Source organism: Galleria mellonella, unplaced genomic scaffold (genome assembly GCF_026898425.1).
Source record: "Galleria mellonella isolate WM207_F2 unplaced genomic scaffold, CSIRO_AGI_GalMel_v1 utg55, whole genome shotgun sequence".
Lineage (NCBI taxonomy): Eukaryota > Metazoa > Arthropoda > Insecta > Lepidoptera > Pyralidae > Galleria > Galleria mellonella.
In genome coordinates this window covers 3771491-3879759 of record NW_026442115.1, presented here as the reverse complement: position 1 = coordinate 3879759, position 108269 = coordinate 3771491, and the positions used below count along the sequence as shown (strand labels likewise).

Genomic DNA, 108269 nt, shown 5'->3' with positions numbered 1-108269 from the left:
AAGGGAACCTTATGAACGAGGGACACTCTTTAAACATAACCAAAGTCTAACTGCGGTTGTCAACACATTTGCCAAGCGTGGCAACTACTTGGAGGTGGCCTATGTTCAGCATTAGACAGATAAAGGCTGATATGATGATGATGATACACAAGAAAGAAAAAACATTGCCTCGGTTTACCTCATGAATGCCGTAACGATAATGTTGTATCGACATCTTCATTTATCAGTGTAGAAGCTAAGAGAATTGTAGACATAATAAGATGTACAGAATAAGAATAAAATATTATATTTATCATAAAAGTTTCATCTCATCACAAATATTTTGGTTCTACTAAATTTTCTAATGAGAAAGTATGCCGTGGATACGATACCATATTTAGAAAGATGTGCAGACAAAGACTTCAAACTTACAACTTTCACTCGTTAGTCAGAAAGTAATAAATGACATTTCATTATTATTATTTCCGAATAGCAAAATATGTTTAAGTGGTAAATGAATAGGCAGTCTATTTAAATAATATGAACTAACTTAGGAATATATCCCGCCAAAGAGACGGTATCTATTAACTTGAAATTTTGAAATATGAAATAAATACCTTAACTTATTGTACTTAGAAAAAATAAATTAAATAAATAACTGCGAATTACGTACTGTTTTAATCGTCTTTAAAAACAGGTATTTAATTCGACAATACCTATTTTTCCTTTTGTCTTAAACAATATTTTTTTAACCGACTTCGAAAAGAAGGAAGTTCTTAATTCGATTGTATTTTTTTGTATGGTTGTTACCTAATGACTCCATCAGTCGTAAACCGATTTGGAAAATTCTTTTTTATCTGGAAAGATATATTTACAAATATGGTACTAGAAAAGTTTCATCAAAATCGGTTCAGTAGTGTATTTTAATTGTGAATTCGTTTAAAAACGAGAAAGTTCTGAATTCGGTTGTTTTTTATGTTTGCTACCTCATAACAACGTCATTTATAAACCGTATTAGAATATTACTTTTTCATCTGGAGGAATATACTTTATAATTAGTCCTGTAAAAATATTTATCGAAATCGGTTCAGTAGTTTAGTTTTTAGTTTAGAAACCAAAATAACTGGTTAAATAATGATAGAATTCGATATTTGTTTGTGGTGCAAAATCTTAATTGAAGGATTTAATGACGGGTTTTCTTATATTAAAATATAATTTCAATCGAAATTTTAACCAATAGGTTTTGAAATAAATTTGTTCATTTAATTGGAATTTAAGTCGCATAGTGAACTGCGTACGAGTATGTATTATCTTACTATTGTTGTTTTTTGCTGTCGCATTATAATAAGATATAATGAAGTGCATTAGTCAGACAGGTGTCAAGTGGAATGGTCATTGTGCTTTAAAAGTGCCTTGTTCAGTGGTGCAAGCCAACGGTTACCACCTTCAACTGTCCTCTGACACCTTTGCAATGACTCAGCATTATTTACGACAAAAGGGTGATCCGCATGAAAATTTGCTGACGGAATGCTGTTTTTATATTGTTGAAACAAAGTTGCTTTACATCAGTTTGAAAGTGACATTGCAAAGGGCATGTAGAGGGCACACCGTATTGATATAGAGGTTGTTATATTTATTATGTTCAGATATGTTTCTGAAATATAACCTCTTACTTTACGATTTATTTTAATGTATTAGTGTAATATCAGTAATGTATCATATCAGTCGTTATCTCTCCACGGCTAAACATAGGCCTTCCCCATAGACTGCCACAAGCAACGGTCCTGAGCCACCTGCATCCACTGACTCTCTGCAATGCACTTAATTGCACTGCGTTTGCCCGTATGGGTTCACCACTAGTAAATATCATTCTTTTTTTCTATATACCTATACCTTTTTCAAAGGCAATTATTTGAGATTTTTTTTCAAAAAAATTTTCTCCCTCGGTTGTCAGTTCTTTGAACTATGTGACTAGCCCTTTGCAACTAACCCAACTTCTGCTAGCTTATTCTTCGAGCTATGTAGGTGACTTTGGTTCTTTTGTGGATATATTCAATTTGGATGCTGTTACGCAAAGAAACTCAATAACTCGCTGAGTAACTTGATGATTTTGCATACGGGCAACCATGTAGGACCGTATATTATAATGTAAGTACATTGCAAGTTTTACAGTTTATCTGATCTATAATAAAAAAAAAATTATGAATGTATTCATGGTTTTCTACTATCATCTATATCTTTATGCTGCACCTGGACAAAAAATGAGCAATCATCATTCCAAGCCATTATCACCTGTCGCTGGCGCTTTCTATTAATAGACATACAGGGCTTTGACAAGTGATAAGTAACCATTTTTAACTCACACAGATCATGAATTTAAATAAAACTGATCAAGTGTGATTGGTTGTAACTCACACATCAGGGGTCCCTTGCACGAATTAAACTGTAAATAGGTTTCTATTTTATTTAAATAAAAAATAGTTGAATATGTAGGTACGAAATAAAATGATCATACAAACTCAGAATCTCTTATCTTGAGTCATAATTATGGTTAAAAATGGAAAAAGTGTTACCAACATAATGGTAACTTTTTACAATCTTAGTACGAAACTCTAAAAATTATACAATAAAAATAATCTTTAATTATTATTATAAATAAAAAACTGGGTTTGTTTATTTGTAACGCTTTTACGTATAAACCGCTGAATCGGTCACGCGGACGAAACCGCGGATAAAAGGTAGTTTATAATATAATTAAATATGAGTGGAATTTAAAAAATAACCCCGAAATTGAAATCGTAGAGTTGTAGGACGATTTGTAGTTAGTTCAATCGGCGTTATACGTAGCATGACGAATCATGATTGGAAACGAATGGATAAAGATCGCGCCACTATCTCTTCAAAAGAAACACGTTCAATGATAGAAAACAGTGGGATATTAATGATATTCTATATACGTTTAAGATCGTAAAATTGCTAATTTTAATATTCAATTAACATCACTTATCTCTTTTGTTATCTACTCTGTAGGACAAACGAATTCTCAGACATAACAGAGTTATTCATAATTTAGTAAAAACAATAATATTGTGGTAATATAATTTGGTTAAGAGTTGAACAAAATGGTTTTAAAGGCACCTTCATAGTATATTTCCAAATGAATTAAGAGTTTATAGCAGTCACGAAAGTCTTTTGAGAAATTAAATAGAGGTTATGCAAAGTCGACCACTTAAGTAACAGTTACTATGACAATTAAGCTTATAATGTTGTTTAATAATGATTTTATGTCTGAATTGTTGAGCACTGTCTAATTTGGTTGTTTGAATAGAGCTGAGAAATTATAATCTATTGCATTAGTTTGCTATTACTTATATATCTACTGTACTATTATCTGTTAATTATTATATTTACAAAAGAAATTGTTTCAGTTTATTAAATAAAAAATTAAAGAAATTTTATATGTAATGTATCACATTTTAATATAATATAGTTTTTAATCGTTTGCAATAATATTATATTTGAATTTGTCGACTTTTATTTTCATTCAAACAACGCGATTCAGCGGCAATGACGTCGACTATTTTTCACAGTGTGTCCGTAATGCCCTTTATTATAATAACATCGTACCTACATTAGTGCAACGGCATAATATGATATTATACGGTTCATACTTTAAGCGTCCTCAGACATTCAATCAATATGTCAAAAACTTAAGAAATCTGTACGATGATGAATAACGTCTGAAAGAGCATCATATACGTTTCATATATTATTGTACTTATAACTGAGAAATTTGTAAAGACGTTTAGAAGTCTGTTACTTAGTCACACTTAAGTTCATTTTAGTTCTTTTTTTTCCTATACTAATGATGTTTCGCAATATTTCTTAGAGTCAAGTAAATATTTGATCTACAACACACATTAATATCCTACTTGATTAAAAGTGATAACCGTCGCTTATAGCAATGTACATAGAATAAATAGTTACACCCATGGTACTCTTCTTGCTTTATTATTTCTGAGGATATTATACTTATTGCCATTTCTTACACCTTAAACTGAAACACATACAAGCACAATTGCTTGGCAGTAGAAACACAGGGAAGAGGTACCTATAGTATACCTACCCATGCCAACACAATGGTTGAACAAAGTCTACGTCTAGTAAAATAAATGTGAAACAGGCAAAAGTTTCAGAGACTATATGCATTCATAATGTTTTTGTTGAAAGGAAGTCATGTAGTCAGTCCAGGTGATATGGATTGTAAATTAAACTGCCGATTGTTTTATTCGGTTGTATACTTTCAAGTACATGCTAGTCATGTACAGAATACAAAGAGGTTTGAAAACATGGTATTATTTGGGTCGACGACTAGCTATAGACGGTTTGATGGTCTAAATGGAGGCTTATCCAAACATAAGTGCTTGAATGGATAAGCCTCCATTTTTGGACAACTTAATAGCTTTTGGACAACTGGCTAATATCTATTCCATTTAATATTTGTATACAACGAGTTTATTCGTGTAAATTAGGATAAAACGTACGTAGATGTTAATACAGGATAACATACCATATCCTGTATATTAAATTTTAATCAAATCTATTTAGCTACCTAAGTATGAACTTTAGAAATTTTCACATCTATAATACGAGTATCATCAGGATTAGTCCTGTACGTTATACTACGTTTATTACTACGTGGATTAGGAAGTAAGATTATTTATTAGCTTTAGGTTCTTAGCAATAAACTAAGATTAAATATAAGGAAAACGTTAAAATATTAAATTCGTAGATAAAATAATGGCAGTATATTGTTTAAAATAAACCTTGAATACGTTGAATTAAATATTTTGCGATTTACTTTTTAGATTTTACTTTTAGTATTTGACTTCTCAACGAGAGTTTTTTTTAACAACTAATTTGATTTAATTATATTCAATACTGGACAATAAACGATTGGATTTATAATGATGAATCAGCTTTCATTTATTGAAGAGACGTCGCATTTTCTTAAAATTATTACGCTACATTTAATCAGTGTACTATGTATTATATTAAACTAGTTTTAACTTTTTTTATATATCATTCTATATCGATTCCAATATCATTTGCCGGAAATATGGTTGTGGGAATCGATACTCAATGTCGACTGATCGTAGAAAGGTGACTTGTTTTGTGTTTACAAACTATACTGTAATTTCTTTTGTATAAAAACATCACGCTTTATTATCATTTTTAGCATTTTCTTAATGTGAATAAAAATTTACGATGACGATAAATCCAAAAATCTCTACCAATGTCATAGATCTTGACACTCTTATCATTTTATGACTTGAAATGAAAAAAAGACTACTTTTATCAGTAAGTTGGTTGGAGTAATAAAAATAGTTGGACAGTAAATTGCGAATAAATATTCGTTATAAGAGGACAAAGTAAGGGAATCTTTAAAAAAATTAAGAAATATAAGTATATACATAGGTATGAAGGTAGGTGGGTATATACTAACAAATAATTAAGTTAGTAACATGCATATTAAATTTAACAAATAACTAATAAACAATTAATGGGTTAAAGGCAAGGAAGAAACGGAAAATTACTCACGTTTAAAATGAAATTATATTAACAGTTTTTAATATGGTTTGTTGAGTTTTAAAAAGAATTACTTAAACCATTAAGTATATACTTTATATTAATATATTTATTTATAAAATATTTTCCTTATTCGTCTAGGTTGTACTAGTGAAAACGTCAGATATTTTTGTTATTTTTAACTAGTATAGATATATAAGATCCATATTATTTATTAAATATATAAAGAGTTGTCACTATACAATTATAGAATATAAACGCCACGTCATCAACAACTCGTCTCATCCCCAACGATACTATCTATAAATTAAGATAGGCAATAGTGAATATGTAATAGCAGGTAGATACCTACAGTAATTTGAGAATAACTGCATATATTCAGCTCTATCAATTTTAGTCTAAATATACTATCATACATGCTTATATTCAAAAGGTGATCATTTCAATGCTCCATATCTAATCAGTATCAATTTAGCTGATGGACAAAAGACTCCGTCATTGAGGTTAGCCGACTATAATGATGGATTGACAGTTACCAAATTTTATATTAGTGATAATATCTAATCTTCCATTAAAAAATGTTCACTATATTGTGATCAAACTAATAAACGTGAAAACCGAACATGCAAATATATATTTAGATAGGCGTTTAAAAAATTAACTTTGTCTCGTCAACATCATTGTCCTTCAGGCGTGAGACGTAGCGAGGAGTGGCGCGGGGGAGGGAAGGCGACAGAGGCAACAGGCATGGGTCGCTGCGGGCGAAGCAAGGGCGTCCGTCTATGCACGCCCCTGTGCCCTTGTCGTACCGTGGCCAGACGGTGCATGCACCCTGCAGCCTGCACACAACAGTGCAACCGCAACCAGTGTGCGAAGTAAACACGTATCAGACAATTACGATGTCCTTTGTTTGTACCCCTAAAAATATTCAATTTAACAGACAATCTGAAAATGGAAAACAATTGTTTTCCATACAAACAGAGTTTTTTCTTCAAAATCCGTATTTAAAATTTTTTTTTTTCAGTAAAAAAGAATTTTACTTTTTAGCTTTTATTTATAATTACACTTTTGATAAAAATTTGATTACATTTATTAATTGTACATTCTTTTACTTTTTAATTTTTATGCTTATAGTTATTTGTTTCATATATGTGTTGACGTCAGCAATAAAATAGGATTTCTTTTTTAACTAGGTAGTTATGGTTGTTACATGAGTTCAATTTTGCACGCGCGGTACTGGTTAACTTATGTTTTAATGGAGTTTTCAGAAAATTCTTTGTATAACATAATAAGAAACGCCTGTTCAAAATTTTTAACTTTTAATTGCAGTAGCGCTTTAGTTTAGTAAAATCCACTCTCAGCCAGGCTCACATGTAAATTCAGGTAACTATTTGGTCGTGTCAGTTGTAGTTTAGTTCGGTAGTTTTCTTATACGAGTATCTTCATGAATTCTGTGTGCTGACATATCAGCCAATTACTTGAAAATTGTTTCTTTATATTTTTTAAGTATCTACTAAAAAACTTTTTCAGTAACCGCGCAACAAAATGTCACAATAATAATTTTCAACACGATTGTAGTGGAAATTGCTAGATGATTTAATTAATGTTCTATTTTCAATATTCATAACTTATTCATTTATTTAAGGAGGGGAGAGTTCTCTACTGTTTATCATGCTTGAAATTCTAGCAAGGATTTTTAAATATATAGTCAAAAATTTGGTTAATTTGGCATTTCTAACTATAAACATAATTATACATTATATTTTAGTCATTAAAAGTATGAATTTTTTTTTTGCAAAATAAAGAAGAGTATAGTATAAAATTTAAGCTATAAAGAGTCTTTTTGCAATCGTTTTTAAAAACTGGGCTTAGCAATCTTTTAGTTAGTTCTTAACAGTCACAGTTTATTAATACTATTTTAAACTACTTTTCATTTATAGCACAGTTTTATTAACTATTTACATTCAGTCGTTGTACTGTAATAATTTTTATTCTGTGGAAATGCACTTCCTATCCCGTCGCAACTCCCATTTTGCCGCCCACCCAATACCGCGTGATGCTGCATTTTAATAGCACTTTTAACTTACAAGCCCAATCACAACGGGTGTACTGATTAATTTTACTTGTCTAACCAAAACTTTATTTATAATACAATTTTTGCAACACAACATTTTTTGTGATGTTAATATAATAAATATTAATGAATCTAGTGGTCAGAAGAATTAGATTAATAATTTTAAAACGGAATGCTCTAAACTTTTTTTATATCACTCCTCATTCTATTAAAATCATCGAGGTCCTATCTATATTTGTTAAATTGGTACAAATTTGTTTATTTTTACGTTTGGTAATTTCCCAAGTATCACATATTTCTTCATATTAATAGAGTTAACGAAGGAAGCCTAGAAACACTTGATACTATAGAGCGTCACTCTTGTAGTATAGTATAGTGTAGTTGTAGTATAGTGTAGATGTAGATTGCCACGATTTGCCAATGTAATCTATCAAATCTGTTGAGAGAGAATTAACTCACAAAAAAAAAGACTTAAATGTCATTTTATATAAAAATACAGATAATAAACATATCTGTCAAAATATTTAATAATTATTATATCATAATGTTTGGACACCTATAGAATAAGTGTATATAACTATTTTTTGTATAACGTAACATCTGTAAGTGTACCTTATTCCAGGAATAAAAAATTTATAATTATAATTTATATTCTGTCATATCTGAATTATTTATCTATTTATCGTGTTTGAAACCAACACATTTTATAGTTTTGCCCATTGTTTGTTATAGACGAATGGACACGATAAATTAACTTAAAAAAGAAATTAATGAAAAGTTTCTTAATAATTAGCTGTAAACTATGGCTTTGCAAGAATCTAATTAGAAAGTAACTTAGTAACAAACATTTAAATATCTTTTAAAAATATACATATATAAGATATTAAGATAGTATATTCATATTGTTGGATTAAATTAATGGTTAAAAAAATTAATACGTGACATTTTATTATATTATATTTACTTAATTTTAAATTATCTTGTACTACACGAGTATAATATATTATCTATATTGTTGCACTTAGCTGCCACAAGATTAATGTCATGATATCGTATTCGTGATTTACTGTTCATTCCAAAGACTTGACAGACAGAGAATGCTTTTAATATCAAGTTTGCTTCTTGTAGGAACCATATTGTCATTTAGTCAATAAAAATCTTTAAATAAGTAAATACCTCAAAGATTCCTACAATTCTTACGAAATAATTTATTAACTAAAAACTGAATTACTTTCGCTAGTGAGGGTTATTGTATTAATTATGATAAAAAATTCTGTAATTTGACTGAGTTAGTGCAATAGTAATCCCTTAGTTAAGTTTACCTTTAGCCGTCAGAAATGAATAAAAATGTGAAGGAAATTACTCATTCATTACCACAACTGCAATGTTTATTTGCTTTGTAGGGTAAATCAGAATGTCTCTGACGTTATGCATAATATCAGTTCCTGCTTTCTATTAGGTATGCCATTTAATGTTTATTAACAACTGTATAGTATAAATTTTGATAACTGTAAGGATTTCTACCACATTTAGAACATTCTCTTTAGTAAGAATATTTGAAGTAGATTAGTCAATAAGTATATTAGCAAAAAGTTTGGCTTAGAATATAATGACTACACAATTATAATGGCACGTGCAGGCGTTGCGTTATGTCGTCAAACAAAATACATGACACGTCCGAGAGATTGATGTCAACGCCTCCTTGAACCCTCGCTTCACAAATTTAATTCACAATAAGTAACTACACTTTTGTATGCGTCCGCGCACAATACCTATTCAGATTTATTGTGAAGTGCTGAATCGGTAATCGGCTATATGCCCGGTCGCTCACCCTTCATTATACTTACTTCAAATGGATGTAACTTGATCAGACCAATCAACATATTTTCTGTTTTTAATTTGCCGTTAAAGATATTGTATTTCACAAATACACAAGAAATTTATAATTTTAATTGCTACTTAAATGATTAATAATTTTTTTAGTATTTACATCTCATCATATCCAATATATTCTACTATATATTTCAGTTCATGAGAAATTTCGTACAGTAATTGCTTGGAATCATCCAGTAAATTAAATGTTTTTTGCATGGATGTTTTCGATACCTCATTCTTTAAAGATTCAAAATAATATCTTTCGTCTTCAGTCATAGATTCTATTTCATCTTGAAGAGGTTTTAAATTATACATATGATTGGGTGTTACTTTGTCATCAAGGAATATGCTATTGAGTTCTTCAAATATGAGGTTGTAATCTGCTTCCACTTCTTTATTAATTTTTGCTATTTTAGTAGCTAATAGCTGGTCTAATATATTACTCGATTCATCCTTAACATTGTCAGATAAATCAGAACTTCGTAAATGTAGATCTAAAAATATTTAATTATTAGTAGTGTTAATGTAAAAAAATATGTATTAATGGTTGTACTCGTATTTAGGAATTATTTAAAAATCATCTATAAATATACAAACACATAATCTTAAATTATTTTGTACTTACGAAGCTGATTGTGATGCTTGTCATTACAATTTCTACAATACATTCCGAACTGTCTTGTATCAACTTCTAACTTCATTAATAGAGGATCAACTTGCGCAAGATTTTGATTTATTTCCAAGTGGATTCGTTTTGGGTTTACATTCCTCACTTTATGATAAAAATGATAATATTCATCTTGCAAATTTAAAATATCGTACATAATTCGACCAAAATCTTTTAAAGCAATATCTTTTAAATTATTTTTTAGTTCCACTATTTTATTCTTATATGAATCATGGTCCACAATGATCTTATAATTTATTTCATCTTTGCTTATATTCACATAATTTTCTAATTTGGTTTTAATTTGACCAAATAAATTCATCATGGAATCGCAGTACCCATACTTCTGACCTTGATTCTGTTCAATTGTAGTCTGCAATGAAACTCTTTCAAGTTGCATTTGTGCTGGAAAATATTTTTGTGTTATAACAACTTTTTAAATATAAACAAATTACTCCAATTAAAAAAAATATGAAAGTATTTACAATAATATAATTATATCAAATACCAGTTGTATCTTATTGATAACAAGCTATTTATTCCAAATAATACATATGACTAAAGAATTTGTTTATAAATAAAATATCCTTACATAATAATACATCCTTACATAATATAAATGAATAAATATTGTTACCAAATACATATATGTATTTCTAAGTAAATATTCTATCGGTATCTGAAAAGTAACATAGTTTAAAAAAAAGTATATAATTGATATACTTAATATATTTTTAAATCTTTATTATTTTTCACTTACCACTTTCTAGCCAGGGTCGGTTACAAGTAAGTTTGCATATTTGTTTTTGTGTATTTAAATTTTCTAATATTTCCGTAGCTCTATCTGACTTTTCTTTAAATTTCATCTGTAAGTAAGGATACTCTTGTAATGCAGAGGATATTTCTGCTACCAATGGTTCTATTGCTTGCCGAGATCGGGCTAACTCTTCCAGAATATGTTTTAAGTGTTGAGGTCGGTCACCGAACCAACTTTGAAATATTTTGATTTCCTGTATATTCTGATTACGCACATCGATTGCAGTATCATAATAACTGTCGTTAATGGATTTGTATATTTGCAGTTCATCAGTAAAATAATCTATTGCCTCTTTTAAATCATGAGCACTGAACAATGTTTGACCTTCTAAACATTTTGGAGGTAATTCTGAAAAATATAGCAGTTTTAAAAAAATACACTGTATGTTTACTTTACATCTATTTATATCAACATGCCTAATTAATTTCGAGTAAATGACAATAAAATAACCAGTTTAGTGAATAAATACCTGTATAAGGCAGTTTTTCAGTGTTACGACTAATTAATACCACTAGAGATTGTTAGTAATGCAGGCTCGGTTCCATTGTTTGCAATAACCCTGTCAGATCGACTTCCATATAGTTCCCCCTGGAAACTATCGTGCTAAATTCCAGGTGTATTTATAGTGTAGATGTATTTATCACGATGGGCTAAATATTTCTGCTCTTTCATTCTCATCTATCATCCCTCACTGGTGCCCCGCCAGCGTATACCATTAGCGTAGGCGGGGTTACTATTCCATCATCCATTAAAAAAGAACTAGTAGTAGTAGTAAAAACTTATAATTCATTCTCGTAACATTTTCATTACAAATACATTAAAGAGGTAAGCTGAAGTGCAATGATTATAACGGAAGTCTATGTGGTAGATATGCCCTCGTGGTTATTGGTATTCTACCCTTCATTTTCTTTGAAGGCTTTTTATTATGAAATACTTATTACAAAAAACTGTTAAGATTATAATTATATTAATGTAATAAGTTGCATTGTTTGATACAACGTCTAGACATGTTATGTTGTTTACATGCATATAAATCTACCATTGAATATTTTGTATTTAAAGTTTCCAAATACTGTTTTTTCATTAAAAAATAATTTATTTACAGTGAGAGACTAATAACAATCCTGTTGTATAATTAACTATTTTATTTATTTATTAATTTTAATTTTAATGCATAAAATTCAATGTACATTTGGTGAACTTAACACTGGATGGTGTCCTCTACCAGTCAACTATTAGGCAAACCGAGAAATAAGTCTGCGGTGCATCATTGAATAGAGGAAATATAAAGTAATACTTAATATATTGATATAATATAAATATATAATAAGACTGATATAAAGATACACATATTGTCGAGGTAAGGACAGCAACGACCCTCTTTAAACATCACTAAAAGCCTACTCGTAACTGTGCCTGCCAAGCACGACAATTACTGGCAAAATATATATAATTATATAATTAACATATACACATATATGATTCTGTCTTTTTGATACTGTGTTAGGCTTTGATATGGATGATCTTATAACTGAATCAAATTAACTTACTGGCAGCTTTTTGTATGGAAAAGACTAAGAACCAGAACTAAAGCTTTTAGTTAAATATGTTTAGGTGAAGGAAATAGGCTTATTTTCATGGCCAGGTAATCTGTAGTAGTTGCTTAATATATAAAAATAATATAAAAAATTATAGTTTATATTTACCCTCAGTTGGAGATTTAGATTCTGAAATATAATTCTTCAATACATTTTCTTCCCCATTAGAGAGTTGTCTATCTATTTCAGATTTTTGTGTGGAATACCAGTTTAAATTGTTTTCGAAAAAGTATACACCAAGAACTGTAGTATTATATAAAAATATTACACTCACAAATAATTTGAGTGATAACATTGTGGGTAAATAAAGTACAGTTGTAGTATTAGATGCTATCATGCAACTATACAAATCCTTTATATACTTATTTATGAAAAATTTTATATTTTAAGAATGTAGATAAAAATATAAAATTTACTTAGGTATGTAAACAACTTAAAGACCTATTATTTTTTATTACTCTATATCTACTAGATGGTTTAGAAGTTTTACATTAACTCACTATAGCTACCTACTTTGATATAATCAAAAGGTTTTTCTTGCTTACCACGAGTTTAACAAAAAAAATCGTTTCTTTTTAAAAACTGCTATAAATAGTACTTAGGTAACCTTATCGCCCAATGCTGCGGACGTGCACCGCATAAACATAACATTACTGTTGATATAAAATAATAACGGCTTCATGCAATTGCATAAGGACATTTTGCTTTTCTACTTATTAAAATACATCGTATTGATAAAGCGTGCCATGTCAGGCTACGGCAAAATATAAAAACGTTCATTGTCTTTGCCACGACCAATATAATCCAAAATAACATTGATAGTCTATTATTCTATTTTATTTTCTAAAAAAAACAAAGCAAAATAGAAAAAATGTGTTAGAAATTCGAATACTTTTTTTTATTTTTTTTTTCTATAACACAGGAGGCATACGAGCATGGGGCTCACCTGATGGTAAGTGACTACTACCATCTATGAGTACCCACAACATCAGAGGTATTGTAGGTGTGCTGCCGCCCTTTTAAAAAGAATATGCCCTTTTCTTGAAAGTTACGATGTCCTATTTGTTCGGAAATACTGCTCCTCGAAGTCGATTCCAATGTTTTGGACTCGTTAATTTTACACCCAACCCAAACAAGTGCACAATAGCAAGTACACTGCCTAAGTACAAGCTTCAAACAAGCTTCAACAGCAAAATTGCTAAAATCTAACAAGAATGGGAGATAAAGGGTTTTGTTCGAGCAAAATCATCAATAACAGTGTCGAATTTTATAAAATATGCAAGAAACGCCAAGTACAGATGATACAGATGATGCACAGGTGTACGAAAACGCTGCCTTTAAATACTTGGATACCTTTATGTTATAGTCACAAACGAAAGGTGTTGAAAGATTGAAGCATTCATTTATCTGTCTAGACAGAATACAGATAGACAGATAAATTCATTTAAAAGCCACTTCGCCACAAATAGACGTTTGCAACACCCAACTTTCAAATTTATCAGAATTTACGTCGTTTTTTGTTTATCTCTTTTGACATGCATTAACATATAGATAGTCTATTTTTGTCATTATCTAAATTAAACATCATTGTTTAATTTAGATAATGACAATGTATTTATTTAAATGACTTCATAGTCTTTAAATAAAAAAAAATAACATCATTATATACAAAACATGCACTAATAATTTAAAATAATTACTAGGTAATCATATTCCAAAACAATTTAAATTAATTTCTTCCATAATATTTTAAAAATATAATAAAGCAATAAAGTCACACAATATTTATAAATAATCTACATAGAGGTTACCTAATATAAAAAATATAAAATACTAATCAATATTCAGGGATATACCTGTACAATCACGAAATCAATATGACACCTGACTGCAGCGACCTTGCATGGTCGCCATGTAGTCTGGAGGACGCAAGTACGACAGGACGTGTCGACCTCTGCACCTCGTATCATCATTTCAAATCAACTAGAGGTAATTAATTCGATTTTATATTGCCAAGTTTTATTTTCTCGTAGCTAATCTTTTGTATCACCCAAGATTTATAAAAGATTAGATAGAAGAAGTGCACTCGACTTCGTTTAGATGAAGCATTCTTTGTAGAATACTTGTTTATTAAAACAAAATTTGAATTATAAGTGGAGAATACTTGATGATTCTAAAAATAAAAATCTATATTCTTCGTAATTATACTAGTACAGTGTAAAAATCGACAATTAAAATTTATTCCATTATGATATTTCATTGGAAGTTGTTTAGATTTTTCTCGTCATGATGTAACAAACATACAGAAAAACATTAATTTTATTAGTAACTGAATTTGTTGTATCCGTATTTGTTAAAGCTTTTTAAAAAAAAACTTAATGCATCACTTTACTGTACTGACTTCTTTCGATCTTTACTATTGTATGAGTGTAGATTTTGTGATATTAGCTGAATGGGTGAAATTCCACTATTTAATAAGGTACATGTTTAAATTTTTAATATATAATATCACATAAAAATTAAAAAATAGATAAGTGTAACATTAAGACAGAATATGAAATATTGAATTAGATTTTTTTTCTAAAATTTTATTATATTACAAGCAGCCGCCCCGACTTCATACGGTTAGATAAATTAGCATTTTATATTAGATATAAAAAAAAATATTTAGTCAATATTATTTCCTGATAACGTAACTTTCTATAAGTTAAAGAAGAAGAATATAGTAAATATATACACACACATACACATAATATATATATATATATATATATATATATATATATATATATATATATATATATATATACTTATGCATATTTACAGGTTATATACTCATTAAAAGAAAGTATATTTATTAATATATAAAAAAAAATAGATAAAATAGTTATCTGCTAGGATATTAATTATAAATGAAGCCCCTTTCCAATATTCACCTGCTGTAAGCTTGTTTATTCCTAAATGGTGAGGTGTATAAATTTGTAGACATAGATTACTTGTATCTAACACACCCCAAAGCCTCATTTATCAAGTCTGGGTTGAGACAGGAAAGGGGGTAGGAAGGGGCAGGAGGGAGTGAGGGTTACCGGGGAATGAAGAGGGCGGAGGGGTCGGACGGCGGCTTCAAGGTTAAGGCCAGCCCAACTCACCCTCTGTAGACGCACGCACTCACTTGATATAGGTAGACTATATTCCCGATCAAATGTTTTCTTTTGCACTTCAATCACTTTTATCAATATAGACCTTACACTCAACTAAATAAAGTAAGTTCTATTGCGTCATTTTATTGAATTAAATTTTTTTCAGGTATTCTACGTCCAATACTGCATTATAATAACAAAGCATCTGCAAGATCATTAACTATAGTGTTACACTTCAATCGAATTATTGGCTGTCAAACAAGATAGAAATATATCTACAGATTTAATAACTATCATAACTGATATAACATGTTAGTACGTAGATCTCTACGGATCACATAGCTTACTATATATCTACCTAAATAATATATATAATATAATGACTTATTTCTATTTATTTTAATTAACTAATCCTAAATCTATATATATAAATATTATTAATAATAATAAAACTTTTGCTAGATTTTTTTTTAATTTAAAGGTTTTCAGTTTTCCCGTGAGTGCCGTAAAAGCCGACTAAGGGAAGGCGAGGGATGGGCAGCAGTGTCCCTCTTAAAACATCTTTAAAGCCTGACTGCGGTTACCAATCCGACTGCCAAGCGTGGCAACTACTAGCAAAATTCCCCAAGAGGGAGGCTTATGTTTAGCAGTGGACAGATAAAGTCTGATATGATGATGTTGATATATATCTATAACCAGATTCTTTATGAGATCGATTACAGAGAAAGAAATCTATCGAGTGTGTTACTAACATGTCTTAGTTCATCCAATTTCAACATAGATTAAGGATAATAACTACCTACTTTCACAGTACGTCTTATGGATTTACATCAATTCCGCGTACTCTTGATTTATATAAAAATGTTTGATATTTTAATCATAAACTACATTAAATTAGTTCCTTCTATATACTCGTAGATATCTAATGTGACTCATGTACAATATAGATGGCACTGTCCCATTGTTTGCCCACGCTGTCTATAAAGACGGTCCAAAATAACGTAACTGATTACTCTGACAGTTTAATGACTAATAAAATGTTCTATTAACTAAATGTTCACCGCCAAAAGTATTATGTTTTGGGTAATAATAAATTTAGAGCATCTGTTTATTATTAATTTTAGAATTCCAATTTGAGTTTCTAATTTTAAAAAATGTAGTCATTGGGCCAATGGAGTTAATGGATCTTTTTGGATCGAACTTTTTAAAATAGGTTTATCTTGAGATCGATACCAAAATTCAAGATATTGAATGCTTTGGGGGATTACGTCGATCCCTCAAGTATCTGTGTTATTCTTTATTATCTTTAGGTTTCCTTTTTTCAGAAAATTTTTCTTTTCATTACATAATTTTCTTTTTTATTAGACGTCAACATTCACATGATACCGAGACCAATTTTATCACTTTTATGATTAAAAAATTGATATTTTTGTCTAAGATTGGAAGCCCTAATTTCAACAGGTAGGTATATAAATAACAATAGGTATAATAACCTGTTTACACGCTCACACATATATGAGTACTTAAGTGTATTTAAACAAAGTATAAACATAGTTTTCAATATTTGTTAGTAAATATTTTTTACTGTCTAGTGCGTATAAACATAAGTGATAACGGTCTATCCGGTTTAAATAGATTATAATAGCAGTTTGAACCGACCGTGAAGGGCGGGCGGCGAACGCCACCCAACCACAAATATCATGCTCTTACTGCTCTTCTCTTTCACACGTATGCTGTACTTATTATATATCCTTAGTAACATTATAAATATGTCTTTTTTCTCTAGGCACCTCTATGGCTTAACCGATAGTCATGAAAATTAGTATATTTGCACTATTTGAGATAGATGAGTTCAAAGACTACTTTTTATGTCAGTCACGCCAACGACGTCACGGGTTAAAATTAGTAATTTATCTCTACAGAAAGACGACGTAATTGTCGTCGTATTTCAATTTAGTAACAGTTTTCACTATTGATATCTATTACTTAACATAAAATTTTCATCCATAAAAAAACTAATATCATAGGAATAATACAACATTGAGGGCAAACAACGCTCGAACAACGACAGATGTCGTTGTTATTTTATGGTTTACTTTCGGTTTTCATATAATTATAGATGAGTAATATAATACTAAATGACAAGTCACTGTTGGATAATTTTGACAGCATTCTGTAGTATATCTACATACAATTCGGCTATAGCACTATTACCCTAGCTCAAAGTTCCGTAAGTACTCGCCAGGAACGAGGGAAAAATTGTATTGCATGCAGTCCCCTCGGCCAGTAGCATGGTCTAACCGATGCACAAGTGGTCGTTGCTATCTGATTTACAATTTCAACACATTATATATAGGACCGAAGAGATAACTTGAACAATCTGTTTATATATATTATTAATAAATGTTTTATTTTGACGCGAATTTATTTACTTATTGACAATATTATTTTTTGCCTGTTTTATTTTTAAATCACCAATTTAAAAAAGATAGCTACGGCGAGTTTTTACTACTATCTTGGTAGAAGTTAATTAAAACAAGACATACCGATATTGGTTATTAATTATGTATATTATGCGAGTCAAAATGTTTATGTAAACTGATGTCGAAATTGTTAGCATCCTTTGTAGAAAGTATTCTAACAGAAAAAGTAGGCTTGAAATATTTTACATGCCAGAAGTGAAGTTTCATATGCAAGGACAAATCATACATCACTTCAGCTACGTTGCTTTACAAAAGGTGCTACAAATCACTTTAAATGAAATCGCAGATAGTCAGTCGCTGAGTTCGAATTTATTCGTGAATCATCAACTGCGCTCGGTTAGCAATGAAGTAAAATCGTATCAGACAGCCGACTGGGTAATACAAAGCGAATAAGTAAAGATATTATCACACTGTGTTAATTCCATTTTCACTCGCTGTTATCATAAAAATCATAGTTATTATTTAAATTTTTAGTAGTATATATATATGTGTGTGTGTGCGATATTAAACCATTGCTATCGAAAATTACATTTTAAGATTTGTCACTGAGAATAAAATTAATTATTTTAATTATCAAAAGAAACATGGGCTACTAACACGGTTTATGTATTGTTAATGATTCCATTCTATTCTGTATATCCAATTACAAATTTGTTTCTTTATCAGTTATGTATCTTCAAAATTTATAATTATAAAGGAATATTTTCTCCGTGTCACTGTATACAAAATGTCTATATTACAAATTTATTGATATTACAAAAGTAAATGACATCTGAAAAAAAATTAAAATTCTCTATAAGAACAACGAATTTGTTAGCTCTCTTATTACATCTCAATTCGAAGTTTCTAAAAAGTTACTTCATTCAGTATTTATTCACAATGTTACACGTTTAAAAACATAGGTCGTCAATGCTTAAATATCCAATAGATAAATAAATCAATTGGGTCAAACATTCGGACAAATTTTATAGTGTTTCTCTGGTTCCATGTTTATTACTCGTTATTTGTTAAGTACCAAGCACTACATGTTAGATGTAATAACATAAAATGTACCTATAAAGTTGAGATAGGAAGAATAAAAAATACTCAAGTTTCTCGTCTAGACATATCCATAATAATAAAAAGTTGATAATAAAAACTTCATATCTGCACATGAAAAACATATTTTTGTTTACCTAATACCTATTCTAAAATATTTAGTTCTCTACATATAAATAATTTATATTATTTTGAATGATGTTTAAAATATTCATCGTCATCATCATCATCATCATCATGTCAACCTTTAACTGCCGACTTCTGAACATAAGCCTCCCCCTTGTGGAGGTTTGCTAATAGTTGCGACGCTTGGCGGGCGCATTGGCAAGTGCAGAGAGTCTTTAGAGATATTTTATGAGGGACGCTGCTACCCATTTTCATCCTCCATTAGTCGCCTTTTACGACATCCACGGGAAAGGAAGGGGTGGCCTATTCTATGCTGGGATCACACAGCCGCTTATAAAATATTATTACCACTATTATTATATAAATTGTATACATGTAAAAAAATATAAAATTAAAAATGAATAGAACAATAATAATAATAGGTATTTAATAAAAATGAATAAGCATGTGATTATTTTGGTAATTTTATTTATATTGCTATATCCCATATCAATTATTAAAAAAAATACAAACACTCAATTTCAAATAATTATATTATAATTTTAAATAGGATAGTCAAAGACATTTGTTGACTGTTATCGATGCGATTTTCTATAGACGTTTTTGTATGAATAAATAATATATTATATAATAATAAAAATTATATAAATAAGGTATCAACTTTTTTGTACAATTTTCGCTTATTCAAACAAAAATATTATATTAATTATTTATATGTTCAGGAATTATTATAGTAATATGGTTTAGGAATTGTATGTTAATAAGATAAGTGAAATAATATGAAATTGATAATTGAATTAAATATTTAGGGGTAAGAAAATGAGTGCAGAGGACGAAGTCACCCAATCGACTCAGCGGCACGTGACTCGTGAGTCAGTAGGCAGACAGTAGCTAACTCACGACAGACGGATATGAGTCCTTCCTCCGAGCTATCGGCCGGCACTTTTGTTAAATTAAAATGGATGAGGTTTAAAGTGGATGGAGCGGCCGTAACTAACAGTTGGTGGTGACGGCGACGTCTGTGCGATTATGATACTTCGTTGAGAAATGTAGAACGCATTTTAAGCATTCTGGCAAATTAAACAGTACCTCTATAAAAAAGCAACTGCATACAACTTAATATTTTTTTGTATACAATTAAGAATTCCAAACTAATATCACACTTGATAAAACATTGTACGTTGGTACCAACTGTACAATGAAAATCAAAGCATATATTGTGGCACCAATGGTCCCTCATGCGTTGTCATTCCTGAGGATTAAGATGTCATGCCTTATATTATTGTTTTGTAATGTCATTGATATAGGTATTCTCTATTCCCTATTCTCAATCTTCAAAATGAAATACAGCAAAGCAGTTACAGTTGATTCATAGCCAATACACGAGTAAGACACATTGCAGTCTGCATCTAGAAATTTCGATGAATTAGCGGAGTTGAACTTCTGTTTGATCGTATTTTTAAATGAACGAAAATAAAATAAGAGACATCATGAGTGCGCACAAATCACGAGCCTATAATTGTTGAAATTAATTATGATAGAATTTCTAGCCTTTATCTGCGGTAATTTATAGTTTTCGATTTATTTCGTAACATCTTTATTCAAAATAAGATAAATTACTTTCGAATAAAATAAATTTAATGTAGGCTCATGTATCGAACTGAAGCATAATGTTTTATAATAGTTTTTTAGAAGTAATAAAAGACTGAGTACTTAACAGACTGAAAAGTTTTATTAAATGAATATTATGTATTTATCCAATAAATCATCTAAAAATTTGATGAAATAGATTCAAAAAATGAAGAAATAATGTTAGTAACATTATCTAATGAATAAATTGTAAACGTGAGTCCCTTGATCTCCCTCGCTGTTTGGCCCCTACTGTTCCGGTTATGGACTGTACCTCATGTACCTAACTGCAACCTAAATTGAGTATAAACTACTGCTGAAAGGATCAGTCTTACATAAGTCAGAACTAGTTTTTTTTTTTTATTTACATGAAAAGTAATAATTTAAAGACCTCTGCTTTTAAAATAAAAAGTCAACAATAATCTACATTCTCAAGTATTTACTTTGATACTATTATAAACATTTTTATATATTAAAATATTTATTATTCCGTTTTATTATGCATCGTAACACGTAGTGCGAAGACTATAAAATAAATTTATAGTATTCGATAGCGGCCACCCGACCGAATGACAAATCAGTTGTAAATTTACAATACACGTGTCAATTGAAATCAGTATTAAATGTATATGTATATCTAATACAAAAACATTATGCTGACACGTAACAAGTTTGTTTGAAACAAAAACAATTGTAGATTTGTATTCGAAAAACAAAGAAATGGAGAAGGAGAATATTAATAATGATTAATTTAAAATTACATAGTCGCGTGTTACGACTGTGCTTATTAAGAACTTCGATCGAAGAGGTCAATTTGAGATAAAATCCGTCTGGCTCTGATAAAAAAAGAGATTGTAATAGCACTGGAATTTCGACTTGGTGCAGATAAATATAATAAGACATATTTATCATTATTAATATAAGTATTTCATAAAAAACAAAAATATTTATAATTTTTGATAAATATTTACATGCATCGATATCATACGTATTTATATTTTATATAATATGTATATATGTTCATATGCATTACTATATAGACACTGTGGCTTAGTGAAATACTATCGCAACATATGGCCATGAATTTGAATCTGGCTGATACTAAAAATTTGTGTACTATTTTAAAGTTTTTATTAACTTTCCGATGACGGAAAATTAGCAATGGAAAAGAGAAAAGTTAATTAACTCGATTGATCTGAGAGATGGCGGTAGTCTCGCCTTTTCTTTCCAAAACTGATCATGTTGAATGTTACATTTAATACCAGAATGAAAGTCAACAAATAACTCTAATTACTTCGTAGTATTATACGAAGTATTATACTGCATATTTGCAGTTGCATTTATTTATTCTTTATATATTATTACGTACTACATACACTACAACAAGTAGTTTTAAAATGTAAATGATCAAATAGAAAATCAACAAATTTTATGTTTCTGTTTTTTGAAGATAATTTAAAAATATGTTGCCGCACCTCCATAGAATCGAGCATAGCTCCTCAATTGTCGATCTACTTATATAAAATATATTGTAATTAAAGAAATAAAGAATAATCATATCTTTAGCCTAAAGTCCATTTTCAGTTTAATGTAGGTATTTTATTATTTTATTATTATTACATTGTTTTTCTTATAGATAGGCTAGTATGTACTATTATTTTCATAGCCTTAACTTTGCACACATTATTTAAAGTTTTAAAAAATCGTTAGTATTATTAATGGAGAAACGCTCAGTCGTAAAGACAGGTATGTATACTATCATAAAATATGATATCTTCAAATTGTAGACATAATTTAAATAAAAGATTTTAATATTTGTTACTTTTAGTAACAATAAAATAGAAACTGAACGCTAAACGCTTAACGTTGTGGAGTTATGGTTGCAAGACTTGACAACAGCATAATTGCGATTCCAGTAGATACGGATTGTTATAAATAAATTAGACAGTAAAAACTCTTCTATGAATTTTCGGTTTGTGTAAATAGCTGTCTAGGTATACAAATTTCCATAATGCAATTCGTCTAGACTAGACAAAGTATGTTCGCGGACGCGTGTCGTGAGCTCGTGCCGACGGGACGCCGACGTCTAGAGGTGAGACTGAGACGAGACGCAATAATGCAATGTGTAAGAGATATATTATGTGTTAGACTTTAGTTAGTTAGTTATGTGTTTATGTCTAAATTAGAAATTAAAAAAAATATATAATATAAAACAGAATATTTTACATTATATAAAATTTTAAGCAAAGGACGCTCTAATATATCGAAATAAATAATTATAAATTCTAAACTTCGAAGTGACCCATTCCCGATAAATTTGTGACTGGCGATACGAACCGTGAATGACGTTTTTCTTTTTTAGACGTATATACTATTCATAAATTTTACAAGATTCATGAGCATGTGAATGCGGTCGTAGATGTTAATGAGCCACTACAAAACATAAAACAATTCGTTATAATTTACAATTATGTGAATGAAGCCTTACATTGTTATCGTTACAATTGTCTGAACGCTATTACAAATTTAAATCGTGTTGTGTCTACTATACCAATTACGATTAGATAAGACGTTTCTGTACCTATTGTTTCGCGATGGAAGTGATGAAATCTTTAGCAATAAACTAAAAATATCAACATGAGTAAGACATGATCACGATTCGGTTATTTGTACACTGATAATTTTTATTTTTTATTAGCTAATATTTGAGATTTCGTCAGCGACACACCTTGATGAGTTTAAAATATTTTTAGTACTGAAAATAATAAGTGGTGAACATATCACTTGTAAACATAAACAACATACCACGGACAATATATACTAATTCATTCTTTCTTGACATCCCTAATTCCAGGCCATTTCTACTAGATTTTTTTAATGGGTGAAGATAGAATTGTAACCCTGCCTGTGCTATCGGTATACGTTGCCGGGGTACCAGTGAAGGATGATAGGTGAGGATGAAAACAGGTCAGTTGGCCCATAGTGACCAATTTAATTAAAATTAACCACTATGGTTTTCAGGAGGAACCGCGTGGAGGTCGACCTGAGAGGGTGTATTGCTAGCAATGGGCTTGTTAAACCTCATTACTAACAATCTCTTTCCCCCACTTCTACTAGATTAGACTCATCACTAGTTTGGAAAATTACTCATCCTAAATAAGACTAAAGATCGAAATTCATTTAGATAACGAAATAGTATATTCACTACTATAACACCAAAACTGATTCGGATTTAGAAAAGGTTAGACGTGTTTTGAGTCAGTCTGGTAAAACAGTACGAGTTACTTTTCAACACTGACTTTCTCACATATTTAGTATAATATGGTATAAGCGTTGCTCCAAAACTTATCTAGACTATACATTTACATTTTTGATAATTTTTCTTGTCTAACCAAAACAAACTCGTTCTTTCACAACAACAATAAATTTTGAATTATTACAATGAGACTGATTTTTTACTTTATTCTTAAGAAGGATTTATGCCAGATAAGCAGACGGTTGTAATACTAAAAGGCAAAATCTTGTGTAAAATGCATAAAATTATATTACGCTGACTCTAAATAATATGAATAAAGGCAATAAGATGATTATGACAGATTTTTTATGTTAATGTATGCTATATATTCTATATATTCTATAATTCTCATTAGATTTTATTAATTCTTATTCTAATCGAAAGAATTTCTCACGTGTTGGTCGCATATATATATATATATATATATATATATATATACGAGTATATATATATATATATATATATATATATATATATATATATATATATATATATATATATATATATATATATATATATATATATATATATATATATATATCGTTTTCCGATCTAAGTTAAAAGATCCACTATTCCTTTTCACTCCCAGGATCTCATAAGAGATGATTACAAGAACAAATTATAGTACAAGTTAAGAAAAAAAAAAAAACTAAAACCCCTCACAAATCTCCTGGCAATAATAAATTAAGAAAACCCCGTTCTCGGCAGACTTTTAATCGTGTTACGTTTTTTTATACTTATATATTATATAGCGACCAACATTCTCTCTTTGAATTAGTTGTTTATTCCAGTATTATAAAGTTACAAAATATATGAACATTGAATTGCATCTTAGTATTTTAGACATAATATCTATTATAACTATAGACCGTATATGTACGTAATTTATTTAACAGAGGTGCATTTAAGACTAGACGTAAACGTCAATGTAGGCCTTCGCTTCACCTTCAGACGCTCGGAACGGTTCATTTGTCCTAGTATTATTCATTGCTCACTCCGCCGTCTAGACTAGATAAACATTACACATAGTCACGTAGTTAAGTACCTACCTAGGTGCATTAAAATTCAGAACAATTAGCCAAACACCACCTAGAATTCTAATTTTTTTTTTTATTTTTATTTGCACGTCAATGATCGTACGTTGTCCTTCCGATATCGTAATGTGGTATTGATTTTTCGATTACCGCTAAGTTCAGAATTATGTTAAAGTTTTCTAGATAATGTTTGTTTTAGATAAAAGAAAATAGTTTTTTGTCATCGTCATAGCAAATAGTCATTTCCTTAACAAAGTTTTATATGAGAAATTGAAAAGAACAATACATTTTGCTCCGCAAATACAAAAATACGGTCCTGCCTTACCAAAAAAAAAAAATACTAATTATTTCTTATTGCTGGAAATATTATAAGAATTATAATGATCCCTATGCATTCAAATCTGTTAAGACATTTAGAAGTTATAAAGAAATAAAGAAACTCACATACATAAATTCTATAAAAATTACATTCCTTTTTTGGGCAGTCGTGTAAAAAGAATAGTTAACATTCTAAGGTTAGATTTCTTGTATACAAAAAAAGTAGAAAGAATTGCTGCAAACTAGAAACTTGGCATAGTTTTTTTTTTTAGGTAAAGATGACTTTGTAAAAAATCCTACGTGGAAAGTGAGTTCAAAGGGATATTTTTAAGGGTATAAAAGTAAAGAAAAATCAGTTTTTCGTGAATTGTTAAAAAAATTAAATAAATTTTAAAAGATTTAAAGAAGACATAGTAACTGAAGCGCAAAAGCTGCAATATTCTGCACATTCTGGTGTTTCTTTAAACATTCTAGGTGAAAAATTTACCCAGATATGATAATTTCAAGATAGGGTATTATTATGTATGGATGAGAAGTGACAAATACAGACTTTTATAAATATTTAATTTAAAATTTACAGATTTCATAAATTTCATTTATTACTTGTATTCCTTTATTGATCACACAATATTAAATTAGATAAAACTTATCGAAAAGATAAAATATCTATGTACAATCATTAGTAACTTTAATACTGGCAACCAAGAATTACACGCGTTGCCATGGTAACGAAATATAACAAAAAAGTATTCAAATTAAAATTATTCCCACATTCAGAATATTGCTTTCTATTTATTGTAAAGATTCTCGTTCAGGCTTTAACAATCTGTCTATTATTAATTTGTGCATTATTAGTTAGACACATATTACATATATATATATATATATATATATATATATATATATATATATATATATATATATATATATATATATATATATATATATATATATATGTATACAGTAATAAAAATATATTTCGTTTTTATAAATATAGGAAATATTCATCTTTTTTAGCAAATATATAAGTATTATTTAGAAATTATGTAATTGAAAAAATTAAATGTATAAAAGGAAATTATTCTTTCAATTTTGATAAAGAAAAAATATCGATATAATACAAATAAAAAGTTAGCTAGGATGTTGAAAAATATATCAAAATACGCAACACTTCTTTAATTTTCACCTATTTTATTTATTTGCAGCAATTTATTTCATTTTTACCTTTTTGTTAAAATATTGTTATATTAGTTTAATTTGAATATTAATACAATACAAAATACCAACTTATATTTATTATTTGAAATATTTTAAAAAAATATTTAAATTCTAAATACAAATTTTAAATTTAAATACTCTTAATAAACTATTTTGCACTTCTCAGAAAATAATTTACAATAATAATATCGATAATAAACGATTGATATTATTATTACATTTTCATCAAGAATTCAGTTAAGAAGATATAAAATCTAGCGATGAAATCCATTAAAAGGAAATTACTATAATACCTATATGAAACTAGGCTGTATGAGCTTCGTCCTTTTGTCTATCCTTTAAAAGGAAAATAATTAGTACATTAAGACATTAAGTATAATCGTACTAAATCGTATTAATCGTACTAAGTAAAACGTATTAAATCGAAGGACCTAAAGTCAATTTATTAATCAAAAAAATTTAACTCTTACAGTACAAAAATTTTTGACACTTCTTACCAAGTCTTAATAATTACACAGCCATGGCCTAGGCACGTAGAATTAAATAAGTTCAATTAAATTTAGTTACCTGTAGGTATATTCTACTTTCTTTTATATTTGGTATATTATCTTAATAATATTGTTTTTTTATTAATAGTATTATTGTTTATTAATGCATCATGAAGTTATAAAGATTTTAATACATTAATTGTCCTTTTCATGAATCCAGTTAAGATTTTATAAATTACATATATACTTATTAATCGTACATTTATATAGCAAATTACATGACAAAATATATAATGACGATATTGTTTAATATTTAATTATTAACATTGGTTATATAATTAACCTAATTAAAAAATAATATAATTATGTATAAAAATATAATATAATTAAAAATATATGCTTTTTACCTTTTTTCTATCGATATAGTGTAGGTACATTAAATTGTTTCGTGATAAACTGTACATTGAACGTGACCGTGACGTGATAAACAGACATAATGATTCAACTTAAACAATTAGGTATAAGGTTTTTTCGTCAATAAGTTAAAGGTGTATCCTTGATTATCATAATAGAACATATTATGATAATCAAGGATACTATAGAAGAACTGCAATAAATATAATAATAAATTGATTTATATACCTTATTCTTATTTCTAAATAGAAGTAATAGAATATATCCTAACAATGACAGCAGTAGACAGGTAATGGCTGAGATGATGATGATCGTAACAATGAAATTACTGGGTGCAGAGTTTTATACCTCACCTGCCTAATGCTCAACAAGGAGCGAGGGTATTGTTTGTAGTGAGATCTAGGAGTGCCATTACTAACAATTCCTGGCACCTCCAACTCCATGCAGCCCCTCCTGGAAACAAATGTAATTAATTCTTGATGAATTCGTCACGATAGATTTACTTATTTGCTTTCATCGTCAACTAACATTACTCAATGGAGTCTAGGGGCTTCATTATTAGTAATGTCCGACTTAACCCACTGAAACTGCGCAGAGATGTTGCATCTCTGCATCTTCTACCGAATTTATCATGAGGAGTGCTCTAAAGAATTGATTTTTACCACCGTACAACCCGCCATAAACTAAAATTTCATCCTAACCTAACCTAATGAAGGCACTTTCTTCCACGCACAACCATTCTTTAGAAGCAACTTCCAGCAGCAGTATTTCCGAACCGATACGACATCATAACCTTCAAGAAAAGAGCATATTCTTTTTTAAAAGACCAGTAACACACCGGCAATGCCGTTAGTGTTGTGGGTGATCATGGGCGGTAATAGTTACTTAACATCAGGTGAACTGCATGCTCGTTTCCCCCTGTGTTGTAAAAAAATATCCTGTAAAAAAATATCCTGTCATGTCTATCTATTAACTGCCTGTCCCGAGAAACCACAGTGAATAATTCTTCATTATTTCCTTTCGATAAGCCAACTAACCTGACGTCACGTTCATCTATCATCCCTCAATTATTATTTATTTTTTACATAATGACAAATGTTGCAGATTATAAACAAATGAAAGATTTTCACCAAATACTCAATTTCCTGATGTACTTAAAACTCAATAAAGGTTTTTTCAAAATATCTATAGGAAAGAAAAATATACATTCGGCCAGGTTCCGTATGGTCAAACCTGCAGATATTAAAATATAATTCCAACTACATTGCTTTACTGTATTCTATTAACAAAAATGTATGAATGAACGTTACTTTAGACACATTTAAATATGTAAATTACGCAAAAAGTTACTTTTGTTTTCAATATATGACCTTATAATATAGATCCTCTATGTTTTATATAATTTCTAAACTTTATTAATTTACAACATATCACATTTGTATTTACAATTGATACGTTTTGGTAATATGGTAATAAAAAATCAATTAATAAAACATTTTAGTTGGTAGATAGCCTTACATAACTCGATATTAGCTTACTTCTTTAAATAATGATAATATTTTTTTTTATTTTAATACATACGTTGCAAACTTAGCTGTAAATAGGCACTAATTATTAGTAAATTATTTCGAATTTTGAAATAAGATAAAAAGGAACGTTTTTTATATAATTCTCTAACCGTCAAATGACTTTTAAACAAAATTTTTAGTTTTAGCTTAAGTTTAGCTTAAGTATATTAGTTACGTCTAATATAAAAACAAGGAATACTGTGTAAGTCCTGACCAACCACACTTTGTCTAAAAAATAACTATTTTATAAACGAAGCCTCTGTACAAGATGCGTATGTTATGCAATATGCTGAAATTGGACAGACAATTACTACTAAACCTATAGTGAACAGTGCTGACGGCGCGCACATATACGTAGACTAGACGCAGCTCGATGTCGGTCGAATGTCTAGACTCTCGACGACCTACGCCCCCACACGTCTACGTAGTTACCTCTGCTACGCAAAGCTCGCTTTGTATTAGCTTGCGTTTTATTTAAAAATGTGATAATGGCTTTAGGTACATTACTCCAAATGGAAACAAATTTACTTTAAGGTAAAGTTTATTTTTAACCAACTTAAATAAGAAGGAAGTTATGTATTTAAATACATTATTTTAAAGGCATTTGATCGCCAATCGGTGAAAATATTTTGAGCGTTTTGCCTGTAAACTATAGTAGATTTTGTTTGTAATTTTTACTTTTTTGAAGACAGTTTAAGACTATACTGGTATAATTGATATAGTCTGTTGTTTTCATTATTATGAAAATATCACATATGAACATAATAAATTATTTTATGTTATAATAGACTTTCATATGTTACATGAATCCAGACAACAAAGAAAAATAACTATATTTTTATATTTTATTGATTATGTTTTTTTTTTTACGTTTGACGGTAGGAATCTTTTATGATTTCATATTAGATATGAACCATACTAAATATATACCAAAGTTTATAGTTAAATAAATGCTATTCTAATATCAATATAAAACTTTCTAATAATTTCTTATTCAGTTTGTAGATAAACCTTTTAGTCGTGTTTCTTTACCAAGCAATTGGGTTTTAATGATTATGTTATCATTTGAAAAGTGAAATTTGACAATGAAATTAAAGCAAACGTATAGAAGCAGACGGCCTATCATGAAATATGTTCGAAAATTGCGGGGCTGAATTAAACACAAATTTGATGTTTAAATTACATAATATATGCTCTTTAAAAATATTAAAAACGTTAAAAAATCGTTCCTTTGGATTATTATAGTAGGATTTACATAGAACGACATGTTCATTTACTGGGCCGATTTTGATATGGACAAAAAGACGAAATTGAGTCTGAAAATTTGGAACTTCATATTACCATTATATAAATACCTTTCTTTTGGAATGGTAACACTTGATGGATATCAACGGCATGACAATATATTCTGTGATGTCCATAATATCGTTTGTTGGTTCTGACGCAGAGTGTAAACCATCATCTGTTACCACTCTCTGTCAGAAGCAATGAGATTAGAAGTATTATTAAAATATGAAAACCATATTTCAATAATTATTACACTAAAGAAAAACTTGAACTCGTGCTTTATACGCCATACAGCAATACTAATGAGATTAATTTTCGTTGGAATCTATACATATTAAATACAGATCTATATAATCCTATAACACAAGACGTGTAATCAGCGTAACACCATTTTATTTTATTATTTATAATGACTGTCTACAAATATGTTAAAACCTTATACATATACTTGTACTACAAGTTTATTTGTATGTAACCGTCTAGACGCAAGGACGTCTTTGCGGAAAAGCTAAGTAAGAATAGGTATAGGTAGATACACCGAACACACGATCGACGCGAATTTCACGACCCTACGGCTTTAATATTGAATGCCGACAACGTAGGTACAGAAATTGGGTCATGCAAAGGAATACTAATTGCTCTCTATTTTAAATTGAAAAAATCTCTATCTTTTTTCATAAAATATCACATAATTTTCTTTGAAAACGACGAATAAAGAATTATGTAACTAATTTAATATTTCGAATGTACCTATTTGACAACGAAAATGTTGAAAATGCATGTGTGGGGCAAAGATATTAAAGTAAGAAATGACCATATACGAAGAAGCACCAGTAAGTGATACGTGAAGTTTATCCTTCAGGTCAATTAATGCATCATGACGAATTCATCAGAAATTATAAGCACGCTTATTTCCAGTGAGAATCTCCACGTGATCTCCACGCAAGGTAAATAAGCTTTTAGTTGCTGATCTACGTGACCAGAATATGATCACTTATCGGGATTTAAAATAGTCTATGTTGTTCTCCATCTCATAGAATATTTGTACACTATATGCAATAACGATTGATAAACAATACACTTTTACATTTTTAATATTAGAAAGTATATTATACTACCAATGAGTTAGTTAATAGTCTGTTAGTTACCAGTACTAACAATCTGGTTTAAAGGATGATGATATTATATTATTGGAAACCGTCTCAACGACTCTGAGATACAGAATCAATTAAGTGGATCACAAACATTAGTTTACAAGGTGTCAATTATTTTATTATATTTTAAAGTATATATAAAAAGGAAATTAATTCTCAATGCTGGATTTATTAGTTTCTATTTTGTATGTCATATAACATCTCCATCGACACAATTGGATCTAGTTAAAAATGAAGTTTTAAGGTAAGTGAACATTATTAAGTAAATCCAAAATTTCTACAAAAACGTACAGACTAATCTGTGCCAACAAAATAAATAAGCAAAACTGATTTATTGATGAATTCTATGCTAGTAGAAGGAAAAATTCTCTAGTTTTCGTAATTTACTCCTTTACTTTTTATTATTATATTTTAAATAATTTCTATAATAACAAAGTGAACGGTTTATTTGTCCCTTAATTATTCAAGCACAAGGTTCTGAATGTATCTACCTCCTGTTACCACCACAAAAGCAGAAAAAATCCACACGTAAATGATATAACTACTTATTTGTAATAAAGTAGTTTCCAAATAAATGGAGTAACCTTTACACAAACATATATTTTAACATTTAATTAAAAATTCAAACCTAAGTTGCTGTTTAGAATGATAACAAAAAGTTACTTCAATCGAGAGGGCATACAACGGTAAAGGCGCGACGTGGCGCAATCGTCTAGACTGTAGACTAAACGTCCTATAATATCATCTCAAGCAAATAATATTCGTATTTTTCAACAGTTAGAAATTTAAATATCTAATAATCATGCTCCCTATGTTATTGTAGTATTCTCTGATACAGGTACGTAGATACCTACATAATATAATATGACAGTGATAAAATTGAAGTAAAATGTAGGGATATTTTATGTGCCTGCCCGGAGGGACCATGACGTTGTTCTCGAGTGAGAGACGAGAGTACCTATTAAGCTGTTATATCTCCCTAGCAACTACCTCATTATTCCGTCGTAAGACTCCGAATAACACCGGATTTATGAAAAATAACCAAACAATTGGTTCAATAAAATACTAAAGGTGTTGATCTTTAGTTGTTGCTAACTAAACTAATTTTACACGCGACTTCGCCTGCCTCACCTAAATAAGAAGTTTTTGCGTGCGTATATGAATGAATAAAAGAATGAAAACTCTTTATTCCTTCAAACCTTTAAAGACTGATTACAAAGATCAATACAACATGTACATAAAAAATAATAATAGACTATACTTAAATACCCAATTTTATAGTGTTTGGTTGACTCGTTAATGCGCTAAATAGTAACAAGCAATCGAATAAATTCAATTTCACATCTATACTTATAATAAATCTGTAGAGAGGTCAATTCTGTACATGAAATATATTTCCAAAATAACTATCAGAGGGTGATAAGTGATCGATACTGATGCCAAACATGCAATCAGTAAAATTTTTGTCTGTCTGTCTGTATGTTCGTTATAGAAACAAAAACTACTCAACGGATTTTAACGAAACTTGGCACAATTATTCTTCATACTTAGGGCAGGTTATAGTATACTTTTCATCACGCTACGATCAAAAGGAGCAGAGCAGTGAAGGGAAATGTGTCTGTTACATCAAAACCACTGAACCGTGAGGAAAGACATAGGCTACTAGTTATTTTACGAAAAACGACGGAAACGCGAAGTCGCGGGCTACAGCTAGTTTATAATATTAGAAAGAATAAGAATAGATTTGCCTACAGTCTACTTTATTAAATACATATTTTAAGTATTTTCTGTCTACCTTGGTAGATAAGTAGTATTATTTTTTGCGTGAAATAACTAAGGAATCAATACTTTATGACCTACGACCGATTTTTAAATATCGAAAATTACAATGCCAAAAGTGGTCTAGCCCTTGTCATCATAGAATTCACACGAGTAATAGTAATATGGTGACTTTAATAGCCAAGATTGACATGTGATTGAGATGGCAAACAAGCATACGGCCCACCTGATGATAAGTAGTTACCGTAGCCTACGAATGCCTACAATTAGGATAAACAAGGATTATAAACCAGGGGCATCACACGCGCATTGTCAATCCTTTTTTGAAGACCTCCGTGCTGTTGTCTCTTGGAAAAACCTCGACAGGGAGCTCATTCCATAACCTGAGCGTTCGTGGAAGAAAACATCTCTGAAACTGCGCTGTACGCGGCCGTCTTTTGGGAATGGGGATAAACTCCCTGTCGGTGGCGAGCTGTCCGATGGTAGAAAGTAGCTTTGGGCAACATATTGAACAATTCCTCTAAGCACAGTCCGTTTTATAAGCGGTAGAAGACGCAGAGTGAGGCAAACTCACTCCTAAGACCTAAGAAGAGTTCGATAGCGCTCGTAAGCCTGGATCATTGACAAAAAAAACCAAGACTTCATTATAACAAATATTTGAATAGGAACCAACACAGGAATACCTATCTAAACCTTATCAATTGCAAATTGTTAAAAATGATTTAGAATTAGCAACGTAGTAACGTAAAATAGACAAATTTCCAAAGTTAAAAACAAGCACATAACCACCTATATTTTTAAAATCGGTTAAAGAAACCATTTTTCTTTCGTTATATACATGTATGTATCGATTATACTTCACTTAGCAACGAAATAGTAACATCTTTAAAGTAACATACATCCTATCAACAGTGTGCAAACTACAGTAACGCTTGTGTGATAAATGGAGAACGCAGCTCCAGCTCCTGCAACCGTGGGCGTCCGTCGAGAACCATCCGTCGATCCTGTCAAAGCTCAAGGAATTCTGTAAGTATTTTAAAATTTATATCAGGCAAATTTTTTGTTTAATTCGTTGATCGGGGTATATCTATCGATCAGAATAAAAAGTAGCCTAAGTCCTGAACCATGTCAAATATGAGTAGCATGTGTATGCCAAATTTCATGACATTTACAGTTCCCCCAAGGTCTATATTAATTGTATCTACTATTAATAAATAAATACGTGGGACACTCAGAAAGCTTATTGACACTAAAAAAAAATTTCTATTGATAAACATATTTTTATTACATCTTTTCAAAGTACTCTCCACCAGCGTCTTTACAAAGTTTCATGCGTCTGAACCAGTTTTCGAAACACTTTTTCCAGTCCGCCGCAGACACCTCGTTAACAGCCTGCTCAAACGCTGAGAGCGCATCATCCGGCTACGACAATTCCCTTTGAGCTGATTTTTTATTTTTGGGATTAAGAAGAAGTCACACGGTGCTAGGTCAGGGCTGTAAGGAGGGTGACCCAGGAGTTTGACTGGTGTGCTGTCTAGGATATCCCTCGTTTTGATTGCGATGTGGGCGGGCGCATTATCGTGGTGGTGCAATAGCCCGCGGAGCCCTGTGTTAGGTCGCTTATTGCTCAGAACACAGAAAACTTCTGCCAAGCATTTGGTAGTATACCATTCAGTGTTAATGCTTCTTTGGTTTCGTAAAGGAATTGACACCAAGTAGCCAGTCAAATTGAAAAAGCTCGCGATCAAAATCCCGTCGACTGGCGCTTTGTTTCTGGATCGTATTGATAAATCCAGGATTCATCACCTGTAATGATGTCGTAAACACGCCGAAATGAAAATCTGCTTCATATCCAAAATTAGTCGACCGCACTTAAATTCATTATACCAACGATAGACGGTTGCCTTAGAAGGGTCTTTATCCATAAACGCCATTTGAAGTCTATCGTACGATTCGTCCGGTTTCAGGCGACACTTAAAATGGTAAAACATCATAGCGCGAAAATGTTCTCGACGCAAATCCATTTTTCAATGAGACACGGTAATTTTAATTAGCTCGCAAAAAATGTGGAAAGAAGTTTTGAATTTAGAACATACCTATTTTTACTTATAAGTAATCATGTTTTTAAATTAATTATAACTGGTCAGTCTCACATACATAAAAACTTTTTTTCGTAATATTTTCTGAGTGACTTGGTAAATTAATATAAGTAGATATATGTGTGTTCACCTAATACAGACAATAGGGGAGAAGGGATTGTTTGTAATGAGAATTAGCAACCCTATTGCAAGCAATATACCCTGTCAGGTCGACCTTCACGCGGTTCCTCCTAGTTATCATTATGATTGATTTATTGTTGAATTCGTCACGATGAGCCAACTCATTTGTTTCATCTTTACCTATCATCCTTCACTGTTATTCAGCCAGTGTATACTAATAGCGTAATAACGCAGGTGGGATTACCATTCTATTATCATCTATTTAAGTAAAATACAGACAATAACATACGAGTACGACAAACATTGCCATATAATTTTGAATTGTTTGTTCCACAAGAAAATAAACTTTAATCGTGAAAAATCTAATAATATAAACACTAGATTTATAAAATTTATAATAATTATAATAATTGCGTAATATTTAAAATATACGTATCGCTAATACATATATTCTATTTCACACAGGACAACAGTTACTAGAAAAGAGCGAGATGCAGCAAGGCTATGGCACCAAAAATGGGGTTTCTATACACAACTTCGTGAGATACAAGAGAAAGAAGCACAAAAGTTAGGTAATTATAGTTACAGGCATAACGATATTTGAACAAATAGGACATCAGATCATCAAATATCAGTTTAGTTCTGGAAGAGAAAATAATAGTATTGGTAATTTAAATGGAAATCATAAATTTTCGTAATATTGCCCAACTTCCACATGTTTAATTAAAAACCTAATTTTATGTTTAGCTCGTAGGATGCCTGGTGTGCTAATTATATAATATTTTAATTAAACTTTTAATTGATTATAAACCTTTATTATTTCAAAGGAATGCCATTAGAAGAGTATAGAACAGCTGTTCACTCGGTGAGTTGTAAACCAGAACCTAAAAAATATCCCGTTGTAGTAGATCCCTCGCCAACGCCTCTGCCGCGTACATCCTCCGGTAAGACATGTACTCGAATTATTTCTAATAAAAATCCGGTTAAGTTATATTTCTTTTTTATATTTTAAAGAAATTCTATCACAAATTAAAGGTATGGTCGGTCGACGAGCACTGTGCCCTCTAGAAAGATATGGAAGATTGGTAATGACGAGCCGGGATTATCCGACCAGGCCACCACTACCTCCTGGTCAAATTTATGACCCATACAAGCAAACTTTGGTATTTTTAGGGTTTGTATCAACTTAATAAACCTGCCAAATCAGATATTTCCATAATATCCTTACACTAAATAAAAATTTTGTGTCCTAAATAAAGTGTGACCATGTAATTTTGTAGTTCTGGGCATTTACCTGGATTGGTTTAATATTTTATTAATATATGGCAATAATTGCAGAAGCGTTACTGGTGACCCTATTTCATACAAACTACCAACGGCGAAGTGTGAAGTCCAAGACGAAATGTGGGCACGTCCGCATCAGCTGCAAGTGATGCCATTTTGCCAGGAAACTTTAGAAAAAACTTTTGTTAAATTTTGAAAACATGTATCAAAAAAATATTTACTTACTAAGTTATTAGTTACTAATTATAATTACAAAAAGGCTGAATTTTTAAATTTAAAAATCTCTTAACTGTACATTGTCATTTGTTTCATGATAAAGATTTTGCGTTGTATTTTGATCGTCTCTTTACATTGTATTTAAAATTTCAATAGGTAAATATATTTTGTGATATGTTGGTGAATCGTTCATGCCAAATGTCGGTCACAATGTGGGCGATTACAGTCAACAATGAGTGTTTCTGTTCTATTCGGGAACACATAGTTCTATAAAGAGTGTCGTCGATAGCGTTCATGGAAAAGTTACAATTTAGTTAATGGTTAATGGTAAGTATATAGAATAAATAACGAAAAATGCTTAAGCCCGACTATAATACTATATAATTTGCACAATAACAATATTACTTACACACAAGTGCTTACTGCATAGATAAGTTGCAATGTTTACTTTTATGTTAAAGTTGTTTGCCGCAAACTGTAAGATGTTGAACTAATAAAGTACCTAGTTGTTATTCTCATGTATAAGTATTATGTAATGTTACTGTTGGTTTCTTCAGGGTCAGCAACGCGCACGTGATATGCCTAGTGTTGCGGGCGTCCCTAGGTTACAGTAACCGTTTACCATCAGACGGGCTCTATGCTCGTTTGCCACCTTCATGGTATAAAAAAACTTTTTCCACGTTCATTAATTTCAATATTTTGACTACCAACTCTTGTGACAGATGCAAATAAATATATTATAAAAATAACTGATCATAAATATTACAATCGCTCTGGGTTTTGTATTAAAATAATTCTTCAAATAATTCTAACAAAAATTTAGGCCTTACCATTATTATTAAGTGTTACGAATACATTGATTGGAATATAAAAAATATATAAAAATTGTTTCAGTAACTTTATTTTTCTTATATTTACATATTATTTATTAATCATAACTGGCGGCAACTGTAACACTATGTTTTCTGGTAAAATTTCCACTGTTACTGCCTCATCGTCGTTGAGCCAATGAAAGTCCGCCAGGTACTGTGGAATAATTAATATATAACATAATGTTATTGTTGGTAGTGATAATGAAATATGGATAAGTAATATGGATAGTAAATTAATAGAGTAAGTAATTTTTTAATCTTATATATAAATACTCAACTACTTAATTCTCAAACTATTGAGAAACTGTGCTAAACAAAAAGGACTCAAAATGAAACATTTGTTTTTGTTCAAACATTTCCAACCTGTTTACCACATTCAAGCATCTTTATTAAATTTTACACCGGCTAACATTATTTTGCCCCCTATCAGTACTGAATTAGTTTTTTTCTTATCCAGATAAAAACTATCCTTTTAATAAATTTGGGGCGAAAACATTACATTTATAAAAAAATTACAAAATTTCATTAAAATCGGTTGAGTAATTCTGAAGATTATTATGAAACGAATATTATAATGTGATTTTTATATATTTAAGAAAATAAGGAGTAAAATAATTATCTAAACTTATGTTCACTATTTAGCAATAAACAATTAATGACTGAAGTAATGATGATGAAGTAGGATTCGAGTTTAGGATTATTTAACACATTCTTAAAACTCCTTTTAACTATAGTAAATTAATTTTAATTACAACTATACATACCTTAAAGGGTACAACTTTAATATTTGATGGTTTTGTATCCCGTCCTGTTCTTTTTGCAACAGGTTCACTATCTTCATCCTGGAAACATATTTTCAAACTCTTCTTATTAACTAGAAGACTCATATGTATCTACATATGAGTAGACTAAAAATTCACTGCTGACTTCTACAGGTTTTAATTAAACTCGGTTTAAATGTCAGATGAGCTAAAATATAATGCTATACATCTGAGTTACCTAATTTACTCTACATTTAGCTATTACTTAGGATTTTTAGAAAAACTGCATGGAATTTATACAAGTTATATTCCCCGCAATAAGACGGCTAGTCCACGTTGCTAAGAATCTCCTCCCACAAATATTGCATTTATGAAACTGTATAAATAATTTCCACAATTACCGGTTGTCTGTCGGCGACCCAAAGCGAGGTGTCGTCGTGCAATAGGAGAGCATCGCGACGCGGGTGCAATGTCATTGAGACAGCCACTCTACCGCCTATTTCTGCAACCGCCTTTGGCGACCTCAACCGCCACCCGTCTCTTTCCGCTGCAAACCGGCGCTGCAGTAGCTCATACTCTATCAGCTATAAATTATAATATTATGCAATTGTAATTATTTTAAATTTATTATACAATATAATATGATCACTTATAAATAAATTATCAAGACAAAAATAAAAGATAAAGAAGCCTTTATTCTGCGCTTAATATTATACAAAATTTACTTTGTAATTATAATTAATATTGCATGCATTATATTTTTTTTCACTACAAATAAATTACATTACATTACATTTTTTAGAATTAATTAATAAAATCGTAAAATTATATTATCAAAATTATATGTTAGCACAGAGTGCCTTGTGGCAAAGGCCTCCTCCAACTCCTTCCAATAATTTCTGTCCTTTGCTGACAAAAATAAACTTTAATTTGGAACTACAGAAACACTATAGTGAAAACTGCATCCAATTTGGTACAATGTGATCCGACACAAAACAAATATATGAATAGACAGACAAAAAGAGTAAACATTTATGTCTTAATAGGAATTAAGACATAAATTTTCCTTAAACTTCTTTTGTGTACAGATATTGTCTGATTTAATGATATGAATATAGATTTAAAAGTACAATGTTAATACAACTGATTCCGAGTGATAGTAAAGCATAAACAGTAAATGGGCATGTGTGATTTGTACAGTTAAGTATATAGTGACAATCTACTCTGTCGCCTATCATTCTCATAATATTATTGCGGTTGGCTTATATGCCGTTGATGACACACATCAATTATGATCCACAATAATAACCAATGTGTGTCAATAGAAATTAGTTCTGTGAATAAACGTTCCTAAGTAAACTCCCTAAGTATACTATTTATAACATATTCATTCTTAGAGTCTGTATGTCTTTTTAATATTCTTATTAAAAAATGAATTTTTATTTAACAATCTTATTTTTTATATTAATTCCTATATTGAGATTATACAAATTATATTATTAGTGTTGAGAAACTATCTTATAAAAAACAATCATTTACCATTAAAGAAAAAAAAAAAAATTACTTACATTTTGGTCTACGTAATGAATAATGAGGTTGTCTCGTTTCCAGTCGACAATTAGAGCTGACGGTATACATTTATATTTCGGCAATGTTACGTAATGTTCGTATTTCTTTTCGCCTTTAGTCCACACGGCTACAGCGCCTTGAGTGTCAGCCACTACTAAATATATTGCGCCTGAGGCGGTTTCTCTAGATACATAAAGGTGTAATACTGATGCTGTTTTCAAATCTGTAAAATAATAGGAAAAATAACGCATCACAATTTTTACCTAAAGGTTAACATGTTTGAAATAATTTTTAAATGTATACGTGTGCGATCGGGAATCTTATTATTATAAGAAAAACTTGAATGTTATTATCAGACATTCCCCTTCTGCTATGGTTATTAACCAAATACTATCATACACGACTTAGTAGGATGTATTGTTTAGAATAGTACCAGCGATCCTAATAGAATAACCATGTATAAACAGTAATAATTAGAACAATACACCATTATAAGTAAAACAAACAGTATTTTATTCACTTTCTACGATAAGACGTGACATATTAATTTGTTATGTAAATTTGATAATTACTTATAATACAACTATACTGATATTATTTTCACTTCTCTGTAACGGTTTTAAATGGGTTCTCCAAACTGTTCATTCCGAGGTTCGTAAGAGAATGCGTGACATTTAACAATATAAACTTTGTACGTATACGTTTGTAATCAATCGATGTAATAGATCACTTACCGTGAAACCTAAAAAATCTATGCACTAGTTTTAAGATTAAGGTATACCTACAGATTAATAGACAAGAAACGCGGCGAATTCTTAATATTAAAATATTGAGGACGATTTAGGCAAAACATCTGTATAAATAAACTAGAATTTTTCTGTGTTACATTTAGGTACTTACGTTTTTCCACGTTGATACTTTGTACCACGGTTGCACCTGCTAACGGGTCCACTTGTAAAACATGAACTACACCAGCGCAATGAACCATCATAGTGCGGGAGTCTTGTGTGAACGCAATTCGATCGCAACTCGTTGGTAAACCGCTGATTGTTAATTTAGACAAAGATAAATTGCCTTGGTCTTCTTCATCCTGTAATTATAATAATATGAAGAATGAATACAATATTGTTTCAATTCAGTCTATTCAATCTACCAGCCTGAGACAAGAAGCATAAGAATTTTTTTTTTTTTAATTAACAGTGCTATTTCAATAATTTCCATTCAGTAAGCAGTAAATAGTCCGTTATTTTAAGTTTAAGAAAGAACATTCTTACAATTAGCGGTCAAAGGATTTATTTTGACTGCCTGTAGCGGTTTTCGTGCACTTAACTCAAATAGACAAATTCATATTATTCTTGTTTTTTTATTATCTCTATGTTGAGTATTTTGAAAACATTGTAAAGTTTTGTTTTATATTCTGTCTGTTATCTTATTGTGTATTAATTATTGTAGTAAACAACTAAAAAAACGAAAAAAACAAACATACAAAGACAGGTTTGCTGTCAAATAAATCAGACAAGGATCCTTGTTCCATACTCGTTGAATAAAGTAGAAGACAATTTAAAGATTAACATACATGCTTTCTTTCATTTAATGACAAGAAAATCCCTTACCGCATCCAATTTCAGCATTCTTATGTGACTATCTGTTGAGTAAATAATAAATTCTCCAGAGGGCGACAGCTGACAGCAGCGTATTTGCTTCTGACCTTTCGCCTGTACTGATACTAATTTTAAAGGTTTCTCTATTAATTTTAAAGTTCTAATTTGTTTTCTGGCAACCTTCGCTTTGTCAATAATATCAAATGTTGAATCTTCTTCTAACCCTGTATTTTTACCTTTTTTCTGTTTACTTGTATTAATAGTGTTGACTGTATCATAAATAACACTTCCATTTTTGTTGGTGCCATAAGAACCTAATTTCCAAACTTCTAAATGGGTGCTGAATCTGTAATTAAAAATAATCATAATAAATGTTAGAAATATTTTTATTCTTTAAAATAATAAATTTCTTATAATATTCTTTAAACTTTAGAACATTACTAAAGATAAATAAATTTTTCTGCCACTAGTTCAAAAACTATGATTCTATTTTGTTACAAAAAATTAAAGTATATCATAATTTACACATTTATATAATCAAAATACCACAGAAGCATAAAAGTGAATATAAAATTAATTAGATATGAGTATGAATCAATCATAATTATCTTTTTCAGACCCCAAAAAATAGCAGATTAGTTTTAAAAGTAAGTTAAAGTTATTTATTTGTTTGTTACTTATAAATGCCTTAACAGCTCAAACAATAGTCATGGAATGTACCTGTAAGAAACTTGACACCTAATTAATTCCACAGAACCTTTATTTTTGTACCATAGAGAACTGACATTTTTTATTTGGGATATAAAAAGATCTATTCCAAACAATCATGCAAAATATATACAATATATTGTTTTAATTCTTATATAGTAAAGTTACAAGTAAATAATACTCAAAATAAAGTACACACATCACCTTAAAAGTAAAAGTTTTTTCACAGGTGACACTGATGTTCTTGGTGATGGAATCATTGGTGGTATCCGCATTACCCACTTGGGAGGATATTTAGAGAATGTCAAGTAACCATCAGCTCCAACCGATATCAATCTTTCTCTATCAATAACCAAGGATCTGAAATGAATTAATTCAATGTTATACAAAAACAGACAAATATTTACAAACAATATTTATGACAATGTAGTCAATATAAAAATAATAAATAAATAATATATACAAAATAGTTCATCTTCTGGAAAAATCAACAATATTACTTAAAAAGGTTTATTTAAAAGGTTTAGTAAAAACAAAAAAAAGAATTAATAATTGTTGCATACATTATACTCTTCTAAAGAATAGTATAATGTATTTAAGAATAAGAATATATTTATAAGAAGAATTACATAAAACAGAGTCACATCAGAATGAACATTCAAAAATAGCCCTACAACGAAACTAACACTATGACAAAATCATGAATGTATAAAAAATAAAATCATAAAAAGTATTATAAAGTTTGCTCATTACATCTTCATAGGAAAATATATTAAGGGATTTCAATCTAATTTTATAATCGAGAAGGTATTAATCCAATATAAAAATTAGACGATTTATCAAAATTGCTTGAAATATTATGAAATCAATTTACCAGAAGGAAACTTTGTACAAAAGTCATTTGCTTGGGTACCTCTGTCCCATTCCGTAAAGCAATTGTATTTGCATGGCTGTGTTTTGGTTTGAAGGGTGGGATATGGTGTGAATTTACAGGGTACAGAGGAATAACACCTGAGTCCTCAGGAATGGCAACACATGGGGGGCATATCATGGGCGAAACAGTATACACTGTTATGTCCATGGTACTGCTCATGTCTATAGGTGACGGTTATCACTTTCCATCAGGTGGGCCATCAGCTTGTTTACCATTCTAAGTTGTATACAAAAAAAAATATGCAGTTTCATTTAATATTTTCTATCCATACAATAGAGATGCAATTGTATCAGGGAATGCATATGTTTTTGTATCTGATTTTATTTATTTTATTTATTTATTCATTAGATATGGGTACAATTAATGCTAAAAGCATTCTCTCCCAGTCAACCATAGGGAAGTGTCAGAATATGTTTTTGTATCTGATTCGCAAGTGACTGTGAGTACCAACTATAAATATAACATATATAGGGTGAGATCAAAATAATTATCATCCTTTTAACAAACATCCACCTATCCATCCATCCTTATAAATTTTAGCATTAAATTATTAATAGGATTATCCTAACATATGCAGTAACTTACAGTTGTTTTATAAGTTATGTTACATTTTAATGTAAAAAGTCAACACAAATATGTCTAATAATGTAATTATTTATTAAATATCATGGCTCACCTAACATCATGTTCATGGACATGTCTTTGCACATGTCTCACCCATTGTCCCCTGGACTCCTTGTGATTTTTAACTTTAATGAACTGCATAATTACAGGGTCGACACCACTGAAGAACATGTATGTTTCATCATCAGACACAGCTATTGACAAAATGTCTGCCTTGTGTGTAACATAAGATTCAATCTAAAATCAAGTAAAGTAAATGCAAATGAGAGGTAATACCAAAAGGAAATATTGTCATTATTCAATCTTATTATCAACTCCCTGACCCAACACACATTATTCTCTATTGATTGAAATGTTTGAATTGGCAGCATTATTTATTTTCTCATTAAAACTGTTAAATATGAAAAATGTGACTTTAAAGGCCTTCCAGGCAATTTTTTACTTTGTTCTCTTCATAAGAACCATCCTTGGAAACGTACACCACAAAATGACAAATTGTTTAGAATATTTTCTTTGTTTGTCAAAAATCAGTTATCTTAAAATTAAGATGAGCAGATTTCATATAGTATTATGTCTTCTACACAACTTTTGTTCTGGTAGAGTAATACAATGTATTTGATATATTTTTTTATATAAGTAGTATGAATATAAAATTTTAAATTACCTGGTCCCCAAGATCCCCATCCCAAAATGTAAGTCGTCCTCCGCTGTCGCCAGATACAACAATGTTGTCAGCAAGAACAGCCAAACACCAAACTATGGTCTCCTTACCACGTCTACTGACTGACATGCGACTCTTAGCTTGCCCAGTCTGGACATTCCACACTCTTATTGTATCTACTGAACCTAAAATTTATTTTTATTAAATTATCTTAAGAGATAATTAAAAAAAAAAACAATAATTGACTTTTATTGATTCATGGGATTCATACCTAGATCTTTCTGTTATTCATTAATTACTTAATATATTCCAATGTAAGGTCACATAATAAAAATTTTTAAAATATATATTACTTATTAAATTAACAAAAAAAGTTTAAATTGTGAAAGAATGTTTTTAGTTATTATTTGGTATAAAAATGTGCATCAGTGTTTTTATTCATGTAATAATGGAGTATACAATATATTACAACTCCATCATCTTTTAAATATAATAATAGTTAAAGGAACAAAATACTACACACCAGTATAACAAAGAAAAAACTCAAAACATATTGAACTGAGCAGTCAGAGCCATATACTGTAGTGAAGCATTTATGGATTTTTAAGGATATGAGTATCAACACAAACAGATTTTATTTTACAATAACATGTTACTACATGTGATTACCTGTGACAAGAATATCTCCTGTTTTATTGAATTTGCAACACATTATTCTACCTTCTTGTTTATCAAATAATTTTAAATAATTTATTTCATTATTCTCCACACTGTATAAGTTGACATAACCTTGCTCTGTGCCCACTGCTACAATGGTATTTGCAGTGTTAACATCCAAACACCATGCTGCATATCCAGTCAAAAGAGTGGTACTTTTGAGGCATAGTTTATTTAGATCCCATTCAAGTAAAGCACCACCAAGACCGGTAGATAATAACCTATCTTCAACCCAACCTAGAGCCTCAACTGATCCCTTTTCGACTCCAGGAATAAATTTTACTAAATAAGGACCATAATTCAAGTCCCATATTTCAATTGAAGCATTTGCTCTGTAAAAAAAGAATGCAGGAATAAATCTAATAAAGAAATATTAAATGAGACAAACATGCTTATACGCCTAAAAATCAAACCTAACCTTGCAAGTGCAATACGTCTGGTAGTTTTGTTTAAAGAAACACAATTAATTAATTCTGGTTTTGGATTATAATAACAAACTCTGTGTACTTTACTACACATTTTGATTCTAATGGATTTAAAACAAACACATAGTAAATAATGAATTAATGTTAAAAACAAGAAGATAAAAAAAAATTTTAAATTGACAATGCAGTCACAGATACTAAACACTAATCACAGATTACAGAGACTATGTCTAAAAACAACAGCATGAGAAAAGACCTAAGAACAAGGAATTACTTAGAAGGAATGATAAAATAAAAACTGTAAATCATATGGTTGCCTCTTTTCTTCTTATGCAAATATAATTAGTAAAAGGAGGACGAAAGATATAATATCCATCACTTTTTTGTGAATTCATAACAGGTTAGTATATAGAAAATATTTGATATGTTAATTTTTGGCAATGACAAATTTTACTTTTTATTAATTATATTTGCATTAGAAGAAAAGAGGCAATTGTATGATTAAGTTTTTATTTTATCATTCCTTCTATGTAATTCCTTGTTATTAGCTATGAATTGACAAGAATAGCAACTGATGGTGTATATTTTGTCCTTTTTTTCTAATTATATTTGCATAAGAAGAAAAGAGGCGACCATATGATTTACAGTTTCTATTTTATCAGTCCTATGTAATTCCTTGTTCTTAGGTATACACTAGCGGGGCACCAGAGATGATAGGTTTTTTTAATGAGTGTTAATGGAATGGTAATCACCTCTGCGCTATTGATATACGCTGGCGGGGTATTGAGAGCTAATAGGTGAGGATAAAAGCAGGTCAGTCAGCCCATCGTGACGAATTCCACCATCATAATTAACCACGATAGTTTCCAAAGGTAACCACATGGAGGTTGACCTGATAGGGTGTATTGCTAGCAATGGGTCAATTAGACCCTACTACTAACAATCCCTTTCCCCCAGACCAAGGGTATTAGATAGGTTGACAATTGACAACACAGCAACTAGTCACTATGTTATATTGACAGAAAAATGACTGATTGATGCTGAAATATTGAACTGACATACGAGTCATAAAAACAATAATTTACCTATTTACGTAGATTCTACCAACTACCAATAAAAATATTTAGACTTTATATTAGACAATTTTATTTTTCTTTAATGAGGGTATTGTAGTACACATACTAAAATATCTAATCGTTTTCGTGTTTCCAATAATATTTCAATTGTATCTTCTATATCTACTGTGAACAATGGGTGACGGACAAAGCGAAAATCAACCCTTACTGAGAGATGGTGAGTTTACTGAAATTTTGTTTTTTTTTTTGACGAATCATGATTATACTCTCAGCGTTTCAATTTAATTTAAACTTAATTGTTCAGTTCAACAATTCTTTTTATTTTAAATCATTGTATAATTATATGGACTGTGCAATTAAATATGTATCTATCCATTTCTTATATGATCTAATAGATTTTAATTGAATATTACGTATGAGACAAACTAACTATTCCTTTGACAGAAGAAGTTAATGTCAGCACGATATCTCCAATTGGACCCGACGAACTCCCACCGCCTTACCAACAAGCTGGAATGCCTATGGTGACATGCCGTGTATGTCAGGCCATGATAGATATATCGGGAAAAAGAGAGCAACATGTTGTAAAATGTTCTGAATGCAATGAAGCTACAGTATGTATTTGCCATTATTTTACTTTGGAACTCTTACCCCCTTATTCATAAAAAGGTCAAGCATCTAATAAACTTGTTTTGAAAAGTAACAATATACTGTAATAGCTAAAATAAGTTTGATTTAAATATGTTTTAGTTTTTATGAATAAGGGGGAAAACTCCTTATTTATTACCACTCACCAATATCACCTATTAATGCTACTCACTGTAAATTTCTATTCATGGTTATTTGTGTATTGTATTATGGTTCCGAAGTCAGATAACAATTTGTCCATTTATACTGTGAAAGAAATATACCTATTTAAATTACTGGACTTACAAATATAATTACATTATACAGTATCATGTTTGGTATTTTGTCATGATCAAATGTTCTGATGAATCTGTCATTACCACCATGCTATAATGCATCATCATCACATGGATCTTTATTGTATAAAAATAGTATGCATATGTTTACTTATTTTGAACATATTAATGTTCTATCTATCTTTGTTTGTATTATTGTACTAGATATGAATGTTTTAACTGTTATTAACATTATAAATAAAAATATAAAGGTTTGAATTAAAATGATTATTATATTGCAGCCTATAAGAAATGCTCCCCCGGGGAAAAAATATGTGCGCTGCCCATGCAATTGCTTGTTAATCTGCAAGTCTTCTTCTCAACGCATTGCATGTCCTAGAGCCGACTGCAAAAGGATCATTAACTTGGCACCATCGCCTGTCACTCCTCCAGTACCCATCTTACCTGGCATGTGCAGGGTTATTTGTGCACACTGTCAAGACACATTTCTGGTAAGTAGATGAAAAAACTACAAAAATTGTAAGAAAATACAAGTAAATGCAAAATATTTATCTATGCACCTCTTGCAGAAATTAATTTTACAGCATTATGATGTCTCTTAGATAATAAATAGGATGATCAAATAAGAATTAATATATAATGGGCCACCCCTTCCTTTCTTGTGGATGTTGAAAAGATGACTAAAGGAATTGAATGCTCAAGGGCAGCAGTGTTTTTCTTAAAATATTACCAAAGCCTAACTATGGTTGCCAACCAAACTACTGGCGAAACCCCTCAAGGGGTAACGTCTGGTATGATTATATAATTAAACAAAATAAGGATATTTCTTTTTTATTTAAAATGAATTATATAACAACTTCATATCACAATGTTCATTGATGCTAACCTGTGAAACCTCAACTGATTTTAATAAAATATTGTGAATCAGTATTATTTGCTCTGACTAAAGATAGGAATGTTTTTATTCCGATAAGATAAAAGTAGTGTTAGTATTGACCCAGGAAATGTGTTCTTATTCCTTACTAAGAGGAGTAATAATATTTGATATAAAAATATATTTATTATTAATAATAATAATATGCAGTTATATAAATACAAAATATTATCTGGAACTCCAGCTGACTGTGCTTCTGCAGGGGGTTAGTTTGCCATCTCCTTAAGAGGGAAGATGTGAATTTTGTTTAAAAAAAATATAAATAATTTTTATTCAATTAAACTTAATTAAGCATTTTTAAATTGAAATTTTATTTTATGAATCTACCACCCAGTTTTAAATGCCATTATTTTAAGTATCATCACTTTTTTCCTGTCAACTTGTGAGAAGTATGACTTCTAACTATGAGTAGTTCTAAGAGTAACTACTCCGAGTACTAAGAGTACTACTACAAGATCAAATGGATATAGGTTAATATCTATATCTAATGAAACTTTATTCATATAATTACTATTACATTTTATCGTATTCCGAGCGATGCTCAACTTGCCATAGTGGTGTAGTGCATCTGGCATGTTTGCAGAGAACAGGGTTAATGATTTTTTTGCTATTTTATGTAAATGTAAGGCAAAATTTAATGAAAGATTAATGACAATAAGTAATCGTATTGTAAAGACTGTATTCCTCACTGCATAGCTGACGACAAAAGTTTTTATAATAAAATTATTTAAATTAGTATTTTGTAATTAATGTGCAGTTTAAAAATAATAATAATAGTTTGTATAATTAATAATGTAAAAATTGAAATTAATTAAAAGGAAATTTTAATCATAATAAGTGTAAAGTATGGGTATATACCTGAAAATAAAAGATTTATTATTATTATATATAAGTAGATCACTAAATGCCAAATTTTAAATTTGTATGATATAGAACTAATAATATAATATATTTTTGAGTTAGTGATGAAATATGATTTAATGAAATTTTTTTCTGGAGATGTAACAAAAGGGAATTCATTAGATATTTCTGTTTAGGATTTATAGTATAGAACTGTAGGTTTTGGGGTCTAAAGACTTGTTTATTTATGTATAGAAAGGGCTTAGCGCTGAATGTAGAGCTGGGTTATGCTCCTCTTTATGTAGATACAAAGCGGTACCTTAGATACAATTTCGTGTACACTCTGAGCTCTCTCTCAAAGCTGAATCGCAAATAGCGCTACACACTCACCATTCATAATTTGCAAATACGAATAAAACTGACAAATGAAAAATACGCTTGAAAAATACGTGCAAAGATTCTCATCTGTGAACGCTTCGATAGATTATTATATTTGAATTGGGAGGTAATTCTGAGCTTTGCATTGAGATGAAACTACAATGCTCCTCTATGTAAAATTTTTCGTAAACGAAGCATAGTCTTGCTTCGAAAAAACATTACGGCCGCACTTGTTAATTACGCGTTAATTTTTAAAGTATTTAATTATTACAATTTATTGCTTTCAGTATCAGCTATTGAAAAATGCTCCAGTACGATGCCCTCATTGTCGCAAAGTGTCATCGGTGGGGTCGCGTATGGCCCGCGTCAGGGGAACGATATTTGCAGTACTCGCATTCATATTTTTAGCAATCGCGATCGGCGTCACTGTAGGAACATTTGACAAAGCCAAGGAACACCATGGTGTTTATGTAGCATATGTTGCACTGTTCTTAATCGCATTTCTATTGGGAAGCCGAGCTCTCTATTACTTTGCTATGAAAGTAAGTACAATCGAGGGCCCAATGTAAAATGAACAACTATAACATTGGTATTGTGATAATGACTAGGGAATATTAAAAATTTCTCAATTCCATATTACTAACATTATATTTATTTGGTTCTATGCCAATTAGATATATTGTATTATAACCTTTATTTGTAACGCATGTAGAATTAAGCTAATCTAAAAAATCGCTTATCTCTTTTTGTTGATCAAAAATATATGAAAGAACTGCTCACGCCAATAAACATATTAGTTTCGATAAATTGTATTAAGTACTAAATCTTTAATAAAATTTACTGTTATTATAAAGATAGCTACTGGCTGATATTGTTTAATGTTTAATAAAAAAGAAAGAATATTTCAAATTATTGATAAAGTAACGAATATAATCCAAATTATTTCACACAATCGTAGTCGTTGATTTTATCAGTTTACGAGAGTAGTAATTATTCATAGATGTCTATATTTATCTTAATAATTCGCTTATCTTGTGCATATATATGTTTTATTGCTCTAGTAAATCGAATAATAGAGCGATAGGTTAGAATAATAATGGCCATATATCTTTTATACGCTAAAAATAATCCCCCATCAAATGAAAAGTGGTGATTCACGCTTAATAAACAAACAATACTGTGGATGTGTTGGTTACTACTCCCGCGGACCAAGATGCTATACCTCTTGAGGCAATGATTGCACAGCTTTTCATTTTTTATACCATATAACAAATTAGATTTGCTGCTTAAAATAAATAAAATAATGAAACTTAGTAAAGCGAGTCGCAGCTATTTGTTAAAGTAAAAATTCTTTCTGGTACATAAATTGTTTAAATTTAATCCTTAGATGCATAATTAAAAGAATATGATAGTTCAGTAAGTTAAATACCAGACAAATAATTGGCAATTACCAATTTCAAGTTCATACACTTATGTCCGTCTGTCTCTTATTGGAGAAGACAATAAATATACACCGAGTTATATTACAATATATTTGACTTCATTATACGATTGCAATTGTACTTCATTTACACAGATATAGTTTACAATTGTATCGCATCAGACCATCAAAATTATATGTTCATTTTTCATCAGACACTAAGAACTCGAATAGCACCCCAAATAAATCATCACGCACAATTCGCGGGATTAGAGCACGAAGTATAAATTAGTGATCAATGCTGTCAAATTTTAAGATGTGATATAAGCCACTTACCAGTTGTGCGTGCACTTTTAAGCGGAATTTGTCTTTCTGAGCGTTCAAATTTTTATTTTTTATTGTATATTTATGTACGTATATAAAAATTTGTATGTATGTGTAATAGAGTTGAATGAGTAATAGGGATAATTTATGTTCGATCACATCGTATTTGTCCTTAAATTTAATGACTAATACAATAATTTAATGCATCCTTAATGTTTATTGAATAGGTGCTGAGATTATTTTTTATTTCAACGAATTTAATTCTTATCCTGACATTATTATGTGTGACAGGGTGTAAGATCATTGCATCATTGTATATAAATGTTTCATATATTTTAATACTTAGACCACATGTGAGGCCAATGTCACTACCTATGTGGGATACTCATTATATTATAATATATTTGAAGCAAATGTAATATTTAATTCGTGTTAATTACTAAAGCTATTGCCTTTGTACATCCAAAAAGAAAACTTTCCATATATTGTTGTTTGCATATACATTGGAACTTAGTGATAACGTTAATTTACTATTATTAATGAAAAATTAATTATTTGAATTAGGAAATTAAAGAATAACCTTGATATAGTGACATGTTACTAAACCAGTTCTAATAAAAAACCAAATTTATTTACTTTAAATAACGTGAATTCAAGTTAGTATTGTGTCCAATATATTAAGTAACCGCTTTAGTATTGATATTGGTATGCTATTAAACTACCTTTTATGTCCTATAGTTTAAAAGCATGATATAATTTCTTTGTATAATAGTAGATTGAACGATCAATGTAATTACGATGAAACTTGAAAATTTAAAAAAATAAATGCATTCATTATTCTCGATATTTACTAGACTTAATCAAAATTACTGTGTAAATATATAAAATTAGTAATTAAAGGCTTATATGTATAATAAGAGGTGTCATTTGTACGTAATATTTGCAAAGTGTACCAAGAGTATAAATGTTCTCGTGACGTAAACGATTAATTTAAAAAACTACTTTCGTACAATTGCATTATCAATAATTTGTATTACATTACAAGAAAATTTGTAACCTTGTGTAAGAACTGTTTTACATTCACCTAAGATCGATTCTTATAATGAAATCCGCAATGGCTACTGTAAATTTCTTTCTGTGCGTCCAATGGCGTAGTGATCAAATAGTTTTTTCCCGTTGCAAGTATAGTGTATTTTTCAGTATACCTCAGCCAATAGAATAAAAAAAATCCTTAAAAAGGTTAACATATTTTACAGACAGCACCTCTTATAGCACAATTATGTACCTTTAAGTACTTTGTTTGTTTCATGTATTGTCTTCTTTTTGTATTCCTATGCAAATTTAATATATATATATATATGTGTGTTTTCATTACATAAGTACCTGTAATAAGAAATTCAGTATATTCATTTTATTCCCAATGTTTTTAAGATAAAAAAATATAATACACGTGAGAAATTGCAATTGCAATTTCTCAGTTTCATATGAACGTTTTATATATGGAAAATCTTATGAAAAGCTAAAAATGCATGTGTTAAGAATTGTATTTTATTTCAAAGTCTCAATTTTTTAATAACCGAGCTAAAATGTTTTCGGATCGTTATCCTTTAAAGCATGGTCGATAAGACACTCTCATTTGTTTAATATTCATTATAAAGTAAATAATTATGTTTTAGATATTTGTCTGGCAAGTGGACTTCGGTTACTTGCCTATTTTTATTTGTAAAACTTGTACATGTATATTACTCATTATTTAAAATTAAATTTTTATTTTATATTATTAGTGTTCCAATTTAATTTACTAGTTGTGCGACTCGTAATTTTTATATCTAAAAAAGACTTCTATAGATATAAAAACTATCTTCAGCAATGATTGTATATGTGGAATTTCACTAGGACAATCTTTAGTTTAATTTTTCAGCTAAGTGGGATGATAACAATGCCATTGTTATAAAGAATAATATGATGCTTCTATACAAAAATTACATTTAAAATTGTCGAAGTAAAATTAAATAAGCACAGATATTGCAAGACAAAACATAAATGCAGCCGAATACTTACCGAAATTGAAAAGGATCCGTATTTATAGACCTTATATTTATATACAATTCTTAACAACTTTCTTTATGTTTTACAACAATGGTCAGATTCGCTGGCTGGAAATGAGTGTACAATTTGATTACTGGACTCTATCTTCACTGCTGCTTTTTAGTCTATATATCTTGAGTCATAAATAATGTGTAAAGGGCTTTAGTCAAGACCTTGGTTGAGAAGCCTCGTATATTGTAGCCACTAGATGAACTAAAGCGTTTTATTAACGTAATGAATAATGAATATTTATGAAGGTCGTAAAAGTACGACTACTTTGAAATCTCCAAATCCGACGTTACTCTACTACAGCACTCTAAACAGTAAATATCTAAATGAATAAAATTATTTTGCAAAAAAGATCTCATTGCTAGAATTATCAATTCGGTGCAGAATTGCGTTTATATCACGTAAAATAGGTGCCTAAGTTAAAATGTTGCACTGACAACCTCTTCTTTTAATTTCATCATCAACTTGAATGTTAAATAAGGTTATATCAATTTGGACTGGACTCTCCTATTAGCTTGTCTTTATTTAATTTTTTATTTGTGTAGTCTATCTATATAAATAAAAATTAAATGCTAATGTTTGTTGCTACGTCAAATACAAACTGCTAGACTAATTTGGATTGGCAAAGAAAAAATTTGAAAGGAGAACAAATTAAATAACATCGAAAAAAAAAACAATCAATAACGGGCTTCTCAAAAGTTGTAGAAAATATTAAAATATTATCTGAATGTCTACGACTCACCTATTATTATATTTATTCAACTTATTAACCAAATGATTACTTGTTTTGTGTTCATTAATGACTGTTTGTTGTGTAATTAAGCATTATTATAGATATTTGAATTTAGAATCCTTATATTGTCTCCTACACAAATCATAAATATGTGACATGCACATGTGAATAATAATGCACATAATTATGTAATGTAACTTTTATATCAAAATTGCATGTAGTATTCCACCAAATATAAACGTCACTAGAGTTCGATAGGTAACTCGGGCTGAGCATAAAAAGCATAATACATGCGCTCTATACCTACTATCGTTCGGTTTATTCTGAATCATTTTATGAATACGTGTATATAAGTGACTTATAGCTGCCCTAGATATTTTAAAATACCGTACATAAATTAACATAATTTGTGAATGTAGTACCTTAATACAAATTTTCATGTTCAAGTTCAATCAGCCTAAATATATATTTATAAATTTATCTTTGTATAAGAGAAGAAAATATACGTATTCGCAATTACATCAAGTGACAATAATTAAAAGTTATTAGACAAGAAATAATACATTTTGTGTCTTGAAAACAAAGATGTAACCTCTACCTTTCTTAATCATATTAGAATAAAGAAAATAGTTTTAAAATTTCACAGTACAGCATTCTAGACATTTTTATTTGGGAAAATTGAAAGGATTTTTTAAATACCTATTAAAATCATTATGAGTTGTACAAAGATTTACGTTACTGTTATTATATTATCATGTTTACGTCGAAAGCTTTTTATTAAAATTAAGTTTTCGAAACTATCCGTTAGAAATTCAATATAAATTTTCGACATAAATGCCAAGCAATATAAATCTGTGTTAAACTCATACTAGAGTTGTTCATTTGGTAAGTAGGTAATATATATTTAATAGTTGTGCATTACTTTTGAATCATTTGGCTATAAAGTAACTAAAGTGATTTGGATAAAAAAAAATTGTAGCCACATTTTACTCGAAATCCGCTAGCCATAATAATATTACTAAAATCCATCTATAGGTACTTGAATTATAATTAATGATTTAAATAAAGTGAAAGCGTCTCCATTAATTTCCATCTATACCTATAAAGTAATATAAGCTAAAGGAATTATTATAAAGTAGGTACCCTAGTCTATCCAAAAATTTGACCACTCCGTGTTTTTCATTTCTTTCAGATGTGATATATATTATTAAGTGTCTAGTTATTACTTATATGAAATGCAAGATTAAAGTATTTCGAACATTCTATCTAAAAATTATTTTTAGTTAGTGTATATTATATAATTTTCATGTCAGGCTTTACAGCGTGTATTTTTAGTTTTAAGTTAAATAAATGGTATATAATGCAAATAATTTTTATTTGTATTCTATAGTATAATGTATGAATTAGACCTAAGCACATATTTACATTGGATTATTCGCAATTTTTAACAAACACACTGCATACATTATTGTCTTCATCACAGAATACAGTAATGGTAAGTATCTGCGTCTAATACTGACCTGTCTCTAGTTTGCAGTCGGTAATTGATCTAATTAAACATACACTTAAATACATTCAACGAACATAGTGGTGTAGCGATTTAAATTAGTGCCTCACCTTCCTATAGTTGCAGTTTCAATTTTAGTACAATACAATTTTTTTTAGATGAATGGATAAAGACATGGATAGTTGCGTTTGCATGGCTGTGTTTCGATTTGAAGGTTGGGATATGGCAGTTAATTTACAGGGTACAGAGGAATAACACCTGAGTCCTCAGGAGTGGCAACGCATGAGAGGTATCCTGGGCGAAACAGTGTAGTATATGTCCAGGGTACTGCTTATATCTATAGGCAACGGTTATCGCTTTCCATCAGGTGGACCGTCAGCTTGTTTACCATTCTAAGTTGCATAAGAAAAAATTGGTAAGCGACGAATATCTCTGTTTAAATCTGGTATACAATATATATTATGATTGACAGCTTCTTAAAAGACTATGTATTAGTCTAACATATCGTCCTATCTAGTATATGGACTATATATATCTAGCAAGATGATATATTCAGGTACCTATTGTAGTAGGAAGGAAATAAATTATTAAAAGAAAGAATCCGTATATAATGTTTTTATTATTTATTAGGTACACAACAAAATAATGAGGTACTTGTATTAGATTTTGTTTTGCGTTTGAGATAAAACATTGGTATTTCAAAAACCAACATCGTATAAGTTAAACTGTGCATCTTATTTAGAACACAATTCATAGTGAATTAAAACAGATTATTACTTTCTAATTAATTACTATTAATATAAAAATATATAATACAATAAAATATGATTCACATCTTGTTTTTAACCAAATTATCTAATAACACTGATACGTTACCTATAACGTAGATATATATAATGATTTTTAAACATATGTACCCTGTACCTATGTACACGCTTGTAAAGGTACATACTCATAATTAAAAAAATTGCATTCAATATTTATCGTATTATGGATCCAATTTTACTTAGGTACTTTGTTCACGACTAGACAATTTTATTGTAACTTACTCCTGTTAATACATAAAAGTTGTAATGCAAAAATATCGGAATCTTACTTCGCTAAATTTATACATATAAATATTAAAAATCTACATAGAAGGAATGTCATTGCTGCACAACATACAAAGCTAAAATTCATTCTTTAAATTATTTGTTTGTATTTAAGGATAAAAGACTTGAAAATTTGTTGTTAGTAGGGTGGATTCTCCTTACCTAATATTTTAATCTGATAATTTCGCGAATTACTATTTTATGGACCATCATAAATAAAACTTATAATATATTAGACTTAGATCTATTAGAAATTTAATTTATATTGGTCCTTAGAATAAAGATTCCGCTGTTATATCAAATTGAAGTTTTAATTTTAAAGATAGGTTTGGAAAATGGCGCTTCTGAATCGACCCCACTGTTCCCTTGAACGAATAATATAATTTGCATATAGGTAGGTAGGTATTAATTTAAATTTGATAATCATAAATGCATTAGCTACCCACAATCAGTGCAATTGAAATCACATTAGAGGTCTCAATTTTGAATCCGTTGATCAACGATCTAAGATCTTAGCAGGCAACGGTTTGTTTACGAAAAGAAGCGATACGATTTCCGATTCATACAAATTAGCTAAGGGATCAAATCTATGCATTTTGATTTTACAGTACAAGATAATCTGGAACCAAGCAATGGAGTGAAATCTTAACATTTATTGTGTTTAGGTCTTCATTGTTTTACAATACGTATATTTAAAATAGCAGTAATGCCTCCAGACACAATGGCCTAATAAACTTGTACAAGAACGCTTCCCATTCGTAACTAATGAGATTTGTCGTAAGTGTCCTTGTGTTGGTAGCCGCTGACGTAACCTGAACCATCCACTAGGTCCTTTCTGCCAGCGATGCCTTTCCCCTTTCCGGTCTCATCGAAGCGTTGTTTGTGAGAACCAGTGTACTTGCTGGTGTCCGTCAACCGGTCAACTGCAGCCGCAGCAGCTGGTGACTTTGTAACCTACAATTGCAAACATTCACAGGTTATTTTCACCGGCGATGATAATCAGCCAATGCAGCCAATCTGGCAATCCAGATTAAATGAAAATTCTAATTCACAATTTTGTGTAGACATTATTGTTCAACACAAAAATGCATTAAAGAATTTTTTGACGGTTTCGGTATTTGCAATCTTTACATATAGCAATGTGTTCGTCGTGTGTGCCCCAGCATAAAATGGGTCACTCTTTCCTTTCCCGTGGATGTCGAAAGAGGCGACTAAGAGAAGGCGAGGGATAAACAGCAGCGCCCTTCTTAAAACATCTCTAAAAGCCTAATTACGGTTGCCAAACCGCCTGCCAAGCGGGGCAACTACTGGCAAAATTTCCCTTATGGCAAGGTTTATGTTCAGCAGTGGACACTTAACGGCTGAAATAATAATATAATATATAGCAGAATGTCATCATCTTATTAGTCATTAACTGTCCACTACTAAACATAGGCCTCCCCCTTAAGGAGGGTTTACCAATAGTTACCACGCTTAACAGGCGGGTTGACAACTGAAATTAGGCTTTAGTGCTGTTTTAAGAGGGATGCTGCTGCCCTTCTTTCGACCGTTAAATTCCATTAGTCGCCTCTTATGACATCCACGTGAAAGAAAGGGATGGCCAAATTAATGCCGGTACCGTGCTGCAATATATACACATAGAATATAGTAACGAAAGCAGTAAGATGATGTGAAGAAGTCAACGTAACGAATGGCGTTGTATACTCGTTGTTCACGTAATGGTCGCATGGTAAAACGTAGTGAAAACTAAAACAAGTTTGTGATCGAGTAAAAATAAATAAATATACTTTTAAAAAAATAATTAGTCTGCTACTGCTTCATTCATGGTAGTGCGGTTGAGATGGGTGAAAATGGAAATTTTGATTTTAATGTGATAACTACCGGTAACGTAACGGAGACTACCTGACCCCGTTACAACGTTACCGTGACCCCGGTCATCAAATAGATTTACGATAGCGCCAAGTTTTCCAACTGTTTTAATTGTCATTGACACTTAAAAACATGGAAAGTCGATCCTAATAAAATCTCAGTTCGCCTGTAGTATGTGTAAATACTCGTAGTATAATTCAAATCTGACTTAAGAATTATTTTTACATTATTCTTTTCAAGTTAACATAAGTAGTATCTGTTTTTTATGAACCATTGTCTTAAATCATTATTATATTTGTATTATTTATTTGCCTATGCAGTAAATGTGTTCAGTATTTATATATTATTTAGTAATAATTCCATATTTTATAACGCGATTATTATACAACCAATGATGTGTACATCTTTTACTGGTGTGCATATATTACCATGTGTATATTAAGAGTTGTATTATAACAAACTATATGTAACACTGTTGATGTACCAATAAATATGTTAGGAGTATGAGTTGTAGATATACGACCTAATTATCTGTGTCTATGGATGACAATGTTCGTTGCTAAGCATCTTGTTGATTGTAACATTTTATTCTACTTATTATACGTATTTTAATATCGCTTTCTGTTCTCCACTTTAATAAAATAAATAAAGTTTTATAAGCAGCAAACACGAATAAGCAAATTTTGTATAACTTACGTGTGACGACACTCCAGGCTGTCCACAGGTGGTCAACTTCCTCTTTATTTCATCGAGTTCTACCTTTTTACTCTTTGCCAAATCATCGAGGAATTTTTGATAGTCATCAATACCGACTTTCAGAGACTTGAGCTTCTTAAAGTGTATAGCTGTATCTGTGGTCGTTATCTTCTTTCCATCTATCACTTTAGCTTGTTTCATCCACTTGTCACTTTGAGAGAGTGTAATTTGTTTACCATCTGATTTTGGATCTCCGAACTTGGAAAATGCTTTAAAAGCGTCCTGAAATTTTAAAATATCAATTTATGTATGATACCTATGTAAGGTACACATTTTATCTTCGATTATAAATAATAATAAACAATTTATTGCTTTAACCTAAAGCTACAAACTTTGTGTTATAAAAAAGTACACTACATTATAACATAAGTCTGGGGGAAGGGGTTTGTCAATAATGAATTCTAACAGTCCCAGTGCTTTGCTAGTAATATATCGTATCAGATCGACCTCCAAGTAGTTACACCTAGAAACTATCGTAGTTAATTCTTGTCAAATTCTCCACGATGGGGCTTCATCCTCATCTATCATCTGTTACTGATGCCCCGCCAGCGTATACCGATAGTGTAGGAGAGGTTACCATTCCATTTTCACAGATTAAACATAATATAGGCACAAATATATTATAATTTTTTAAAATAAATCTTGAGGACTTAGAACAGAATAGAATTTGGTTACCTATCTTTCACATTGTATTTATTTCCAAAAAAAATTATTAGAATAATTTTAAGTTTTAAACCCTAATGATTTTATTGTGCACGTAGAAAAAAGTAACTGTGCAGGATGAAATTATTTCCATTCCTTTTTATATAAATAATTCTAACAAAAATTTGTTTAATATTAACTAAGTAAGTAAAACAATTACGACTATATTTATAGGCAACAGTAGATAATAAATAGGTGGAAATTCACCTTAAACGGTATAGCATTGTCATCGTTCTTAGCGGGCGTTCCGTTGGCTGCTCCCGGTGCTGTCCCGTTTTCTAGCTTGACGTCCTTCACCTCCTGAGTCACCTGCTCCACGGTGTCTGGTGCTGACCCTTCAGACATTTCTATTTTTATTCTGAAATTAGAAAAAAATCTTATTATTAAACCGATATATAACCTTTTTAGTTAGTAATATTATATGCTAGTATTATCTAAAAAGTAATATAATTTAATTTATAATATATTATAACAAAAATTACCTTTTAGATTATAACGGTAATTTATTCCACACTTATTTGAAATGACTTTGACTAAATACATATTAACTATAATAAGTTGAATAAGTAGTAATTGTATATATCTATATAATATATAATTCTATATTCCATTTAATAATGCACCGCCTACGTATTTCTCAGTTAGCCCAATGGTTGCCTGGTAGAGAACACCGTCCGGTGTTAAATCCGCCAAATGTTTTACTGTGCATTAAAGTTTAAATATATAAAAATTGTCTCAAAAGAATCTTTTTTGTATGGGCAAACGCAATGTTGGATGACCCCCCTTTAGATGGAGTGACCTCAATGCGTAGCAAGGTGTCAATGGATTCAGGTGGTTCAGGACTGTTCCTTATGACAGTATATAGTGATGGTGATGGCAGAGGACAGATAACAGCTGATATGATGATTATGAACCTTATTCGTAATGTTTTAGTAATCAAATTGTATTAGACCAGAAGTTCATTACGCTAATGGCCTCATCGTAGGTCTGACAGCTTTATTGTGTAGTCGTTACAATTTACCCATCGATTGCTAATATAATGCCGCATCTTTGCCAATTTGAAATTGGTTAATTAGTATCATTTATTGAAATGATACTATTGAGTAGCGGTTCATTTAACTCTGTAGTAGAGAGATAGTAGACTAAAATAGTGTTTAGAAAACCGTAAACATATCTCTATATGCGTATGTACGTAGTAAATTACTACCCTATTTTACCACTATACTTGAAAAAGCATTGTACATTTTGATTATTGTATTTAAATTTTGATTATTGTATTGTAAAAGTATATATGTAAATAAAACATTTAATTATATACAATACATAGACAATTATGTTCTTGATTTTTACACGTATTATATAAAATATTGTTATCTTTATGAATTTTTTACCCAACTTCAAAAAAGAAGGAGGTTCTCATTTTTGTTGTATTATTTTTATGTATGTTACCTTATAACTCCGTTATTTATAAACTGATTCGGAAATTATTTTTTTATCTGATATTTTATCAAAATCAGTTTTAATACTTGAGGTTTTAAATCAAAATAACTGGTGTTGTCATGATTTAAGTCAGTATTTTTTGTGGAACAAAATCTTATAGTTAGAAAATTAAATTCCAATCTGACAGCAATTATAAATACCAAGTATTCCTTTGAATAAACTTCGTATGCCCTAATAATTTCATATTAGATATTCTATAGTTACTAACTATAATGGGTTACCTATTACTCACCTACCAAATTAATCAAGATCCATAAAACGCGAAAAGGTTCTATTATTATACACAGCCATGCCGCGGCTGACCCGGAAAAATTATTCGTGACCTATCTAGGTACTTATAAATATTGCTATTGCCAACGTCAAGGCAACATTACTAACGACCGGGACAGGAATGATGTCATACCAAATATACAAACAGACAACCGACCTACCTATCGCATTATCACACACGCTAGATTCAATGCGATTTACGTTTGGACGCTAAAACTGGCAATTACATCATCGACCTTGCGCCGTCCTGAGTTGCCGTAAACTTGTAAACATCAGCTGAGATTCAAACTTAACGCTCACTAGAATGTAAACGGTTGTCGATAAATAAGTACACTTTCCTCCACAGAAAAAAAAAAAACAATCACGAAGAGATTTTACCAACATCTGATAGATTACTAGAGATGTTACATTACTTACATTATAAATATTTTAATATAAAGCACGGAATCACGTTTTTACATGTAGATTTTGTTTCGCATCAAATAGTTTTTGTTGTAAAAAAAAAAAAAATTTCTGCTATATGTTAATTATTATGAAACCAATAAAAGAGTAAACATTAATGTACATAGGTTCGTTTATAGCGAACTACTTACGTACTTATATAATATAGGTAAAATATAAAATCAATAAAAACAGGAAATGATATCAAGTCCAAATTTGGTCATGTAACCTTGGCATAAATCCTGAAAACAATCTGAAACCAGAAGTGCCCACTTAAATCAAACCTGACATATATAGATGTGGGAGCAGCAACAATGAGCTATTACGCCTCCGCTAAATGTAGATATATGAACTTGTGGGTGCACTACCGCAAGATTTAGATAAAACGATATGACCTACAATATAAATGTGGAAACTTCATAAAGTTTTTATAAAAAGACTTGTTTGATGAAAGCATGTATATAGAAAAGTACCTATCTACAGTCCAAATATGAATCTCCGTCTTTTTAAAGCCGGTTAAAATTAACTTATTTAAATAAACATAGTAGCTAAACGCTTAGACGGTCTAGTCTTTATAAAATACCAACAGTCTCTATTGTTCTTTGCATTCAATAAAAGTCGCACTGCGTAGTTCCAATTGTAACATCACCTTCCGTTAATTCACAAAGGACAAGAAATGTGCTTTTCAAGGATATTCAACTTGTAAACTAAAAGAATTTCAATCACTTACGTCCTTGGTATCGATACCCAGTTAGATACGCTAAGTAAAATTTTATTTGCACGGAAGGCGAAAAGAGGAGTAGGTGTAAAATACCTTGAACTATCTGAAACAAGCAACTATTGCTGTAGAAATTACGTCATAGGTTTCTATTCCTAATATTTAGAAATACATTTTTTTACACGTACATATATACATACACACCATTCACAACCCAATAACATATTATTATCTACACCAAATAAATAGAATACGTAGATAAGTACATATATTTGGGTAAACAAGTATCATTTAACAAAATAAACAACGAAGAAGAAATAGGAAGAAGATGTAAGATAACATGGAAAAAATTTTGGTCCCTTAAAGAAATTTTAAAAAGAGATTATTCTATAAATATGAAAAAAATTGTATTTGATACTTGTCTTTTGCCTTGCTTATTATATGCTAGCCAAACATGGATTTTTACAAAGAAAGTTAAACAAAAAATTACAACAACACAAAGAGCTATGGAAAGAAGTATATTAGGATTAAGAAAAATACATAAAATTAAAAATGAAAAAATCAGACAAAAAACTAAATTAACAGATGCAGTCACACATGCTCTACGTATAAAATGGCAATGGGCGGGTCACATCTCACGATTTACTGATAATAGATGGACGTTTCAAAGTACGAAATGGACAGGGCCGCGAGGTAAGAGGAACGTTGGTAGACCAATAAGACGGTGGACTGATGATATATTAGAATATACAGGAAAAGACTGGTTTATGATAGGCAGAAACAGAGAGTTGTGGAGAAAGATGGAGGAGGCCTTCACCCAAAGAGGGGTCCATATCCAAGAATCGAAGAAAGAATTACACTAACAATTAGTTATTAAGAAAAAATATAAAATAGATTAGATACTAACAATACTGTAAATATATTAGGAATATGGAAATAAATAAAAGGCTTTATTATTATTATTATCTACACCAAAATTCGGTAGCCAATACACGTTATGGATAATGTACTACTTTATCTCTATTACATTTATTTGGTACTTCATTTACGTACTGTAATTAAAATATATACTTTAATATGTAAATCAATGATTCTTAACCTTTTTTTTTTTGTTGCGGCACATATTTAACGATTTCAAAATTTGGCGGCACACAAAGAAAAAGATAAAAATTATTTACTTACTACAACACACTGCATAAATAGTTTAATGCAAAAATGTTAAATATTTGCAAAATTTGGCGACACACTTTTAAAATTTGGCGGCACACAAAAGTGCCGCGGCACAGTGGTTGAGAATCACTGATGTAGATCACAATGTAATACATTACTTTAGAGTGAACCAAACCTATTGACAATAGCACAGATAAAAGAATAATTTCTCTTTTTTATGACAATACCTACCCCTGGATGAAAATTATCTTAAACTTATCAAAGAATAGCTGATTTTGCTAAAAGTAAACGTTCCTTCATTATAAAAATTTGTTTAAACCAAGAAACTGCCGAGTTTAAGAAATCCGGAAGATAACTTTCACGTCATTCTCCATAAAGGGGGTTCCAGTAAAATTCGACATTTTAAGGTAGGTAGAATTTCTTTCAGAAAACAATTATTTGGCCCACCCTTAAATTATCATTTATCGAATTAAGGTATTTAGTGTGTATTATATTTTTCATTGCAAATTTATCGGTAATTACATTTATTTTTCTGGATTTGGCTTATTGTGCATTTTGTCTAATGTATTCTTTAAGTATAAATACTACATAGTCTTTAAGCATAAATACTACTAGTATAAAAATAAAAATTAAAAATAAAATTGAACATAAAATATCTAGTGTCATAGTACCTCAATATGACCCGGACATTGTATGTGAACATATTTTTAATTTAATTGAACATGAAGCTAGCAGTGAATTTAAAACAAAAACATTTTCAACTAGTGTAAAATCAAAGTTTTGTGACTGGGCCACGTTTGGTATTTATAAGTCTAGGGCTAATCTTTACGAACTTTACGAAAAACGAAGCTATATATCCGATCCCTTATTTCATGAACATGTAAAATCTTATTCGAAAATATTTAAAAAGGTTTGTCATACAGCTAAGTCTCTCTATTTAGGTAAAATAATAACTAAATCTAAAGATAAAATAAAAGCCACTTGGAAAGTAATAAATAGCGAAACTGGAAAAGTTAATTTTCAAAACAGCAAAATAGCTTTAAATATTAATAACAAATTGGTAAATTCCGACACAGAGGTCGCGCATACATTCGAATCTTATTTTACTAATATTCCATTAATTACGACACAGGCTCTAAAATCTTCCCCGTCTGCTGCTGAAACTTTACTAACAGACAATGTTAGCAAGTCATCAGCTGTATTTAACTTTAGACATACATCATCAGTAGAAATAATGAAAATATTCAAACAACTTAATAATAAAAAAACAGAGGATCTATGGGGTATATCTGTTAAAATACTGGATAGTATAATGGAAATTATTGCGCCCTCTCTTGCTTTTATTTTCAATAAATGTATAGATGAAGGTAAATTTCCTAACATAATGAAAATTAGTAAAATCATACCGCTTTTTAAATCTGGAGATAGGAGTGACCCAATAAATTATAGACCTATATCCATACTCCCAGCACTCAGTAAAATTTTTGAAAAAATAATCCTTATGCAACTTGTCAGTTATTTCAATTTAAATAATTTAATCCACAATAGTCAATTCGGTTTTTCCAAAGGTCGTTCAACTACAGACGCAGGTGCAGAGTTGCTTAGACACGTATTTGCTGCATGGGAAACTAAAATGGATGTGATAGGTGTTTTTTGTGACCTTTCTAAGGCTTTTGATTGCGTTGATCATAATACATTGCTAAAAAAACTTGCTTTTTATGGCGTCAAAGACAATGCTTTAAATTTAATAAAATCTTATCTATCTGATAGAATACAGAAAGTGAAGATTAGCAACGCTACGTCTGACGGGTCACTTGTAGGTTAAAAACTTGTGCAAATGGGTGTACCTCAAGGATCTATTCTCGGTCCATTTTTATTCCTAGTTTACATTAATGATCTCCCATATGCCATGCAGGATAGATGCGGCATAGTATTGTTTGCAGACGATACTTCATTGATTTTTAAAGTTAATAGAATGACTAATAATTATGACGATGTAAATAGTGCTTTGCGGCGTCTCCTGCACTGGTTTACAACTAACAATCTTATGTTAAACGCTAAAAAAACAAAATGTGTTAATTTCTCTCTATCTAAAAGTTTTAATACTAATTGCAATATTAAATTAAATGACGAATCTCTCGAATTTATAGAATCTACTGTCTTTCTAGGAATCACACTAGATAATAAAACACAATGGGGTGCACAAATTCAAAGCCTTGCAGCGAAACTAAGTTCAGCAGCTTTTGCCGTGCGTAAAGTTAGACAGTACACTGATACTGATACTGCTAGATTAGTCTATTTTAGTTATTTTCATAGTTTACTCTCTTATGGAATATTACTATGGGGAAAAGCGGCAGATATTAAGAATATATTCATATTACAAAAACGTGCCGTTCGAGCGATCTACTGTATGAAGAGTCGTGACTCATTAAGAGAGAAATTCAAAGAGGCAAATATTCTCACCGTTGCTTCTCAATTTATATATTCAAATATTCTATATGTTCATAAAAATCTTGACTTATTTCCAAAAAACAGCAATATTCATAATATTAATACTAGATTTAAAGACAAACTTGCTGTCCCCAAGTATCGTTTAGAAAAAGTTAATAGGTCTTTTATGGGAATAGGTATAAAAATTTACAATAAGATACCAAAGGATATGTTGGAATTACCCTTAAATAAATTCAAAACATCTGTTAAATCATATTTACTGAGCAAAGCCTATTACTCACTAAACGATTACTTGAATGACGAGTGTGCATGGCAATAGTTGTTCATGCACTGAATTTTCATTTAATGTTAGACATAGACACCTATATAAATATATATTGTAAATAAACTGGCTTTAAAAAAAAAAAAAGTAATTCAATTGAGTTTCTTGCCAGTTCTTCTCAATTGGATCTATATACCGAACTGGACGGTAGGGAAAATATAAAATTATAATGTAAAAATTTGACGTTCATAAGTGGCTAAAATGTCCTACATGAATAAATGATTTTTGAATTTTGAATTTTGAATTTTTTTTTGAATTTACTAGTAATACTATTTCTTTTATACTATTAACTACGATGAAAGTGCGTACGTTCGTGCAGAAGCTTTGATATGCTTACCACTCCGACCTACTTTTAGCTAACAGCGTATTATGCGACTCCGGACGTTACTCTCGTCCATTGCCCTACTCTGCCCTACGTATGTATACAGCTCCCATTCTCACGTCATGGAATTATTAATTGTAGCACATTTAACTACTGGCACCTACTAATAAAAATGCATTACTTGTTATGTGTAGGTATTACACGTATCAAAAGATAGGTGTGCATTTTATCTAATCTTATCCTATCAGCTGCGACAAGACTTGATACAATTGAAGTCGAAGAAAAATATTACAGATGACATAACGCATGAGGAATGATAGATAAATTAATACAGTAATAATATCACAAATAACAATGTCACAAAGCCACATTAATTTGTTAGTTCTTAAATTATACTTTAAATTTGATCAGACCATAAAACAGTCTGTTAATGTCCAATAGTATTACAAATCAGAAATCCATAGATTATTGCGTATTGTTAATAATGCGAACTACCAGTCCCATTGCTTAAAATTTACCCTATCAGGTTTCCACGATCTCCCCTAGAAACTATTATACTAAGATCCAGGTGTATTCATTACAATAGACTAATTGACCTGCCTTTTCATTCTCACCTATAATACTCCGCTAACGTATACCGTTAGCGCAGGCAGGGTTATCATTTCATAAGACAATCGGAGATACAGAAAAAAGAAAAAAATTATCATCCGTTAAAAAAAGAAATACGTGTAGCAGAGCGCGCATTCTTCTTCAGGATTCTATGATAACATTCATACTGAAGTTTACTTTATTATATTTTACAGTACTATAGACCAAAAATAAAGGCTAATTATTTATTTATATACGCAACGTAATGTTAAATAACTTAACCGATATTTAAATGATAAATTAATCGTCTTTAGTGCAGTATCAAAGAAGTTTCCTTCCGCAAAAGATCGGGATATATATAGAATGAGTTTCGTTTCTGAATTACTTCTAGAGACATACACCATGAAGTTCTTAAACAAAATATGAATAAATATTTCGTCTGACGTAAGTTGATACATACGAGTCAAGAATAGATAAAAGTATAAATATTTACCAGATGGGCCGTATATCATGTACATATCTTTGTTTTCCACCTTTCTAATACAAAAAAGTTACCTAGTAGGTAAATATTTATCTGAACAACTCCAATGTTAGGAAGTATATCCAATAAGCACCCCTAAAAGGAATTAAAAACATTTGTTATGATAATAGTTTTTACCCGCAACTTTGTATGCACGAGCAGAATATTGATGGACTTATCTTCCATCCCGAATAATATGTGTTTATCAAATTTTATGACAATTAGTCTACCCGATGATTGGCGCCAAGATCTAACGAACAAACACATTTTCACATTTATACTCGTAATGATAGTAACGATTAGATACCTACTCATTTTATTTCTAGACATGTATTTTTTTTGCGCTGCGCTATTGATATACACTGCCAGGGCACCAGATGAGGATGAGAGCGGGTCAATTAGCCCATCGTGAAGAACTCCATGAGAATAAACTACGATGGTTTCCAGGGGGAACCGCGTGGAGGTCGACCTGATAGAGTACATTGCTAGTAATGGAGGTGTTAGAACCCATTACTAACAATCCCTTTCCCCCAGACATTATGTATTACCTATTCGAGTAGATATACCACCATATTACCTTTCCTGCACTCGATTACCCAAAATATTTTCTCTCCAACTACACTGGGTTGGCTGGAAGAGATCTCTTTCAGAGATAAGCCTTCCCTTGCTAAGAAGTTGTTAAACTAATCGCTATATGTATTGTTTAAGTGCGATAAAGAATATATATAAATACCATCGGATATTATTACATACCGTCATTTAGCCCCAAACCACAGAATATTCTGTGCCCAAACTAAGCATAGCTTATACTATGGATACTAGATAGCTATTATACTTAAGTACATTTATCATATACAACGTACGAGTACATGTTACACATATAAAAGGCTAATTTGCTTGTTTTATATAATACTTTTATATAATATTTATTTTTTATTCCAACGGGATATAGTATTCCATTTGATAGAGATGACGTCACCCGCTCCACCATTGCGTACGTAATCGTTCATCATGAGTCATCCTCGCAAAAATATAATATCCGCTGTGTTTAGGAATTATTTGAGTTGATAATAATTGCTCAAAATAACATATACATTTATTAACATATTTGATTTACTTATTTATTACTACTTAAGATATTATTACTGCTCAACTGTTTGTAATTATTTAAGATAATATATTTTCTATCCAAAAAACTCTCTGCAAAAGATCAATGTGGTATATTTGATGAGAGAAAAATGTATCTCTCATTGTAAAAATAAAAAGGCGTAAAAGTCTTTTTTCTATTCTCTATAGTTAGGGTAACGTCCAATTCTAAAGTTTAATACACAAAAGGAAATTGCGATCTAAAAAATTCCGTGTAATCAATAGGACAAGACGACTATAACTACTGTGTTCTAAAGAATTCTTTGACGGCATACCGACCACTACATTCTTTGATTCTACTATCGTATGATTCGGCATCAAAAGGTAATTTATCTCCAAACATTGACACACAAATATAGTATATAAAACGATTTCAGAGTAATTTCCTCTAGATCTGCATGAAGATTATCAAACAAAAAGATTTTTTAATTACTGACGGTGTCGGTTGCGAACTTAAAAATGGCATAAGGTCTTAGTTTCAATTTATTTAAATATCTCTTTAATATACAAAAAATTGAGACCTGTGAAAATGGTGATAAATTTTGAGGTCTTTTAATATGATATCAATGTAACTCTTCATAACAACGCTGACAACAATGGAAACCTAGGTAGCTATACTGGCAGTACTGTCCGGACGTGAACAACATATAAACATGCCTTATGTACCTAAGTAATTAATTCTTCATTGTCTTCTATCTACTGACTAAATATTATCGTTCTCGTTAGTTATACAATTTCTTGTATTTTGTTCGTTAATGCGAAATACCTTGGGAAATGGAAATAATAGTACCTAACTGAAAACCGGTTAACTACATAATATACATACATAGCTAACATAAGAGTATTTAAAATTTTGTATATTAATTGACTCTGGCTTGTACGAAAAATAAAGTCTAAAAGCTACTGAAAAAAGGCAATTCTACAGATTTTTTTATAGTATTTTGATCTATTCGCTACTACTACGCCAAATTTGATGATTCTTTTGCATCATTCCTATACAAATATCGCAAAATAGGTTTGTTTATCGATCGAATTTGAACATACATGTTTTATCAAACAAGGAAAAATTGTTTTAAAAATATTTTTTGTTTTTTTTGCTGTCATTGTTCTCTTCATTTTTTTGTCTGAATTTCAGATTATTTCTATGCTTTCAAACTGTTGTAAGTTTGAAAGCATAGAAAGAATCTGAACTTCAGTAGAACTTTATAAAAGTGAAAAATTTTAGTCAAAAAATAAGGATTTATGTCTGGGGAAGGTTAAGAAAATGATCATTTATACAAATTTTGAAATGAAGAATATATTTTTAAACCACGACTTTTAATCCTAGGGAAATATGTTTAATAACTAAAGATATCTTTGTTTTTTATTTCTGTTACACCTGTATTATATATTTAGATTACGTACATAATAATTATTTTTTTAAATTTTAATCAACCACTTATTTTGTGTTACTGTGGCACACACACGAAACAGTCTGTGTTACTTTTTTGTATATTTCCTTTTATTTTTCTTTTTTTGCATGTTCATCGACGTTTGTTTGTTGTTATTTGTGGTACTGTAGGTAGATACAAATAAGATTATTGTCTATCTACATCCTGGGGGTAAAAAGGAGTGGTGACACATCGTACCCATTCTTACTTCATTGCCTTACGTAAAATACAAGCAACGAATACATAATATGAACAATTGATGACCTCCGCAGTTCTGTAACACAACGATTAAACAAATCAAGTCACGAGTTTATATGAAGGTTCTAAAATAAAATTCTTTAAATTAGTTTGAGTCTGGGCTTACGTTGGTAGACACCTAATTCTACTTATATCGCCCATTGTGCCTGTTACAGGAAGTACTAATTTAAATATCAATGAATTGTTATGACTGTTAGGTAATTTTACTAAACAAACAAGCTGACAAACCGTATTCGATCGAAAATGGTTACCATAGGCGACCGTTACCATATTACTTTAAGTGGGCCGTCAGTCGTCAGTTTGTTTGCTATTCATAGCAATAACAAAAGTGAAACATCACCATGAACATTATAGACTATTTTTTTTCCTTTTATTGAATGATAATGAAAATATAACCTCGCCCGCGCTAACGATATACGCTGGCGGGGCACCAGTGCAGGATGATAGATGAAAGAGAATGAAAAGGCAGGTCAGTTAGCCCATCGTGATGAATTCGCTTAGAATTCAGTACGATGGTTTCCGAGGGGGATCACGGGGAGGTCGACCTAGTTGGGTATATTGCTACCTGGGTATTTGCTAGTTGGGTATATTGCTATAGTAATGGGGACCCTTCGTCCCCATTACTAACATTTCCTCCCCCCCCCCCCCCATTATAGACTATTATATTGTTATACAATATTACACTATGGATATATACTTCTCCTGACTCTTTACTTCGTGAACGGTGATGTACTATGTCGCAGCTTAAAGTACCTGTTGAAAACTGTGATAACTGCGATGCAAATGCGGCTAAACTATTATATATTTATAAGGACGATGAGATAAATAAAATACTTATTACGTTTTCAACATCCATTTTTTACTAAATTTGAATAGAATCGACAGAATGTATTATATTTTTAATAGTAAAAAAAAGTATAAGTGGCCAGTACGTGCAATAATAAAAAGAGTTCATTCTTACATATTAAATTGAATCTGCAACATCCTCTACATCTACCTAAAAATATGTTGAAAATAAATATTAAGGTGTTACAAGTTTAATATGTACCAGAAATATAAAATGACAAAAAAATAATAATTAAAGATTGTATTTGCTTGGCATCTTTATCTGGAATTGACCTAAAATTTGATCATTTATCACACTCATACTACAGGAAATAAATTTTAATTGATTACCCGCCTCTAAAGATGATGCTGAAACTTCCAGTGGATAAAGTCTTTGATATGGTCTAATTTTAAAACCTAACGCTGTTTTGACTTTTGCAGATCGATCCACTCCATCTTTCCCAGTATATATTTCTGTGATTATTCCTAATGGCCACTTTATTCGTTTCTCCTCAGTTTCTATCAATACAATATTATCAATTTTTAAATTAGTTTCTTTTTCCTTCTCTTTTTGTAATTCATCTCTCCACCACAAATTCTTAACAGATTTCTGTCTGCACGTTTAACTGATATTTGCAGGAAGGCTTTGGCAATATCGGCTGATATCCCTACAGTACCCTTTCGAAAGCCCATTAATAAATGAGGTGTTTTATCTAAAAAGTTTAACCTCTTATTCAAGTATGAATTCAGTGATCGACCATTTTTATCACAAGCCGACGCGTCGAACACTGGTCTTAATTTTGTTATTAAACTTGCATCTTTAACTACTCCTCTATGCGGTAAATAATGAACCGTCTGCCCTAATTTATCTTCCGATACTTCCTCTATTATGCCCTTTTCTTTCAAACAACTTACTTTATAATATTCAAGGAACTTACTAGAGGGCATTAATCGTTTGGTATTCGTGGACAGTCTCTTTTCAGCTATGCACTGAATAAAAGCTTTACATATTTTGGCGTAGTGCCCTGGTTTTAGACATATTAGACAAACTTTTTCCTTCTTAAGATGCTCTTTACTTTGTTCTAACGACATCTTCGACAATTTATGACATTCTACACTAGCATGACCTTTGTTGCACCTTATGCATAAAGGTTTCCTTTCTGATCTGCTCACTCCGGCCATTAACGTTGATGCTGTCGATTCTGTAGCAACCGTTTGCTCTGATGTGTTACCAAAGTTTTTCACTATTTTAATTCGTTGCTCGCTTTCGACTTCTCGTTTTATGAACAGTAGTAAACTTCCCAATTCATCTTGTACTTCAATTGGCTTAATTCTTTCCCATGCCTTCAAAACGTCTAATGGTAAAGACGATTCTACCATTGGAAGAATAAATGCTGCATATTTATCTTGTGTTACACCGAAAGTTTCTAAGGCGCGCAACTGGGAGTTGAGTTGATCATAAAGGCTTGATAAATTCATATTTTTGTCTTTGTTTATTATTAATGTAAGTAGCTCTCTCACATAAACTTGAATCAATAATTCCTCACGTGCATATCTACGCTTCAAATCAGAAATGCATTGTGTGTAGCTTGATTTATTTGGAGGAAAACTTTCAACAAAAGATCTTACTTCTGTTCCCGGCATCATAGATTGGACTAAGTATTGAAATTTATCCGCATCATTCATCTGTTTATCCTCATCTATTTTCTGGAACTGTCCCCAGAAGGGTAACCAACTACGTACACATCCGTCAAACTTCCTTAACTCCAGGACTGGTAATTTGTAATTCTTTGCTGTTTCAGATCCTGAAAAACCAACGCTTTCTTCTTTTGTTTTAGACAGAACATTCTCGACTCTTGTTTTCATTGTCAGCCATTTCTTATTGTAAGCTATTACCTCTTCATATTCTTTTTCTAGCCCACTTTCGTCATAATCTTTTTCAGCTAACAACATTTCTATATCTCTATCAAGTACTTCTAATTTCTTTATAACTCCTTGAAGTACTAAATAATTCAATTCGATCTCCGATATATTTAGTTCATCTTTATCTAACAAATTTTCTAAAATATTAGAGATATTACTAACTTGTGCTCTCGCCGCCCGTCGACACCGTTTCTTAGCATCCATCCTGGCAGGGTCGCCAATTGTTGAAAACTGTGATAACTGCGATGCAAATGCGGCTAAACTATTATATATTTATAAGGACGATGAGATAAATAAAATACTTATTACGTTTTCAACATCCATTTTTTACTAAATTTGAATAGAATCGACAGAATGCATTGTATTTTTAATAGTAAAAAAGTATAAGTGGCCAGTACGTGCAATAATAAAAAGAATTCATTCTTACATATTAAATTGAATCTGCAACAGTACCTATTTACTATTTAGATAAATATTACGTCTCAGATGGAAACGAGAACTTTTACAAGAGCATTACATTTCCCGACAAAGATAAACGGTGCTGGTTTAGTTGTGTCAATACCTAACATACCAACACTAGGGGGAATTATTAGTAAACGGGCACATGCTGCCCCTTTGGTAGCAATATTCATTGTCAAGTCGACTTCCACGCAGCTCCCATGGAAACAAATGTGATTAATACTTGGCACATTCATCGGAGGATTAACCGACTGAACTGACTTCATTCTCACCTATTTTCCCTCACAGCTATACCAGCACATTTTCATCTATAAAAAACTACACGGATAAAACACACAAACTATCACCTAATTGAGTTTGCATATTCTAGATGAAATTGGGGAGTCGAGTGTTTACGTTCAATAAAACAGCACGAGTGCCTCTAAATACGAGTAGGTTCGCCACTATTAAAATCATGTATATATGTTACAGAGTGACGAGTATATGGCGAAATCCAGTGATAATATCTATAAGTTTTTCCCAGCATTAAATTAATTTTAAATTTTTCATACTAAATTTGATATTAAATATCAAATTATAAAAAATTTACTTGATCTAACTACTGTATTGAAATTACCTATCAAGCTATCGAATATAAAAATAATGGCATATATATGCTGCATCTACGATAGAGGGAAATCTGGAAAGTGAAATAGCGTGCAAAAACCTAGACAGGGTGTGAACGGCCTTGCAAGTTTCTATATTCGAGTTGAGCTAATGGCTCTATACCTATAAACTTTCCCTGTTTGTAACGCCAGATTCAAATTGTGATGTGACTATGGAAGTATTTTTAATAAAATATCTCTATACAGTTTAATAATCTGTCTATATATTTCTTAAATTTGTATATTCAGAGAAATACTACTAGGTAATAGCGTGGCATTAAATTTTCCTCGATATATACTTAACTTTGATTTTTATAATTCTGTTTACAGACTTGGTTATTCTAAAGATACCTATTCAATTTAAACATGAACGCACACAGCAATAATATTGTTAAATGTAAAATTGTGACTCGTTGATTATGCACTCAGTATTTATTTTTACCGATGATGAAGTTACGAGTAGGTAGGTATTATTCAATGTGTATAATTTATCAAAATATTCGATAAAACACCACAAATACCTAAGTCCTTTCTACCAAAAGTACACTCTCATTTACTACATATGTGAGAATAAAATAAACATATAAAGATTATTTTATGATTATCATTATTAGCTGATTGAATTAATATATTTAGGGATGTACATATGACGGAGATATTAATAACCGACAAATAGCAAATAAGAAATAAATTATTATCTTATTTAAAGGAGTTATATATTTTATATGCCACACGGCATATAAAAAATAAAGTTCTGCATAGAATGGGCCAACCCTACTTTTCCCGTGGATGTCGTTAGAGGCGACTAAGGAAACTTAATAGTTGAGAAATGGACAGCAGCGTCCCTCTTGAAACATCACCAAAGCCTAACTACAGTTCCAACCCGTCTACCAAGCATGGAAACTACTGGCAAAACCCCTCATTTTGGGGTAACATTGGCTATTTTCAGTAGTGAACAGTAAACGGCAAATGTGATGATATATTTTTACATACATACGTGTGAAAAACTAAGCCTATATGTCTACCTAGGCACAAACAACTACTTAACCACATCACATAATTTATTTTTGAATTAAGTAATATAAAATATTTATTTATCTTTGGGTATAAAAGGCTTGACGAACTAGATGGCAGAGTAAAAAAAATAATATCATAAGTGATCAAAAATCCTATATAAAAAAATTATTTGATTTCTTTATTTCAGTTTTTTTTTTGCATTCATGAAGTCGACCTACTTTATTATGATATAATAATATTCTGAATCAGTTTAATAAAACATCCTAATTGTATAGTTTGAGACTCAGATTTTTCGTTATTTTTAAAATAGTTATTACTGTAACAGAAGACAGATGCTACAAAAAGTACTACGGGCGCTACAATACTGCTAAGTACCTATACAAGGTACTTAGCAGGTATTGTATGTATTTTACCTATACAAGGTAAAATCGAAGATCCTTTTGAAGATATGCTCTACGGATGAGACTAAATAATTTTCCCAATAAAACATCGATCAACGACAAAAAATTTTGACCCCTCCATACTAACACGGCGCGACCAGATATTAATTTCCAATCGACTTCAAAAAGGTTCTCATTTCGGTTGTAATTTTTATTTATGTTTGTTACCGTATAACTCTATCAATTATAAAACAATTTTGAAATTTATCATTTTATCTGAAAGGATATACTTACCTACCTGTAGATTGGTCCCACAGAAATTCGGGAAATCAAAATCGGTTCATTATATAGTTTACTTTTTAAATTGTCATAACTTTGCTTATAAATTTCGTTTATAAATAGTTTAGTTTTTAATTGCCATAATTTGGCCACAATTAAAGTTGATTTCTTTTCATAAATCTTAATGTATGGTTTAAATTCTGTCTTAATTTACATTTTCCGAAATTTCTGTCTTAATAATTATATTCTAAAGCGTAAGTAAATTCTTAGTTGATATTTTTACACTTAGAAAATAAAGTTAATACCCGTTTTGATTTCACTGTATGCATTTTTACAGAAGTCGAGGGTAATTGTTTTTATGCGTTGAATATGTATTAATATGTAAGTTAGGAATATAACGATACACTTTTTTATGTTTGATAAAAGTAAATATAATGCAATTCGCACTTATAAAACGAAATTGTTCTCTTTTGACGACATAAAAGTTGGCGTACATGCGTAAGTAGTAGATATTTGGCATGAGAAAGTACAAGTAGAACACTTTTAAAAACTATTGCTTATCTTTAATTAATTTTGAAGTAGGGATGTTTTGTGTATATTTTATATTAATCTGTAGGGGTTATTAAAAATCATTTTGTTAATGCAACCTTCTGTTATAGATTTCATAAAAATAGCTGCACAACAACATTGCGTAGAGTAACACTCGAGATAACATTTTATCGAAAGGGAAACAAATGTTATCGATAATCGCTTATTACGCTATCTTTGTACATTAATAAAAAAATACTGAAGGTTATTAATGTTATTTTAGAAATTTCCTGAGCCCCTGACTTGATATTACGTCTCTTTCTAATTGTGATATTAGCGAAATAATAACAACATTGTAGTAATTAATACTTAGTTCACGAGTATCTACTAGCTACGTACATTGAAAGAATAGTCTACGTTTCTTTGTAGATACTATTAAATGTATATGGTGACGGCAGAAATTTTAGCTATCTGCTCTACATTGTGGGGTGGGCCATGGGGTATGGGACGGGACGCGGCGGTGTTTTACTCCTCTGCCATTTCTTTGTTTTCGGCAATCGACATTTTAGACATATTCATATTTGTTATGATATTCTTTTATAAATAAAACATTAAAATAAATTGTTAATGATCAATCCAAAATAAACCATAAAAAGTTATCTAAGTACTTACCTACATATTTTGATATTTTGTATTGGACATCTAATTTATGTCAATACAAGTTATTTTGTGTATTTCTGTCTAAACTAGGTAAAATTCGTAAACAATAATTATTATTAAATAATAAAAAAAAAAAACAAATCTCCCACTATAAAAAAGATTTTGGTATCATATATGTTATTTTGTTACGATGTAAATAAGAGCGAAATAAATATTGACTCACATCAATTAGCCAGTTAGAAGATGAGTTCCTATGAGATCACATAAACCGAGATATGCGATAAACACACTAGGGTGACGGCGGTGGCGGTGCGCGGCTTTCGTAGCTACACAGATACTGGCGCGCGCGAAACTCCACTCCCGTCGCGTATGGTGTATACGACCAAGGCCTAGCGACCCTGTATATCGAGATGTGCGGCGCGAATCGCACAACGCAAAAGAACGACGCATGCGCGCACAGCGCGTACCAAAAAATAGGCTAAAATCTTATAAAAGAATTGGTTTCCTGAGTCAGTTCTTGACATTATAATAGGTGATATAATGCATTCCGAAATAATTTAATTCCCGTATAACAAAATAATCAATCTAGATGGGCATTTCAAAGTACACCCAGCATTTATATCAAAAATGGTTAGGATCATTTAAATTCTATGATAATCCTCTCGCATGAAACAGCAAACACAAAAATCTAAACACACTAAAGAGCTACAACATTAAATTTTAATTGACTTTATATAGAACTCGAATACAAGGGCATTCGAGTGTGAGTTTTTGGCAAAAAGGCTTTCTATCTGTTCGGAGAAAAAATATTGTACCCTATCAAATTGATCTCTATATAATCCCCATGAATCATCGATATTGACTGGCACAATTAAAAAAAATAATGCAATTGCAGCTACTTCTAAGTTATTCTTAAGTATACCCGTGAAATAGCTACCTATCCGGAAACCCACCGACTTATTCACCCCTCGACGTCAACAATTAATGGATTTAATGTTTTGTATGCCCCTTACGAATGTTCACGTGATATGACCAAGCAGTTGGGGCGATTGTGTGACATTTTTTATTATTTTATTATAGCAGCAGGTGCCTATGTCTTCTATTTTATTGTATATTATTTTTATTTTGTTTTTTCTTTCTTAAATTATAATATGTAGATTAAGAATATGGTATTAAATTGACACCAAAACACTCCTAAAATATATTTAGGTTTATTAAAATAAAGATCCTTATATAAAAAAAGTAACCGCAATCAATGTTTTATATATAGAATCACATTTTTAGGCAGTCTGGTGTCTGCTATCAATTTGTACATCAATCGTTTGATCGGGACTTTATCTGAACATCAAGCTTGTTACAAATTACTTACTTAATTATGAAGATTGTTCCATATCTGTTTCATGTCTACTTCTACATTTATTTTCGTAGTCGCTATTATCGTACTCAAAATCAACTTAATGTTGAAAATATTTTTTTAACTAAATTAGAAAGCACATTTCATAGAAAAGAGGAATTGAGGTAGTAACAGGAAATACTTAATATTCTGTTAATGGTTTTATTTAGCAGAGTATATGTATCACATGTTGCACAAACCACTTAGACACTAAAAATGTGAAAGACTAAATTAAATTAAATATTAAAAAAATAATCCTCAACACAGTAAACATAATTTCTTAAGTATCATCCTTATTAAGTCAGCATTTATAAAAAAGTAAACCGCATTAATCATCCGTTTTATTTAGTTTTAAAGTTATGATATCACAGACAGTGTTTAAATGTAGGTATCATAACGCCACCGTTTTTGCTCCTCGCTCTATTTTATCGCCAGAGTGACCAACCCTGATCCTCTGGTCATCCTCAACATTACCATTTTGATCAGCATTTCTATCAACATCTCATCACTTTTATGATCACATCCTTGATTCTATATCATTGCGTAATTGACCACCTCACAGAGACCAAAACAATATAAACCTATATAAGTACATCTGATGTATATCCCTAAATTTGTAAGAGTTATGTCCACAATTGGTATGAGGAATAAATCGTATAAATAAATGGAAAACTGGAATGTAAAATAAATTACTTAGGGAAGGGGCAGCGCGGATAAGTTAAGGAAAAGCAAAAAAATAACACAGAAATAATCAACTTAGGAACATCGTTTATTTTTCATTTATGGCACATATAACCACCTTTGCAAATGTAACATACAAAATTAACAAAATATAATATCTTCATATAGAAAAAAAAATAAATTTAAAACCTCTTTCATTATTCGTTTTACCCGACCGGGCGGGTAAAGCGAATAAGCTAGTCGGGCAAAGTGGATTAGGCAGTTACTCCTGGCAGTCATCGCAGAAATAACTGGCAAATCCACTATACAATGTGCAGTTTTCATGTGCCTGACGGTGGCACTCTGAGCATTGGATCCAGTCTTCTATAGGCGGATCAATATACTCTTCGGTGCAAACCAGGCATGAATACTTTCCTTTTACTTTTTTCGTGATATTATGTATTTTTTTCTTAGTCTTGACTTTTCCTCTCGCTATCATATTTTCCTTTCCTTTTCCCTTTTTCTTGACATCTAAATCTGAGATTTTAGTTTTCTTATTATAATTTTTTTTGTATTTTATAGCTTGTTCGTTTTTAACAGGTGTAGAAGTTAATACCATTGACTTTTGGCATCTGCGTTTCTTATTAGTTTTTGAAGCAGCCATAGTTGGTATTGGCCTTATTGTGTATGGTGAAATGGTAACTGTTGCTGAAGATGAATTACTCATCTCTTGTAAATCAGACTGTATAGAGGTCGATATTACTTGGTGGGTATGTTCTGTCATAGAAGAAGGACCTGGTGTACAGATAGAAGGCATATTAGTATGGCTGCTATGGCTGGCATCATATTCTGTAGCAGATTGTGAAACATTATCTTTTTCTAAATACGATGGAGTTATAATTTCAACATTCATAGGGCAATCTTCTTCTATAGCAGGCTCTGGTGTAACTTCACGTGCTTGTGTTGCAAGTAGTGCTATAAGTGACTCACTACTTTGAAAAATCGAAGGAGATGGTGTTCTATTACTTTCTACTTGCCCCGGACATGAGGAAGCACTTGTTACAGAATTCAACGGACGATCCGTCATGGTCGAAGGCATATAATCCTCATCACTAAATACATGAGGATTGTAGGGCCAAATACCGGGTTTTCGAAAACCTTGAATTGCATTGTGTACAGAAGCACTCTTTACGTAAGCTCCACTAAATATTCGTGCAATGTCATATTGGTTTATAATTCTGCCTGGATGGCTCTTTTGGAATATATTTAATTCCTGCTCAAAATATTTCTTAAGGGGGCCGTAAACGGCGACATCCAGAGGCTGCATACGATTGGTTGTATGAGGTGCGAATGAGACAAACACGACATTATTTTTAGTTGCATATTCCAAAGCTGGATAATATTTATGTGATTCATGATTATCAATAAGTAATAATACTTTCCTATCTTTAGTAGGTCGAGTTTTCTCAACAAAATATTGAAGCCAATTTAAAAATACTGGTCCATTTATCCAACCATTATCACTTACTGTAGCTTGTGAACCAGGTGGTGAACCATCTAATAGTCTTTCCTGCATTCTCTTCCGAGCAAAAATAAAAAATGGTGGTATAAAAGTACCAGCAGCGTTGCAGCAACATATGACTGTTGTTAATTGCCCTCTTTCAGCACTCCCTATGACACCAACTTGTTTCTTACCCTTGACACTTAACACTTTTGGTGGCTTAGAAGTTGTCATTCTCACACCTGTTTCGTCCATGTTATAAATCGTGGTGGGATCAAAATTGTGTTTTTCAACTTGACTCCAATAATTTGCATAGAATAATTCAACTTGGGGTTTATTAAACCCTCGCGTTCTCGCTAAAGAAGTGGGTTCTGGAGATCGTAGTACTATCTCAGGATGCCTTGCCTTAAAGCCAGCAAACCAATCATCACCTGCTCTTCCATTCTTGAATCGGTGGTTGATGTTATTTTTTTCGGCATAGACGTAAACTAATTCTAAAAAGTCGTTACGAGTCAAACCAAAGAACAAGCTGTCCAACTTTTGTAAGTATTCGCATAGCTCTTGTTCTTGATCACAAGTGAATATTGGAGTAAATCTGCCTAACTTTTTTATATGACTACCAGATTTGAGATGTCTATACAAGGTACCATAAGGTATACCATATTTTTTAGCTGTTGCATTGATAGATTTTTTATCTTCTCTTACTTCCTGTATAGCCTTTTGTAAAGAACTTTCTGACCACGAAGCTTGATTTGTTTTACGTTTGTACTTAAATACCATTCTGAAAAGAAATAAAAAAAAAAATGTAACTAAAATACAAGGGTTAAAGCGGATAATTTATCCGCTTTGCCCTATCCGCTTTACCCAAAACGTGTATTTCTAAGCATACCTACTTTTCTTGACATTTCAATATGGGCTCATTATAAAATTAATATCACAAATAATACTTAAAAACATTGTTAATCTGCAAAACTAAATCATTCCTGGGTTAGCTAACAGTAAAAACAAATAAAATGAGAACAAACCTGATAGAAAATCGTAAGAAAAACACTCAAATCAATTTTTTTGTCACCTGAAGAAACGAATAGCACCAATTGTTTTGAATCAACTGTCATGGCGTAGTTAAAACTACGTATACAACTGTAGAAATAAATTATTCACTATTCCTACACTGGGGTACTGAGGCAACACTTGTCACTTGTAGACATTCATAAAATTCTAATTTTGGCGTTAGCCTTATTAATAAGTAGCGATCATCAATAAACTAAAATACAAGAAAACTCTAATCTGTGGATTAACCACAAACTGAGATAATTTATAATAAAGTTAAACATACATAGGTGCTTCCATAGACACTAACTACAATTAGTGTTCTATAAAAAACCGACTTCACTTGTGGCGAATCCACTTATTTTTATTTAAAAACTAAACTACTGAACCGAATTTGATAAAATTTCTATGGGACCCATCTGTAAGCATATCCTTTCAGATAAAAAAATAATTTTCCAAATCAATTAACTACCGGCGTTATGAGGCAATAAACATTAAAAAAAATACAATCGAATTGAGATTCTCCTTCTTTTAAAAGTTAGTTAAAAAAAGAAAGGGATATTTTATAATGGATGATAATGAAATGGTAACCCCGCCCGTGCTATTGGTATATACTAGTGAGACACTATTGCGACGAATTTAACAATTAATCACGATGGTTTCCAAGGGGAACCGCGTGGAGGTCGACTTGGCAGGGTATATTGCTAGTAATGGGGATTGATGTCTCCATTACTAACAATCCTTCTCCCACCACGGGAAGAGATGTTGGGAGTGAAGGAATAAAGGTGGTAAAAAAGGAATAAAGGATTTATGAGGATAATTAAAAGCGGAACACTGCAGCTGCGGTGAGCATATTGGTCAGTAACTGCAGTGAATCAGAAAGGCGAGGTCGCATACTCATGTACCCTTAATCTAAAACCGGACTGATCACTAGAGGAAAAGACCCCTGGCATTTATATAATTATAGTACAAGCATATTAGAGTAATATACGTAGATATGGTTATATATTTTTTCTATCTCATTAGGTAAAATGTGATAGTTTCAGTTTTGGCAAAAATTATTTTTAGTATACGACGGCGCACGATCTTTCTCAAATAGCTTTTATGGTAACATTTGTAAAATCTTGTATTACTAACAAAAACCAAAAACAAAACAATGGAAAATCTAACTACTTTCATACCAAACCCTATAGAATTGTGAATTTTACGATGCGGTTATAAATTCTGTTTATAAATAAGTGACGTCACTGCACTCATCGTAATAGTTGCTTTTAAAATCTCGATCCATTGGCCTAAAACTAAAACGCTGCAGTATGTCAGAGTAATGAACTGAGCGTCATAAATTATTATATCTACCTACATCTATATATACTTTGTAATATTTTAAGATAATTTAAATTTAAGAAATAAAAAGATCACCAGTTTTGTAGTGTTGAATACTTCTTATAATTGCTAATATAGATACTCCATAATTCTTTTTGTACAGCTACTTACACTGTAATTCCCGATGGGGTAATCAGAGGGACTTATTGACTGTTATCGTTATCGTTAACTTATAACATTCGACATTAAATTATTTTTAACACTTATGTACAACTAGACTGAAGAATTAATTATAAATGCAAATCTCTGACTGATTTTTATGCAAATTAGAATTGAAAATAAGCTGACGGCTCACCTGATGGAAAGTGGTAACCGTCGCCCTTAGACATGAGCAATACCATGGACATAACATACTGTTTCGCCCATGATACCCCCATGTATTGCCATTCCTGAGGACTTAGGTGTTATTCCTCTGTACCGTGAAAATTCACTACCATATCCCACCCTTCAAACCGAAACACAGTCATGCAAACACAACTGCTACACGGTAGAAACACGAATGGGATAAAGGCGCCCAAGCAAACGACTTTTGTAGTCTGTCTTTGGTTAATTCATTGAAAGAATATAGGTATATTATATTTTTTAAGAAATAAGGGAAACATGTAGCTAAATATCATATCAGAGACAAGTCAAACGCATCTATTAATAGAATCGTTTCGGTTAGCACTCATATCAGAAAGAACAGGATACCGAATGTCATCATTTCATTCTATCTCATAGACTCATAACGGTCAGATGTTTTAATATTTGAAACTCAATTTTCTTTGCCCACCCTACAAGGGACTTTGCGTGAAGATAAATAATCTGAGTTTCGATATTAGCCACGACAAAATTCATCATCTTTCTCCTATTTACTTAAAGCACTATAACGTGACAATAACAGAGCCGTCTACAAAAAATAAACAATGAAGTCCATTACGAAGTTACTCATAGCCATTAATGTAAACATATCTGTTCAACCTCTTTTTTAGATGTTAATCTTTATCAGGGACAACAGTCGTACCCGCATTTCAAGATATTTCGTGGCCATGATTTTTACAATAGCGATATCGAGAGAGTCTAGACGCCATTACTAAGAATACGCCGTCAAGTCATCTTCCACATGGTTTCCCCTAGAAACTATTGAATGCTGAATTTGTCACGGTGGATCAACTGACTTGACTTTATCCTCATCTGTCATCTCTCATTAGTGCCCGCCAGTGTATACTGATAGCAGAGGCAGATCATCATTCCAATTTTATCATAAAAAATATATATATCCGCTCACTCATATAATATTAAATGGTCGTGATAAATACACGTCACGTACTTATGCATATTAAGTGTGAAGACAACCTCCAAAATATATATTTTATTAAATTTTAAGTAAATACAAGTACAATACGATCACTGGAAAAACATTTATTCATCACTATTTGTATACTAATTACAGTGAGATTGTAGCGTTTATCTTATGAATATTCTCCAATGATAGATGATACCACATTGTCAAAAGCTTAAAAAAATAAAAAAACATTTTTAACATAAATATGTACGATTCATCCAAATAAATACTGTTTAAGCTTATCACAATTGTATTCAAATTGACCTAAATATATGTACCAAAAAAGGTACATGTAATTCATTTACTACTTTTTTATAAAAATATTGCACTATGATGGTATAAGAGATAGTAAATCTCCCAATTTGGGTAAGACAACATCTGGCAATGGTGGCTTTTTCTCATTGCGAATTCTCTCCAAATCCTTAGTAGAAGTCACACCAGACAAAACTAGAAGCGTTTGGAAACCACAGCGTACTCCAAGCTCAATATCAGTATTGCATCTGCAAAGAATAACAAATTTTTGTTTCTCAATCATAACAAGTCAACATTAATAAAAAGTCCCAGTCATTATTGTTGTTATTGTTTGAGAACACCGTTAAAGATGTAGTTCCTTATTCATAAAAACTAAAACCTCTTTAACTATTAGACTGTTTTGTCACCGTTACTAGTGAATTAAGCGTAAAAAAAAACAAAACACTTCAATGGCTAAAACAGGTTTATAAGATGTTCGACGTTTTTATGAATAAGGATGATAGTATCTATACTACAGGATGTATGTATTCAATATTGTCATATATTTTCTTATAGATAGATTTTAGTATCAATAAGTGAGCATCCAATAATGTAAATGGCATAATTCGAAGGTGGCACACTTTAGAAGGCAACAGAAATTTTACTCATATTGTATTCTTACTAAATTTATAAACATGGAAAGGGAGCTTATTTGTTACATTTTATAATATAACATAATCACTCCTATAGTTAAAATTGTCTTAATATACTTAGATTTATTTTATTAATTTAGTTTATGTTAACCCTGAATACCCATAAAATATTTTTTATATTTTAAACTTAAATTCATAAAACAATTACCTATCGCCAATCATCAAAGTTCTTCCTGGATCAAGACCACAAGACTCCAGAAACTTTCTGACATAAGCATGTGGTTTTCCAAGCACAAGTGCTTTTCTATCAGAACATGTTTCTACAGCTCTCACCAATGTACCAGTACCAGGCACAACTATTGAACTTGCTTTAGGGAATCTTTCATCTGTATTAGTGGCTATGAAGAGACATTCTTCAGAATAGAGGTAAGAAGCAGCCTTCATAAGTTTTGGATAACTGACATGTTCATCAAAACCCACAACCACTGCTCCTACTTCAGGATCAAGTTCTGATGGCTTCATTGATTTAAAATCCGGTTGCACATGATCTGGCTGCAAGAATTTATAAAGTAATTTATTGATAATGTAATTCCTTCAAATTATTAAACAACCAATAATGTTTTTGATTTTATAAATAATAATCCAAATAATTACCAAAATAAATAAATAAGTATTTATATGAAACTTGATTAAAATGTATTATGTAGTAATTGCAATAATCAAAGCATGCAGAACTGGGGTTGGTACTTTAACATAATCAGGTGTTTTTATGAATACTAATATAACCCTTTCCTAAAACTTTACACTTATTATACTGAGAAAATATTTGTACAAAATGTTGTTTGATCACTGAAATCTAATAATAAATTATATAATTATGTGTGCTGATATTATATCTAATTTTGCTGACTGATCAAAGAACTATCTCTCTATTTATTACAAACACAATTAATTTTCCTTCAAGTTATATTACTAGTTATATATATATACTATATATATATATATATATATATATATATATATATATATATATATATATATATATATATATATATATATATATATATATATATATCCCATGTCATTGTCAAAGTGAAACCTTTTATGTCCAGTTTCCTTAGGATATATGCTAAAAATTCTTTTAAATTATCCAACCTTAGTTCTAGGAAGTTCTGTGCAAATTCTCAGATCAATGGTACAATTAGATTAACATATCAATTGTATTAATTATATACATATCCACCCAACACACCTTGACAATATCTGTATGTAATTATTTGTATATGTAAAAATACCCTGGCTTAAGTATTTTTTATATATAAAAACATACTAAATTCTTAAAAAATATATATTAGAATATTCTTACTCCAACACCAATGTGACGAATGCCAACTGCTTTTAGCTCTTCTCCAATACCATTGGAACCCAATAAATAAACTTTCTTAGTAAATCCAATACCTTTAAGATAATGTGCCACTAAGTAAGCTGTAGACAAAATTTCATCCTGAAAATGGTACATGAGTTAATTTTATATTAATTTTATATTTTATTTATTTTAAAATAGTATATACTTTTGTCAATTGCCTTTTTTATATAGTCTCTATTTTAATTTATTGCACCAACAAACAAACATAAAAATGTACAATGTTAATTAGACAATTCAAGTGAGATACAGTTGCTTAAAGTACAATTTATAATTATTACAATTTATATTGAAATAAAAAAAATTCTCAGATAAGTTGTCATATGTGAGAGTTTAAGTCAACCAAATGGTTTTTGTCATCATTTTACTCATTGCCAATATAACAGGAAAAAATGGAAAATGTAAATGAAAAAAAAAAACAAGTAAATACATTGGATAAATCAATATGTTAAAATAGGATGATGAAGAAAAGTTTTTTTTTTATTTTGATTAATTTAACTAAATAAACAAATTACCTGTGATGCAATAAAACCCAGTTGTTGTGCTTTAACAGCAAAGTCGCTACGAATTTTTGTAGAGTTATTGGTAACATAAAATATTCTTTTTCCCAGTTTACGAAAATAATTCATGGTCTCTGCTGAGCCAGGTATAGCATTATTATCAATCCAAAGAACACCTGAAAAAAATATAAAAAATAAATTTTAATAATCATGTAATTACTTATTTACTGATACTTGATCTCTATAATGACGCTAAACTAGCGTGAAGACAGACTCTACATCTATACAGAAATTCTAAGTTTTTTAGGGAATATAATTAACAATTATCTAATTTCAATCATTATGGTATAACTTATAAAATTACCAGTAAGTCTATCAATAACTATTTTCAAATCTCTAATGCTATAAATCTATTTGTCATATTGCCACTCACCATCACAGTCAGTCAAAACAGTATCGAAGGAATTTAAAAATTCCTGAACTTGATCTTTTGATACCTCTTGTAGGTTAGAAGCCGAAGATTTAAACATTTTGTTAGTTGTATTAAAATTGCGTACCGGTTCTGTTTTTAATACATTATTCGGAAGATAAATCTTATTATATAACTTATTACATCTGAGTATTGTTGATAATGGTTTAAACATTACTTTACATACAAATTTTATTTAATTTTTTTTATTTCTAAAATACAACTTCAAAACTGATTTCATTCAGAGTTAATTCTACCAGTAAATGCGTAATGATAATAATTCTGAAATATAAAAATAAATATAAAGTGAATAAAATTTACTATAGAATTGATTATTCATTCCTGAAATGTTCATGACCTCATATAATGAATGAACTTGACAGTTATAACATTGAAATGACATTGATATGGCGAAAGGTCCAAAGATATTGGTTAGTAGAGTAATCATAGATTAAAAAAAAAAACTAGGTTATTTGACATAAGTCCACCAGTTTTTTGAGATTCGATGCTCTATCTATATAATCTAAGGTTTCACCAAAGATTGTACATTCCCAACATTTTTGTTTTTGTCATATCAATCAATGTCAACCCATTTATTGACAATGTCAACATTGATTAACAATGACAACAAAAACTGAAACAACTGATCAAGATGAGCCAATTGAAACTCCAGTTCAGTCAGCCACTATTGCGTAACCTCAATACTAACTATAAATATATTATTTGGATTTGGTCAGAAGAGATCATACCAATGTTTAGCTAAATGATCAAACCACAATAGTGCCAACTTAACTAACAAAAATAATGTCAAATATGATGCAAATGACTGCCATCTAAATTATTCGTGGAACAGTTTAGTTTTGTGTTTCATATTTTTAAAATATTTTTTGTCAAAAAATTTATATATTTCTTATTACATTATTCGTGTTTCAATGAGAAATATTTACATTTTACTAATATCGAAAAATTATCTAAATATGGTATCCATATAGCCCCATCCGTTTCCATTTTGAATATCAAGCTGGCTAACATAACGCGAAAAGGATTTTTTTGTGTAGCTTGTTGAAATATTTCTGACCAAGTTGTTTTTGGTTGCTTTTTTTATACAACTTAAAAAGACAAACAAGCTGATAGCCCACCTGATGGAAAGTGCTAACCGTTACCTATAGACATAAGCAATACCATGGACATAACAGAATATATTGTCTCGCCCATGATATCCACTATCCGTTGCCATTCCTGAAGACTCAGGTGTTATTCCTCTGTACCCTGTAAATTCACTGCCACATCCCACCCTTCAAACCAAAATACAGTCATACAAACATAACTGTTTCTTGGTAGAAATACGAATGGGACAAAGGTACCCAAGCAAACGAATTTTATAGTCTCTCTGGTAAAACTGGCTTATATGAAGTGCGCTCTCTCTTCCTTAGATTATATATATACATATACTCTTTGAGTTCAAGCAATCAAAACAATGTATTTTATTATGGACTTTAACCAAACCAAACTTTAACAGTAAACAATTATCTATTTATTGTTAAACGTGAGACTTATTACCAGTCAATTAACATCCCATTACTGGCCAGTCTCTTCCCATAAGATAATACTAGCCTATTAACGCTGGTCAGGCCTGTTGCCGGTGTATAGTGCTAAATATTTAAAAATTATTTTTTTATAATTGTTTGTGGATTACGTAATAATCTTTTATATTCAATGAACATTAAAAAGGCCTAAATTGATTTATATTTATTTTACGTTTTCTCACTCAGTAACATGACGAATAAAACGGAAAAGATAGAAACAATTATTCAATACAAGAAAGGTGCTGTTTTGGTTATTCGTTTTAATAAACCCAAAAAGAAAAATGCTCTGGATACTAATATGTATATAGAAGTCGCAGAAATCTTACATAGAGCCACAAAAGATGACGAGATTGATGCTGTTGTTATTACTGGAACTGGAGATTTTTATTGCAGCGGGAATGATTTGACATTCATTCCAAAAACTGATGAAGAATACTTTCAGTTTATGAAAGCATTGAGAAATTTTATAAGAGCTTTCATTATATTCCCCAAATTACTTATTGCTTTAGTAAATGGACCTGCTGTTGGAATAGCTGTAACTAGTTTACCATTATGTGACTTAGTATTAGCTTCAGACAAAGTAAGTAAAGAAATTATTATTATTGTTTAGTAATTAGTACTTATTGTTTGTAAATGTCATTGTATCAAATTATTTTATATCTAGTAATATACCTACTAATTCGAATGAAAATTAAGAATAAGTAGTAAAAGTTTACAGCAGGCTAATAGTTTTCAAGTTTATAATGTCATAAGAAATAAATATGTAACAAATTTGTAATAATTATAAAATATTATAATTAATACCAGAGTGAGATTGTATAAAAATCAGCTCAATCAAAGGCACCTCTGTCATATTCATGTTTCTGCCATGAGACATATGCTTGCAGAACTGTGTTTTGGTTTGGAGGGCCCACCCTTCATATTTATTCATATGGTGGTAGAATTATATAATAAGGCATATAATAAGGCAATAAATAAGGCATAGTTCTCAACAATGGGAATATATGAGGATGCATGATACTGTAGACATCATGGTATATTCTGTGATGTCCATAATGCAATTCATGTCTATAGAACATTTTCTATCAGGTGGGCCATTAAATTGCTTGTCATTCTGTTACATAAAAATATAATTTTTTGCTTCAGGCATATTTTTCTACTCCATTTTCGAAGTTGGGCTTTGTAGCAGAAGGTTGTTCTACATTCACATTCCCAAGATTAATGGGAGATAGAAAGGTAAATATGAACTTACTTGTTAAAAATATATTATATAGAAATATATGATTATTTTGCATTTATAATAACATTATAACATTTTTATTGTAATATATATTATAATAATATAACAAGAGACACCTATTTCAGGCTCTCTTCGTTTTCCTTCACATTTTTTTCTGGAAATGTTGCTGTTCTGCTATAATATATTTAATGCATATATTATATATGAAGCTCTTGAGTGTATATATTTAATGGATATATGTAATATATGTATATTTATATATGAACATGACGATATAATCCAGAGTAAAGCATGGGACAAAATAAAAGAAATTATAGAAATACCTACAATGCCAATTGTAGCAACTAAGAAGTTGATACGAGATCAAATTAAGGAGCAATTGCTAAAGATAAATGATAAAGAATTAGAGGAAATTATTAGGATAAGAACAAATAAAGTAATGAAATTTGAAACTGAGAAAAGCAAGTTATAACAGACTTTTTAAATAACGATACACTAATTACTACCTACTAAAGCAAATTTTTTGTTTATATACTGATGTTATTCATATTATATTAGGGTGTTTAGAAAAGACTGGGAATTATAAGTGTTATTCATAGTTTGAGTAGTTCTATTCTGAATATCATTGTTTTGTCTTTATAATTTACCTGTTGTATATTTATGAGTATTTACATGTTGAATATTTATATTACTCGGTCACATGTCTTCTCATCTTGTGAGTCTGAGAGTGTGACACACAAGATCCATTCATCATGTGATTAATATAAATTGATTGATATATTATTATTGTTGATATATCAGAATGAAAATTTTTAATATTTTAATATACATATAAATGTCATATAATACTGAGAAGGCATACATAGGACACACTATAAGTTTTGCGTTACTTATAAATAAAATGAAAATGAAAATACTATATTTATTCTAAGTATTCTTCTACTCTTTTAATACATTTTTATTTGATAAAACCATTTTTCAAAATAATACATCTGAGGTATGTTTTTTACATGAATTCTAATTCAATTTTCTAATTGAAGATTATATGAATTTAACCATAATGATTCGCGTAAGGTTCAAATGTTCACATACCTTATCTTTTAATAGTCCCGTACATATTTACATTTGAGATTATATAAATGCGGCCTTAAATAAATACCTACATAATCTTGGTAAGTAAATTTCTCAATGTATATGATATGGTATCACTATATAGTGAAATTAGGATTTAGATTGTTTGAGGAAAAAATGTCCATCACAACTCATTAAATCGCTGTCAAATCCTGATCAATTATCTACAAAAAAAAATATTACTAATTGTTTAGTCCCTATTTATGAGAACATATTCAATTCTTCAATAGATAGTATTGTCACGTCGTAGGTCAATAAAATTGTAATTTAATGGTTTGTAAATGGTAATTAATGAAATATAGTTTGTTTACATTCCACAAAACCTCTCATTTCAAATTAGAAAAGTGCCGGACCTACTAGATTTTAAATATCTAATTCACTTTTATTTATAATTCAGTTAAAGGATAAATAAAATCACCAATATAATATAAGATAATTATAATTATGAATTCTAAAAGTTCAAGTTTATCGTCTATTTCGGATCTTTTTCGTCCAAATAATCCTAAGAGACTCAGGTCAAGAGACTTGAGTAGTACTCGCCTTAGCGTACTGAAAAAAGAAATACAAACTGACATGCATCTTATACCATTAAGTAAGTACACCTATAACACTTCCTAGAATTTCAAATGTAAGTTTTTTTTTTGTTTTAATGAGTGAAAATGTAATAATAGTAATAACCCGCCTGCGCTATTGGTATATGCTGGCGGGGCAGTAGCGAGAGATGATAAATGAGGATGATACGCATTTAAAACCAATTGACTATACCGAGGCAGTGCACGTCTCGATCCCAAAAAATTGTTATATAATAATCTGGCCCTGCACACAATGTTGCTTCGCCTACCAGATCCACCTTTTTTTAAGTTAGATTAAAGATTACCTACACGTTTACAAAATTTCATTAAAATTGCTTGAGCAATTTCAAAGATTAACGAGAATGAACATATCGTAACACGGGATTTTTGTATAGGTCTTAAAATATCTACCATATATAAATACATCCCTTATTATTTGCAAGAAATAAATAAATATCTAAATAAAATTCTCATTATTTATAGAAGACCTTTTTGTATTACTTGGGACTGATCCTGTCCAAGGATTGACTAGTACTCGAGCTGCGGAACTGTTGGAGTATTATGGTCCTAATACACTTACTCCTGCAACGCAGTATGGATGGCCAAAGGTTCTATTTAAGTCATTGTGTACAGGTAATTTTATATTATGCAGGATTAGTCGTAAGGATATTTCAAGCCGAAACCCAATGAACAAATTTGAAGTCGAAAAATTTCTGAAATTTTCATACAAGTTAGGTACGTGGTCTTGTGATTAATTTAGTATGAAAAGTATTTTTAGATGTTGACTATTTTGAGCTAATTGATCATCAGTTCAGTTTCATTAAAATTGTCACTGGATTTTAGCTTGGTATACCCTTCACGACTAAGCTTGTATACTTAATTATGACCCAATCTTTAAATGAAATGAAATCTCATTTGACTTCTCATTTGGAGAACCAGTTTAGTGTTAATAATAAAAATAAACTCTTTATTGCACACAAAAAAAAATGTATACGAGGAATAGAACATAGGTACAAATACAAAAAGCGGCCTTATCGCTAAAATAATATCTTACAGACAACCTGTAAATAATAATGTATAATTGTTGGTTAGTCCGAAGAAAGAGATAAGTGGCGCAAATCAGACACAGTAAATAAAAGTAACCCAATAAAATGTATATTACTCTAAACATTATTTATATAAATATATATAACTAAAGATAATAATAAACAAAAATATATTCAATAAATCAAAGTAAATAACACGTAGAAAAAAATGAGAAATTAGGTAGATACATAGGTAATGAGATTTTATTTGACTCTTGAACGAGGCAAGGCAACCTCCCTCAATAAACTCAAATTAGCAAAATAAAATACATCAAATAAAATGTAAAATGCTTTCCTTAGGCTTGTAACATACACGACCAGACCAAGTAATGGTGTCTAGAAGTTATTATGTAATCGTTTACTATCGGGCGAAGTATACGTTTATTATTCTTGTAGTGTAAAATAGACATTTTACTACTTCTCTATTATTATTTGAATTTACTGTTACCTCTATTAGATAATGACTATTCTCGAGTGTTTGTCTAATAGGCAGTAGGTAAAAATTTACTACCCAACAGAAAAACAATCGGATCTCTATAAGTACTAGATCTCCAGCTACTACTATGAATAATAACAACGGATAAAAATTGTCTCGAACACCTGTACTACTATTCAGTACCTAATATCCGTTCCTCTTTTAGGTATATTTATAACCTACCTATATTATTCCTATCAAAAAAAGTTAAAATTTATTAAACTTAGCTGTAAAATATACACGTTTCAGGGTTTTCCATTCTGATCTGGTTGGGGGCATCATTATGCCTTATTGCATATTTAATTGAAATCTCCACAAAACCAAATGCTAGTTCTGATAATTTATACTTGGGATGTGTACTTATCGCCGTTGACGTCATCTGCGGACTTTTCAGTTTTTATCAGAATTATAAGAGCTCTAAAGTACGTATATTTTATTTAAGCACCTACTTAGCTGTACGTATTCGAAAAACAATTCCCCTTTCATTATCAGTTGGATAAATAATTATTTGCTACAGAGACCATGGGCCCATGGGCCTCAGATACGAACCTTTTTATCGGACGATCCCAACGCGCCTTATTGAGGTTACTTGTAACACAAGAGCTTAAAGCTACATTACAAAAAAAATTGTTTAGCAATCCAGAGAATTAATGCTGCTAGTATCTTGGATACGTTGCCTCGGTTTGGTGCTTTAGGTGACTTTTGTTATTTAATGGATGATAATGAAATGGTAACCCCGCCTGTGCTATCGGTATACACTGGCGGAGCACCAACGAGGAATGATTGGTGAGGATGAAACGGCAGATCAGTTAGCTCATCCTAACGAATTAGTACGAGAGTTTCCAGGGGGAAACTACATGGAGATCGATCTAATAGGATATATATATATAGCAATAGGGACTAACCTCCCCATTATTAACAATCTCTTTCCCCCGCATTTGTAGACTATTAGCGTATAAATCTAAAAATACCTATACCTTTATTTTATAGATTATGAAAACATTCAATAATATGATACCACAGTACTCAAACTGCATACGAGATGGTGTGCTCAATTCCGAAACGCAGGTTCATGATCTGGTCAAGGGTGATTTAGTGCAGGTGAAAATAGGAGATGTTGTACCTGCCGATATACGTATTATAAACAGCAAAGGATTCAAAGTAAAGTGCCATATAAAATAATACCTTCGTGATAAACTTAAGTATCTATTTTGATTATAATTAGATTATAGTTTGATGGTAATTAATTAGCTTAAAAGGATCAAAATTGATCTATTATTAATAAGATTATTACTGAAAACCTAGTTTACATGCACTACAACTAAACGTTAAAACACTTTCACAAATACCTACTTTTCTAAGGCGTGTTGTTAAACTCTATTAATTAACGGTTGTTCTACAGGTTGACAACTCTTCACTGACTGGGGAAAGTGTTGCTGTACCACGTAGCAACAGCGAAGGCACAGCAAACATACTAGAGTCACCAAATGTTGCTTTCTTTTCCACTCAGTGTGTTGAAGGGTGGGCATTAGGTAAAAATTATTGAATAATATAACAGTAGGTGCATATTAATTTATATAAAATGACACATACCTAACGCATTAATCATATTAAGGGTTATTTCTTTTTATTTATTTATTCATTAGTACAAATATGTGTACATAGTGGATTACATACGGGTATATTTCACGAATCCACTCTTCGAAATCATCGTGTTTAATTTCTTGTTAATTCATCAAGATGGGATAATTGACCTGATTTCATCTTCATAAGTCATTCCTCGTTGATACTTCGTCATTGTAAACCAATAACGTAGGCGAGATTTTCAATAATAGGAAACAATCGTGGTACGTTACTGGTAAATTCGTAACAATGGGACAATTAACTTGATCTAATTTTCAGGTATCATCATTCAATATAATCCGCTACTAAGTATAAACCAATAGTGTAGACATGGTTACCAATCCATTATTGCACTCTGGTAAATAGTTAAAAATTCTTATTTATATTATTTGTCTAGGTGTAGTGATGTGTTGTGGAGACTTGACTGCCCTAGGCCGAGTAGCAGGCTTGGCAGCGCGGTTGCAGCCGGCACCATCACCACTATCACGGGAGATCATACGCTTTATGCGATACGTATCGGCGTGGGCTCTTTTACTTGGCTTGTTCATCGCTGGTTCCTCTATCGTACTGGGCTATCCCTTTATGCAGACCACAGTTTTTGTTATTGGTATTATTGTTGCCAACGTACCTGAAGGTAAGTTGGTGGCTCCAATATATTCTTAACTCTAAGAAATAATATTTTTTTTTTAATGGAAATGGAAGAAAAACTTTTAAATTACTATACATTTTACATTATTGTAGGCCTCCAACCAACAATTACTGCTGCTTTAACCTTAACAGCACAACATATGATTAAGAAAAATTGTCTTGTTAAGAATTTAGAGGCAATAGAAGCTCTTGGTGCGTGTACCACTATTTGTTCAGATAAAACTGGAACATTAACTGAGAACAAAATGTGTGTACAACATATATGGATGGCTAATGCCAGTTATTTCGTTATGGAGCCAGAGTTTAATAGTACGTAATTCGTATTTATTTATTTACAAAAAAAATTAAATTGTATATATTCGTATTAAATCTTATCACCACATTTAGTAGTTATATTTCTAAATTTATCAGCACCTTGAGATATAGACATAACTATATATCTATATGCATTATGTAAATAAGAAATTGTTGAAATAAGACCAATTTACATTGACTAATTCTTTGTAATATTACTTAAGCCATATGTATACTAGTACGTTGACTTTTTGATACACATTTACATCAGTTTACAAAACTTTGTGAAAAAAAACACATTTAATGTCGTCGCTCTATCTCGTGGGAGGGTAACCGGTACTCTAGACTTATTATATAGGACCACTATATTCGAAAATCTTATTTACCTACTTTAATCTTATTAAATATCTTAATATACCTAATGTGAATTATGTACAATAAAGATTTTATAATACATGGGCATATATTTAACAAAATTGAAGAACCTATTTAAGAGTTGAGTAGATTATTTAGTCTAATGTATTTTTCTTTTTTCGTATGTTTATATTATTTGTATAATTTCAGGTTTAATACAACACAATCTAGGTAAGTTTTTATAAAATTGCTGCAATTCACTTTAAAACCATTAGAGTAATTTCAGTAAAATTTATGAATAATATTGTTTAAAAAAAACCGACTTTAATTGTGTTATAAACTTTTATTTTGATTTAAGAACTGAACGATAAAACCAATTTTGATAAAATTTCTGCGAAACGAATCTATGTATGTATACTCTTTCAGATAAAAAAGAATTTTCCAAATAGAGTTATAACTGATGGATTTATTACATAAAATAAACATAAAAAAAAAATTAACCGAATTAAGAACCTTTTTGAGGTGGTTGAAAATAATAATCAGACGAAAAATAAACTAATGAAATCTAAGATACGTTTTTTCAGCTTTTAGAGACCTAAAAAACTGTGGCGCGTTATGCAGCACTGCAACTATAAATACTACAGGAGAAATACATGGTGATGCATCCGAAACAGCAATTTTAAACTTTTTTGGCAAATACGATGACCTCAAGTCCATTAGAAAGATACTTCCTAAAGTTGCAGAAATACCTTTCAACTCTGTCAATAAATATCAGGTAAAAAATAATAATCATAACCCCATCTAGTCCCAAACCCATCAGAACCTATATCTAGAAACTATAATTGCTATAAAAAAATTGAGAATTTGTACAAGCGATATATACGCTTGTACGAGTCTTCCTTCATTTTTTTATACCACAAAGGTGACAAACAAGCATACAGCCCGTCTGATGGAAACGATCACTGTAGCCTATGTACGCTTGCAATACTAGGGGTGTCACGTGCGCGTTGCCGACCCTAAAGAAACCTTAATATACCTTAATATTTTTGAAAAACCTCAGAATACTGTAGTTTCTAGGGGAAACCTCGGCAAGCTTTTTCACAGCTTTAGCGTTCGTGGAAGAAAATTTCTCTGGAACCGCACTGTACGTGACCTAAATGGTTCAAGCGTGTGAGGATGAATTCCTTGTCGATGGTCATGTCCCTCCATAAAAAATAATACACATCCTCGTCTGCCAGGTTAGCGTTCATCTAAATAGTGTCACATCTACTTATCTAGTTGTGATGAAAGGTGCGCCTGAATGTATTTTAACCCGATGTACTACAATTGCATTGGAAAAAAAGGATGCAAGTCTGACTACCGAAATTAGAAAAGCAGCTGACACAGCATGCGATAATTTAGCTAATACAGGTAAATAACATATATATAACAGGGTTTTTTTTTAATACTTACATGTATTAAAAATAATTTCAACCGACTTCAAAACAAGGGAGATTATCAATTTCACTCTTTTTTTTCGTTTGTAACATCTTTGCTAATTCTACATCGATTTTAATATATATTTTTTTTTATAATAGATAGGATTTACCTCCAGTTTTGTCTCAAGTTTTATTTACCCCAATTCAAGTACAACCACTCTTTGGAATCAACTTCCAGTTTTATTAACCTTCATATTCCCAACACCTCAATGCCGTAGGTGTTGTGGGTGATTATGGGCGGCGGTAGTCACTTACCATCAGGTGAGCCGCATGCTCGTTTGCCCCCTGTTAAAAAAAAAAAAAAAAGTAGGTTTTTTTATGGAACGGAATCTTAAATTATACAAAAAGTAGATACTATTGAGAGAGCGACATTAAATATTTAAATGGAAAACACAAATTTGCGTGTCTACAAGTATTTTTGCTTTACAACAATCTAAGAGATTGTCTTCGTCACAAAATTGATATCGAACTAACGTGGGAGTAAATATCGAATACGAAACAAATCATCAAACTCAGTTAAGAAATGGTGACGTAATCGCATAACCACTAAAAGTTCAGGAGCTCCGCTTGAAAGATGCTTAAAGTTTTTAAGTAAACTGGTTAATATTATGCATTGTTAGATTCCAAATCTGATACTCGTATGCCCTTTCTGTCTAAATTATTTATGTATATTTTTTTCGTAGGTGAAAGAATATTGGCATTCGCAGATTTAATTTTAGATCCAGCTAAATATCCTTTAAATTACAACTTCGATACAGACAATCTAAATTTCCCATTAGAAAAATTACGTTTGCTTGGCATAATGGGATTGATGGATCCACCCAGGAAAGAGGTACAATACCTAGATTAATCGTTATTATTACTGTGTATATCTAAATAGACTGGCACGCATATAGCAAGGACTGAAGCAATTAGTGAGACTTCGGTATTACTAAGTTTTACCTTCAGGAATACAACTGTAAAACCGCATCCAATTCAATTCATAATTACATACATAATAACAACATAGATACTGTTTATTTTATATATATGTCATATATACCCTCTTAACCGGAATAAAAAAGCACTACACCTCCGCAACAAATGGGCTATCTGACCTGCTTTTTCATCCTCACCTATCACCCCTCACTGGTGCCCCGCCAGTGATACCGTTAGTGTAGGCGTAACCATTCCATTATCATCAATTAAAAAAATATATCACCAAAGCTTAACTGCGGTTCCAAACCTGCTTGCCAAGTGTGACTGTTAGCAAAACTAAATTAACTGGAGGCCTATGTTTAGTAGTGGATAATTACCGACTGATATATTGATTATAAATTTTATATATAGAATTGCTGTTTTCTATAGGTTCGCCGATCAATCGAACGCGTTCGAGAAGCTGGAGTTCGCGTAATGATGATTACAGGTGACCATCCAGCCACCGCTCGCGCTATAGCCCTAGAAGTGGGCATTGCCACTACTGAAAACTGTCATGTTCTCACTGGATCTGATTTAAGAAATATGACACCGGATTTACTGAATTGGACATTAGAAAAGCATTATGAAATTGGTATGTTCTTACAAGAAAGTATTACCAGTTTCCCTTACCCTTCCTAACATAACTTGTATACGGGGAAAAGGGATTGTTAGTAATGGGGTTTAATGAACCCATTGCTAGCAATACACCCTATCAGATCGACTTCCACGCGGTTCCCCCTGGAAACCATCGTGGTTAATTTTAGTGGAATTCGTCACGATGGGCTAACTAACTTGCTTTCATCGTCACATATCATCCCTCACTGGTGCCCCGCCAGCGTATACCGATAGCGCAGGTTGGGTTACTCTTTCATTATCACCCATTAAAAAAATAACTTATATAGGAAATGTAAGTTACAAGTAGGTATATGTTTTATCAAAGATTTTGTATAGATACAATTGATTAGCAAACAAACTGATGACTCGATAGAAAGTGGTAATCATTATATATAAAATAATATATTACAATATGTACTGTGCAGCTCATGCGTTGCTAGTGTCTTGAATCTTGGCGCTAATCTTTATGTATCAGAGATTATATTAGCTATTTTATTTTTTAGACCGAAACAATAATGTACATCGCACTGGTTTACGGCAGATCTATATTTGATCGCGTCTAGTGACTACTTAACAAGGCGAGTAGTAAGAAACGCTACCAAAAATGAAATGAAAGCGATGACCCTGATCCGGTTGCTCTATAACATCTCTGTATAATTATAAATGTTATTTATATTTTATCCAGTATTTGCAAGAACATCTCCAACGCAGAAAACTTCAGATAGTGGAGGCGTGCCAACGAAGCGGCGGCGTGGTGGCGGTCACAGGAGACGGTGTCAACGATGCGCCTGCGCTGCGTCGGGCTGACATTGGTATTTCAATGGGAATTACAGGTTCACAGGTAAGCAGAGCCTGTTACCTATATAAATAGTACTTTTTTCCTCTTACTATACCACAAAAAGACTGCGAAGTGGTCTTTGTACCACTGTTCTTGTGTTTCTGCCATAAAAAAACTGTACTTACATGGCTATATTTCAGTTTGAAGAGTGGGTAAGGCAGTGAAATTACAAAGTACGCGAACATAACTCATCTATTTCAGCTTTCTCAGAAATGATAACGTGTAAAGAATATCATGGTTATCATAGTATGTCCTGCAGTTTTTATGGTGTTGCATGTTTATAAGCGATGGTTATCATTTCCCATTTGGGCAGTTAGTTATGTTAAATTGCATAAAAATGTAGTTTATTATAAGACTTTTCTCTATTTGATACAGGTATCCAAACAGACAGCGGATATTATTTTAATGGATGACAACTTTGCCACTATTGTTACGGGAATAGAAGAAGGAAGAAAAATATTTGATAATTTAAAGAAATCTGTTTGCTACATTTTAATATCGAATGTTCCAGAAATTTTACCTGTCTTAGTGTTTATTCTGTTTTCTGTACCATTACCGTTGGGTTAGTAAAAAGTACATAGACGTATAATTGTTATTAGAACATTTAAAAGTTCGTATTTTATCTTGTTTTTTAGAGATTTTTTTATCTTGCTGATATAACAATCCTATTCAAATATTATAATAAACTGTCAATTCAAATTAAATGCCTCTTGTATATAAACAAATACTAGCAAATAATATATATCTACAAATAAACATTTCTTGTCTATAAACAAATACTAAAAACAGAATCTCAAAAAGAATATAATATTAATATTATATTATATTTTTTCAGACCCTATTAATGAATAATAACACTAGTTTTAAGGAATGAATTTCGTTAATATACCTACTGTACAACGAAATAAGCATAACAATAATCATATTATCTCAGAACACTGGACGTTGCTGCCTTATAGCATACTCGCCAGTTAAGAGCTAAACTCGTAAATGCCGAAGGATACTAAAGTGTGGAAAAGTCGCAATTTTCTATCAATTAATTGTACGATTTTCAATATTTCTGAAACTAAAACGTTAACTATACAATAAATGCATTAATATAAATGAATAATAGCACACACATCTACCACAAAACAATTTTGCACGTACTTCATATTTCGCTTCGGAAGTTTTTAAATAGTTTTTCAAACCACAACAAAAGTTTCAGTTGCAGCTTAATAAGAATCTTATTACATGAATAATATTTTAGTTCACTATCAGAGTAGGTAGTTTTTAAACAATCGACCAGAACTATTAAAAGTAGTTAATTTTTTTGCATGACAATTCCAACATTGCCACTTGTCACACTTCGGTAAACTGCAGTAATTATCTCAAATAATACCACTTGTCATATTATAGAGAGCAAAACTCGTTTTAAAATGTAAACTTATTTTTGAAACCAGGAGTCATGACTATACTTTGCGTGGACCTCGGCACGGATATGTGGCCAGCTGTGTCTCTAGCGCATGAACCTGCCGAGTCAGACGTGATGGCGCGGCCGCCTCGCACCTCTGATCCGCTTGTATCATCCCGCATGTTAACACTTGTGTACGGACATCTCGGCTTAATCGAATTCACTGCTGGCATGTTTGCTTATTTCATTGTTATGGCTGAACATGGGTTTTATCCTGCCGAATTGTTCGGTAAATGAGTTTTGAATAATTATAGATATATTCATTTGACGTATTTTGTATCCAAAATTGTACTGTTTAACATTCCTTATTCCTTAGTACTCAGGAATAGCAATGCATGAAGAAGAGTGTACTCTGTTGTCCATGGTATTGTTCATGTCTATTGGTGACGGTTAACACTTTACCGCTACCATCAAGTGGGCCGTCAGCTTGTTTGTCATGCCAAGTTGCATATAAAAACTGCTTTATTCGAAAAATATTAAGATACATATAAATAATAGTATTAAAGTACAGTATGGCGTTTTTGTATAAAATGTCCGGGATGAGACATAATACAGATGTTTCCTATTACTTAATTTTCAAATATGTGAAACGTGAGATAATTATAACGCTATTTCTGAAAGGTATAAGACGATACTGGGACAATGAAGCAATTAACGATGTTCGCGACTCATTAGGCCAGGAATGGACTTATGCTGAGCGTAAGGAATTGGAGCGGGCATGTCAAGCCACATACTTCGTAGCAGTAGTCGTCATGCAGATTACAAACGGAATTATTTGCAAGACTAGATACAATTCACTGTTCCACATTGGTGAGAGACAAAAATATCTTGTATACCTACCACTGATATACAAAAAATAAGTTTAACACTTCTTTACAAAACTGCCCTGAAAGAAATAATAGTAAATTACGATGGTATTCCACAAAAAAAAAACCGACTTCAATTGTGGCAAAGCCATTTATTTTGATTTTTTCCATTCAGATAAAAAAGAATTTTCCAAATCGGTTTATAAGCGATGGAGCTATAGGGTAATAAACATAAAAAAAATACAGCCGATTGAGAACCTCCTTCTTTTTGAAGTCGGTTGAAAAAAGTAAGCACACCAAGACGCTTGATCAGCTTGGTAGTAGTAAACTCGTACTTTCCTCATATGAGGAGGTACGGTAAAGTAGGCTTAATTACATTGTGTATAGGTAGAGCATCTAATCAAACTTAGTCATCTACTTTCATAACTCGTCTCATACACTCACGCTAGTCTCAGACTCTTCTTCCTCCCTTTTAGCCGTGACTTCGACCGCGTGACTGGGATACATTCACTAACTGGAATAAAAACTAGCCTATAGTCTTCTTCACATGTATACCAAATTTCACAGTGATTGGTTTTTTTTTCAATGGGCGATAATGGAATGGTAACACCGTCTACGCTACGGGGATACGCTGGCGAAGCACCAGTGAGTTATGATAGGTGAAGATGAAAGTAGGTCAGTTGGCCCATCGTGACAAATTCAAAAAGAATAACCAAGATGTTTTCCAGGGGAATCACGTGGAGGTCAACCTGATAGGGTATATAGCTAGTAATGGGGTTGTCAGATCCTCATTACTAATGAACCCTTCCCACCCAGTGATTGGTTAAACCGTTAAAGCGCTAACAATTAACAAACAAACTCACTTTCACATTTATAATATTAGTAAGATTTATAAAAAAGATACGATTTATTTGTTTATTATATAAATTTAGCGTAAATAGACAGCAAGGAATGATTTCAATATGCATCGTTAAATCGTAATGATACTTTAATCAAGTTTTTAATGCCCTTTCATTAAAAGATTATATTAGTAGCAGATTTAGCTTATTTGGTAGCTAAGTATAATAAATATTATAAGTTTCATAACACTATTCTTCTATAATAATTTATATGTTTATATATAAAAATGAAATATAATTTTATAAATAAGAATAAAAATAAAAATGATAAGACGGAATGCGCCGACCGGTGCCCGATTGTACCTGGATACAAATTTATATTAGGTGTTGCCAATATTTTAAAGGGCATGATATTTTCCAGGTATGCGGAATAAAGTGCTAAACTTCGGTTTGTTGTTTGAATTTGCATTATCTTGTATGATATGTTATATACCAGGTGTCAACAATTTTTTCCGTACCTACCCTTTGCGATGGCGTTGGTAAGTGTCAACGAAGGAAGTTAATTTGATGATTTAAAATAATATTCGAGTCATATTTTCTTACATTTTAAAGCAACTTTTCAGGTGGTTTTTAGCTCTACCATTTTCAGTATTAATGTTTATATTTGATGAATTAAGAAAATACTGTATCAGAAGGAAGATGTTTGGAGGCTGGTTTAACAAATTGACTTATTACTGAATATGTTTACAAAGTTTATGACGAAAATATCTATTATTAGGTAATTTTGTGTTATAAAACCTAATATAACTAGAAAAATAAAACAAGATTATTGAGAAAAAAAGGATTTATTTATAATTGCCACATTAATTGATCCCATAAAATATCTAATTACATTTCTAAATTAAATATTATTAATTAAAAATTAAGTAATATGAAAAATGAGCAAATTACCTAACTAAATATTCACATTACTGCGACATAATCACATTAAAAATACAAATTATATGTAACAACAATCCAATTAACTAATATAATTTAGGAGGCATGTGTACTAAAATAATACATTCTTTAAGCGTTCTGTTACATTACTACATACATAACTTTTTATTTCTCTTCCTATTAAAATATATTAAGTATTTGCTTTAATTAAATTGAATTTCGATTGCTATCTTCTTAATTACACAATTGCAATTAAGAAGATAATAACTTGCACAATTGTCGACTAAAATATTTTTTAAGTTACCATTCTGTTTGACTAAGGTTTATCCAATTATGATAAACATTTGACACTTTTAAAGAACATAGATATCATTCAGAGTCGATAACAGATCTACAGAGTAAAAAATATATAATTTAGTATCTATTATAAATAATTTAAATAAAAGAATAATGATTGATCTGCTACAAAACTAATACTTCCAGAATAATAAGAAAGTTATCTTCCAGTTCCATATGAAATATAACCTTTATTACTTACTTTTTTAGGTAAAGGTCAGATACAACTACAAACGAACATTCCATTTAATAATAGTAGAAATAACTTATAGAAGCTGTGATATTATTTCAGCAAGACCCATAAGAGTTGATCTTGCAAGAAAAATGTTATAAATTTTACAGATTTTGATTTTCCTTCATAAACTTTTAACCCGTAGGGAAATAACGAAAAATCACTTTTTATAAACATCAAAAAGATTAAAAAAAAAAATATAAATTTAAGTATTCAATCTTTATAATAAATTACAAATAGATAGTTTCCAATACTGAACAACCTTACAATATGTATTGCAGTATATTGTCGATACAATAAATAGTTAAATACTATTAAATTTCTTTTCAATATATAAAAAAAAAAAATACTAGACGTAGGTGTGAATTTTCTAATATACGATTTGACTGATATGATATTTTGATAAAACATTATATTTCCGTACCTACTTAAATAAGGCACACAAGTCAAAAAATATCAAAATCCCTAATACTCAATTAACTATTTAGCGGTTAAAATATTAAAAAAACAAGCGTAGTTAAGTTTATATGTAATTATCGAATGAACATTTTCATTACAAAAACTATAAGTTATAACCTGTTATAAATAAACATCTATTAGTAGAATCCGAGCCACATTCCTTGTCCGTCAGCTAAAGCTTGAACTAATTTTAGTGTTTCAAATTATAATTGCCTACAACTGGGTAACGTTTTCTTTTATTTGTTGGATATAATTTTGTTGAATGCTCTTTATGCACACTCGGTATTAGAACTTTTTTATATTTGACAAGAATATACATTTGACTCTTAAAATTTCTACTTGCAATTGTACTAGACTGTATCAATTTAATAATATAATTTTTATTTAATAATCTAATATACCTTTTATTAATAAGTTGCAGTACTTGAACAGTACTTATTTGCCCATTGTTAATATACATGATCTTTGTATTATAACCTGTCATAAAGAAAAATAAAATAGTCCATTTATTTTATTCATTTAGATTATGGGCCCAGAGTTCGCAATTAATTACTCACGGCATATATTTGTTGCGATCGCTGTGGTCAAGTGGCAAAAAGGCGGACTAGACGCTACAAAGCTGGTAAGAGAAAAGGTGCATACCGAGACCGTAAAATGATCCTCAAACACTGAAAGAGTGCGTTTACAATATGGACGTTACACGAAATTTGGTGGGGTCCTTATTTAATGTTTTAGATACATGGCACAACGTAGTAATAAACAAGAATAGTTGTGTTTTATGAAAATTAATTATAACTCTATAAGTGCATTGGCAAATCATAAAAATAATTATTATGAAATTCATGAGGCAACCACACGAATATGTGTGTGTTGGTAAATCGGTCAACAGTTTATCTGAGTGGCATTAAAAAAACTTATCACCAGGAATACCATTATGTTTAAGTTAAATAATAATGATGATTTGACATGTATATCATGTCTTAAAAGTAAATCATATAAAAAAAAGCTTTTTTGAAGCCCAAAGCAGCGTATGTATTAAACAGAATTGATAAGAGTAGAA

General features: G+C 30.7%; 9 protein-coding genes and 1 long non-coding RNA gene across 12 annotated transcripts; 5 read left to right on the top strand and 5 right to left on the bottom strand.

Annotated features, from left to right (window-relative positions):
- Positions 1-7976: 7976 nt before the first annotated feature.
- On the bottom strand, positions 7977-12938 carry LOC113521442 (uncharacterized). The gene is made up of 4 exons (XM_031912665.2): positions 12708-12938; positions 10945-11349; positions 10143-10589; positions 7977-10011 (listed from the first exon to the last, which is right to left on the bottom strand). The coding sequence occupies exons 1-4, from the start codon at positions 12934-12936 to the stop codon at positions 9629-9631; spliced, it is 1464 nt and encodes a 487-aa protein (XP_031768525.2). The 5' UTR covers positions 12937-12938; the 3' UTR covers positions 7977-9628.
- Positions 12939-13794: 856 nt separating this feature from the next.
- Positions 13795-17020, top strand: LOC128201577 (uncharacterized). Its single transcript, XR_008253301.1, has 3 exons — positions 13795-14302; positions 14448-14588; positions 15906-17020. It is a non-coding gene; the product is annotated as an uncharacterized LOC128201577 (long non-coding RNA).
- A 17425-nt stretch (positions 17021-34445) lies between these two features.
- Positions 34446-37988, top strand: LOC113521443 (uncharacterized). The gene is made up of 5 exons (XM_052898973.1): positions 34446-34596; positions 36255-36361; positions 36617-36733; positions 36825-36963; positions 37128-37988. Exons 1-5 carry the CDS (start codon positions 34514-34516, stop codon positions 37267-37269), a joined length of 588 nt encoding a protein of 195 aa, XP_052754933.1. The 5' UTR covers positions 34446-34513; the 3' UTR covers positions 37270-37988.
- Positions 37989-38168: 180 nt separating this feature from the next.
- Positions 38169-46361, bottom strand: LOC113521316 (U3 small nucleolar RNA-associated protein 4 homolog). The gene is made up of 11 exons (XM_026906825.3): positions 46155-46361; positions 45689-46068; positions 45023-45204; positions 44411-44595; positions 43005-43160; positions 42105-42438; positions 41392-41581; positions 40491-40714; positions 39324-39506; positions 38926-39003; positions 38169-38315 (listed from the first exon to the last, which is right to left on the bottom strand). Exons 1-11 carry the CDS (start codon positions 46253-46255, stop codon positions 38211-38213), a joined length of 2118 nt encoding a protein of 705 aa, XP_026762626.2. The 5' UTR covers positions 46256-46361; the 3' UTR covers positions 38169-38210.
- Positions 46362-47218: 857 nt separating this feature from the next.
- LOC113521321 (type 2 phosphatidylinositol 4,5-bisphosphate 4-phosphatase) lies at positions 47219-56256 on the top strand. Of its 2 annotated transcripts, none has more exons than XM_026906834.3 (4): positions 47219-47454; positions 47685-47851; positions 48442-48651; positions 50600-56256. In XM_026906834.3, exons 1-4 carry the CDS (start codon positions 47412-47414, stop codon positions 50879-50881), a joined length of 702 nt encoding a protein of 233 aa, XP_026762635.1. In that variant the 5' UTR covers positions 47219-47411; the 3' UTR covers positions 50882-56256. The 2 variants fall into 2 exon arrangements, with proteins under 2 accessions (XP_026762635.1, XP_026762634.1); XM_026906833.3 differs by having other exon boundaries at positions 47220-47454; positions 47682-47851.
- Positions 56257-57006: 750 nt separating this feature from the next.
- Positions 57007-79048, bottom strand: LOC113521322 (tubulin polymerization-promoting protein homolog). Of its 2 annotated transcripts, none has more exons than XM_026906835.3 (4): positions 78886-79048; positions 61019-61169; positions 60050-60331; positions 57007-58438 (listed from the first exon to the last, which is right to left on the bottom strand). In XM_026906835.3, exons 2-4 carry the CDS (start codon positions 61154-61156, stop codon positions 58247-58249), a joined length of 612 nt encoding a protein of 203 aa, XP_026762636.2. In that variant the 5' UTR covers positions 61157-61169; positions 78886-79048; the 3' UTR covers positions 57007-58246. The 2 variants fall into 2 exon arrangements, with proteins under 2 accessions (XP_026762636.2, XP_052754958.1); XM_052898998.1 differs by lacking the exon at positions 78886-79048 and adding an exon at positions 68021-68039.
- Positions 79049-80803: 1755 nt separating this feature from the next.
- LOC128201578 (uncharacterized) lies at positions 80804-83313 on the bottom strand. The gene is made up of 2 exons (XM_052898996.1): positions 83242-83313; positions 80804-82997 (listed from the first exon to the last, which is right to left on the bottom strand). The coding sequence occupies exon 2, from the start codon at positions 82994-82996 to the stop codon at positions 80999-81001; it is 1998 nt and encodes a 665-aa protein (XP_052754956.1). The 5' UTR covers position 82997; positions 83242-83313; the 3' UTR covers positions 80804-80998.
- A 2717-nt stretch (positions 83314-86030) lies between these two features.
- On the bottom strand, positions 86031-89622 carry LOC113521317 (glycerol-3-phosphate phosphatase). The gene is made up of 5 exons (XM_026906826.3): positions 89214-89622; positions 88796-88956; positions 88224-88361; positions 87066-87409; positions 86031-86473 (listed from the first exon to the last, which is right to left on the bottom strand). Exons 1-5 carry the CDS (start codon positions 89422-89424, stop codon positions 86302-86304), a joined length of 1026 nt encoding a protein of 341 aa, XP_026762627.2. The 5' UTR covers positions 89425-89622; the 3' UTR covers positions 86031-86301.
- An 892-nt stretch (positions 89623-90514) lies between these two features.
- LOC113521318 (enoyl-CoA delta isomerase 2) lies at positions 90515-93464 on the top strand. Its single transcript, XM_052899044.1, has 4 exons — positions 90515-90609; positions 91022-91415; positions 91982-92071; positions 92335-93464. The coding sequence occupies exons 1-4, from the start codon at positions 90599-90601 to the stop codon at positions 92545-92547; spliced, it is 708 nt and encodes a 235-aa protein (XP_052755004.1). The 5' UTR covers positions 90515-90598; the 3' UTR covers positions 92548-93464.
- A 166-nt stretch (positions 93465-93630) lies between these two features.
- Positions 93631-106025, top strand: LOC113521188 (sodium/potassium-transporting ATPase subunit alpha-like). The gene is given in 19 exon segments (XM_026906647.3): positions 93631-93798; positions 94262-94411; positions 95588-95760; positions 96329-96499; positions 96741-96870; positions 97359-97595; positions 97703-97918; positions 98468-98488; positions 98842-99032; positions 99496-99667; positions 100419-100567; positions 101083-101284; positions 101993-102018; positions 102020-102148; positions 102521-102707; positions 103588-103827; positions 104220-104408; positions 105665-105782; positions 105867-106025. Coding segments are annotated over 19 exon segments (2964 nt in total). The 5' UTR covers positions 93631-93650; the 3' UTR covers positions 105982-106025.
- The last annotated feature ends 2244 nt before the right edge of the window (positions 106026-108269 follow it).

Excerpts from the sequence above, each read along its gene's own strand:
- LOC113521316 (XM_026906825.3), bottom strand. The coding sequence starts at position 46,255 with ATGTGTAGTAAAGTACACAGAGTTTGTTATTATAATCCAAAACCAGAA. Across the intron at positions 44,596-45,022 it reads ATGGGGATCTTGGGGACCAG|ATTGAATCTTATGTTACACA; the intron begins GTAATTTAAAAT and ends ACTTGATTTTAG. Across the intron at positions 39,507-40,490 it reads TTCATTACGTAGACCAAAAT|CTGATAGAGTATGAGCTACT; the intron begins GTAAGTAATTTT and ends TATAATTTATAG.
- LOC113521442 (XM_031912665.2), bottom strand. The coding sequence starts at position 12,936 with ATGATAGCATCTAATACTACAACTGTACTTTATTTACCCACAATGTTA. Across the intron at positions 11,350-12,707 it reads ATCTAAATCTCCAACTGAGG|AATTACCTCCAAAATGTTTA; the intron begins GTAAATATAAAC and ends TATATTTTTCAG. Across the intron at positions 10,012-10,142 it reads CAAGCATCACAATCAGCTTC|ATCTACATTTACGAAGTTCT; the intron begins GTAAGTACAAAA and ends AAATATTTTTAG.
- LOC113521443 (XM_052898973.1), top strand. The coding sequence starts at position 34,514 with ATGGAGAACGCAGCTCCAGCTCCTGCAACCGTGGGCGTCCGTCGAGAA. Across the intron at positions 34,597-36,254 it reads GTCAAAGCTCAAGGAATTCT|GACAACAGTTACTAGAAAAG; the intron begins GTAAGTATTTTA and ends TATTTCACACAG. Across the intron at positions 36,362-36,616 it reads GAAAGAAGCACAAAAGTTAG|GAATGCCATTAGAAGAGTAT; the intron begins GTAATTATAGTT and ends ATTATTTCAAAG.
- LOC113521322 (XM_026906835.3), bottom strand. The coding sequence starts at position 61,156 with ATGTCTGAAGGGTCAGCACCAGACACCGTGGAGCAGGTGACTCAGGAG. Across the intron at positions 60,332-61,018 it reads ACAATGCTATACCGTTTAAG|GACGCTTTTAAAGCATTTTC; the intron begins GTGAATTTCCAC and ends TTAAAATTTCAG. Across the intron at positions 58,439-60,049 it reads AGCCTGGAGTGTCGTCACAC|GTTACAAAGTCACCAGCTGC; the intron begins GTAAGTTATACA and ends TTGCAATTGTAG.
- LOC113521318 (XM_052899044.1), top strand. Across the intron at positions 91,416-91,981 it reads TAGTATTAGCTTCAGACAAA|GCATATTTTTCTACTCCATT; the intron begins GTAAGTAAAGAA and ends TTTTTGCTTCAG. Across the intron at positions 92,072-92,334 it reads GATTAATGGGAGATAGAAAG|TATGAACATGACGATATAAT; the intron begins GTAAATATGAAC and ends TGTATATTTATA.
- LOC128201578 (XM_052898996.1), bottom strand. The coding sequence starts at position 82,996 with ATGGTATTTAAGTACAAACGTAAAACAAATCAAGCTTCGTGGTCAGAA.
- LOC113521317 (XM_026906826.3), bottom strand. The coding sequence starts at position 89,424 with ATGTTTAAACCATTATCAACAATACTCAGATGTAATAAGTTATATAAT. Across the intron at positions 87,410-88,223 it reads TTCGTCACATTGGTGTTGGA|CCAGATCATGTGCAACCGGA; the intron begins GTAAGAATATTC and ends AAATTCTTGCAG. Across the intron at positions 86,474-87,065 it reads ACTTTGATGATTGGCGATAG|ATGCAATACTGATATTGAGC; the intron begins GTAATTGTTTTA and ends TATTCTTTGCAG.
- LOC113521321 (XM_026906833.3), top strand. The coding sequence starts at position 47,412 with ATGGGTGACGGACAAAGCGAAAATCAACCCTTACTGAGAGATG. Across the intron at positions 47,455-47,681 it reads TCAACCCTTACTGAGAGATG|AAGAAGTTAATGTCAGCACG; the intron begins GTGAGTTTACTG and ends TTCCTTTGACAG. Across the intron at positions 48,652-50,599 it reads ACTGTCAAGACACATTTCTG|TATCAGCTATTGAAAAATGC; the intron begins GTAAGTAGATGA and ends TATTGCTTTCAG.